Source organism: Chiloscyllium plagiosum, unplaced genomic scaffold, assembly GCF_037043375.1.
Source record: "Chiloscyllium plagiosum isolate Xiang-an unplaced genomic scaffold, Cpla_swu_hap1 HiC_scaffold_35, whole genome shotgun sequence".
In the NCBI taxonomy this organism is placed as follows: domain Eukaryota; kingdom Metazoa; phylum Chordata; class Chondrichthyes; order Orectolobiformes; family Hemiscylliidae; genus Chiloscyllium; species Chiloscyllium plagiosum.
Genome location: NW_028270173.1, coordinates 13,245,361 through 13,389,539, shown reverse-complemented (window position 1 = coordinate 13,389,539; position 144,179 = coordinate 13,245,361). Strand labels below are relative to the sequence as shown.

Sequence of the window (144,179 nt, the reverse complement as noted above, 5' to 3'; positions counted from 1 at the left end):
CTGCGGTACCCCAGGTCTATGGCAGCATCCTTTGCTAATCCACCAAACTTGGGAGCATCCTGATAGTCTACCTGCACTTGTTGCCCCCCTTCCTCGAGGAGCCGAATTAGCCATAGCTCTAACGACTCCCCAGGATTACGTCGGGTTTTCTGGGTGATAAACAGCACCTCATCGGTAGTGAAATCTTCCGTTAATTCAGAGAATTCTGCCGGAGGCTGAGCCCGCGGTAATTCATGCATAATTGCCTCCCCTTGTTCATTCCGTATAGGGTTTCCTTCCTCATCTAACATTACCTCCCGTTGCACTGGGAGACGTCTCTGAACCTGCTTTCTCCTAACCACTGGTTTAGCTTGGAGTACGGGTAGGTCCTCTTCGTACTGATCATCTGAATCTCCCCAAATGTTCCCATCCCAATGATCGATATCCCACCGATCCCCGTTATTTAACTGGGCTACAAACGCCCGTACTTGTACTGGGTCCGGGGTTCGAGGGACCTTCCTTTTCTCTTTCCGTTTCTTAGCAGACAGATACATAATAGTTCGTCCTGCTAGTTCAGTTAATGCTGTCAATTCAGCTTTTAACTTCATAATTTCCTGCCTCAACATAGAGGCATCTCCCGAACTGAGTCCCTGCTCATGTTTCAGGAGGGCTAATTCTGCTTCAGCTTTTTGGCGCTTGTCTGACTGTTGTCTACAAGCCGCCGCACAGGCCCACATCCTCCGCTGTACCCCAGGCAAGGGGTTCTTCGGCAGGACTGGGATCCTCTCAAGGGTGGACAGCAGCGACCCTGGGGTTCCTACGCCCTCGGCCTCCCAGTTCTCCGGTCGCCCCCCACCATTTCTCAAACAAACTGCCACGCCATGCCACGGTCCATGCCATCCCGGGACGGTCGGGACCTCCACAGTTTGTTCCTCTGGTTTTTTAGCCTTTTTTCAAAACATTGTTCTGTATCAAAATCTTTCCTCAATTGCGATTGATCCTGCCGACTACGCCAAAATGTTTTAAAAAATTCTCAAGGTCAAGGACCAGGCTCGCAGGAAAGTAGTCTGACACAGAACAAACAGCCAAGAGGCGAGTCTGCTAGAATATAAGTGTTTTATTCCCCGCAGCGTCGCCACAACCAGGTCTCGTACTTACAACGGGTCTGGTTTATACTCACTCTACGTGTTACCGGAACTGGGAGCCGTCAGTTCTCGTAGAGCGGTTGCCAACAACCCACGCTCGGCGGTTAAATGCAACCCCGGAGCAGACTCTACCGAACTGGAGACTTTTCCAGCTGATATACTCTTTTCGAGATCTAAACATTCATGTGAACAGCAGAGCAAGGCTGAAAAACACATTCCATTCTGGTCACATACAGATAAGAAGATTCACACGGGAAGGTGTGTAATAAGATTCACACGGGACTAAGCGACACCTTCCATTTTCAGTTAGATTCACACATGTATTGGGACACAATTTTAACCCTTTCACCACATTCCACTGCTTGGCCCATCACACATGTATTGGGACATAATTTTACACCACAACACCCCACCCATCGTTTGGTATGTCCTAACTTAGAAATTTAAAATGTACATCTTAACCACAACCAGACATAGTTTGAGCCAAATTATTATCAATAGAGTCAAAAAAAGAGGAAAGTCAAAGTTCCAACCAGATTTCCTCCATTTCTTTTATGGAATGATAAACACATATCCAAGCAACAATATTTATAGATACTACAATTGTTTAAATTAGGTTAGTTTGTCCATAAAGTCTCTTGCCTTCTCCGGTGTGTCAAAGAGATGCACGGATCCATCTAAGGTGATTCGCAGCACTGCCGGATATCTCAGGGAGTACTGAATCCCAAGCTCCTTCAATCTTCTCTTGACACTATCATACAATTTTTGTTTCTGGATCACTGCCGCTGAAAACTCCTGAAAAAACATGATCTTAGACCCGTCGTAAATTAGGGCCTTTGGATCCTTCCCCTGGAGTCTGGAAGCCCCCATGACTCTCTCCTTATCCCGGTAATGATGGAACCGCACCAGAAAAGGACAAGGGCGTTGACGCAGACCCGACCTCCGTGCAGCGACCCAGTGAGCCCTCTCCATCTTCAATCCTCTCAAGTCAGTCTCCAAGTCAAGGAATTGAGGAAGCCAATCTTCAACAAATTCCACAGGCCGCTCACCTTCTTTACCCTCAGGCAGACCGATGATCCGAATGCTTTTTCTCCTACCCCTGTTTTCAAGATCATCCACTTGGCTATTTACTCTGTCTGTGCTCTGCGTGATTATATAAACTTCTGCAAGTCATCCTCAGACTCCAGACCTCCAGGGAAAATAGCCACAGCCTATTCAGCCTCTCCCTACCACTCAAAGCCTCCAATCCTGGCAACAATCTTGGAAAGCTTTTCTAAACATTTCCATCTTTCGATAGCCGTGAGACCAGAATTGAATGTGACTGATTCTTTTTGAAGAAGGAACGAATAGGATTGATGAAGGCGGAGTGGTGGATGTGATCTATCTGGATTTCAGTAAGGCGTTCGACAAGGTTCCTCATGGTATACTGGGTAGCAAGATCAGATCACATGAAATACAGGGAGAACTAGCCATTTGGACACAGAACTGGCTTGAAAGTAGAAAGCCAAACACTTTAACTCCCCCTCCCAGTGCACCAAGGACATGCAAATCCTCTGCCTCCTCCACTGCCAAACTCTAGCCACCCTTTGCCTGGAGGAGGAACACATTATCTTCGGCCTTGGGGACCTCCAACCACACGGGAACAATGTAGATTTCACCAATTTCCTCATTTCCCCTCCTGTCACTTTTTCCCAATCCAACCTTCCAACTGAGCACCGCCCTCTTGAACTGTCCTACTTGTCCACCTTCCTTCACAACTCTCTGCTCCACATTCCTTTTCAAACTATCACCATCACCCCCCAACCTCCATCTACCTATCACATTCCTATCTAGCTTCTCACCAGCCCCACCCATCTCCCATTTATCTCTCAGCCCCCTTGGGCCATGCTCTCATTTCCTGATGAAGAGCTTATGCTCAAAACGTATGTTGCCTGACTGGCTGTGCTTTTCGAGCACCACACTTTTTGACTCTAAACTCCATCATCTGCAGTCCTCACTTTCTGCTTTAAATCATCTTTGCAGAAACTCTCCACCATCATGTCTCTCCCAGACACCATTTCCCTCCACACCTTCCGAGCACATGCCTCATCAGTTGTCTCACCTTCACTGTTATCTCTCTCTGCTCCTTAACTGCTTTTCCTCCTCATGCCATCAACTTGCATCCTCCTTTCCTCTTCCATGTCTTCTATCCAAATATATATCTGTTGTCAGAGCTCTGATTGTCCTACTCATCACACTCACCAGTTCTCCAAACATAGTGGGTTCTCTCCATCATTACCTCTTAGTCCAGCATTTCTTCATGTCATCTGTTATCTTTGTGATCATTTACATGCTATTTCATGTTACCACAATGATTGCATCTCCTCCGGCCTCACATGATGGCTTTCCCCTCCTTCCCACACCGTTTTTGGTGATTCATTATAGTGATCAGCCGAGATAACTCCTCCGCAGCATTTAAGAACTGTTGTGGCAGCAAATTTCAAATATCACACAAAACATAAGGAGGCATTTTCAAATATAATTGATAAAATAAATGACAGCATGAGTATAAATAACTATGTTACGTAAATTACTCCAGCTCCAGCGTATCTGACATTGGATCTGAACACAGCAAACCCTTGGCTCATCCTGTCTGAGGGCCGGACCAGTGTAAGACTCAGAAACAAACTACAACCTAACATCCCGGAGAGATTTGTCAACTGGCTCTTTGTCCTGGGATCAGAAAGATTGATATCAGAGAGACATTACTGGCAGGTGGAGGGAGAAAACAAGACAGAATCGATACTGGAAGTGGTCTAAGGGTCTTTGGAGAGGACAAAAGGAAGTTAGTTTCAATGCTGACACTGGCTATTGAATTATGCAGCTTTTTCCTGGAAAAGGTTATTTTGCCAACACCACCATCTTCTCGACCCCTCTCATCCCGAAAGCTAAATGCCAAAATATTTGCGTTTTCCTGGATTGTGAGAATGGACAGGTGTCATTTTACAATGCAGGCAACATGTCCCATTTCCACATTTTCACCTAAGCTTTCAATGAGAGGATCTTTTCCTTCTTCAATTTGGGATCTAACGAATGTGGAAAGAACTCAGCACCACTGACAATCTGTGATATTCAAGATCGTTCACAGGTCCTGCATGTAATTCCACACCATCTTAATTTTCCCTGCCAGCTATAAATTGATGGAGATTTGTCTTCATCAGCATGAAGTAAATATTTTATCTTTTTTGTAATAAAGAAACACTGATTGACAACACACAGATCAATGCTGTTGGAAGAGTAAAACACAAACTGCGATAGAATAAAAACCAAAAGAACTGTGGATGCTGCAAATCAGATTCAAAAATAGAAGTTGCCAGAAAAGCTCTGGAGGTCTGGCAGCATTTGTGAAGATAAATCAAGATTTCGGGAAAGATGCTGCCAGACTTGCTGAGTTTTTCCAGCAACCTCTGTATTTATGAAACAGATGAATTGTTTGCAAAGCCAGGTCTCAGAGGGACCTCATAAAGTAACTTGTAGGTTCCTTACTATCAGCTGCCCTTGCATTTCTGGGTATCAGAAGTCACAGATTTGGAAGGTGCTATCGATTAAGATTACCAAGGACAACCTACAGTTATATAATGCTTTCCATGTAGTTCAATTCATTCCGTACATAGAAGTCATAGAGTCAGACAGAACAGAAACAGATTCTTTGATCTAATTTGTCTGCACCGAACACATATCCCTGTCAGACCTCGTCCTACCTGCCAACATTTGGCCCTTAAAACACTTCCTATGCATACAACCATCCAGATGCTTTTAAATGTTGTAATTGTACCTGCCTCTAGAGCTTTCTCAGGCAGTTCATTCCAAAAATACACTGCCTTTTGTATGTTATGCCTCAGGCCATTTCATAATCTTTTCCTCTAACTTGAAACCTCTGTCTTCTCATTTTGGCCTTCCCCACCCAAAGAAAAGGAGATTAGTTAATTATCTTATGCATGCCCCTTATGATTTATAAACCTCTAGTTCTCCAGCTCCAGGACGGAGAAACAAGTCACTGATTCATGGGGTCACGAGCATTTATGAATAATCCTCCCTGCCAAACTCTCTGGATTTCCTTCCTCACTGGAGATCAGGGGCTTCACTGGATTTCCCAAGAGTGAAAGGTCTTGCTTCTGGACAGCATGGTTTTGTGCAGGGGAGATCTTGCCTCACTGTCTTGATTGCGTTTTTTGAGGAGGTGACAAAGATAATTGATGAGGGAAAAGTGATTGGTGTTATCTAAATCATAGATTTCTGCAAAGCCTTTGACAAGGTGCCTCAAGAGAGATTGGTACAAAATTTGAAGTCACATGCTACCAGGGGTGAACTGGCAAGATCGACACAGAATTTGCTTAGTCACAGGAGAACAGAGGGTGGCAGTGGGTCGGAATGGAAGGTTGTGACAAGTGTTTCCAAAGGGATCAGTGCTGGGATCTCTGCTGTTTGTGGCCTACATAAACAATTTGGGGGAAATCGTGGCTAGTATAATTAATAAATCTGCAGATGAAACAAAGATTGGTGTACATGCAGATAGTGAGGAGGATTGTCAGAAGATATGGCAGAATATAAATGAGATGGAGGCATGGAAAAAAATGGCAGATGTAGTTTAATCTGGACAAATGTGAGGTGATGTATTTTGGAAGGTCATATACAGGTAGTAACTATAGTGACAGAAACTTAGTAGGATTGAAATGCAGAGAGATTTGAGTGTGCAGGTCCACAGATCACTGAAGGTGGAAGCACACGTAGCCAAGGCAGTACATAAGGCATATCACCTGCTTTTCTTCATTGGAAGGGGCATTGACTGTAAGGATAGAAATGATATGCAGCAGCGTTATAGAACTTTAGTTATGCCACACTTGGAATATTGCAGTTCCGATCAGCAGACTACCAGAAGAATGTAGATGCTTTGGTCAGAGTGCAAAAAAGAATGTTACCAGGATGTTGACTGCTATGAGAGATTTTAGCAAAGAAGAAAGGTTGGATTGACTGTATTAGCTTTTACTGAAATGAAAAAGATTGAAGGGTGACACGAGTGAAGTTTACGAGATTGTGAATGGCATGGATAGAGCATTTTATTTCCCCAGGGTGGAGGTGCCAATTACTAGGGGACACAGGTTCAAGGTGTGGAGTGCGGTGAAATGGATGATCTGAAAGAAATGTATGAGACACGTTTTTTTCACACAGATTCTGGTCAGTGCCTGCAACGCGCTGTCAGAGGAGGTGCTGAAAACAGACACAATAGCAATATTCAACAAATACCTGGACGAATACATGAATTGGAAGGTACGAGAGGGATGCGAATCCTGCAAAGAAAGACCATTTCAGTATGGAAGAGCCAAATGTATTGGCGCAGGGCCTGTTCCTGTGCTGTATTCCTCTTTGTTCTATTACACAAAACGTCAGCCACCCCCACCTCGGGTACATAAACCATCTCCCTTTCTCCGCCTCACGATCGTGGCTGTTCCCTGATGGGACGCTTCCTGGCAGGGAGGGTAAAAAAAATACCCGTCTGCAGACCCGGGAGCTACTCATTCTGCAGGCTTTGTGGCCATCACACAGAGTTTCTGCAACCACCCGCTCCAGGCATCACTTTCCTCTGCAAATACAACCAAGGACGGTCCCGTGTGTGGCAACGTCCGCGCAAGCGCGTCTTACAATGCAGGAGATAGAAGAAGTCCATTACCCTGTAGTATTATGGGTAGCCAGCCCAACATTGGAATCCATACTGTAGTTGCGGTTACACGTTTGTTGTGACATCGGATAGATAGATGTTTCAGAATTAATGGACAGAGTCCCACACGTAGGAGCAGCTATGGTTGGGTCTCACACATAACGGCAACTATCACCGGAACAATTCCTTCAATGTTTGCTCAACGATGCCCAGAAGGTGGGATGCTTGAGGGAGTGTTTTCTGTTAAGAACTGTCAAAATCGCATTCTCGTAAGTGTACCATTTTACTTATGCCAGTACACGAGGAAAGAGCAGGGAATCCTTGGGACACAGGCCACAGCTTCTTTATTAACTCCTTAAGGGTGAAGTTGCTGCCAGCATAGTCTTTTGTTATTGCCATTCTTAAAAGCCATGAGAAGATTCCATTGAACTCATTGTCGGTCTATTTGCTGCATTCCATTTGGATTGTAGTGTTTCCAAATGATTTGTACACAGCCACAGGTATTTCAGACTCAACCACTTGGTTGTGTTTGTGGAGAAATCTGGAGGTCAGATTAGAATGGCAAGTTTCTCTTCTGAAAGGAAGAACATATTTTTACTTCTATTTTATTTACTTTTCAACTATGCAGCAAAATTGGAAAACATTACTTTGAATTAACAGAACTGTAGAAAGAAAATGGCCACTGTTTACAAAGAAACGACTCTTGCTGAATTTGCCTATAGTTCGCAAAACAAAAACACTGAATGGGCGAGAAATAAATGATGTCAATGTGTGGGAATATCGAAGCCATACAATTTCTCTCTACCTATTCATTTTTGAGAAAATTATATGCAGTGACAATGGTTGTCAATGCTTAGCTTTTTCATTGACCAGGAGGAGTGGTTTGGAGACAGATCAAATGGGAAACAGCTTTTGGATTATCGTGACCAGTTTTGCCATGCAAGAAAAAAGGGAGAATCTAACTTCTGTAGAGAAAGTATCTGGAGACAGCTCTATCTCTCTCTAACCTACATTTGAAAAGTACCAGTAAATCCAGCTTCGTTTTTAAAAATTATTTGTGCATGGAGACATCGCTGACTTGTTAGCGTGTTGCCCTTGAAGGGACTTAATAGTGATTAATACTTATGAATGGCTTGCTTGGCCATTTCAGAGGGTAATTAAGAGTTAACTACCTTAGAACTGGATGAAGGCAAGACCAGGTGAGGATGGCAGTTTCCTTACCTGAAGGATCAAATTGAGTCAGGTGGGATTTCCTGAAATTGATTTTATGGTAGGCAGTCGACGCTGAATTCCAGCTTTTATCTGCTTTTTAAAATTCAAATTCCACCACGCCCCCACCCGATTTGAACCCTGATCCACAGAACATGAGCTGAATTTCTGGATGAATAGTCTAGTGATTATGATCACTATGCCATCGCTCTCCATTCTTTATATTAGCAATTTTCATCTACCATCTTCATTATGGGGGGTGGCACTGTGGCTCAGTGGTTAGCACTGCTGCCTCACAGCACCAGGATCCCAGGTTTGATTCCAGCTTGGGTGACTGTCTATGTGGAGTTTGCACATTCTCCCTGTGTCTGCGTTGGTTTCCTCCGGGTGCTCCAGTTTCCTCCCACAATCCAAAAATATGCAGGTCAGGTGAATTGGCCATGCTAAATTTCCCATAGTGTTGGGTGCATGAGTCAGAGGAGAAATGGGTCTGGATGGTTACTCTTCGGAGGGTGGGTGTGGACTTGTTTGGCCGAAGGGCCTGTTTCTACACTGTCGGGAATCTAACCTACCCATTTCTATAAACTACCTTTTACATATCCCAACTGAAGGAACTAAAGGAAAAGTTTCCAGAGTAGCGTAAAAATCTATTTCAAATGATACAAATCTAGTCCCTTTTGTTTTCTAAATGTTGTTCCATGGCTCAAGGAAGTCCTTGACTTTTTTCATAGGGCAATAAACCAGGCTGGACATTCTGGTTTGGTACAGAGATGAAAATGATTTGGAGAGGCCTTTTGTGTATTTGTAAACAGATGAGACTTCAGGACAAAGCGGTCATGTTTTAGAAGTGACCTGTCTAATGAAAGGGGACTTATCCTGTCTCCAACTGAGTAGTTTAGTTCAGTCTAAAACTGGTGAGAAGTTCAACAGAGAGCTGTTTGGAAACTCTCTCTCTCTCTCTCTCTCTCTCTCAAGCATGTGTTTCATTTAAACTGGATTTGAAAGAGAGTTTGCTTGTTGGGACTGTTGTGTATATTTGGAACAGCATAATTAATTCTAGTTGGATAGGCTAACTTCTGTCGGGATTCTTTATTCTGTTCTTTGTGTTTCATTGTGTAATTTTGTGAATAATTTTTTTGTCTGTTTTAAAATCTAGTAGTCAATCTAGCTAAATTAATCGGGGTAATTTTCACTGCACACTCACGCAAACAAATTGCAAAGTTATGATCTGAGCTGTCTGCTTAATAATGTTTTGAGTGGTCTGTCTTAGTCCATAACACAAATTAGTGACTGATTATTAAATAATTGGGCAAATTGTTTTGTGGCATTTTCAAAAATAAGCATGAAGATTCCATGATAGCATGAATATAAATAACTATGACTTTTTTAAAAAATATACTTCTGTTAACAAAAGTAATTGCTTTTATTTTGCATATTAAAACAAATACAAAACTAAACAATTCGAACCAATGTTAAAAAACAAACGAACTAATTATGTAATAAATAATAACTAATAACTAAGCTAAAAAGGAAAAAACTTAATAATTTTTATTATTATTATAATAACCATAACACAGCTCAGCGAAACAAAGCAATAGCCCATGATCATCAAATGTATAAGTTTACACATATTCATATGTTTGTCATTCCTCCGCTCTGGATACAGATTCATTACATGGAATTGCAATGACTGTATAAAGGCTGTTATTAGTATGGCGGACAAATCTGTACCCAGATCATCCAAAAAGAACCACCACATCTTATAGAAATTTGCAGTTTTTGGTACACCATACTCATAAGAAAGCCCAAGGTGATGTGCTCCATGACCAGCTCACGCCAGCCTGCCGGTCCCAGGGGATATCTGACACCCACTCCAATAGAATGTTCTTTCTTGCACAAAAGTGAGGATAATGAAAAAGCCTTTTTGTGTGTGCATCCAATGAAAATGAATTAACAAAGCTAAGAACAAGATGTCCATCTTCATCTCCATCTCCATCCCCATCCCCAAGGCATTCTCTATTTCACCTGCCCCAGTGCTCCAGTATGTCTGCAGTCTGTGGCAAAACCAAAGACAATGAGTATGTGTGCCTATGCTCACTTTACATTTAGGCCACATTGGAGAATCTCCCGCTTTAAATTTAGCGAGGCTGCCTGGCGCCAAATGGATCCTGTGGGGAACCTTCAATTGCAGGACATGGGTCCTGTTGCCAATCCACCTCCTTCTTGCATTTTCCCAGATATCCTCCCATTTTTCAGAAGAGATCCCAACATCTAACTCCCTCTCCCATACCTGACAGAGCTGTTCGGTTTCTTCCAAGGGATCCTCTCCCAACAGATAATAAGTGTTACGAACAGATAATGTCCTCTTCTCCATGTCGGACCTATAACGATCAGTTAGAAGAATGGTCTCTTTTTGAATGAAATTTCTAATTTGAAAGCAATGAAACAGGTCCCCACTGGGCAATTCATATTTCTGAGCCACCTGGTCAAAGGACATCAATGCGTACCCTTCAAAATAATCACCCAGGCAAGACATGCCCTTTAACTTCCCATATTAAAACCCAGAGTCCAGCATCACTGGCTGAAAGCCCAGCATACCAACTATGGGTGTCAAAAATGATGTTTTGGCCATATTGCCCTCACACTGATGCATTGCCCTCCACACCTTCACAGTAATTATGACTATTGGGCTATGGCAATATTCCTTAACTGTTTTCATTTTGTCGAAGAAGAGCACGCCAGTAAGGGGGCATCTTGCCTCAGATGCTTCGATGTCCAACCAAAGTGAGTGAGGGACCCCCGTCCCAATCATTCACAAAAGATAGCAATGAGATGAATTGATAGTTTTTGATATCTGGGAGGCAAACTTCTCCCAGTCTGTGAGATAAATACAATTTAGTCAATTTGATTCGGGGCCGCCTGTGACCCCAGATTAAGGAACTGAACCAGCCATTCAGTCTTCTCAACATTTGCTTTGTTAAAAAGCAGAGGAAGCATTCACATGGGATTCAACATGTAGGGCAGAAGTTCACTTTAATGTGGGCTATCCGACCTAACTAAGCACCTCCCATCTATGAAGGTCCTGCTTGATTCTGACAAATAAATGGGCAAAATTTAAATGGCCAATCAAAAATGGGAGTAATGAATATACCAAAGTAGAGAAGGCCCTCCTGCAACCATCTAAAGGGGATCCACCCTCAGGATTAGGCACTCGCCAGAGACCGCCCATGGGCACGGCCTCTGATTTCGCAAAATCGATCTTATAACCCGAGAAGGCCCAAAATAGATTGATGCATTGTATCAGGTTTGGCACTGAGACTGTTGGTTTGATAAGAACACAAGAACATCATCCGCATACAACATGATCTTATGTGACTTCATCCCCACTTCTGGAGCGGTTATCTTGGGATTCCTATATATTACCTCTACCAGTGGTTCCATCACCAATGTGAAGAGCAATGGTGACAAGGTGCAGCCCTGGCCACTGCCCGTACAAATATTAAAATTGCTTGACCATACACTATTGGTGAGCATTATGGCAAGAGGATTACTAAACAAAACCGCCACCCACCTGATGAAGATCTTTCCCAGGCCAAACTGCTTCAACATGTGAAAAAGATATGGACCCTTGACCCTGTCAAATGCATTTTCTGCATCAAAGGAGATCACCAATCATCGTACCAATGGCTGTTGACATACTTGGATCATGTCAAGTAATCTCCTGATATTATCTGTCGATCTGCCAACTTTTATGAACCAGTCTTCCTTCATCATGGAGGACAGTACAGTTTATAGCCTTAATGTCAGAGTCTTAGATATGATTTTGAAATCGGCATTCAGGAGTGAAATGGGCCTACTGGATGCACAGTCCTCCAGTTCCTTCCCTTTAAGAATGAGAGAGATGTTCACCTCTCAAAGATGATGGGAGGAGACCACAACTATGTGAGTCATTAAACATACTATGCATGTACAATGTACTCACAAATTCCGTATAGAGTTCACTGGGGAGCCTGTCAAAACCCAGTGCCTTTCCATTCTAGAGATGCCACACAGTCTCCTGCACCTTTTGCTCTGACAACGGGGCATTGAGAAGAGACTCTTGTTCAGAAGCCACTCCCAGAAGGTCCAAATTCTTAAATGAAGGCTCCATCCTGACCTGCCCACTCTCAGAGCTGTCAGATCGGTATAATTCAGAGTAAAGTTTCCAAAATGCTGCAATAATCCTTTTAGAATCGTAGTTTAAATTTCTAGTGTCCTCCCTGATCAAAGTAATGACTTGGGTGTTTTTCCTCACAAAGTATGCTAGGTACTTGTCTGGCTTATCCCCATGCTCAAACAGGCTTTATCTTGCAAATGTAGGCTCCCTCTTGGCTGTCCATGTGAGCATGGAGTTCAATGTAGCTGGAAGCACTGTGATCCTCTGCAGTATAACCAGCAAGATCTTGTCAAAGTATGCCTTTTCAGCTACTTTCTGATTCATCTCAAGCAAGCATTGCTGCTCACCTGTCTGACACTTCTTACTGGTTGAATAGGAAATATCCAACCCCCTTGCATAGGCTTTAGCTGTTTCCCAAAGAATAGCTGGGCTACTGGCTTAGGCTAAATTAATATCTAAAAAAATCCCTGAACTCAGTCGAAAAAAAATCAATAAACTTGCTATCCTTGAGGATAAAGGGCCCGGTTGCTAGTACCTTGAGCCTACCACAGTATCCTTACTCTTAATCATAAAATACATTAGGGTGTGATCAGAAATAGTGATACTGCACATTGTATATGATGCCACCAAGCCCAGATGTGCTGTGGGAGTCAGAGAAAGATCAATCCTGGTATGGCATTTATGTGGATTCCAGAAGAATGTGAAGTCCTTGCCAATAGGATGAAAGTGCCTCTAAACATTAGCCAACCCCAATTCAGCTGAATCCCTTAATTGTTTAGATTGCAAAAAAGATATTGGCTGGCCTTTGGGCAATCTACTCACAATCGGGTCTATGAGACAACTGAACTCACCTCCTATGACAATATGTTGAGATGCAAGGTTAACCAGTCTAGAAAGTGCAAGTGTCAAGAATTTAAGTGGTTGGACAGGTGGACAGTAAACATTTAAGATCCCATATTCTTCCCCATGTATCAAAGCTTTATTACAAATCTCCTGTGAGTGTCTTTAATACCCTCGAATCACTTAAATGGGGGTTCTTTTTCACAAGAATGCCCACCCCTCTACTCTTCATATACTCCTCATACCTATTCTGTTGCAGCTTCAAAGTGTGTTTCGGCATCATCCAAGTGTGTTTCTTGTAATAAGGCAGCATCCATCTTCTCCCTTTTAGTGCTGGAAAGTACCTCGTTTCTCTTGACAGGCACATGACTCCCCTTAATATTCCAATGGATCACTTAAACATATCCTTAGCCATAACCTTCTATAGCACCATTTAGACTCCAGAGAGGAAGAATTTGAACTACAAATCACTGAGCTTTCATGCAAAAGAATTTACAAAACCCAAAAACTACAGACTAAAATAACTAGCCTATAAATCTACAAAACTTACAAAAACTATATGTAGCAAAAACAGAAATACAAAAAATTGCCAAAGGCACCCGATTGGAGGAATTTACCCCAACCAGCCGCCACCCTTCAAAGGAGTAACATCCACATCCTACAACTCTACAAATCATCCTGACCGTCCCCCTAACTCCTACCAACTAGGGCCATGCCACATATACCGACAACTTAGTCAAGAAAAACAAAGACCAACCAAGAGCAAGGCTAGTACCATAGACAAGTAAACTAAAAATAAATATGTCACCCATCCCTTAATATCTGGACATCATTTCACACAACTTATTAATTGAAAGGAGACTCCATAAAGTTCTTTTTGAAAGAAGAACAAACCCAAACAGCTCTGTCCTCTGTGCCTATTTGACCATTCGACTTAAGTCAATGTGTCCACAAAATTCTTTGCTTTCTCTGGCGTGTTGTAAAAAATGGATTATGATTGATCCAAAGCACTGCTGGATATCTTGAAGAATAGTGGTCCCCAAATTCTCAATCTCCTCCTGGCGCCATCGTAAGACTTCATTTCCAGATCACTGCCACTGAGAAGTCTAGAAAAAACATGACCCTGGAGCCGCCATAAAGCAACGCCCTCGGGTCCCTCCCCTGGGTTCTCGAGGCTTTCATGACCCTCTGCTGGATTTTATAATGATGGAGCCTTACCAGAACAAGGTGTTGGCGCTGATCCACACCTGGCTTTCATGCCGTGATCCAGTGGGCTCTTTCATTTGTTATCCTTCCCTTCTCAATATGCAAACCAAGGAATTCCCAGGAACCACTTCTTGAAAAGCTCCACTAGCCACTCACTTTCAGTCCCCTCCGTATGCCACAATGAGCAGGTTCTTTCTTCTGCACCTGTTTTTGAGATTGTCTACCAGATCCAACAGACCATGAACCTGTGTTTCCAGGTCTTCAGTTTGGCCCTTGCAGGAGTCAGTCTCTGCCTCTCCCCCTGCAGCTCGGTGCTCGAGTTCATCAGTCCTTTTTCCGAAGTCTTGCAGCATATCAAATACAGGAGCCAGGTTCTCTTCAATTACTTTCCTGGATCTGCTTCCCCAGATTCACGACATCGTGAGATTTGACCAGCTCCTCAACCAGGGTCTGCTGAGGCAGCAAGCCTGCTGCTTCAGTGGGCTGGGCTGTGACCCCGGCTCCGGGAGAGTCTGGTAAGGAGGGAAGGTCTTTTAAGAAGAGGCTGAGGGACTTGAGGCAGTTTTCATGAGAGAGAAGAATGTTGAGATGTGACTTAATTGTGACATATAATCAGAGGGTCAGATAGAGTGGACAGTGAGAGCCTTTTTCCTCGGATGTTGATAGCTAGCACAAGTGGCCATGGCTTTAAATTGAGGGGTGATAGATACAGCACAGATGTCAGAGTTAGTTTCTGTGCTCAGAAACTAACAAGGGTGTGGAACACACTGCAGGCAACAGCAGCAGGCTCGATAACTTTGAGGGCATTTAAATGGTCATTGCATAAACATATGGATGAAAATGGAATAGTTCAGTCTTAACTGCCTCTGGTGGTGTACAAATCACTTGGAAATACTAAAATTCAAATGGAATGCAGCAAATAGACATAAAATGAGTTTAACAGAACCTTCTCAAGGCAATAATGAAAGGCAATAACAAAAGCTAACACTGGTAGTAACTACATACTATAATGAATTAAAAAAGGGGTTGTGGCATGTGTCCCAAGGATTCCCTGCACTTATCTAGGTCATTTCTCAAAATGACAAACAACAATGCCCCCAAAACAGACCATTGCGGTACATCACTAGTAACTGAACATTTCCCATCAACCAACACCCTCTGTCTTCTTTCGGCTAACCAATTTCTGATCCAAACCACTGAATCACCCTCAATCCCATGCCTCTGTATTTTGTGTAATAGCCTACCATGGGGAAGCTTATCAAATGCCTCATGAAAATCTACATACACCACATCGACTGCTTTACCCTCATCCACCTGTTTGGTCACCATCTCAAAGAACTCAATAAGGTTTGGGAGGCATGACCCACCCTTCACAAAACCGTGTTGACTATCCTTAATAATAATTGATTATGAATTCTATCTTTTATCAACTTTTCCAACACTTGACCCACAATCGAAGTAAGGCTCACTGGTCTATAATTACCAGGGTTGCCTCTACTCTCCTTCTTGAACAAGTGGACAACATTTGCTATTCTCCAATCTTCTGCCACTGTTCCTGTAAACAATGACAATGTAAAGATCAAAGCCAAATGCTTTGCAATCTCCTCCCTGGCTTTCCAGAGAATTCTAGGATAAATCCCATCTGGCCCAGGGGACCAAACTATTTCACACTTTCCAGATTTGCCAACACCTCCTCCTTGTGAACCTCAATCCCATCGAGATTAGTAGCCTGGATCTCAGTATTCTCCTTGGAAACATTGTCTTTTCCCAGTATGATTACAAATGAAAAATATGTATTTAGTGCTTCCCCTATCTCCGCAGACTCCACACAACTTCCCACTATCCATGATTTCCCTAATCTTTTGTTCCTTTTACAGCGATAGAAAGTTTTAGGATTTTCCTTGATTATATCTACCAACAACTTCTCATGTCCCCTCTTGGCTCTTCTTAATTCTCTCTTCAGGTCCTTCCTGGTTAACCTGTAACTCTTAAGTGCCCTAACTGAGCCTTCACATTTCATCCTAACATCCGCCTTGTTCATCCTCTTAATGAGAGATTCAACTCCTTTAGTAAACCACGGCTCCCTCACTTGACCACTTCCTCCCTCCCTGACAGGTACATACTTAGCAATGACATGCAGTAGCTGTTCATTGAATAAGCTCCACATTTCAATTGTGCCCATCCCCTGCAGTTTTCTTCCCCATCCTATGCATCTTCAAACTTGCCTAATTGCATCACATTGCCTTTCCCCCAGCAATAACTCTGCCCTGTGGTAATACCTAGCCCTTTTCATCCCTAAATTAAACATAACCAAATTGTGGTCACTATCACCAAAATGCTCATGTGCCTCTAAATAAAACACCTGGCCAAGTTTGTTACCCAATACCATATCCAATGTGGCCTCGCCCTTTGTTGGCTTGTCTACATACTGTATCAGGAAACCACTGGACAAAAACTGACCATCTAAAGAACTCTAAAGCCCCTTGTTAAATGTTTTATATTTGGTTTAATCTGTTGGGTTTTTTTGTACATGTTAGAAAAAGTGATTTCAGCTTAGTTTTTTTTTAGGTTTTTTGAATCTATTTTGTCTATACTCAGCAGTTGATAAGTTGAATTCTTCCTTTTTGGAGACTTAATTATGTTAAAAAGAGTCATGGCTAATTGTGTCCTCAAGTGGTGTACCTGGAATGAGAGAGGGATCCATTTGCCAGTTAAACAGAAAAAGGAGAGGCTGAATATTGCCATTTTGCAGGAGACTCATCTCAATGATAAAGAACATTTGAAATTACAACAGGGTGGGTTTGATGGGGGAGTGGGGTACTTCTCTTCCTTCATATTAGGAGCAGGGGAGACCCATATCATAAGGAAGCATCTTCAAGTTAAGTTGTTAGAACTGATTAAAGATGAGAACAGGCGGTTTATCATTCTTAAGGCCTCAATACATGGAAAAGACAATGATATTTTGAATGTTAATTGGCCCCCAGCACACCCTCTTAAATTTTTAATTGATGCATTCTCCAAATGTCTCTTGTACTGCGGCAGATTATGATACAAGAAGACTTTAATTGCCTCATGGATCCCACGGTGGACAGAATGCCTAAAGGCCCCTTAACACATAGTGATCTCTTTAGATAGAGAAAGGTCACTTGTTTGGGTCAAGCGGCCTTCTCTTTTTTACAACTTTGGATTGGGAGAGGATTGTATTTGGTGGATGAAGGTCCTTTTTACTCATCCTCTGGCGGCAGTTCTCATCAATGGTGTGAGATCGAATAATTTTAATATTTGTCGGGACTGTCAGCAAGGTTGCCTTCTCTCACTTTTCACATTGGTGATTCAGCCGCTGGCAGAGGCGGTCCTTCGGGATCAGAATATAGCTGCCCTGAAAGTAGAATCTAAATCACATAAGATCTCATTATACACAGATAATGTTTTTGTTTTTTCTGTCGCATCCAGTGGTCTCTGTATCTCATCTCATACAATGTATCAACTCAGTACCTGCTTTTTGGATTATGAGATTAATTCGTCTAAACTGAAGGCTATGTCTATGAGGGGGCCGGGGTGGTCTTATGAGAACATCTGAGGTGGAGGGTGAATCATGGTTCCCCTTCAAATGGTCACAGGGGTTTTCTTTATTTTGGCATCTTTGTTATTTTTGACTTTGATCAGTTGCTTAAGGCCACTTCTGCCCATTTGCTTGACAGGATTAAGCAAGATCTCCAGCGGTGGGTGGTGTTTCCAATATCTTGACTCGGCTGGATAGCTCTTATCAAAATGAATGTTCTCCCCCTTTTGTCATACCTTATACAAACACTCCCCTTCGTTTTTCTGAGTGAAACATTCCAGAGACTTAATGGATGGTTAAGCTCCTCTGTTTGGTGCTGCAGGTGACCTCTTAACAAGCTGTCTAAATTACAGTTGCCTCATGAGTTGGAGGGGATGTGGATTTCCCGGATATTAAAAGATACCAATTAAGTTCCCTTCTATCTTTTATCAGTAACTGGGCTTGTAAAGGCTAGGTGTCAATATGGCTAGACATTGAGTCCTCCCAGCCAAAATGTCCCCTTATTATTCTGTATTCTTTGACAAAATGAAGACGATCATGGAATATTGCCATAATCCAATAATTATCAATACTGTGAAGGCATAGAGGGCAATGCAGCAGAGGGAGGTTAATATGTCCAAAACGTCCTTTCTTACCTCTATAGCTGATATGCCAGGTTTTCAGCCGAGGATAATGGGCATCAGATTTAAGCTCTGGGCAGCTCGGGGAATCTCCTGTCTGAGTGATTTATTTGAAGGTGAAATAATGATGTCCTTTGACCAAATAATTCATAAATATGTCCTGGCTAGTAAAGACCTTTTTCACTTTTTGCAGGTCAGGGATTTTATTCAAACAGGGACAATGCTTTTGACCAACCCTTGCAGATCTGTTATGGAGAAGAGGATGCTTCATGCTAAAAGTGGTCTCTCTATTGCTACTCTTCATCATATGTTAGGGGTTGATCTTTCAGTAGATGTTGAGTGACACTGTGTGGTCTGGGAGAGAGCACTCAGGTTGAGATCTCTATGGAGGCATGAGGGACATTTGTAGGAATGCGAGGAAGATTTCAGTCTGTAATAGGACGCATGCCATGCATCAGGTCCATCTGGCCCCAGACAGTCTCTCAAAATTAGAGATGGGAGTATCTTCCTTATGTTCTCAGTGTAAAATAAGCATCAGTACTCTCACTCATTGTCTGTGGTCTTGCAACAGGCTCCATACATACTGGAGTGCTGTGGCAGGAGTTATAGAGCAGTTATTGGGGGCCAGATTTACGAGGGACCCTATCTCTGTTCTCCTGGGCCTACCCAACATTATCTCCATTGGACAAACATAAGAAAAAAAAACGTTATAATATTGTCACTTCTTGTGCAAGGAAATATATTCTAAAGTGTTGGACTTTTGAAACCCCTGCCGGGTCTGTCAGGTTGGCATAGGCTTATTATTGGAACATATTCCTCTGACCTTTCTTCCGAATATGGTACACCAGTAAACTGAAAGTTTTTATAGGTTATGGCAGCTCTTTCTGGACTATTTGGATGTCGATTTATCTACCATTTTAATCAGGGTTTTGTGTAGCTGTGATGGTCTGATCCAGTGCACTTGATGTCCTTGAAGAATTTTGAATAAAATTGTGTGTAAAACTTAGTGCTCTCAGAGATTGGGAGTTAATGTTTTACTGTGCTGAGACATTCTATTTATTTATTTATTTATTTATTTATTTATTACCTTTACTGATTTGCCTATTTTGCACATGAGTATAGTTGTGTTTTGTTTGTATTTTTTTCTCTCTTTCGCTGTTATATTCATATAGAGTAATGTTACTTTCCTCTTGTTGGTTTGTTAGTGTTATAATTTTGCTGTAATTTTGTAATTTTATAAAAATTCTTACTTTCAATCAAAACATCTATGTAAAACAATATTACAGTAGTATGAAAAATGCTAGAATCAATGAAAAGGATGGAACAGACACTTGGGATGACAATGATCTACTTGGAAACTGCATGATTTACGAATAGAAAATCAGTTTTTATGAAGCTGTGGATTTTGTTTTGAAAATGTTATGAATGAAATTGATAAAACAGAGCAGATGGAAACAATATCCTAATACTTCTTGGAGGCTTTTGTCAAAATCCACCAGTGGAGATAGTTTTCGTAAAATAAAAGCATATTGAACAGGAGGCAATATATTGAGGTGCATTCAGAATTGCTTGACAGACAGAGTAGGAATAAACAGGGCTTTCTCACATTGTCAGGCTGTGACTAGTGGGGGACACAAAGATTAATAATTGGACCCCATCAATTCACAACATTGATCAGTTATTTCAAGGGGAGTATCAAGCGTAATATTTCAAAAGTTGTGACCGATGCAACGCAGTGTGAGAATTTTTGTTGGAGAAAGGCGTAAGGCAGGATTAGGAGGATTGGGACAAGATTATTGAATTGACAAAAAAGCACAGAAGATGGAATATAACATGATTAATTGTGAAGTTATCCCTTTGGTGGCGAAAGACATGAACAGATTAGTTTTAATTGGTAAGAATTTGGAATGCCTAGAGGTATAAAGGGATGTAGTCTGTGTTAATAAGTCACTGAAGTCTAACTTGCAAACTCAGCAGAATGCTTGATTGATTAATAGAATGTTAGCCCTTGTTGCAACAGTTGTTGAGTACAAATGTAGAACATAATATTGCCATAGATAGAGACAGTCTTGTGTCCTGCTTGGTGGGGTTGATAAAGCATGGCGCTGGAAAAAGCACACCAGGTCAGGTAGTATCTAGGAGCAGCGTCAATGTTTCGGGCATAACCCTTCTTCAGGCACATGGAGGGTGAAGTGGGCTGAGAAATAAATCGATGAGTGGGACTGGTTGTGGGATGGCGATAGGTGGGCAAAGTTAGGAGGTGACGATGATAGGTCAGTGGGAAGTGTGGAGCAGGCAGGAGGGTAGATAGATGGACAGGTAAATCAGGTCAAAAGGGTGGAGCTGAGTTGCAGGGTAGGCTGTAGGATGGGGTGGGGGAGAGGAGATGTATAAACTGGTGAATTCAATGTTGAGACTGTGTGGTTGTAGGCTCCTGAGATAGAAGATGAGGTGTTCCTCCTCCAGTTGTAGGTGGCCTTGTGTAGGCGGTGGAGAAGGCTCAGAGTGGACATGTCATCGGGAGAGTGGGAGGGGGAGTTGAAGTGGATGGCCACAGGAAGGTGGGGTTGGTTGGTGGGTATGGACCAGAAATTTCCCTGGACTGTTCTATGAGTTTGACCTCGGTATACGCAATGTTGGAAGAGACCACATCAAGAGCAACATTGCAACAAACTAAATTCAAGGATATACAACTAAATCTCTGCCAGATTCGGAATTGACATTCAGGGCCTTGGATGGAGGTGGGGGGATGGGTTGGTGAGTGGTATGGGCACAGGTTTTGCATACTTTCAGTGGTAAGGAATAGTTCCAAGTTGAGAGAGGGGCTTGGTTTGGATTGTAGGCCCTTGTCACGGAGTTGTGGAGGGAATGGTCCCTACGGAATACAAATAGGAATGGGGAGGGAAATACATTGTTGCTGGTGGGATTTGACTGTAGGTGCAAAACTGGCGGAGTATGATACACTGGATTGTGGAATGTGAGAACCAGGTATCAGTGCTGAATTGGTCACTGGAGATGGACAGGTGCAGGAAGGGAAGGTAGGGGTCAGAGATGGTCCAGGAGAATTTGAGATCAGGGTGGAAGGTGAATGAACTGCTCAAGACCCGAGAGAGAGAATAGAGACAGTCTTGTATCCTGTTTGGTGGAGTTGGTGCTGGAAAAAGCACAACAGGTCAGGCAGCATCTGAGAAACAAAAGAGTCAACATTGATATTGTCATTGATGTTGAGGAGGAAAAGGTGCGGGATGGTACCAGTGTAGCTATGGATGAGGAACTGTTCTATTACCCTACAAAGAGGCAGGCATAGCTGAGACCTATGCAGGTTTCCATAGCCACCCCTCTGGTTTGTCGGAAGTGGGAGGATTGAAAGACGAAGTTGTTAAAGATGAGGACCAATTCTGCCAATCGAAAGAGAGTGTCATTGGATGGCTGGGTCAGCAGAAGAGCTTTTGGGCTTTCCTTGTGGGAAATGCCGGTGTAGATGGACAAGATGCCCACGGTGAAGATGAGGTTTGGGGTCAGAAAATCGGAAGTCAAGGAGGAGGTGAATGGTGTGGATGATATCTTGAATGTATGTGGTGAGATCCAAAGCAAAGTCCAGCAGGGATTTATTTGTATATCCTCAAACCTTATTTACTGCAACTACTACTCTCAAAGTAGTCTGCTCTACACCAGAGAGACCAAGCACAAACTCATGGAACAGTTTGTCTCTGGTCCTTCCTGTGGCCATCCACTTCAATTCCCCCTCCCACTCTCCTGATGACACGTCCATTTTGGGCCTCCTCCACCACTGACACAATGCCACTCAAGCACTGGAGGACAATCACCTCACCTTTGGCCCCTGGACCCAAGAACCACATGGCCTAAACAATGAAATCACCCGTTTCCAAATCGCCCCTCCCCCTACCCCATCCCAGATCCAACACTCCGAGTCAACTCTGCTTCTTGACCTGACTTACCTGTCCATTTTCCCTGTCAACTATCCACTCAACTCGTCTTGCCGATGTATCACCATCACCTCCAATCTTCCCCCACCAATTGCTATCCCACCTCCCTTTCCCCAGCCCCACCACCACTATTTATTTCTCAGCCTACTTCCCTCTCCGCAGTCCTGATGCTGCCTGACGTGCTTCCTGACCTGCTCTGTTTTTTCCAGCACCACATTTTATCAACTCTCACTCTCCAGCATCTGCAGTCCTCACTTTCTCCTTGTTCCTGGATGGTGGAATTGTCTTTTGAAGAGAGATGAGAAAATTGGGTTTGTATTCTTCAGGATTTTGAATATTGAGAAATAATCCCATTTGAATGTGACAGGGTATATGCAGGAAAGTTGTTTCTTGGATAGATATCTACAAAATATAAATGGAGATGGTCCTTTTCCTGGAGATGAATAGAATTAATTTTCACTTAGATTTAAATATGATTAATAAAAATAAATTGATAATTTTCAGATTATCATTTTTGTATGGGAAAATGGGGATTGGGTGTGTGAGAAGCATTGTAGTGTTCAATTAGCCCATGATAGCACTAAGTGCCTGAACACACGTAATGTGTTGAATGCCTTACTTCTGTTCCTTTTTCCCAATTTCCTCCAGAAACTTTCAGTGAACATTTATGAAATTCCATGTTTGTTTTGGTTTTGTAAACTACTTACAGCACCCATGTGGACTTTTTCAATTTGAAACAAAGCTTTAACAGATTCAGAAGAAATGTAACTTGCAGCTTATGTAACTTGCATGTGGGAGTTCCTTCTGGAATGGCTGCCTGCTTTCCAGGCCTCAGTTTTGATCGTCTTGGTCACTGCTGGGAAGGCAGTTGTCATAGGCTCCTGGCTGTAAAAAGGCAAATTGATCGACAGTGTGGTCAAACAGCAAGGGATTCTGGGCACATTGGCCAAGTAAAATTCTGAAGTCGCAAACATGGACAACGGACGCAGTGCAAATGCAGCAGTCAGGTGCTAATAATATTAGCATAATATAAAAGGAACAGTTACCCTGGACAGAATATCCCCAGCAATTTATCCACCAAACAAAGGAGGGCCCAGACAGAGAGGCACCGGGTCCTGCTGCACAACGAAACAAACAGCAGGAAGCCATCCAAATGATTAACAATGTTTCAAACTGTTAAATGAGTGTCACTGATTGGCTAGACATGGAGAATGTTTCAGAAAACTATCCAAAAACGTATCAAAACAGAGTTCACCTGCAAACCAAGCTCTTGACACCTTCTAGAGACCTTTTGAGGAGACCAGCAAAGGCAAGAGGCCGAGACCATCTGACCATCCAGAGAGAGAGAGAAACAGAGAGAGAGAGAACAGCATTACAGACCCACAGAGCCAGAGAGCAAGCAATTGTGTCAATCCACAAGAGACTTGGGTAATATTGTCAGCTTAAGGGGTCAAATAGGGTTGGAATCAGAATGTTACTATTAAAGTTTATTCTAACTTGTTGCCTAATAAAGTTGGAATTGTTTATATTAGTACCAGCTTGTGTTCATAGTGATTTAGGAGAAAGTGAGGACTGCAGATGCTGGAGATCAGAGCTGAAAATGTGTTGCTGAAAAAGCGCAGCAGGTCAGGCAGCATCCAAGGAGCAGGAGAATCGACGTTTCGGGCATGGAGCCCTTCTTCGTGATTTGACCACTTCAGTGTTTTGGGCCACCTGGGCAAGTTCATTCATCACATTCAGGTTAAAGTTGCCTCACTATTTTTAAGGAGGAATAAGACAATACTGCAAACTCTCCAGGATTCCCAATCCCTATTCCTACAGCTTGCGACTTGACTCCCCAAGTGAGGATGATGTGACCTGACTCCTTCCTCTTTCCAGAGTCTGCTTCAATGAACATCGGTGATTACAACTTGGCTGGAGCTCGAAGTGATTGCATGGCTAAGTAGTGAACTTCAAAGGCGTGGACTTTGTTCTGGTTTGTGGAGGCATCTGGTATTCCAGGGTTGTTTATATGGCTGTTGGACTTGTACGGCATGGAGTTCGAGGGCACTCCTTTCATTGACTGTCCAAACAGATGACATTGCTGCGTGGGTAGGTTCTGAAATCCCACATGTGGCCATGCACATGAGCAGCTTACAGGGAATTCATTCTTCTATATTCCAATGATCACAGGCTGAATCACTCAACCCCTCTTTCAAGACAGTCCTTCCAAACATGGTAACAGCAAAATGAAGCTTCTCTGTACTGTCTTCAATGCCAGTAAATCTTACCTTAGATAAGGAGCCCAAAACTATTCATGTAACCCAGCTGTGATCTGGCGAGTGCATTATAATCCTTTAACAGAACTGACCTAATTTTATTTTCCATGATCTTTGAAATAAATACCAACATCTCATTTGGCTTCTCTAACACCCACTGAAATCGATGCCAGTTTTCTGTGATTCATGAATGAGGACTCCTAAATCCCACTGTTCAGTAGCTCTAAGGGGAGGGGATCCAGCAGAGGTTTACAAGCATGATTCTGGGATGAATGTCCTGCCGTATGCGGACTCTGGGTCCTTACTCATTAGTGTATAGAATGACGTGAGGGGGTCTGATTGAACTGTACATAATTCTGTGATGCCTGGATAGAGCTAACCTCGAAATGATGTTTCCACCAGGAGGAGAGACTCAGACATGAGGGCACAGCCTCTGAGTGAAGGGATGACCCCTCAGAACTCAGATGAGGAGGTATGCATTCAGCCAAAGGGTGGCTAATCTGTGGAACTCATTGCCACAGAAAGTTGTGGAGACAAAGTCATTGAGTAATTTTAAGACAGTGATTGACAGGTTCCTGATGAGTCGGGACATCAAGTGTTATGGGGAAGGCAGGAGAGTGGAGAAGGAAGGTGAATGAATGCAGGAGTTGAGAAATATATCATCCACAATTGAATGGCATAGCAGACTTGATGGACTGATTGCCCTGATTCTGCTCCTGGTCTGAAATTCCAGTCAACTCTGCCCTAATTTTTACTGAATGGCAGAACAGGGTCAAGGAGAAAACGGCCTGCTCCTACTGCTGGTTTGTATGTTTCTATGTTCATATCAATTAACTCTTGAGGCTGGGCAGATCCTTAATTGAGCTGTACGTGAGGTTTGCCCAGCTTTGAGACACATAGGCAGCCAAGCTGTTTCAACTGATTTGCATTTGATGTTTCTACACAACTGCATGACTGTGATTAAGGGTCGACGCACAGAAATTGAATTGTTTAGTTTTAAATAAAACAGATCAGTGCTGCGGCACATTGCATATTGTGTGAATAATTGACAAATTGTTCAACTTCAAGAGAATATTTGTCACACACATGTTATTTCTGTGGATCCAGTTAAACCTTTTGTTGTCCCTCTCATCAAGTGGACCCTGTGCGGACCGGTGGATAAAGATATGGCAAGGCTGAGTAAATGACAATGGAGACAGCATCTGGTGCAATGCTAGATTGAGACGAAAACATCAGCCCAAGGTCACCCGGTGGGAGAAGAGAAAGTCCCAGGGCTTAACCCTCAAGTCTGCACTCACAGGCTTAGCCAAGGCTCCAGGTCCATGGCTAGGCCTGGGCACCAGATGGCTGAGGTATTGACCGTGATGTGTGTGGATCCAGGCCAGGTCCCTGCAGCACCATCAGTGGCTTCACAGGTGAGCTCAGCCCAGCATGAAATCGTGGCGGCAGCATTGGTCGAGGCGAGATGGCGCTGGAGTGTGGTAATTCTTTGTTCCAGCAGTGACGGTGTGGTGAAGCATGGTTGCAGTCATGTCATCAGTTTAGCAGCAGGGACTCGAGGCATCGGGGTGGAGGAGCTTATATCCAGGTCCATGTCTGAGCTAGAAGGGGAGTTGTTTCAAAGACACCTCACTTTATTGAGATAAATTTATGAGATGAATTTATTGTTTTATTTTTCTGGTTTTATATTCTGCACTTTGGTTTACTTTCTGTGTTTAAAGATAGGGCCATCATTGACAACATTAAATAACATTTTTCACTGCATTTGTCATTAATAGACTTGACAAGAAATCAAATCAAATGGTTGGCCTGTGTCATGTTTCTGATCCATTGATCCCATCAAGGTGTTTGAGTGCAATTGGCATGAAGTCATCTTAAATCTGGCATAAATCTGGACAAATTATCCTGTTTTTTTTTTACTTCTTTAATTCTTGCAGTCAGATTTTCCACTACAAAGTTAAATGATTAAATTTCTGGATGCGGTTAGCCTGGATTTCTGATGTGATAATCACATTACAAGTTACTGCCACCATTTTGTTGAATGCAATAGCAGTTTGCCTACGCAATGGCTGTATTGAAACTTGAATCTGAAATGAAAATAGTAGTCTTCTATCATTTTGTTGCTCATTTTGGATTGTATGACATTATTGATGTGTGAATAATCTTTTATTCCTGTACTGTCCCAATTCTTTACTTTGCTTTTTTCCCAACCTTGATTTGGCAAAACACCTTGGCCTTTATTTGCAGCTATCCTCGTTTGTTGCTGCTGAATGTTGAAATTTACCAAACTGGGAATCATCAACATGAGTTACAGCTGACCACTCTGAACAAACTCACTTCAGCATTTGGGCTACATAGTCATTTCTTGACTTTCTCTATGACTATTTAGCCAGTTAATTTCTGTTCTATTAACTAAAATAATGCACGGGTTTAACTATTGTTTTTAATCATAAGAAAGTATTTAAGTATTCAAACTATTGAATTTAGGCACTGGGATGGCAGGTTGCAATTGTACAAAACATTGATGAGGTCACTTTTGGAGGACTGTGTATGGTTTTAGTCACCCTGCTTTTGGAAGGATATGACTACAGTGGAGAAGGTTTAGAAAAGGTTCACAAGTAAGTTGCCGAGACTGCAGGTTTTGAATTATTAGCAGAGGCTGGATAGACTGGGACTTCTTTCACTGGAGCATTGGAGGTTGAGTTTCATAATATCACAAGGAGCACAGTTAAGGTGAATACCAAAAGTGTCATCCTGTGGATATGGGAGTTTAAAACTAGAAGCATATCTTTTAAGGTGAGAGGAGAAAGGTTTAAAAGGAGACTTTTCACACAGGAGGTGGTGCATATGTGCCAGTGGACTGCCAGAGTAAGTGACAGATGCAAGTCCAGTTAGAATATTTAGAAGATATTTAACAGGTGCATGAAGAGAACATGTTTACATGTACAGGGACCAAACACAGGCAAATGGGACTAGGTTAGTTTGGGAAACTTAGTTGGCATGGATGAGTTGAACCAAAGGGGCTGTTTCTGTGTTCTTCGACTTGATGATTTGCTGCCTCAATGACTCTATCATTCTTTTGATTCTTGTCATCTTTTGTTCTTAAACATAGATTCTTGTTCAGTTTTGCTGCAGCATGTTTGATTGAAAACTCTGTGCCAAGCAGACCAGTGATCAGGACACACTTCCCCAACCACAAGTAAAATATAACATAGAAATTTGAAAAGGCTGCATGTACAGTGTACTTTATCATGCTGTCACTAAAATTACATATCATATTTGTAAGTTAGGTGTTAATTTCACTGAAGTGGACAGTGATGGGAAAGAACATTAAACCAGAAATAAATGATTTTTTTAGCTCCACCAATATTCTCATGGGGAGAAATATTATGTGTGGATGCCCTGATCAATACAATGAGTTGCACATCATATCCAATACAGATAGTCAAATCAGTCTCACACCACATAAATGTTGGAAAGGCTAAAGTCCTGTTTACTGTTTTAAAAGCATCATATGAGTTTCCTTCTATTCAATTTTATGACATAATATTGACCTTAGTGTGACAATATTTACATGTTAACAATAAATAATAATTTATACATTTATAACTATAAATAACAATATTCGTGGTATTCCTGATGAAGGGCTTTTGCCGGAAACGTCAATTTTACTGCTCCTCGGATGCTGTCTGAACTGCTGTGCTTTTCCAGCAACACTCCAATTGAGACTCTGGGTTTCCACCATCTGCAATCATTATTTTTCCCTAACAATATTCATAGACCTGTGCAAATCTAGTCGACTTTGTCAGTATTACTTTACCATGTCAGGACATTGCTTCCGCATGATGAGATTTCCAGTGAAGTGAAATTGACAGGTTTATCACAATTGTAGACATTAACACGAAAATGATGGAAACACTCACTGGGCCAGGCAGCACTTGCTCATTACCTGAGTCCAAACTGAAGAGAGCCAAATATCACAGCAGCAGCTGGTTTTCCTCCTCCCATTCCATCCTACCGAAGGTAGTTCAGAGTTTCCCTGCTGAAAACCATAACAATCAAGAATCTCCATCACTATGAAGAAGGTGAGAATTTGGGAAGTTTGAATGTTCAAATGTATTGCCTGCTGGGCCGTCCTCATTGCCCTTGAGAAGTTGGTGAGCTCTCTTCTTGAAACGCAACAATGCATGTGCTGTAGGTAGACTCACAATACCCCGAGGGAGCGAATTCTTGGGTTTCCACTCAGCAACAGTGACAAGTTTCCAAGTCAGTTTGGTGAGTGATTTGGAGCTAATTTTCAGGTGGTGGTGTTCCCATGTATTTGCTGCTTTGCCATTTTAAATAGAAGCAGTCGTGGGTTTGTAAGGTGCTGTCCAAGGCTGTTTGGTGAATTTCTGCAGTTCAGCTTGTCAATAGTACACACTGCTGTGACTGAGCATTGGTTGTGGAGGCAGCAGGGTATTTGTTGATGTAGGACAGTCAGGTGGCCTGCTTTGTTCTGAATAGTGTCAAGCTACTGGGGTATTGTTGGAGCTGCACCCACCCAGGCAAGTGGGGTGGATTCCATCACATTCCTAGCTTGTGCCTTGCAGATGAGTGACAAGCTTTTGGGAGTCAGGAGGTGCATGACTTCACACAGTATTCTGAGACTCTGACCTGATCTGAAAGCCACTCCATTTATATGGTGAGGCCAGTTGCACATTTGGTTAATGGTAATCCCTGGGCTGTTGTCAGCAGGGAATTCAATAAAGGCATTGTATGTCAATGGGCAGTGGCTGGATTGACTCTCATTGGAGAAGGTCATGACTCGGCATTTGTGTGGCACAAATTTGAATTCACACCTGTCAGCCCTAGCTTCAATATTGGTCAAAGTCTTGCTGCATTTGTACATGTGATGTTTCAGAATATGCAGAGTCATGAATAGCGTTGAAGATTGCACAGTTATCCAGCAGACAAACATCTGACTTTATTACTGAGGGAAGGTCACTATGAAGCAACTGAAGACATTCATGTTCACGTTCATCATCTCCTTGCCAGGTAACCAGTGGAACGTTTGTCTCCCTCCACCCCTGATTGCCACAGACTCCAGGGTTCCTTGTTACCACACTTGATGAAATGTCATGATTTGGACACCCTGATGAAGGAGCGGTGCTCCGAAAGCTAGTGTTTCCAATTAAACCTGTTGGACTATAACCTGGTGTTGTGTGTTTTTTTTAACTTTTATTGATGAAATGTGGCTGTGATATCAAGGACCTTCACACTCACCTCACCATGCCAGAATAAGACAAACTTCTGGTAACTTAGAGAACGTGGCATCTGTTGCAATTTCCCTTCCAATCCCTCATCACTCAGACCCCATTAGTTCCTCAATCACACTCAGGAGAAATGATTTAGTGTCCCCCCTGGAAAGACTCCCCTGAGCCCAGTCTGAGAACCACTGACTGATTCATCTCCAACATGGTCATGTAGCGCCATCTCCCGCCTGTGGAGCAACATTACAGGCAGGAAGGTCCCTGGGTTTCTGCAGCTCACAGCTCACTACCCAGTCAGTCCCTCTCTCCAATTGAGCTTCTACTTGTTTCTTTTCTCCCCCTCCTTCTTTCCCCCAGTCCTACACAGCTCCTTGCTGATCTTTCAGTTCCCAGTTCCGATACAGGGTTTACTCCTGGAATGTTAACCTGGCTTCTCTCTACACCTGTGACTGAGATCCGCCCCCCCCATCAGTTTAAATTTGGCAGGAGGCAGGGGGACGGAGTGAAATTATGGGATGGATCTGTCAGTGCCCTTGAAACCCGCAGCTTGTCAGAGGGTCGGAATTTTTCCCGCCGTCATTCCCTGCCGGACAGAAGAAGGGAAAGACCCTCTCAGTGAAAGTGTGGAGATGGGACATGGTGTCTGCATTGTAAAATGACACCTGTCCACCCTCATAGTCCAGGAAAACCCCGATCTTCCAGGGATTCACACTCGGGGAGAGGGGAGTCAGTGAGGGGGAGGTGGCGGCGAAAAAACCTCTTCCGCGAATCAGCCACACAGTGTCTCCCTGATCCCAGGACTCATTCGCAGGGATCAAATCTCTCCGGGGAGTCAGGGAGCGGCTTCCGTTTGTCTCCGAGTCTCACACTGGTCCGGTCCTCAGACAGGATGAGCCGGGGATGCGCTGTGCTCGGATCCAGAGTCAGAGAGGCTGGAGCTGGGGGAGAGATCAAATAACACCGTCAGAGAGAGGCCAGGGAGAGTGAGGGGCGCAGGGAGTGAGGGGTGAGCGATGAAGAGAGTGGGATGAGTGTGGAGGCGAGATAAGGTGAGCCTGAAAAGGGGGAGTTTGGAGGAGGGGAGGGTCAGGGAAAGGGGAGTGAATGAGGAAGAGTGCAGTGAGTGATGAGAGTGTAGGAATGAGTAGGAAGGATGTGTAATGCGGATGGATGGGGAGGGAGGAAAGGTGAGAGAGAAAGGAAAGGAGATTGAAAAATGGTATGAGAGAGAGGGGTGTGGAGAATGAAGGCGAGCCCGGCGGTGGGGTGGAGGGGAGGAATGGGAGGGTTGAGCCCAAATAAATCTATTCACTCGCCTTCCCAGAGCGCAATTCGACCGCTCCCACCCAGCTCCTCACTCTCCCCGCTCCCGCAGCAAAATCAATCTGCCTCCTGGTTGGAATACAGACACACTCTAACCTCACACCTTTCAGGCATTGTCTGAGCTGAGATGCCACTTTTTAAAATAAAACTTAAAGTTATATCGGAACTGTGACTTGAATCAATTAATTTGCATATTAATCGACCGAAACCTGCAACCCATTTTAAGTGATTAAAGAGTTAACAGCAATCTAGGTTTGTTCAGTACATCGCAACATTTATGTGACATTTTCTTCTTTTACAAAAAATTGTGTGTCCTGTGATCCTGCCCCACTAGCTCCCTGACGAAGGAGCAGCGAAAGCTTGTCCTTCCAGATAAACCTGTTGGACGATACCCTGGTGTTGTGTGACTGTTACCTTGGTAATTCTTCGTGTCGTGAAAGACGATACTTAAACGTAAGAGACTTACAGACCGGATCCCCGGAACTGCCTCCATAACTGTCATCTCATTATCTCGATATCTAATACTTTGTGTTTGAGGGTGAGCGGGTGCAGTCATTCATACAACCCAGCTCAATGATCTGGATCTTACACCGGGTTGCTCCAGACCGGGTTTGTAATGGGCTTGTAATAGTGAGTTCAGTCTGCAGCAAAATTTGGGGATAACTCGCTCCCCGCCCATCTCCACCCCGCCCCCTCTCTGTCTCTCTCTGCCCCTCCCCAAGGGACAACACTCTGTGTCTTCACCCTCCCGTCCAGGGTTCAAGTTCAAATCCCCTGCTCAAGTTGTGTTTCTTCTTCAATATATGCATGTTTGAATATATGGAGGATCAAGTTTAAAATAACCATTATTTGGACTGAAATTCATCGGGAAATCGATCACCTGAACGTGTTTACCTGCGCAGGAACCTGGGAGCGGTTTAAATCGGGAAGCGCTAAGGTTGATCATGACTTCCAGACGGAAACTTCTCAGACTGACCGAGGAGACAGTTTGTCCCATTTGTTTGGATTTCTTCACCGATCCGGTTACACTGGATTGTGGACACAACTTCTGCCGCTCCTGTATCACCCAGAGTTGGGAAAAGGAGATAAACTCCTGCCCGGAATGTAGAGAGGTGTTTCCGGAAAGAAACCTCAGGGTAAATCGGGCCTTAGCGAATCTGGCCGAGGAGGCTCGAAAATTAAAGCTGGATCCGAAAGAGAAGGAAAGTAAACCTCACTGTGAGGAACATCAGGAAGATCTGAAACTGTTTTGTGAAACTGACAAGAAATTGATCTGCCTGATTTGTCGAGATTCCCGGGAACACAAAACTCACAACTTCCTGCCGATAAATGAGGCTGTTGAAATCCACAAGGTAAAAGAGAGAATACTTTATAATCTGCGCGTTTCATCACATATCGAACACCTGACCTAACACATCTAACTCTGCAATTTCTCTCCCCATTTTAGAATAAGCTGAAATCTTCTTTAGATTCTCTCACAGAGAAGAAATCGGCGGTTCTCCAAACGGAACTGACCCAGAAACGGAAGATTTCCGAAGTGAGGGTGAGCTCTCCCCGTGCTGATTTTCTGGGATCTGGGTTAGTTTTGTTCCCTTTATCGCGGGACATTAATGAGGTTTCACATTTCATTTGGTAGGAACAGGCGAGTAGTCTGCAGACCCACATCACATCCGAGTTCACTAAAATACACCAGATTCTCACTGAGAAAGAGCAGCGTTTACTCAGAGATCTCAGGGAAGAAGAGGAGAGGGTTGTAGAACCAATGGAGAGAAACCTTCGAGAGATTCAGGAGAATTTAAATTCTATTGAGGAGAAACTCTCAAAGTTGCAGAGTCAGATGGAGCAGAAAGACGAGCTGATATTTCTGAAGGTGAGGGATTATATTCCAGGTAAGGTAATGGAAATTTCACCCAGTTACAAAAAAGTATTAATTGTTTTATTAATAAAGAATTTTACATGAAAATATAGAATTCAATCAATCTGTGACTGGACTATTGCGATGCTGTCACTGAATTAAACTCATGTACACTGTCTGATGCATTACTCTCAGGAATGGATGGTGATTTTGACAGTTGCTTAGTTATTATCTCCATGCTCCGTGTTCCCCAAGTTTAATTATCTCTTGGAATTCCCACTGTAATCCTGTTGCAGCTCCATGTGGAGAGTGTACGGGTGTGTTTGGTACAGTGGGAGTGTGAGAGTCACTGTGTCCGTGAGCGGGACTGATGGTTAGATCCAATTTACTTTACCCTCTCCTCAATCTTCCTTCCAAAATGTATCACGTTACACTTCCGTGTTGTGTCTGTTCATTTCAGCAGCCTGTCTGTCTCCTCCTGAAATCTGTTACTGCCATCCTCACTGTTTGTGATGCATTTCTTTCAGGAGGAAGCTTGTCGCAAGAGAAGGTAGGACATGCTCTTTACTGAAACTCTGCACAGTTTGCTCAACAATTTAGTGACAGGTTATTATGGGGTTATTTCCTGGTTATTGTGACCGCTTTAAAGAGTCATTTATTGGGCGGCAATAACTCCAGTTATGGTTCACACACAAGCGTTTTTCTAAAAAAAGTTTGTTACAGATTTTAAACCTTATTAGATTTTATAAAACTGTTCTGCAGTATTGTAAACAATGACAAGATGCCTGTAAATGATGCGACCTGGTTCTCAGGCTGGAAGTGATCACTGTCCTGATTTGGGCTGTTTGTGTCACCCTGACCTTCCTTCTGACCGTGAGAGAGACGGTCGGCTCACGTTTCTAGTGAATGGCCATTCCTGTCCCTGCATGGCTCCTGACCAATCCCAGACGGTCAGAAGGGAGAGTTTAAAATACATTTTGTTCTCGCCTTTAAAGAGTACAAACTTGCTGTTTAACATTTTGACTGCAATACTTTTCTGTGTTTAAAGAGCACCTCGAACGTCTCGAGCTGTTTCACAGGAGCTTTCGGAAGTGAATAAAATCAAAATGACACCGATATATGAATCCAGATGATTAGTGCAGGATTTAGTGCATCTTAAAGGAGGAAAGAGGAATAGAGAAATGGAGAGGCTCTGGAGGCAATTCCAGAGCTGAGGGTCTTGGCAGTTGAAGGTCCAACCTCCAATGGGGAGAGAGACAAATCAGAGATGGTCAAGAGGCTGAAAGTATAGGAGCAGGATTCTCAGAGGGTTGTGAGACCCATATATTGCACAGTTAGACAGGAGGCATTTAGTTGTTTAAGTTTTTTGTGTCTGTTCCACAAGCTCTGTTTATAATACAGCAAGGGGATGGGGGAAATGTATACCATCTCCTGAGGTGTATGATGTCCCAGTAACTAATCTGTTATCGGGACACGGGCCTTTCTTTGGACCTGGGTGTTTTCCAAACGTTTTCCTTTCATTATCAAATTCTTGTTTGATCAGTTACAAAAATAAGATGAATATTTCACTTTCTAGCCCATTCACTCAAACGTGAACAGTGCTGAAAGCTTGAATATTTAAATTATTCCATAAATGTTCTAACGAAGCACCATTTCTAATGTCACCTGTTTAATGTTTACAGGATTAGTGATGAGGTGAAGACACTCTCAGCTGCTGATGGCTCTCTGTCTCTCGGACAGTTCACTGGCCCTTTACAGTACACAGTCTGGAGAGAAATGATACACACCATTCACCCAGGTAAACATGTATATTCATTTTCCTGATGATAAATCCAGTTGTGCAGGGGTTCCAAGGCATCTTCAAATCGATAGTTATAGAGTCAAAGAGATGTAGAGCACAGAAACAGACCCTTTGGTCCAGCTCGTCCACGTCGACCAGGTTATGCTAACATAATCCCGTCCCATTTTCCAGCAATTGGCCCATATCCCTCTAAACCCTTCCCATTCAAATACCCTTCCAGAAGCCTTTTAAATGATGTAATTGTACAATTATCCACCACTTCCTCAGTCAGCTCATTCCACACACGCACTACCCTCTGCGTGAAAAAGTTGCCTCTTGGGTCCCTTTTATGTCTTTCCCCTCTCACCCTAAACCTATGTCATCTAGTTCTGGACTCCTCATACTAGCGGAAAGACCTTGTATATTTATCCTATCCATGCACTTCACGATTTTATAAACCTCCATAAATTCACTCCTCAGCCTCCAATGCTCCAGAGAAAATAACCCCAGACTATTTAGCCTCTCCCTGCAGCTCAAGCCCTCCATCCCTGGCAACATCCTTGTAAATCTTTTCTGAACCCTTTCATGTTTTACAGCATCCTTCCGATAGGAAGGAGACCAGAATTGCACACAATATTCCAAAAGTGACATAAACAATGTCCTGTACAGCTATAATATGACCTCTGAACTCCTAAACTCAGTAATCTGACCAATAAAGGAAAGTGAACCAAATGCTTTCTTCAGTATCCTATCTACCTGCGAGTCGACTTTCAAGGAACTTTAAACCTGCATTCCAAGGTCTCTTTGTTCAGCAACACTCCCGAGGACCTTACCATTAAGAGTAAAAGTGCTGCACTAATTTGCTTTTCCTAAATGCAACACCTCACATTTCTCTAACTTAAACTTCATCTGCCACTCCTCAGCCATTGGCCCGTCTGATCAAGATCCTGTTGTAATCTGAGGTAACCTTTTTCACTGTCTACTCCACTCCAATTTTGGTGTCATCTGCAAACTTACTAACTCTACCTCCAATGTTCACATCCAAATCATTTATATAAATGATGAAAAGTAGTGGACCAAGCACAGATACTTGTGGCAAACCACTGGACACCGGCCTCCAGTCTGAAAAACAATCCTCTACTGCCATCCTCTGTCTTCTACCTTCGATCCAGTTCTATATCAAATGGGTTGTTCTCCTTGTATTCGATGAGATCTAACTTTGCTAATCAGTCTCCATGGTGAACCTTGTTGCACGCCTCAGTGAAGTCCATATAGATCACGTCCACCACTCTGCCTTCATTAATCCTCTTTGTTACTTCTTCAATAAACTCAATCAAGTTCGTGAGACATGATTTGCCATGCACAAAGCCATGCTGACTATCCCTGCTCTTAATTCCAAGAGACTCTCCCTGGAAACATGATACTTTCTGTGGTTCATTTAGATCAGTGTCTGGAGCCATCAGCTCTGTGTATCAGAGCAGTGAAGGGTTCTGTCTAACCAGAGGCATAGAGCATGGAACCAGGAATTCTAAAGGAGACTGGACTGGCTCCATCTGGAGTGACATTGGAGGAACAGTTTTTATCACAATATCAGAAAGACATGAAGACATTAAACAGCCAGTGTTAATGGGAACATGTCTACTGGGGATTGCATGAGAAACAAAAACAGAAGTTGCTTGAAAAGCAGAGATGATGGCCAGAGAACAGGGCAGTGTGTTAAAGTGGCAGAACTTAGATGTTCTGGAAAGTGGTCACCCAGTGTATGCTTCGTTTGCTCAGTGTAGAGGAGACCACATTGCGAGCAGTGAATGAACTAGACTAGACTGTGTGAAGTGCAGGTAAAGTGCTGCTTCACCTGGGTGCTGTGTTGGGCCCTTGAATACCGAGGAGAGAGCAGGTAAATTGGCAGGTTTTGTACCTTTGGTGGGGAATGGGGTAAGGACTGTGCTGTAGGTAACTAAGAAATAAACAAAGGATGATTACCTCATTGGGATTGTTGTACAAGCCCTCAAATAGACAGTGGGAAATTGGGAAGCAACATGGAGGGAGACATCCGATAGCTGTAAGATTAATATTGTTGTAATAGTAAGGGATTTTAACTGTCCAAACACAGAATGGAAATGCCAATGTGTTAAGGAATTGGATGGAGAGGAATCTTAGTGTGTCCAAGAAAATTTTCTTATTCAATATGTGGATGCACCTGTTTTCCCTGCAGGTCTGGAGGCTGAGGGGTGACCTTATAGAAGTTTATAAAATCATGAGAAGCATGGATGGGGTAAATAGACAAGGTGGAGGTGGGGGAGTCCAGAACTTGAGGGCATGGATTTAGAGTGAGAGGGGAAAGATTTGTAAGGGAAGTAAGGGGTAATCTTTCCACTACTGCGTGTGTGGAATTAAGTGCCAGAGGAAGTGGTGGAGGCTGATACAATTCCAACATTTAAAAGCCATTTACATGGGTATATTTGAATGAAAGCTTTAGAGCGATATGGGCCAAGTGCTGACAAATGGGACTAGATTAGTTTAGGCTATCCGGTCGGCATGAACGAGTTGGACTGAAGACTCTGTTTCTGTGCTGTACATCTCTGTGAATCTATAACTCTTTAAAGAAATGGCAAAACATGACTTTGTCTTGGGAAGTAGGGCAGGGCTAATGACTGAGCTGTCAGCGGTGGGACACTTTGGGGCAAGTGATAATAATTCCATTAGTTTGAAAACAGTTATGGAAAATGATGGACCAAAACTAAAATTGAAGGTTCTAAATTGTAGTAAAGATCCAGAATTTGATGGTATTAAGCAGAAACTTTCAAACATTGATTGTGGCAAACTGTTCACAGATAGAGGGCGATAATGGGATGTCAGAGACAGTATGTTCCAATTAGTGAGAATTGCAAAATTGGCAGGACTAGAGAAATTGAGGCTCTGGTCAAGAAAAATAGGGAGGTGTTTGCCAGCTTTTGACAGCTGGAATGGAGTGAATCCCGTGAGGTGTATAAGAGCAGTAGTTGTGTAATTAGAAGGAAATCAGGAGGGCAAAAACAGGGCTTGAAATAGTTTTGGTGAATAGCATTCAGTGAATCCAAAGAGATTGTACCAACACTAAGGGCAAAATAATAACTCGGGAGAGAATAGGGCCCCTTACAGAACAAAGAGGATGTGTATGTATGGAACGACAGGAGATGGGTGAGATGCTAAATGAATATGTCACGTCAGTGGTTTGCTGTGTAGAAAGACCTGGAAGTTAAGGAAATAAATAGTGATGTCATGAAGAGTCCATATTACAGTAGTGGAGGTGCGGATAAGCGCCTGGAACCTGATCAGATTTATAGAGTCATAGAGATATGCAGCACAGAAAAAGACCATTTGGTCCAACTTGTCCATGCCGCCCAGGTATCCTAACTTAATGTAGTCCCATTTGCCAGCAGTTGGCCCACATACCCTTGAAATGCTATTCATATACCCATCAAGTTGCCTTTTAAATGCTGTAATTGTACCAGTCTCCACCACTTCCTCTGGCAGCTTATTTTGTACACGCACTTCCATCTGCACGAAAAAAATTGCCTGTCAAGTCCCTTTTATACCTTTGAACTTTGTAGGAAGCTCAAGATAAGATTGCAGGGCCCATTGCTGAGATATTTGCATCATCAATCAGCAAGGGTGAGATGAGGCAAGACAGGTGGATTCTTAATGTTGTGCCATTATTTAAGAAATGCGGTAAGGTAAAGCTAGGTGATTGATGACCTTGATGTCGTTGGTGGGTAAGTTGTTGCAGGGGATTCTGAGGGCGTGTTACCATGTATTCGGAAAGGCAATGATAGCCTTCATGGCTTTGAGATTGGGAAAACATGACTCACTGATATGATTGAGATTTTTGAAGAGGTCACAAAGAAGATTGTCCTCGCGCTCTGTCTCTCCCCTCACTCTCATTCTCCCTTCCCCTTCCATCCCACAATGCCCATTCCTGTCAGTTCCCATTACTGTCACTCTCACCCTCAGCTTTATGCTCACTTCTGCCTCACTCTCCCTTCTGCCCCACCCTCCAACCTTACCTCTCCCCTCCACCTGGCTCTGCTACTCCATTGATGTTCCCTCTATATCAGTTCCCAGCTCTAAATCCCCATTACTCCAAATCTCACTGGTTAATAATCTCATGTTCTCCCCTGCCACTCTACATCGCCCTCCCTCCTCATATTTATTCTCACTTTCCCTTCTGGATATCAATAATACAAGGCACTTCACATCAACACAATTAACAAGAAAATAAAATAAAGAATTGTGGATACTGTAAATATGAAACCAAATCAGAATCTATGATAAAAACTCAGCAGCTCTGGTCGCACCAATGGAGAGAAAGCAGAGTTAGGTTTTCTGATCCAGTGACTCTCCTACAGAAGTGGATGGTACCTGGAAAAAGGAAGTAGATTTGCTGAAAGCAGGGTGTCCAGGTGGAAGTGTGGGGGAAAGAGTTTGTCAAGAAATAAAAATAACATCAGTGGAGACAGAGCCCAGAAGAGAGAATGACAGTTAGGCCGACAAAGGGATGGATAATGGTGAGCCAGAGAGACAGAAAAGCTGATAGTGGGGACTATAAGGAGGTGAAATAGGGTTGGCTGCACTGAAGGTAGCTCATGTCATGACAGGGTCTGGGGTGTCTGCATTGGTAAAGGACATGGAAGAAGGTGTTCAGGCCCGAACATTATTGAACTCAGTACTGACCCCTGAATGCTGTAGTCTCCCCATGTAGGAAATGAAATCTCAGAGAAGTGCAAAAGCAAAATGTTAATAATATCAGGGAATTCAGCTTCCCCATGATGAACTGGGACAGGCAGATTGTGACGGGCTTAGACAGCACAGAATTCTTAAAATGTCTCCCCTTGATCTTCTTAAGGCAGTGTATAGAAAATCCAATAGGAGACAGGGCAGGGCTGGAACAGCTGAGATTCACCAAGATGTTGCCTGGGCTGGAGCGTTTCACCTCTGAAGATAGACTCGATCAGCTGGGGATGTTTTCATTGAAGCAGAGAAGGCTGATGGGAGAACCTGATAAAGGTGTAGTAAGTTATGAGGATTACAGTTTGGGTAGACAGGAGGGTACATTTCCCCTCAATGGAATGGGCAATAACAAGTACATAGATTTAAGAGAAGGAGCTGGGGTTTTCAAGGGGAATTATGATAATATTTTTCCCCCAGATGGCAGTCGGCATCAGGAACTCACTGCCTGAAAGGAAACAGAAATCTTTGCAGAATTTAGAAAGTTATTCAGATGGAGTTATAGAGTCATAAAGGATGGAAACAGACTCTTCCATCCAATGAGTCCACACTGATCAGATATCCCAAACAGACCTTGCCCCATTTGCCAGCATTTAGCCGATATCCCTCCAAACCCTTTCCTATTCATATCTCCATCGAGATGCCTTTTAAATATTGTAATTACACCCACCTCCACCACTCCCTCTGGCAGCTTATTTCATACACACATCACCCTCAGCGTGAAAAATCTACCCCTTGAGTTCTATTTAAACCTTTTCCATCTCACTTTAAACTAATTCCTTCTAGCTGTCGAGTCACCTTCCCTGAGGAAAATACGTTGGCTATTCACCCTATCCATGCCTCTCGTCATATTATGAACTTCTATAAGGTCACTGCTCAGCCTCCAACATTCCAGGGAAAAAAGTCCCAGCCTATTCAGCTACTCCCTATCACTTTTTTCAAGACATCAATATTTATTTCCCCAAGTTCCCTCGCTGCTGGAAAATGGAATATACATTGAGAGGCTCTTGATGACCGGCACGGTGGGCGGCACGGTGGCACAGTGGTTAGCACTGCTGCCTCACAGCACCATAGACCCGGGTGCAATACCCGCCCCAGGCTTCTGACTGTGTGGAGTTTGCACGTTCTCCCCGTGTCTGTGTGGGTTTCCTCCAGGTGCTCCGGTTTCCTCCCACAGTCCAAAGATGTGCAGGTCAGGTGAATTGGCTATGCTAAATTGCCCGTAGTGTTAGGTAAGGGGTAAATGTAGGGGTAAGGGCGGGTTGCGCTTCGGCGGGTCAGTGTGGACTTGTTGGGCCGAAGGGCCTGTAATGTAATCTAATCTAATCAAGGTCACAATGTGCTGAAGGACCTCATTTGATGCTGTATTACTTGCTAGCTAATGTAGATTGGTTAGCTCAGTTGGCTGGACAGCTGCTGTGTGATACAGGTAACAGTAACAGTGCAGGTTCAGTTCCTACACTGTGAAGATCCTGTCTTCTCATCTTTGCCCCTTCAATGCAGGATGGTGCCACTGACAATAAACTCAGCACCAGCCTTTCACTCTCTCTCAGATCAGAGAGCACCCTCTGGGACGATGACAGCTTCACTTGATTTTTACTCTTATTACTCAAGAAGCGGACTCTCTGGTTCTCCCTATAACTATGAGATAATTTTTTTACTGGAATGTTCAGCTTCTCTCGACATAAAGGTTAACCTCCCATTAACCCTCTTAATTACTCATTGTTCCTGCAGACTAACGTTTTCTGACTCTAACACCCAGATCATTCCGTAAATTGCAATTCTGCAGGTTTTCTCTGTTTAAGTGATGCTGATTTTAAAAATTCTTCCTTGTGAAGACTCCTGTCCCCCTCACATCACTCAGGCCTCACTCTTGCCTTCCCCACATCATCTCCTCTCCCACTTCAACCACACTCACTACCTCCAGCAAAGCAACACCTTTTAATAATGCCCCACCTCTTAAACTTGTCCTTCATTTCCCCCTCTTTGTCACACTCCCCTCCACCACTCCATCCTACACCCCACTTCCTCCATGCTCCAATGTCAATTGCACTCCCCTTACCCCTCTCCCTCCTCACATTTTACACTCATCCTGCACCGACATCAAACACATCACTCCCCTGGTCCTCTTACCCTCATATCCACTCGTCCTCACTCTCCCCTCTCACTCGCACTTCCCCTCATTTTCTCTTCCAGCCTATTCTCCAATTACTCTCCCACCTCACTCCAACTCCCGAACACTCACGTCCTGACTCTTCACTCTTCTGTTATGGATCAGGCCAGAATCCCTCAAAACATTTCAAGAAAGTAGCCCAGACCATAACATTTCCAATTGTTTTCTACAGATGTATAGTGGATATTCCAGGAGGGATGCAGATGGCCCAACCACACACTTTTAAACAAAGCAGTATTTATTTACACATGAACTAAAGAAAACCAAATTTAGAATAATATAACTATTTAAAAAAACTAGTCGACTCTCTCGCAACTGAATGACGCTGTTCCAAATATTTGCAACATCCTTTTGGCAAAAAGAGGAAACATCAAACTCAGGTTCTCCCAGGAGAGATGTCAGACAGAGAGAGGATCAGCATGGAGTTGTTTCTTTGACTAGCAGCCTAAAAAAAAAACTGCTTGCCAAATCCAGAATAAACCCAAACCAGAGTGAAGCTGAGCTGGGAGAAGTGGCCATTCCCCTTTCATTGTACAAGTGTTTTTTTTAAACTTGAAAGCCTTTTAAAGCCTGAAGCATTATCTGCTAACTATAATCAAATTGACCCTAAAACCCATAGAAACCAGACACATGGGAACCGATGCATTTATGGCCTCTCTGACAAAAAACCTTTAACCTTGTTAAAGGTGCAGCATCGTCACACCCCTCACTCACCCCAACACTCTCTGCCTGTCTCCACACATTTCCCTTTCACTCTCTCCTCCCCTCTCCCTGGTTCTCCTCCTCTGAGTCATCCACCTCATTTTCATCCCCCTTCCCCATTTCCCCCTCGGCTGCCAATTTCCCTGTCTTTTTCACTTATACTCTTTGTCCCCTCCTCCAGATTCATGAACTTGCACACAGCCTGTCACTCTCTCCTCAGGTTCCTTGTCCCTATCCATCACTGCATTATATTTCCAGACAGGCCCCATTCTCCTCACCCTCCCTCCCCATCACTCTTCCATGGATCTCACTCTTCACTCCCTACCTCTAAGCAACACTCCCTCCTGATCTCCCACCCCACTCTCTCCTGCTCTCACTGTCTCCCTTCTGCTCACTACCCACTCCCATTTCTGACACACCTATCCACACACACCTCCACCACTTTCTCTCTGCCCTCCTGCTCATTCTGCATTCACTCTTCCCTCTTATTCTCTGTCCCATCTAGCTCAGCTTCCCATCCCGGTCACTCTCACCTAGACCTCATTCTCCTCTTGGTTTGTACCTGCCATTAACTATCCCTTAGCCTGACAGACCATGGTCTCACTGCATTCTCCACCTTCCATCCCACTCACCTTCACATTCCTCATATCCATTTCTCATTTCAACCTCACTCTGATCTCACCCTCTACTTCACACTGCCCCTCACCCTTATCTCACTTCGCCCTTCCCCTCCACTGCATTCCTTCATAATCACTTCACCAATTCCCACACCCCTGACTCTCCCCTCCCTTTTAACCTTGCTTCCTCACACTCCCCTTCCCCTTCAGTCTCACCTCCACCTCTCTCCCCCTCCACCTCATCCTCATATTCACTCACGTCCACCACATTCCACAGACATCAACTTCTGAGACCTGACTCTCTCCTTCCTTTTAAACCTCCAACCTACATTCCCCTCATCTTTACTCTCCTCCCCCCCTCACAGACTCCATCTCATCCTCCAATTCACTCACCTCCAGAATCCCCACAAGACCTTATTTTGTTTTCCTCCAGCTTCCACATACGGACCAATTCCTCGTACTGTTAACATTCCCTCCCTCTTCTATACCCTGCCAGTCCCTGCCACTCACTCTCCTCTCCCACTCTCTCATTCCTCTCATGGTCAAAAGGAACCTGCATTTCTCCCCTCCAGCTCAGCCATCTCTTCCTTCTCATTCTCACCTCCCTTTCTCTCTTCCCCTCACTCATTGCATCTCCATCCCTCAACCTTCCCACTCACTCTCTCAATCTCCAAATCTCAAACGTCCACTTATTTTGAAGACCTCGTGTCCACACACTCTCATTCTATCCTGTCACTCACTTTCCCTGACCCCATCCCAAACACCTTTCCCCTCACAAAACCAGTACACTCTCTCCCACATCCTTACTCAGCACCACTCATTCCCTCCTCCATCACTTACCGCATCTCTTTACAATCCCATTTCATGCCCTAAGGTTAAAAACCTTCCCTCATTTTCTCCCATTCTCTGTGATGCTCCCCTCCTCCTTCCTTAAACCCTCGCTTACACATGCAATCCCACTCTACCCTCCCCCAGTCTTCCCACTCCCTTGCTGCCCAACACTCCTGCCTCCCCTCACTATCCCTATTCACACCGACTCACATCACCTCACTCTCCCCTTCCTCTTGCATTCACTCACCTTCTTCCTACTGACCCCACCTTCTTCCTACTGACCCCTCCTGCTCCAATCCCCCTTTCACCTCACCCTCATGCTTCCTTCGTTTTGTTATTGCACTCCTCCCTGTGCTCACTTTCCCATCACTTTGCCCTCCTCTCACTCTCCCTTCCTTGTTCCTACTCACTCGCTCTCCTACTCACTCTCCTACTCACTCTCCCTCCTAATTTGTGACTTCTTTCTGGTCCCAGCCATCTCCCTTTCCAGTCCATGCCCCATCCCTCTCTCTTAGTTTCTCCTCTCCCTCACACTGACTTCCCACACCCTGTCCATACCTTTCACTCTCATTAACCCCTTCACTCTCCCCCACCTCTTCTGTACCCTTCAGTCTCCCCTCCCCCACCTGGCCCCCACCATCTTACACTCCCCTTTGCTCTCCCACACCCTCTTGCTCTCCCCTCACTCTCGGTCTCATTCCCCAACCCCTAGAACTGCTTCTCCCTCCACGTCTGCCACACACTCTGCCTCTCGCTCCCCCCAACACCCTCTGCTTCAGTTTATCCTCCCCAGCTCCCTCCTGCCAATACCATCACACTTCATATCCACACAATTCCCCCTTCTTCTCCCAAATCCTCCTGACTCTCCAGATGATGCTGCATCTTCCAACCTGCTCGCTCCCTCCCCAGCCCTCATTTGACACCTTCTCATTGCTCTCACCTGAGCACTCAACCCTCCCATTACTCATCCCCTTCTGAGATCCCCCTCATTCTCCACACCTCTCTTTCTCGTACCACCCCTGCACTCTCATTTATCTCCCACCTCTCCATACTCTATCCCACATCTCCTCACCCTCCCCCTCTCTTTAACCTTCCCCCCCTCCCCCTCTCTTTAACCTTCCCCTCCCTCCTGCGATAAGGTTAGGGTTAGGGTTCTGTTCTTCATTTCCCCACTCACTCCCCTCAAGTGAGCCCTCTCACCTCCCCTCCCTCATTCCTTCCTCCCAAGCCCTCTGCCTGAACCATCCTTCCTCCTCATTCCTTCACTCTCCACACTCACTGAACTCTCCTTCACTCACTCCTCTTTCCCTGACGCTCCCCTCCTTCAAACTCCCCTTTTCAGATTCACCTTATCTCCCCTCCACACCCATCCCTTCTGTCACTCAACCACTCACTACCTGCTCCCCTCACCCTCCTTGGCCTCTCTCTCCCTCCCTCTCTCTCCCTGACGGTGTTATTTGATCTCTCCCCCAGCTCCAGCCTCTCTGACTCTGGATCCGAACACAGCGCATCCCCGGCTCATCCTGTCTGAGGACCGGATCAGTGTAAGACTCGGAGACACAGAGCAGACGCTCCCTGACTCCCTGGAGAGATTTGATTCCTGGCTGTGTGTCCTGGGATCAGAGGGATTCACATCAGGGAGACATTACTGGGAGGTGGAGGTGGGGGAGAAGACCTGGTGGTGTCTGGGAGTGGCCCGAGAGTCTGTGGAGAGGAAAGGGAGGATCAGACTGAGCCCCGAGTTTGGATTCTGGATTGTGGGACTGTTTCCCGGATGTGGTTATTTAGCCGCCACCTCCCCCCCCTCTGAGACCCCCCTCTCCCCGAGTGTGAATCCCTGGAAGATCGGGGTTTTCCTGGACTATGAGACTGGACAGGTGTCATTTTACAATGCGGACACCATGTCCCATCTCCACACTTTCAGCCACACTTTCACTGAGAGGGTCTTTCCCATCTTCTGTCCAGGAGGGAATATTGATGGGAAAAACTCCGCCCCGCTGACAATCTGCAGGATTAAAGGGCACTGAAATCCTATAATTTCATCCCGTCCCCATGTCTCCTGCCAGCTGTAAACTGATGGGGTCGGTCTCAGTCTGGTGGAAAGAAGGAGGGGGAGAGAAGAAATAAATAGAAGCTCAGTTGTCGAGAGGGACTGACTGGGTAGAATGAGCTGTGAGCAGCAGGAACCCGGGGACCTTCCTGTCTGTAATGTTGCTCCACAGGCGGGAGGTGGCGCTACATGACGGTGTTGGAGATGAATCAGTCAGTGGTTCTCAGACTGGGCTCAGTGGGAGTCTTTCCGGGGGACACCAAATCGTTTCACTGCAGGGTCAGTGGTGTCTTTCCAGGGGGACTGGGCTCAATCCCAATAAAATGTCAGAATGATCTTCTTTAGATTTCCACCATGTGTCAATAATGTGTATCCCACACGTGATTTAATAATATTGAGAACTGTCTTGTTGTGCTCAGGTCTGTAAATATTGCCCAGAATGTTACTGCTCTTTCAAAAAATTTGGAAAATTTGAAAACTTCAGATTTGATGGGTGAACCGATCGTTTATGTCAAGATCAGATCATATTTAACCATGTTTGAAACCATTCAGTTGGTGCAAACTGCAATGAAGGTGGAGCCACAGTTTTCACTTATTTCTGAGTTATTGCTCTCTCATCATTATCTCCTGTGAAATAATCCTTAAGTCACCCCAATGAAAATGTCGGCTTGATAAAAGTCATTACTCTAGCACTCTGTGCATGGAACTATTCTGATTTCTCATTGTTTATGTTTATGTAATTCTAACTTATATTGGAGTGCAGGATCAAATTTGAAAATAGCTTCTTCAACCAAATCAACATCTGCGACTCACTAGAGTGAAAGCAAGGTTTCTTTAAAAACTACTTCATCAATAAATCCAAGAGAGTAAACCTGTTGTCATTTTATTTGTAAATTTCTCCAGAATATGTATCCTTCTACCTCGCATTCCAACTTCATCTGGATTGTTTTAAAATTTACTGTTTCGAATCAATGGAGTGTTAGTTGCCCGGAAATGATCCCAAGTTTACTCTAGACATTCAGTTGTTGCTCCTTTCGGTGGGGCCTTTGTGTCAGAGATTGTTAGAGCCCTACAGCATAGACTGGCTCAAACTGATCCATGCCAAACAAAAGGTCTATCCACACTTATCACATTTCCCGGCACTTGGCCTGTAACCTTCTAAACCTTTCCGATTCATGTATTTCTCCAAATTTCTTTGAAATGTTGTTAATATACACATCTGAACCATTTCCACTGGCAGCTTATTCCGCATACAATCCACCCTCTGTGTAAAAACATTGTCCCTTTTATTCTTTCCCCTCTAACTGGAAACTGATGTCCTCTCTTCCTTGATTCTGCAACTCTGGGTAAAAGACTGAGTGCATTCACCTTGTCATTGCCTCTCATGATCTTATTCACTTCTGTAAGTATCCCCCCCTCAGTCTCCACTGCCCTAAAAAGTCCTCGTTTGTCCAACCTTTCCCTATAACTCAGACCCTTGAGTCCAGGCAACATCCTTGTAAACGTTTTTGCACACGTTCCAGTTTAATGCTTCCTACAGCAAGGTGACCAAAACTGAACCCAATAATCCAAGCGCAGCTTCACCATGTCCTGTACAACTGCAGTATAACTTCCCAACGTCTATACTCAGTGCCCTGACTGATGAAGGCCAGTGTGCCAAATGCCTTCTTCATTGTCCTGTCTACTTGTGACTTTCAGAGAACCGTGTACCTGAAGTCCCTCTGTTCCACTACACTCGTTAAGGCCCTAACATTCATCATGAAACACCTACCTTGATTTGACTTTCCAAAATGCAGGACATCAAACTTATCTATATTAAACTCTATTTGTCATTTCTTGGCCCATTTCCCCAGCTGATCAAGGTTCTGCTGCAATTTCTGACAACCTTCCTCACAGTCAACAATACCGCCGATTTTAGTGTTATCTGAAAATTGTCATGTGGTGGGCAGTGGGAGTGTACACATGTTTCAGACAGTGAAGCTGTAAAGGCACATGGATAGAGTATTCAGCTGGTCCAAGTCCAGTCCCTTTTCCTCTCCTGCCCTGTAATATTGTTTTTACAGTCAAACATCCATGTAATTTTGTAGTACCGTCAGTGGTTAAGTTTCTTAACATAAAGTGTAAATGTAAAGCCTCAGCAGTGGTGCGATTAACCTCAGTGGGAAATTTTAAGGATAATGTTCAACACAGTTAAGCAATTCTGGATAATTGAGGAAAGCCAGTGTGGGCTTATTCAAAGCAAGTGATGTTTAACTGAATTGATTGAGCTTCTGACTGAAGACACAATTAGGATTTAGAGGGAATTTGATCCTGGAATTGAAAAGGCTTTTGCGAAATTGTCTCATAAAAGATTTAGAAGTATAATTGAAGCCCATGGAATGAAATGCAAGTGATAACATGAGGTTGAATTTGACTAGGTGGCAGTGAATGAGGATTTTTGAGATGAGGTTAATTTTACAGTAATGTTCTATGTCGGTCTGTTCCAGGAACATTGGTGTGGCAGCATCTGTGCAGAGAAAACAGTTTCTCCATCACTTTGTGTTTTATTTCTGATTTCCAGCATTTGTAATTCTTTATTTCTTGAACACTAGGTGTGCTACAAACTTCAATTTTCACTGCCAGGGTGAAATTGCTGGTGAGAATCAGCAATCTGGCAGTGTGAGTGGAGAGAAAGAAGAGACAACATTTTAGGTCCAGTGACACTAATTCAGTTTTTCGAACAATTTTTATTTTTGTAGGATACCTTGTGATTGGCAGTGAAACACAAATTCTTCCAGATCATTTCAAAGGGTTGATGACTTTGGTTTCAAGTAGGCTGAGGGGATTCCATGTTATCTTCTCGAATTCCCTTTACATTGCAGGGCTGTGCCTCTGTGGTGAGAAAAGGACTGTGAAGCCTCTCTAACCCATCGCATGAATCAACACTTTTCTACACCCTCCCACTGGACAGACACAAGCAAGTCTGAACAAGAGTCATGCTGGATTTGAAACATTGCTCGCATCTCAGCTGCTGCCCGACCTGCTGGGTTTCTCCAGCATTCTCAGTGTTTGTGTGGAATTTGATGCGGCAGAGGGCTGTTAAGGCTGGCACATTCAGCATATACAAGGCTTGGAAGGACAGATTTTTAATGAGGAAGCAAATCAAAGATTATGGAGTTAAGGCCAGAAAGTCGATTTGAGAATGATCAGATTGGCTATGATCTTATTCTATCTGACAAACTTCATTGAAATGTTTGTGGAAGTGACAAAGAAGTTTGATGAATGCAATGGAAATGTGTTTTTCTGACTGGAGATCTGTAACCAGTGATGTTGTGCAGTGACCTGTGCTGAGATCCTGTACATTTATAATTTGGAAGAGAATGTAGGTGGTCTGAGCTTGCAGTGTGTGACATGATCGTGAAAACTCAGACTGACACTTGAGTGCAATACTGAGGGAGTGCTGCAGTATTGGGACTGCACTCTGATCAATGACACTTTGATCCAAACCTCATGTAGGGATGAATATAAATAAGATCTCATGGCCAATATTTATCTCTCATTCAACATTAAAATGATTTGATGACCTGTTCACATTGCTGTGTATGGGAGCTGCTCTGTACAGACTGACTGCCTTATGTTTCACCTTCCATCATTGAATACAATTCTGAAATACTTCATGGACTGTAAGAAGCTTTGAGATGTCATTACAAGCGCTTTGCAAATACTAGTCTTTTTATTTGAGATATTCAATAGAGTATTCAGAAGCTTGACACGGTCAGTATACCATGTTATCACTTGTGATTGGGAGTTATAAATATAAGACAGTCACTAATATATCCAGATGACAGCTTCCCCTCTGCTGACCATAAGCTGCAGCAGCAGAATGAGGTCATGCACCAATCGAGTTTCCTCCAGCATTTGATTGTGGCTGATATATTTTTCAGTCCCTATTCTCCTGCCTTCTCCCTGTAACCCTGGTCCCTTTACTAATAAAGAACCTATCCATCTCTGTCTTAATCACTCTCAATGACTTGGTCATCACATCATTCTGCAACAATGAGTTTGACAGATTAAACACCCTCTGGCTGAAGAAATTCCTCCTCATCTCAGTTATAGAGTCAAAGAATCATAGAGACGTTCAGCATAGAAACAGACCCTATGATCTAACTCGTCCATGCCAACTAGGTATCCAAAATTAATCTAGCCCCATTTGCCAGCATTTGGCCTGTTACCCTCTCAACCTTTCTATTTATTGACCAATCCAAATGCCTTTTAACTTTTTAATTTTACCAGCCTCCACCACTTCCTCGGGCAGTTGATAACATTTTTTTCCTGAAAACATTGCCTCTGAGGTCCTTTTTTTTAATAGATATTTTTATTGAAAGAGGTAGTTTTTTTGTAAAATTATAGAAGTACAACCACAATAAGCCCACAAAAAAACACTACTCTCTATCTAAAACAAAAAAAAACAAGAAACAACAATGCAAACAAAACACAACTATTCTCATGTGCAAACTGAACAAATCAGTGAATGTAATAAATAAATAAAACAGCTCAGCACAAGAAATATCAGTTCCCAACCTCTGAGAGCATTGAATATTACGCATGAATTTATTTGAAATTTTTCCTTCAAGGGCATCAAGTTCACTAAATCAGATCATCGTGGCAACACAAAAGCATGAGTTAAGATGGCAGATAAATCTATATTCCAATCATCCAAAATGGGCCGCCATATCTTATACAAATGTTCAGTTTCTCGGTGGACTATATTTGTAAGAAATTCCAAACGAATATGTTTCTAATTAGCCTACGCCAAACCAACAGACCTGGGGGGTTTACAGAGATCCAACACATTACAATTTTTTTCCTTGCACAAAAAGTAAGAATATTAAGAAGTTTTTTTCCCTTGAGGGTCTAAAGAAGATAAATTAGGGAGGGCCAGGAGAAGAGAAATAGGGTCCCTCTTCACTTTGATCCCCAAGAACCTCTCTATTACTCATGCCACAACCCTCCAGTATCTGCCTGAGGCAGGACCACAGACAATGTGTGAGAGTACTGATACTTATTTTACACATTGAATGCTTCTTCCACTCCCTCTGCCTCTGGGTTACTTTTTCCATCAAGACACCTGACCACCCTCCAAAGACCCCTTCTCCTGCCTCCAACACAGCCCATCCACCTGGACACCCCGTGCTGGTCTGTTACCTACCCGTGATCTCTTTATTTCAAACTGCCACTGAGACATTGACCGCCTCAACCTGTCCACCCCCAATACCCACTCCAACCTCTCACCCACGAAACGCGCAGCTCTCCGCTCCCTACGCTTCAACCCCAACATCACCATCAAACCTGCAGGCAAGGAGGGTGCAGTGGTAGTTTGGCATGCTGACCTTTACACCGCTGAAGCCAGGTGCCAACTTGAAGACACCTCCTCTTACCGGCCCCTCGACCACGACTCTCCTCCCATCACCAAACCATCATCTCCCGGATCGGACACAACCTCATCACCTCAGGGGATCTCCCACCCACAGCTTCCAACCTCAGTTCAGGAAACCAACACTGCCTGGTTCTAACTCCTACCCAAGGTTCACAAACCTGACTACCCTGGCCAACTCATCATCTCAGCCTGCTCCTGCCATACCAAGCTCATCTCTATGTACCTTGATATTGTCCTATCCCCCCAGTCGAGGAACTCCCCACATACATTCAGGACACCACCCACTCCCTCCATCTCCTCCAAGACTTTTGTTTCCCTGGCTCCCAACGCCTCATTTTCACCATGGATATCCAGTCACTACACACATCCATCCATCATGACCAGGGCCTCCAAGGCCTCTGTTTCTTCCTCTCCTGGCATCCCCACCCTTACCCCTCCACTGACATCATGTGGCTGAACTGGTCCTCACCCTCAATAATTTCTCCTCTGAATCCTCCCCTTCCTCCAGCTGAAAGGGATAGCCCACATGGGCCCCAGCTACGCCTGTCTCTTTATCAGTTATGTGGAACAGTTCATCTTCCGCAGCTACACCGGCACCATTCCCCACCTTTTCCTCCATTACTTTGTGGACTGTATCAGCGCTATCTCGTATTCCCAGGAGGAGGTTGAACAGTTTGTGAATTTCACCACGATATTCCATCCTGACCTCAAATTCACCTGGACCATCTCAGACACCTCCACCTCCTTCCTGGACGTCTCCATTTCCATCAACGGTGATGACTCAACACAGACATCTTCCACAAACCCACAGCAATCTGGACTACACCTCCTCTCACCCTGCCTCCTGTAAGAATGCTATCCCTTATTCCCAATTTCTCCACCTCCACTGCATCTGATCCCAGAAGGACCAGTTCCACCACAGAACACACTAGATGGCCTCCTTCTTCAAAAACCGTAGTTTCCCCTCCCACGTCGTCGATGATTCCCTCCAGCACATCACATCAACTTCTCGCACCTCCTCCCTTGAATCCCACCCCTCCAAGTGCCATAAGGACAGACCCACCCTGGTCCTCAACTTCCACCCCACCAACCTCCAGATACATCGCATCATCCTCCATCTTTTCTGCTGCCTACAAACAGACTCCACCACCAGAGATACATTTCCTTCTCCACCCCAAATGCATTCCAGAGAGACCATTCCCTCCGTGACTCTCTTCTCAGGTCCACGCCCACCACCAGCCTACCCTCCCCTCCTGGAACCCTCCCTTCCCGGCACCCTCCCCTGCTACTGCAGGAATTACAAAACCTGCGCCCACAACTCCCCCCCTCCTCCGTCAAAGGCCACAGAGCGGCTTTCCACACTATCAGAGTTTTACCTGCACTCCTACACATGTCATTTACTGTATCTGTTGCTCCCGTTGTGGTCTCCTCTACACTGGGGAGACAGGACGCCTATTTGCAGAATGCTTCTGAGAACACCTCTGGGACACTCGCACCAACCAACCCCACTGCCCCATGGCCAAACACTTCAACTCCACCTCCGCCAAGAACATGCAGGTCTTGGGCCTCCTCCATCGCCACAACTTAACCACCTGACACCTGGAGGAAGAAGGCCTCATCTTCCACCTTGGCACCCTCCAACCCCACGGCATCAATGTGCATTTCACCAGTTTCTTCATTTCCCCTTCTCCCACCTTCTCCAAGACCTAGCCATCCAACTCAGCACCGCCCTCATGACCTGTCCTACCTGTCCATTTTCCTTCCCATCTATCCGCGCCACCTTTCTCTCTCACCTATCACCATTACTCCACCTTCATCTATCTATCGTACTCTCAGCTATCTTTCTGGCAGCCCTTCCCCCCTCCCATTTATCTCTCCACCCCCTTGGCTCACAAGCCTCATTCCTGATGAAGAGCTTTTGCACGAAACGTCGATTCCCCTGCTCCTCAGCTGCTGCCTAACCTGGTGTGCATTTCCAGCACCACACTCTCGACTGTGAAAGGGCAATGTCCACCCTCTCCTTTCTGAGATTTGAAAGCACCTTTTTTCTCTGAACTGGCAAATGGCTCCCTCTAATATTTAAGGTACACCATTTGAGGAGCCAGTTGGCTACGATTCCCTGTAACAACAGTTGAACTCCAAAAAGGAAAAATTCTATTGACCAATTGCTGCGCATAAACAAAAAAAAATTAATGAAGCCTAAAAAATACATAAACTAAAACTACTACAACAAAATACATGTTACGACATACACAAAAAACCCAACAACTAAACCTAATATCAGGCAACTAGTGAGGGGATCTATCCCTGCCCACAAGAGGGACTTAAATATCCCAAAAACACATTCATAACTCCTTCCAGCTTGAACTGCATCCCAGACGCAGGCCAAGAAAGAAAAGAAAAAAATAAGCAACATGAACAAGGAAATTGAAAGTAGGCAATACACCCATCCCCATATCCATTCACACCCATTGATATCAGAACAAAAAAGTCGACAACACTTTCTTTAAGAAAAGGAGACAGAGAAAAGGAAAAAGAAAGACACTATTATCCACATCCTTGAAGTCATTCAGTCTATTTTAAAGCATCCAAAAAGTTTTTTCACTTTTTATGCAGTGTCAATTGAGTGCACAGACCCATCATAAGTGAAATGAAGCATCGCTGGATATCTCAAGGAATACAGGATACCAAGGTCTTCTGTTGGCTTCATCAAAGGGCTTCCTTTTATGAATCATAGCTGCAGAAAAGTTCTGGAAGAACATTATCCCAGAACCTTTGTGAGTTAATGCCTGTGAATCCTTCCCCTTCATTCTAGAGAGTTCCATAACTTTAACTTTGTCCCTGTAACTGTGGAACCGCACCAGGACCACATGAGGGTGCTGATCTGAATTGGGCCTATGCACTGCGACCCAATGGGCCCACTTAGCTTTCACCCGGCCTGATGCAACCTCCAAGCCAAGAAACCGCAGCAGCCAGCTGTCAAAGGAGCTCACTGGCTGATGGCCTTCTTCTCCCTTCAACAGTGCCACGCTACGGAGATTGTTCCACCTCCCTCTGTCCTCTCTCACATCCTGAAGTTAATCCCTCTGGTTTTAGGACATATTCCCAGTTATCAAATTCTCCTGGATGTCATGGAGTTGCTGCTCTGTATCTCCAAGTCTCACGCCGATCTGGTCCTTAGACAGAATGAGCAAGGGATTTGCTGCAATCGGATCCAGAGACAGAGAGGCTGGAGTTGGGGAGAGATCAAATAACACTGTTAGAGAGAAGGACAGAGTAGGGTGGAAAAGGTCTGTGGGCAGCAAAATCTCGGAAAGTGAGGGAGAGTGGGAACAGGTGAGTAATGGATAGAAGATGGGAATGGAGGGGAGAATGAGACGATTGGAAGGAGGGGAGTTGAAAGGTGAATGGTTGAAGAGTGAGTGAGAGAGAAGGTAGTGAGTGAGGACAGTGAAGGATGAAAGGACAGGTGGAAAAGGGGAGATACTTAGGAGGGGGAGGCAAGAATGAAGGAATGAGATGAATGACCTCATTTCGAGGGAAGTTTTTGGGGAAGGGATGGGTGATGTGACAGCAGATGGAGGGGAAAGTGATGTGGTAAGAGGCAGAGGTGGCACAGTGGTTAGCACTGCTGCCTCACAGCGCCAGAGATCCGGGTTCAATTCCCACATCAGGCGACTGACTGTGTGGAGTTTGCACGTTCTCCCCGTGTCTGCGTGGGTTTCCTCCGGGTGCTCCGGTTTCCTCCCACAGTCCAAAGATGTGCAGGTCAGGTGAATTGGCCATGCTAAATTGCCCATCGTGTTAGGTAAGGGGTAAATGTAGGGGTATGGGTGGGTTGAGCTTCGGCGGGTCACTTTGGACTTGTTGGGCCGAAGGGCCTGTTTCCACTATGTAATGTAATGTAATGTAAGAGAAGTGAGGGTTGGTGAAGGGGTCAGTGTGGGTGCAGCAGGGGATGAGAAGAGTGCAATCTGGAAGGGGGAAGTGACAGAGAGAGAGAGAGAGAGACGGAGTGAAGAAAGTGTGGGTGTGCTGCGTATGAAGGACCAGTTGAAGAGAACAAGAGGAGAATGAGGTAGAGAGGAAGGACTGTCACTGGGAGAGGATAATTGTGGGAAGAGTCAAGGTTAGTTGGGAGAGGCCACAAGGGGCCACAAGGGGTGTGTAGGAATGGGAGGGAATGGGAGTATGGTTAGGGTAGAGGGGTGAGTGTGTGCGGTCAGTGGATGGGGATATAGAGAATGGATGGGCAGGGAATTGGGAGGGCAGTGGTGAAGTGAGTAGGGTAATGAATGAATGTGGGTTCAGAGAATGTAAGAAAGCAATCGGTGTGGCCAGAGGACAAGAAGAGGGTGAGCAAGAGGAGAGAAGATGGCAGAGGGGCAATGCTGAGTGAGGTGAAGGAGGGAGAGTGAGGAAGTGGTGGCAGATTGCAAGGGAGCAGAGTGAGGGGAGGGGAGGGTGATGGAAGGTAGTAGGGTTGAGGAGACTGAGTGTGTGGAAGATGGAGGGATAGAGGATGGGGAAGTATCTCCATGAGGTGGGCACAGGGAAGTGATGTCGAAGGAGTGGGAGTAGGGGAGCAGGGTGTGGGGAGTGGGGAGAGAAGATAGCGAGGAGAGGCTGGGAGACAGGAGAACGTGGGGATGGGAGAGTGGATGGTAAGTAGGGGGTTGGGGGAAATTATTGTAAGGGCAGGAAATCAGCATTGGGGAGAAGAGTGCCAGGGAGAGAAGGGCAAGGCCAGAGAAGGGCAGATGGAGAAGGGGAGGGGGGAAGTTGCCCAGTGTCATGTCGACTCCAACAACTTGTAAGATAGGGGTCAAACAGACCCATCACCTTGAAATCCACCTCAGCTTCTGTAGCAATGAGAACAGAGAGTGAATTAGATCCATCCGTCTTCGCAAAGGTCATTACTTTTGAATCATTCATAATATTAAAAACAGTAAGGGAGGGCGACAGAAAGAGTCTGAGAGAGAGAAACAGAGGGACAGAGAGAGAGACAGCCAGATGATAGTGAAGTCAGAAAGTGATTGATAGTTCTCTCAGTACAAATCTGTGATAGTGGAGTACTCTCAGAGTACAAGCTTTCCACTCAGGCAGAACTCCCTCAGTAGAGATTCTGACACTGCACTCTCCCATTCTGACAGTGTGGCATTCCCTCAGTTCTCACCTTCTGGCAATATGGCACTCCCTCAGTGCTAACCTGTTGACAGCAAAGCACTTCCTTCGTCCAGAGCATCGACAGTACAGCACAGTCTCTGTACTAGCCCTTCAGAAGTGTAGTACTATCTAAGTGCTGAGCCTCCAAATAGTGCCCTGTTCCTTGCATCCTGTCCCTCTGGCAGTCTAGCATTCAACAGCTAGCCACGTTTGCTGACTCAAATCTCTGGTCCAGGAACTGCCTGGATGCGTTCAGCTCCAATAACATTTGAGAAGCTTGAAATTATCGAGGACAAATTAGCCAACTGGATTATCACCCCCTCCATCATATTGAACTTTCACTGCCTCCACTAGCAATGCACAGCAGTCAGAATGTGTATCTTCTGCAAAGTGCAATGCAGGAACTTAACAAAGCAACTTTGGAAACTCTTTCCAAACTTTGAAACTAAAGAAACTCAGCAGGACAAGGGCAGCAGACAGGTGGGAAAACCACTACCTGCAAGTTGCCCTCCAAGCATCTGGATTTGGAAATATATCACTGTTCATTCAGTCTTCTCAGATCAAAATCCTGACAACTCCTTCCCTAATATTGCTATGGTTTCTGACATCCTGGCAGAAGGCAGCTCAATACCATCTTTTCTGGACAATTAAGAATAGCCAAGAAAACCTGCATTCATCAATGAATAAAAAACACCTTGCTCCTCTAAGTCGGTGTGTAATGAACGACTAATTCCACCAGAGAAGTGGTGAAATTGAAACAAGTTTTTTTTTGTGCAATTTCTTTCTCACCCATGGAAGATCCAAATAGGAAATGGAAGCTGGAGAAGCATTCCAGAATTTCAGAAAGGCAGTGTCAGCAGATTCAGAACATGATGAGTTGCAATCACCTGAAATGGTATCCGAAGCTTAAATCACACACAAACTACAAATGAAATAATCGAAGCAAACATTCTGGCCTCAGTAAATGGAATATTCATGAATGTGCATCCAGACATATTGACCATGTATCAATTTCTAGGAACTTACATTGTAGAATTTCCAAAAAAAGGGATAGATTCCTTATTCTATTTAAGTAACATTTTCCAAATTTGTATAAACTTACAGCAGATATTTTTTCAAGGAGTAAGAAAAATTCCAAAGGATGGATCAGTAACCATGGTTAACTCAAAATGTTAAAGGTGGTATCAAACATAAAAAGAGCATGTAATTGTGTAAAGACAGATGACAGGTCAGAAGATTGGTCAAAACATTTTTAAAAACCAAAATATGACAAAAGGTTAAAGGGGATTGGTAAAATTAAGCTAACCAGAAATATTTTTAAAAACAGCAAGTAAGAAGTTTTATAAATATTTAGAACAGAAAAATTAAAGTGAATGTTGGTTCTATAGAAAGCGAGGATGAAGAATTAATAATGGAAAATAAGGAAATAACAAACAAATACAATGGATTTTTCCATTTGCCTTCACAACCTGAGATATATGTAACATTCCAGAAACAGGGAATGGAAGAAAGGGAGAAACTCAGGACACTCATGATCACTTGAGGGGCAGAGCGATGGGGAGAGAGAGAGAGAGAGAGAAAGAAAGAGAGAGAGAGAAGGGAGAAAAGACTGAGGCGAAGAGTAAGGGTGGGACAGAGAGATTGGGATAGAAATAAGTGGGTCACTTATTTCCTTTCAGGAAGGTAAACTGCCACCCTTACCTGGTCTGACTTACATGTGACTCAGAACCACAGCAAGGTGGTTGAATTTTAACTGTCCTCTAAAATAGTCCCACAAATCACTCAGTTCAAGGGCAATTAGGGATGGGCAATATATTTTTGCTGTGTCAATGATGCCTACAGCCCATTAAAGAATAGGAAAAAGTAAGAAGGAACCAGTCAGCACCATCAGTGATCGTTCCAATGTTGGGCCAAGTAAAAGATAAACCTGACATTGTGAGAAGCATGGACCTGACATATTGAACTGTGGGACCCAAGGTTGGTGTTTTACCCAAGTGATAAACAGCGAAACACTCAGAACCATAGAGCGAGCTGGATTCATGAAGACAGGAGAATAAATGTCTGCAAGGCCTGCACAAATAAGTAAACATGTAGGACAAGGCAACCAATGGAAGAAATTCTGTTCTGGCTGCATTCTACTAATCAGTGGATTCCCCACAACTTCAGACTTTGGAGTCCTGGCAATTCACAACATAATCAAAGGAGGGAAACAGAGGATTTTTAATGAATTCTTCCATTGTGATTCCTAATTCTGTGAAAGTGCATTTCTTGCACACCATTACTGTTATCTCAGAGCACAATATTTCAGCGAGGGCAGGCCTGTAAATGAACATGTACTTAGAGAATCCCCTCCCTACTTCCTGTGATGGAAACATAAGTCTCAGTGAACGCTCGGGACTTGACACAACAGAACCACCAACACCCAAGACAATGTTTGGAGAAAGTGAGGACCGCAGATGCTGGAGACCAGAGTCAAAACATATGGTGCTGGAAAAGCACAACTGGTGAGGCAGCATCCGAGGAACAGGAGAGTCAATATTTGGAGCGTAATCTCTTCATCTGAAATAAAAGGTGGGGGGGAAGGGGGCTGAGAGATAAATAGGAGGGGATAGGACTAGGGATAAGGTAGCTGGGAATGACATAGATAGATAAAGGTGGCGTTCAATGGTGATAGATTGGAGTGAAGAGTGGAGTGGACAGGTGCGAAGGAAGTCGGACAGGTAGGTCACTTCAAGAGGGCTGTGCCAAGTTGGAGGGGTGGATCTGAGATAAGGTGGGAGGGAGGGGAGATGACAAAACTGGTGAAATTGACATTGATCCCATGAGGTTGGAGGGTCCCAAGGCGGAAGATGAAGTGTTCTTCCTTCAGGGGTCTGGTGGCTAGAATTTGGCCAAGGAAGAGGTCCAGGGCTTGCATGTCATTGGCGGAGTAGGAGGGGGAGTTGAAGTGTTTGGTTACAGGGCAGTGGGGTTGCTCTCAATGTGATCTCCTCTGCACTGGGGAGCTAGGATGCCAACTTGTGGAATGTTTCAGAGTACATCTCTGCGACACGAACAATCTATCCAACACTACAGGGGCTAGGGTAGATTGTTGTGTGTGTTCCAGAGATGTTCTCTGAAATATTCCACAAGTTGGCATCCTGTCTCCCCAGTGTAGAGGAGACCACATTGACAACAACTCTTGAATCCACTTTTCAATTGTCTCTGTAGTGAGAAAAGACCATGAAACCTCTCTTACCCACCTCACAAATCAGTAATTCTATACTGTCTCACTAGACACACACAGACAGCTCCAAAGACATTTCATATCAAACTCAAAATACAAATTTGTTTCCTTCTCCCCAGCTCCTGTCAGAACTGCAGAGTTTCTCCAGAATTCACTATGTTTATGTGGATTGTATTACTGCAGAGGATCTGATGAGGCTGGGTCATTCAGTACATTCAAGGGTCAATGGATAGATTTTTAACAAGGAGGCAAGTCAAAGACTACAGGATTGAGACCAGAAGTTGGAATTGAGGATGATCAGATCAGCCGTAATCTCATGACAGTAACCTGAAGAAGGATTACACCCAAAACATCAACTTCTTAGATTAGATTACTTACAGTGTGGAAACAGGCACTTTGGCCCAACAAGTCCACACCAACCCGCTGAAGTGCACCCATCCAGACCCATTCCCCTACACCTAACACTACGGGCAATTTAGCATGGCCAATTCACCTAACCTGCACATTTTCCCACTGTGGGAGGAAACCGGAGCACCCGGAGGAAACCCACCCAGACAAGGGGAGAATGTGCAAACTCCACACAGTCAGTCGCCTGAGTCAGGAATTGAACCCGGGTCTCTGGTGCTGTGAGGCAGCAGTGCTAACCACTGTGCCACCGTGCCGCACACATACCACCTTATGCTGCCTAGCTTGCTGTGTTCTTCTTGGGTCCTGCTTGATTATTTTGGATTCCAGCATCTGCAGGCTTTTTTTTCTTGAACCAACTATGATCTCCTTCAAGGCAGAGCAGATTCGATGGGCTGAATGGCCAACTTCTGCTCTTGCTATGTTCTCATCTGATACAATCCTTCAAGTATGCAGTCATAAACAGCAGATGATCTTCTCATTATCTCACCATTATTTGAGAGAGCTTGCTATGTGTAAATTGGCTGCAGTGATTATAATACAACACTGACTACACTCCAAAAGGACGTAAATGGCAGCAAAGTGCTTTGACTCATCAAGTTGCCTAGTAAGGTGCTTTATAAATGCAAGTCTTTCATTTCCTTCCTCTTAAATCTCTGTCTTTATCCTCCTGTAAAGCATTACTTCAATCTTTCTCTTTTCCCAAGTTCTGATCAAGGTCCTGTGGGGATTGGTATCAAATGTTTGTTTAATATTTGCTCTTGCAAGGCTATAATCTTAAAGATGCTATAGAACTCAATTTGTAACCATGTAACCAGGTGCCAGACATCAATTTACACAATTTTTACAAAAGTGCATTATGAGGAAGTGTGGAAAGATTTTGAAGTTCGGTCTTTTCAAGGATAAAGTGATGGAGCTAGGTGACATGATTTAATATTTAAAATAGTTGACATGGGAGGATAGGGCCATTTAAATAATAGGGCTTCACATTCACTACATTGTAACATTCTTGCCTCAGTTTTGAAAAGTCACTTCATTGACTGTGAAGAACTTTGGGGCATCCTGACATCAAAAAAGGTATCGTATGAATGCAAGTTTTTCTCTCTCTACTGTATGGAGAGTGTCAGCCTGGATTTTGCTCTCAAATCTCTGGAATGAGGGAGTACTGGCTGAGCTTCTGAGGTGCTATGTTTAGCTGAACACACTGTGCAAGGAATCCATGGGATGTGGAGTTTGAGGGAGGAATATTGAACTCACTGCTCAAAGTAGTGCTAGAGTTAGAAACTGCTCTCTACATTTAAAAAAAATTGAGATCTGCTCATGAAGTCCTGGAACCTACACAACTGCCATTCAGGAGTTGGAAAACATGCATAAACCAATTCTGTGTCTTTCTATAAGCTTGTACCCTGAGCCTATATGACAGAGGAGCTGAATGATGCCATTCAACCGATCTGGACTCCTTCACCATTCGATATGTATGATATGTTTCTCAACCCAATTCTCCTCCACTTCCCGCATGCCCCGCCCTTGAACCCCATCCCGCTATTCGCAACAAGGACAGACCCCCTGGTCCTCACCTTCCATCCCACCAACCTCCAGAGATGATACATCATCCTCCATCATTTCCACCAACTACAAACAGACCCCACCACCAGGAATATATTTCCCTCCCCACCCCATCTGCATTCTGCAGAGATCATTCTGTCTGCGACACCCTTCTAAGTCCCTGGACCACACCAATCCACCCACACTCCCAGCACCCTTCCTTGCAATTGCAAGAAGTGAAATGCCTGTGCCCCCACCTCCCCTCTCACCACTATCCAAGGCCCCAAATAATCCTTCCACATCCAAAAGAGATTTACCTGTACTTCCACACACACCATCTGCTGTGATCATTAATCTCGGTGTGGTCTCCTCTAACTTGGGGAGACAGAATGCCAACTTGTGAAATGGTTCAGAAAACATCTGTGGGACACACGCACTAAACAACCACACCACCCTATGGCTGAACACCTTAACTCACCCTCCCACTCCACCAAGGACATGCAGGTTCTGGGCCTCCTCCACTGTCAAACTCTAGCCATCAGACGCCTGGAAGAGGAACACCTCATTTTCTGCCTTGGGAACATCCAACCACATGGGATCAATATAGATTTCACCAATTTCTTCATTTGCCCTCTCACCACCTTTTCCCAGATCTAACTTTCCAACTGAGCACCGCCCTCTTGAACTGTCCTACCTGGCCACCTTCCTTCACAACTCTCTGCTCCACCTTCCTTTCCAACCTGTCACCATCACTCCCAAACTCCATCTGCCTATCACATTCCTATCTAGATTTCCACCAGCCCCACCCATCTCCCATTTATTTCTCAGCCTCCTTGGGCCATCCCCTCATTTCCTGATGAAGGGCTTGTGCTAAAACGTTGAGTCTTTTGGTTCTCGGATGCTGCCTGACCAGCTGTGCTTTTCTAGCACCACACTTTTTGACTTTGATTGCCAGTGTCTGCAGTCCTCACTTTCTCCTATAGCCTTTGCCTAAACTCTCCATCATACATCTCTCGCAGACACCATTTCCCCCTCATTCGCCCTCTATACCTTCTGAGTATTTGTCTCAACCTCATTATTGTCTCTCTACTCCACAACTGCTTTTCCTCCTAATGCTATCAATTTGCATCCTCCTGTCCTCTTCCACCTCTTCTGTCTACCTGTATCTCTTTTGTCTGACTCTGATTGTCCTATTCATCACACTCACCAGTTCCCCAAACATTGTGGGTTCTTTCCATCCATGCCCCTCAGCCCAGCATCTCTTCATGTCACCTGTTATCTTTATGACCACTTACATGCTATCTCATCTTACCATAACGATTGTGGCTCCCCCAGCCCCGCATGATTACTTTTCCCTCCTTCTACACTGTTTTCAGTGATTTCCAAGATTCCAGACAATAAAACACTGATTCATTGTGGAGAAAGGCCGACATATCTCCTCCACAGTGTATAAGCCCTGTTGTGACAGAAACTTTCACATACCACATAAAACTTGAAGAAGTATTTTCAAATATAATTGTTTGATACCACAAATATGAATAGCTATGTTATTTTAATTACTCGAACTCCAGCTTCTCTGACACTGGATCCGAACACAGCGAATCCTTGGTTCATCCTGTCTGAGGGCCGGAGACAAATGCAATGGCTACCTAACAACCTGGAGAGATTTGTGAACCGGCCCTTTGTCCTGGGATCAGACAGATTCATATCAGGAAGACATTACTGGCAGGTGGATGTAGGAAACAAGACTGAGTGCATTCTAGGAGTGGTCTGGGAGTCTGTGCAGAGGAAAAAGGAAAAAGAAATTAGTCTGAAACCTGGACACCGGCTATTGGATTATACGGCTTGTCACTGGAAAAGGTTATTTGACCAACACTACTGTCTTCTCGACCCCTCTCATCCCAAATGTTAAACACTGGAATATTGGCATTTTGCTGGACTATTACAATTACACATGTCCCATTCCAAACTTCCACCCACAATTTCAATCCACCATCTAAGAAAGGTGGAAAGAACTCAGCACTACTGACAATCTGTGATATTCAAGATCATTCACTGGTCCTGCATGAAATTTCACACCATCTTCGTCTCTCCTGTCAGCTATAGACTGATGGAGATTTGTCTTCGTTAGTATGAAATAAATACATCATCTGTTTTGTAACAAAGAAACACCGATTGACAACACACTGATCAAAGCTTATGGGAGTGTAAAGCATGAACTGCGATAGAATAAAAAACAATTAAAAAAAAATTGGTTGATGTAAATCAGACTGAAAAATGGAAGTTGCTGGAAAAGCTCAGCAGGTCTGGCAGCAGACCTGAGCTTGTGCCTTGATTTTATTTAACAGGTTTCATGTAAGCTCCAGGTGGAGAGAGTATAGCAACAAGCAGCCCAAGCATTAGACTAATGATATACAAGTGCCTATGCTCCTACCATCTGCAACTTTATGAGGTCCCTCTCAGAGCTGGCCTTGCATACAACCCATAACGTTTCATCAACAAACACAGAAGTTGCTGGAAAAACTCAGCAGGTCTGGCAGCATCTTTCCTGAAACATTAATTTTGATTTATCTTCACAACGTCTGCCCCTACCCTCCGAGCATATGGACCATCGGGAGAAAGTGAGCACTGCAGATGTTGGAGATCAGAGTCGAACAGTGTGGTGCTGGAAAGCGCAGCCGATCAGCAGCATCCGAGGAGCAGGAGAATCGACGTTTCGGGCATAAGTCCTTCATCAGGAAAGGATGCTCCTGGATGCTGGCTCAGCGGACTTGCTTTCCCAGCACCACATTCTTCGACTGTACATGAACCATCCCCCTTTCTCTGCCAAGGTTGTGACTGTTCCCTGATGGGACGCTTCCCAGCAGGGAGGTTAAAAAAAACACGGGAGCTACTCATTCTGCAGGCTTTGTGGCCTTCACACAGAGATTCCGCAATTACATCCTCCAAGCATCGTTTCCCAAAGGTCACGGGCGAGGGCAGTTCCGCGCAAGCGCAGTGTATCTTATAGCGCAGGCGATAGATGGGGTTACATAGCCTGAAGTATCATGGGTAGCCTAATCGCCATGGGAATCCGTATAGTAGCTATGGTCATATTTTTATTGTGACATCGTAGAGAGAGGTGTTTTGGAATTGGTGGACAAGTGGAGTCTCACACGTAGCAACTATAGTGAAGTCTTACACATAACGGCAGTTATAGTCGGAAAAATTCCTTCAATCAAATGTTAGGTCAGTGATGCTCAAGAAGGTGGGATGCTTTCGGAAATCTTTTCTGTGAGGACCTGCCAAGATCGTAAATGTTCCAGGGTATGCATTTTACTGATGCTGATACATGAGGAAAGAGCAGGGAATATTTGAGACGCATGCCACAGCCCCTTTTTAATTCATGACAGCATGTAGTTACTAACAGCATGGCCTTTTGTTATTGTCATTCTTAATTTCTCTGAGAAGATTCCGCTAAACTCATTTCAGGTCTATTTGCTGCATTCTGTTTGGATTGTGGTATTTCCAATTTATTTGTACACCACCACAGGCAGTTAGGACTCAACAACTTTGTTGTGACTCTGGAGAAACCTGGAGGCCAGATCAGAATTGCAGGTTTCCCTTCTGAAAGGAAGGACATCTTTTTTACTTTATTTACATTTCAACTGTGGAGCAAAATTGGAAAACATTTCTTTGAATTAAGGGAACTGCAGAAAGAAATTAACTACCGTTTACAAAGAAATGACTTTTGCTGAATTTGCCTGGAATTTACAAAGCAAGAGTATTGAATGGGTGCCTAATAAATGGTGTTAATGTGTGTGAATATCGAAATCAGACAATTTCGATCTGCTTGTTTGTTTTCTTTAAAATTCTTCGAATTGATAATGGTTAGCTTTTCTATTGACCAGGAGGAGTTGATTGAAGACAGAGGAAATGAAAATGAGCTTTTAGATTATGGTGTCCAGTTTTTCCATGTAATCAAGAAGGGAGAATCTAACTTCTGCAGGGAAAGAATCTAGAGATAGCTCTGTCTCTCTCATCTGCATTTAAAATGTACCAGTAAATCCAGCTTTTTAAAAATGTATTTCGGAAGGATATATCTCTGACTGGTCAGCATGTTACCCTTGAAGGGACTATTTAGCGATTGGCACATCTGAATGGCTTGCTTAGCTATTTCAGAGGGTAATTGAGAGTTATATGAAGGCCACACCAGGTGAGGATGGCAGTTTCCTTGTTGGAAGGAGATTATTGAATCAGATGGGATTTCCTGGAAATTGATTAAATGATAGTCGATCAATACTTAATTCAATCTTTTTTCTTCTTAAAAAAGACAAAGTCCACCGGATTTGAATGCCGGTCCACGGAACAGTAGCTAAGTTTCTGGATTAATCATCTCATGATTATTCCACTAGGCCATTACTCCACATTCCTTCCATTAACCATTCTCATCAACTCATCTCCACAAAACTACTTTTTGCATATCCCGCCTGAAGGAACAAAAAGGAAACCTCCCAGAGTAGGGTAAAGATCTATTCTAAATCAGTGACTGATTATTAAATAATTGGGCAAACTGTTGTGTGACATTTTCAAAAAGAAGTGTTTAAGTAAATGATAACGTGAATATAAATAATTATCTTATTTTAATTACCCCAGTTCTAGCTTGTCTGACTCTGGATCAGAATACAGTGAATTCTTGGCTCATCCTGCCTGAGGACTGGACCAGCATGAGATTCGGAGACAAACTGCAATGGCTGTCTGACATCCCAGAGAGATTTGACAATTGGCCCTTTGTTCTGGGATCAGACGTGTTCATATCAGGGAGATATTACTGGCAGGTGGATGTTGGAAACAAGACTGAGTGGATTCTGGTAGTAGTCTGGGAGTCTGTGGTTAGGAACAGGGAAATTAGTCTGAACCTTAACACCACCTATTGTATGATGCAGCTTATCCTTCAAGAAGGTCATTTAGCCAACACCACCGTCTTCTCAACTCCTCTCACCCCAAAGGTTAAACCCCAAAATATTGGCATTTCCTGGACCATGAGAGTGGACAGCTGTCATTTTACAATGTGGACATTTTACAATGTTCAATCTCTACACTTTCAATGAGAGGATCTTTCCCTTCTTCAATCTGGCATCTAAGGAAGTTGGAAAAAATTCAGCACCACTGATTATCTGTGAGATTAACATCAGTCATGGGTCCTGCATGTAATTTCACACTACCGTCATGTCTCCTGCCAGCTGTAAACTGTTAACATGAAATAAATATTTATTCTGTGGGAGAGAAACATTGATTGAAAACACAATGAACAACGTTATTGGGAGAGTAAAGCACGAACTGTGATCGAATAAAAACCAAAACAATTATGGATGCTGTAAATCAGTCTCAAAAATTGAAGTTGCTGGAAAATCTCAGCAGGTCTGGCAGCATATGTGAAGATAAATCAAAATTAATGCTTCACGAAAGAGTCTGCCCAACCTGCTGAGTTGCTGTGAAATGCTGTGCCACAGGTTGGTTGGGTTGGTTCGTCTGGGTGGCCCAGAGGTGAACTCCCCCTCCCACTCCACCGAGGATATGCAGGTCATTGGACTCATCCACCGCCCAACCACAACAACCCGACGGTCGGAGGAGGAGCGTCTTATCTTCCGACTGGGAACCCTCCAACCGCAGGGGATGAACTTGGACTTCACCAGTTTCTTCATCCCCCCTCCCCCCACCTTGTCTCAGCCGGATCCCTCCAGCCCGGCACCGCCTTCCTGACCTGCAGTCTTCTTCTTGACCTCTCCGCCTCCATCCTACTCCGACCTATCACCCTCACCTTGACCTCTTTCCACCTATCACATTTCCAACTCCCCTCCTCCAAGTCCCTCCTCCCTACCTTTTATCTTCTCCTGCTGAACACTCTCTGCTCATTCCTGAAGAAGGGCCTGTGCCCGAAACGTCGAATCTCCTGTTCCCTGGATGCTGCCTGACCTGCTGTGCTGTTCCAGCAATAAAGTTTCAACTTTGATCTCCAGCATCTGCAGACCTCACTTTCTCCTGCTTGTTTTTATACCTTCTCTGCCTGCAGCATACGTGAAACCTGATAGATAAAATCAAGGCACAAACCCAAAGTTGCAACTTATTTCAGACCAGGAGAGGTAATTGATTTTGATAAGTCAACAGATAAAATAACAGATGAACGTGAGGAAGGAATGTACATAGTTACAACTTGGACAAATTCACATCAATGCACAGGGGAAGTGGTGGACATAATGGGCTTGGCCTGCATTTGTTGTTTATTCTCGCAACCTTTGCGAAGATGGAAGAAAGTAACTTTTTGAGTGGTGCAATCCTTGGCATGTAGCGATATGCACAGATTTTCATGCATCCATATTGAGGAAATGCCAAAATAGTTCAAAATCAGGATGTTACCTCATTTTGAGGTAACTTGTTGGTTCCTTTACATCTGCTGCCCAAACATTTCTCGTTGGAAGAGGTCATGGATTTGGAAGGTGCTATCAATTAAGATTCGCAAGGAGAATCTACAGTAATATAATGCTTTCCATGTAGATCAGATCATTCTGCACATGGAAATCATATAGGTATACAGTGCAGAAACAGACCCTTTAATCCAATTCATCCATGCCAACCATACATCACATTCTGACCTAGTCCCACCTGTCAACGTTTAGTCCTCAAAACACTACCTATTCATCCAGCCATTTGGTCACTTTTAAATGTTGTAATTATACCTGCCTCCAGAACTACCCTAGGCAGTTCGTTTCAAACATGCATTGCCCTTTGTGTGTTATACCTCAGGCCATCTTATAATCTTTCCCCTCTCACCATAAACCTCTGCTTTTGAATTTTGGCCTCCCCCACATGAGGAAGAAGCGATTGGTTAATGACCCTATCCATGCCCCTCATGACTTTATAAACCCCTAATTCTCCAGGTCCAGACTGAGAACCAAATCGTTGATTCAAGGGGACATGGACATGTATGAATAATTCTCCAGGCCATCCTCTCCGGGTTCCCATCCTCACCACAGATCTGGGGCTTCACTGGATTTCCCCGGAGTGAAATGTCTTGTTTATAGGCAGCATGGTTTTGTGCAGGGGAGGTCTTGCCTCAGTAACCTGATTGAATTTTTTGTGCAGGTGACAAAGATGATTGATGAGGGAAAAGTGGTTGATGTTATGGACATCACAGACTTCTGCAAAGCCTTTGACAAGGGCCCCCCATGATGCACTAGTGTGAAAGGTGAAGTCACATGATATCAGAGGTGAACTGCCAAGGTCGATACAGAATTGGTTTAGTCACAGGAGACAAAGGGTAGCAGTGGAAGGATGCTGTTCAGAATGGAATGTTGTGACACGTGTTTCCACAGGGATTAGCACTGTGACCTCTGCTGTTTGTAGCCTACACAAATGATTTGCTGGAAAAAGTGGCTAGTATAATTAATAAGTTTGCTGATGTAAAAAAAGTTTGGTGCAGCTGCAGATAGTGAGGAGATTTTCAGAAGATAGAGCAGAATATAGATCAGATGGAGCCATGGGAAGAAAAAAATGCAGATGTAGTTTAATCTGGACAAATGTGAGGTGATGCATTTTTGAAGAAAAATACAGGTAGAAACCTTGGTGACAGAACCTTAGGAGGATTGATATGCAGAGGGATTTAGGTGTGTAGGTCCACAGATCACAGAAAAAAGGCTTATGTCATGCTTGGCTTCATTGGAAGGGGCATTAAGTGTAAGGATAGAAACGTTATGCTGCAGTTCCATAGAACATTAGTTACTCCACCCTTGGAATATTGCAGTTCTGGGTCTCACTACCAGAAGGATATCAATGCTTTGGTCAAGATACAGGAAAGGGTATTTACCAGGATGTTTGCTGGTATGAGAGATATTAATGAAGAAGGAAGGTTGGATAGACTGTGTTTGAGTTCACTGAAATGCAAGAGGTTGAAGTGTGACATGAGAGAATTAAAGATTGTGAATGGCATGGATAGAGTGAAAAGTATGAGGCATTTTTCCCAGGGTGTAGGGAGCAATTACTAGGGGACACAGGTTCAAGGTGCTGGTGGGATGGGGTGGAGGATGTAAAAGAGATGTGTGAGGCAGGTTTTTCACACAAAGTTGAGTGAGTCCCTGCAAGGCGCTGCCAGAAGAGATGGTGGAAGCAGACACAACAGCAGAATTCAAGAAACACCTGAACAAATACTTGAATAGGAAGGGAATAGAGGGATATGGATCCTGCAAGTGAAGACAGTTTGGAAGGGCCAAATGTATCTGTGCAGGTTTGGAGGACAGAATGGCCTGTTCTTGTGCTGTATTGTTCTTTGTTCTATTACACTCAACGTCCACCCCACCTCTGCCCCCAGCTCGGGTAAGTGAACCATCTCCCTTTCTCTGCCCCATGATGGTGGCTGTTCCTTGATGGCACACGTCCTGGAAGGGAGGGTTTTAAAAAAAGACTGCAAATGTAAGCTCTTCCTTTTGCAGGCTTTGTGGCCTCCACACTGAGTTTCAGAAACCACCAACTCCAGCTATCACTTAAATCCTGCAAATCCAACCAAGAGAGGTCCCGGGAGAAGGCAGCTCCACACAAGTGTACGTTATCTTACAGTGCAGGAGATAGAGGGTCCACAGAACATTAGCTGAATTTCTGGATTAATACTCTAGCAATTATACCTCTGGGCCATTATGCCTCATTCCTTATATTAGGCATTCTCATCTTCCCATTTCCACAAACTTTTTTTAAAATTTCCCGACTGAAGGAACAAAAAGAAAACCTTCCAGAGCAGGGTAAGGACCTATTCTAAATCAATGACTGAAGATTGAATAATTCAGCAACTGCTGTATTTTCAGCCAATAACTGTGAAAGGATCAAGAGGAACTGGAAGACATAGAAATGAAATAGCCAATCGAAGCTAATCTTGACACTATTAAACAGTATCATCACTGTTTTCATTCCTGAAATCCATATCTTTAACTATATCTATCTGTGTACTTTTCTGCAAACTTAAGGAGAGACAGAGTCATAAGGTTTTATGTAAAGGGAATTCATCTGTAATATTTTATTTTTCTTTTTGTTAAAATGTACAAGCCTGCAAGTATGTCTGGAAAAAAAAGAATTGTGGTTGCTGGAAATCAGAAACAAAAGCAGAAATTGCTGGGAAAAACTCAGCAGGTCTGGCAGCATCTGTGGAGAGAAATCAATCTTAATGCTTATGGCCAGCTGACTTTTCTTCAAATGTGAATGTTTCGGAGGGACTGTCACTGGACTTGAAACATTAACAGTGTGTCCACAGTGTGTTTTAACAATTTACACAGCAACAACCTGACAACTAGGTAATTGTCATGATAACGGAGGCATACATGTTGTCAGAATCAAGAACACTGGTCATCAGCACCTCATCAAGGGCAACCTGGGACAGACAGTAAATGATTGCCAGACAGTGATACCTATGTACCATGTCCCATGAATGATTTTTTTTTAAAAAAAGAGAGGAATGAGAACGTGGTCATACTAATGTGAATTGTGTCAGTGTTTTGCTTACATCAATGTAAAAGTGTAGATATGGCTTCTATTTAACATGTCATCCAACATATTTTCTGTGTTGCACTAAGTTATCATCCAAAACCCCACACAACAGGCCTTGTCAACACATAGTCTGCTCTTACCCAACCCATTCCTAGCTTTTAACAGTTCCCATTATTAACTATTCATCATCATTTTTGAATTTGTTCTCACATTGAGGAATCACTGAAATTACTATATAATGATATCAACAAGTTTCATGCCACCATCAGACTTACCATGGATTACTCTTTAGAATCAGTTTCATTCTTGGACACATGCAGATCCATCCAGGATGAGCAACTCAGTACCTCACTCTACTGCAAGCCCATGGATAACCTCATGAAGCTGCATTTCTCTAGTTTTCAGCCTAAACATGTTAAAGAAGCCACTCCTACAGACATGCTCTGCATATAATAGGATTTGTTCAGTTGATGAAGCATGTAAAGATGCTAAAAGCTGCCTTCGTAAGAATGGGGTACAATGCCCAACTTATTGATCACCAGTTCCAACATGCCACAGTGAAAAACATACACAGGACACGGCCAATAAGTAATTTCTGTCATCAAGGACTTCTCTGGAGCAGAGGAATTACGTCATATTCCTTGCAGCCTTCAAAATGTCAACAAACATACTGCCAAGATCATCCCTACTTGCTTTCAAACAACCACCAAACCTTAAACAGACCATTGTTCAAAGCAAACTACATAGGACAGCATCAACAACAGCACCACACAACCCTGCCATGGTAACCTCTGCAAGACATATCATTGACATGAATACTACTATCACACATGGGAACACCACCGACCACGTACATGGGAGATAGTCATGTGACTCGGCCAACATTGTCTACCTCATACTCTGCAGCAAAGGATGCCCTGAGGCATGCTATGTTTGCGAGATCATGCAGACACTATGACAATGAATGGATGGATGCCCACGCAATAATCGCCAGACAGGAATGTTCCCTCCTAATTGGGAAACACTTCAGTGGTCAAGGATGGTCCGCCACCAATCTTCAGTTAAGCATCCTCCAAGGTGGCCTTCAAGATACATAACAATGCAGAATTGCCAAACAGAAACTAACAGTCAAGTTCTCTACCCCTGAAGACAGCTTCAACCATGATCTTGGGTTTATGTTGCACTACATGTAACCTCACCTTACTGTTCTTCACTTGTAAAATCTTCCTCACTGTCCTCTTTGACACCATCACCTCGATAACTTAGTATGCTCCCTCTCCCTTAATTACTTTGCAGGTTAACTACTTGTTACTTTGATTGGACCCTCAGCATGTGACTCTTAAACCTATCATATTATTCCAGCCATTTGGTTTGTCGCCAGCACCACCTTATTATTAACTTTTTTGCAATTGTGTGTCAACTATTTGTGCCATCTTTTGAGCTCTCTGACTATAAATTCCATGTTTATGTGCCTCTCTTCACTTCATCTGAGGAAAGAGTAATGGTCCAAAAGCTTTTGATTTTAAATAAAACTGTTGGGCAATAACCGAGCATCGTGTGCCGAGAGATCCAAGTGGCTCAGGGAGAATAAGGAGTTGAAGGAACATAGACCATAGAACATTACATCGCAGTACAGGCCTTTCAGCCGTCGATGTTGTGCCAACCTGTGGAACCAATCTGAAACCTATCTATCCCATACTATATCATTTCATCCATATTTTATCCAATGACCATTTGAATGCTTTGAAAGTTGGTGAGTCTACTACTGTTGCAGGCTGTGCATTCCATATCCCGACTACTCTCTGAGTAAAGAAACTACCTCTGCCATCTGTCCTACATCTGTGACCCCTCAGTTTAAAGCGATGTCCCCTCGTGCTAGCCATCACTATCCAAGGAAAAAGGCTCTCACTCTCCACCCTACCCACCCCTCTGATGATCTTATATGTCTCAATTCAGTCACCTCTCAACCTTCTTCTCTCCAAGAAAAACAGCCTCAAGTCCCTCAGCCTTTCCTCATAAGACTTTTCCTCCATACCAGGCAGCATCCCAGTAAATCTCCTCTGAAGCTTTTCTGATGCTTCCACAGCCTTCCTATGATGCAGTGACCAGAAATGTAGGCAAGACTCCAAGTGCGGCTGCACCAGACTTTTGTGCAGTTGCAGCATCACCTTGTGGCTCCAAAACTCAATCCAGTTAGCCCAGTACTCTTTATTTCTGTTGGTCCTTCCAAAGTGAATCACTTCACACTTTTCTGTAAAAAATTCACTTGCCACCTCTCAGCCCATCCCTGCAGCTTATCCATATCCTCTGCAACCTGCAACATCCTTCAGCACTATCACAACTCCACCGACCTGAGTGTCATCTGCAAATTTCCTAACTCATCCTTCTATGCCCTCATCCAGTTCATTTATGAAAATGACAAACAGCAGTGGCCCCAAAATAGATCATTGCGGGAAACCACTAATAACTGAACTCCAGGATGGACATTTCCCATAAATCAAGACCCTCTGTCTTCTTTCAGCTAGCCAATTTCTGATCCAAACTGCTAAATCACCCTTAATCCCTTATCTCCACATTTTGTGCAATAGCCTACCATGGGGAACTTTATCAAACACCTTACTGAAATCTATACACACCACATCAAACACTTTACCCTCATCTGTTTGGCCACCATCTCAAAAACTCAATAAGGTTTCGGAGACAGGACTTACCCTTCACAAAACTGTGTTGACTATCCCTAATAAACTTATTCCTCTCTACATTATCATGAATCCTACCTCTTATAACCTTTTCCAACACTTTACTCACAACCGAAGTAAGGCTCACTGGTCTATAATTACCAGAGTTGTCCCTTCTCCCCTTCTTGAACAAGGCGACAACATTTGCTATCCTCCAGTCCTCTCGCACTAGAAAATGATGACATAAAGATCAAAGCCAAAGCCTCTGCAATCTCCTCCCTGGTCCAGATAATCTGAGGATAAATCCCATGCGACCCAGGGGATATCCCTATTTTCACACTTTCCAGAATTTCTAACACTCCTCGTTATGAACCTCAATCCCATCTAGACTGATAGCCGGTATCTCAGTATTCTCCTTGGCAGGATTGTCATTTTCTAATGTGAATACTGATGAAAAATATTCATTTAGCACTTCCCCTATCTCCTCAGACTCCACGCACAACTTCCTACTACTATCCTTGATTGTCCCCAATCTTTCTCTAGTCATTTTTTTATTCCTGATGTGCCTATAGAAAGCTTCAGGGTTTTCCTTGATCCTGTCTGTCAACGACTTCTCATGTCCCCTCCTGGTTCTTTTTAATTCTCTCTTTAGCTCTTTCCTGGTTAATTTGAAACTCTCAAGCACCCTAACTCAGCCTGCAAGTCTCATCCTAACATAAGCCTTTTTCTTCCTCATGACAAGCGATTCAACTTCTGTAGTAAACCATGGCTCCCTCACTTGGCCACTTCCTCCCTGCCTGATAGGTACAGACTTATCAAGGACATGCAGTAGCTATTTTTTGAATAAGCTCCACATTTCAATTGTTCCCATCCCCTGCAGTTTCCATCCCCAACTTATGCTTCCTAAATCTTGCTGAATCACATCATAATTGCCTTTCCCCCAGTAATAACTCTTGCCCTGCGCTATATACCTATCCCTTTCCATCACTAATGTAAACATAACAAAATTGTGGTTACTATCAACAAAGTACTCAGCACCTCCAAATCTAACACCTGGCCAGGTTCAGTACCAAATCTAATGTGACTTCATCCCTTGTTGGCTTGTCTACACACTGTGTCAGGAAACCATCTGTACACATTGGACAAAAACTGACCCATCTCAAGTACTGAACTACAGTATTTCCAGTCAATATTTGGAAGGTTAAAGTCCCCCATAACAACTATCCTATTACTCTCGCTACTATGCAGAATTATCGTTGCTATCCTTTCCTCTACATCTCTGGAACTATTTGGAGGCCTATAGAAAACCACCAACAGGATGACCTCTCTTTTCCTGTTTCTAACTTCAGTCCATATTACCTCCGTAGACGAGTCCTCATCAAACGTCCTTTCTGCCACTGTAATACTGGCCTTGACTAACAAGGCCACATTTCCCCTTCTATTACCATCTTCGCTATTCTTACTGAAACATGAAAATCCCGGAACCTGAAACAGCCATTCCTGTCCCTGCTCTATCCATGTGTTTGAAATGGTCACAACGTCGAGTACCCCTCTCCCTTAAGGATCCTGAAAACATGATCCGAGACATCATGAACCCTGGCACCTGGGAGGCAACACATCAACCGTAAGTCTCTCTTGTTCCAACAGAACCTCCTAATCTCTCCCCCTAACTATGGAGTCCCTAAGGAGTAACGCTCTGCTCATTCTCCCCCTTCCTTTCTGAGCAACAGGGACAGACTCTGTGCCAGAGATCTGTACCCCATGGCTCAGCCCTGGTAAGTTGTCCCCTCAACAATATCAAAATGGTATACTTGTTATTGAGGGGAAAGGCCACAGGGGTTCCCTGCACTGCCGACCAGTTCCCTTTCCATATACTGACTGTAACCCATTTGTCTTTTTCTTGCACCTGAGGAAATAAATAAGAACACAGTATGGGAAAAACTAATGGTACTGAAAGTTAATAAGAAACTGATTGTCTACTCCATCATGCATTCAACCACATCAAATGTAATCCATGCACTGGCAATTATTTTCCAATATTCTATCAGTTCTGGAATGGTACCCTTGAACTGGAAGGCTGCAAATTTGTCACCACTATTTAAAAAGGGAACAAACAAAATATTCTTAATTAAAGATCTGTTAAACATATTCTGGGGCTCCAAGATGGTGGCAATCTGAGGGGTCTGCTTTGCTGAGTTCTGCACCTCAGTTCATACAAAGTAGCACTCTCACCTCCCCACTTAAATAATTTCTTTGATCATTCAGTCTTTAAAGAGCTTTTCAACTTATAGAACTTGTATAAATTATTTTATGAAGTCTGCTTTATTAAAGAAACATGTCAGAAGGTAAAGGCTTCAGCATGTCCCAACACACGGGAAACTCACCTGAGAAGTCGGACATGTCTGCACCTGCAGCTCCCTCTACCAGCCCACCGGAGTTGTTCATTCACCAGGCCCTGGCTACGGAGTTTGTGAAGAGAGATTATCAAGTCGTCGATTAAAGAAAGGTTCCGCACCAGACTGGACCCAGTCATGGCCATGCTCCACAACTATGAGGAGCAGCTGTAAGACCCAGGATGCAGAACAGACACAGTTGAAAGGGGGACCACAGCTTCAGAAACCAAGACTGATTCTTTAAAGGAAGGAATCTGAGGACTGGAGAAGCAGGAGCTTCCAGGAGCAAGTCGATGACCTCAAGAACAAAGGTAGGCAGAACAATGTTCACGTTGTGGAGCTGCTGCAGAGAGTAGAAGATGACCAGCCAGTGAGCTTCTTCAAAAGCTGGCTGCCTCAATTTCTAAGTCTGGAGGCTACGTTGGACCAGGTTAAACTTGAAAGGGCCCATTGAGTTGCAATGCGCAGGCCCAGCTTGGACCAATGCCCTCGCATGGTCCTAGTGCAACTCCACAGCTATAAGGACAAAGGTAAAGTTATGGAGGTCTCCAGATTCAAGAAAAAGGTCCACAGGCCTTAACTTACCAAGGTTTCAGAAATTCTTTTCAGCTGTAATTCATAAAAGGGAGACTCGATGAAGCCAACAGAGACCTTGGTATCCAGTATTCTCTAAGGTACCCAGTGGTGCTTCATGTTATGTATGATGGGTCTATGCATTTGTTTGACTCTTCAGAAAAAGGGAAACATTTTTTGGACTCTTTAGAATAGGTCAGATAACCTAAAGGATGTGGGCCATCATGTTTCTTTTTCCTTGTCCTCTCACCCTTTATTTAAGAAGATGCTGCTGATTTCTTTTCCTGATATTAACGCGTGAATGTGTATATTCAGGAATGGGTAGAGTGTTGACTTTTAATTTCCTTGTTAAGATTTTTGAAACTCTTTTTCCATCTCTTTTTTGGCCTGAGTCTGTGATGCTGCTCAAGCTGGAAGCAAGTTTGAAGGGGTTTTTGGGATATGTCAGTGCCCCCTGTGGGCAGGTGGTTGAGCCCCTTGTTCAATGTTTTGTGTTTGGATTAGTCTGTTGGTTTTTAGTGCAAGTGGTTATTAGGATGTTAGATGTAATAGTTTCAGCTTATGTACTTTTTAGGTTTTGTGAATCTTTTTTTGTCTATGCTCAGTAGTTGACAAGTCGAATTCTTCCTTTTTGGAGATTAACTGATGTTTTTGAGCGTCACGGCTAATTGGGTCCACAAGTGGATTGATAGAAGGATCCATTCATCATTTAAAAGGAAAGAGGTGCTTTCTAGTCTTAGAAAGGAGCGGAGGATAGTGCCCTTTTGCAGGCGACTCATCTCAATGATAAAAAACATTTGAAATTGCAACGGAATGGGTTTGATCAGGGGTACTTCTCTCCCTTCAATACTAGGAGCAAGGAAGAGACCATACTCATGGGGAAGAATCTTCCATTTAAGTTGCTGGAACAGATTAAAGATGAGTATGGGCAGATTATCATTCTTAAAGCTTCAGTACATGGAGCAGAGTATGGTATTTTGAAGATTTATTGGCCCCCAGCACAACCTCTTAAATTTTTGTTACATGCACTCTCCGAATTGATGGCTCATGTACCATGGCAGATTGTTATTAGAGGAGACTTTAATTGCCTCATGAGTCCCACGGTGGATAGTATGCCTAAATGACAATTAACACATGCTTCACAATCTAAACAACGAGTGGACTTAAGTGCGGAGTTGGGATTGATAGATGTCTGGAGGCATCTCCACTTCATTCTTTTCTAATCCACAAAAGTGTCATACCAGAATTGATCTTTTCCGAATCCCTGCATTATCCCTGGATTCAGTAACATCCTATATAATTGGAAATATTACTATTTCGTATCATGCTGCAGTATATTTAGAGATTAAAGTTAAGGGCAATGTTGTGGGCTCTCGGCACTGACGTATGGATCCCTTTATTCTGAGGCACAATAAGTTCATTGAAAATTTCCTGAATGAATTTAAGGTATTCTTATCCATTAATTCGGATTTGGCCAGTAACCCGTCTATTCTTTGGGAGACAGCTAAGGTTAATGCCAGGAGAATAATCATTTCTTATTCTGCCAGTCAGAAACAACAGAAAGGGAACCAACAACGCCTACTCAAGATATGGTGAAAGACTGCTGAAAGAGCGCATTCTGATAAGCCATCAGTGGTTAAGCTGCAGCGGGTTATGGCTCTGAGGTCCACCTTGAATTCCGTGCTTGCACAGACAGCAAAGAGGAACCTTTGTTTGTGAAACAAAGACTTTTTGAAAATGGTGACAAACTGGGCGGGTATCTAGCATATCTTGCCAGGAGAAAGAATAGCCCCCAATCCATTACCTCAATGAGGGATGGGACTGGGATGGTCACTTGTGACTCTAAAAAGATCAATGCAGCATTTCAGAAATTCTATTTTGAACTAAAACAGCTTGAGCGTTGTGAGGGTGGATGGGCTAAGATGGAATCTTTCTTTAAGAACTTGGATCTTCCAAGTGTAACGTCTGAACAGGCGTCTTTCCTTGATGCTCCTTTAAAAATACAAGACATACAGGAGGCTGTGAAATCGATGCAGAGTGGGAAGGCGCCTGGCCCTGATGGTTTCAAAGAATTTATAAGTGCACTGTTGGGACCAATGTTCGACATATATAATTATTCATACAGCCACAAGCGTCATCCCTGGGTGAGACTAACATCTCTCTCATTCATAAGGAAGGGGAGATCCCAGAGGAATGTGGCCCTTGTAGGCCCATCACACTTCTGAATTCTGATCTTAAAGTTCTGTCTGAGGGTCTTGCGTTAAGATTGCAAAATGTGCTGCCTTCCATTGTTAAGGATGACCAGACTGCTTCGATAAAAGGCCATAGATCCTCTAATAATGTCAGGAGGTTGCTGAACATGATTCAGGTTTGTCAACAGCAGTCAGGTCAGGGATTAGTGGTCTCCTTAAATGCAGAGAAGGCACTTGGTCAGGTCAAGTGGCCATATCTTTTTTATAACCTTCAGCGATCTGGTTAAGGGGAGATTTTTATTAGATGGTGAAGGTCCTTTATTCTGATCCTCTGGAGGCAGTTCTCACAAATGGTGTGAGATCTAGTCATTTTAATATCTGTAGGGGCAGTAGGCAAGGTTGTCCCCTCTCGCCATTACTTTTCACATTGGTGATTAAGCAGCTGGCAGAGACGGTCCGTAGGGATCCTAAACTAGCCGCTCCAAAAGTAGGATCCAAATCGCATAAGATCTCATTATATACAGATGATGTTCTTGTTTTTCAGTCAAATCCAGTGGTCTCTGTATCCCATCTCATAGAATATGTCAACTCATTTGGTTCCTTTGCAGGTTATAAGATTAATTTGTCTAAATTGGAGGCTATGCCTCCCCCGTTTTGCTATATCCTATACAAATGCTTCCCTTCATTTTTCTAAGGCAAACATTCCAGAGACTTAATGGATGGTTAAGCTCCTTCATTTAGTGCTGCAGGTGACCGCTTATCAAGCTGTCTGAATTACAGTTGCCTCATGGGTTGGGGGGAGTGGATTTCCCGGACATTAAAAGATAACAATTAAGTGTTTTATTGTAACCCAGCGTCAATATGGCTAGACATTGAGGCCTCCCAGACAAAATGCCCTCTTATTAGCATGCTGTTCTGAGGCAAAATGAACACAATAATGGAATGTTGCAGTAATCCAAGAATTACCAATACTATTAAGGCTTGGAGGGCAATGTGGCAGAGGGAAGGTAATGTGTCCAAAACGTCCTTTCTTACCCCTATAGCTCATATTCTGGGTTTTCAGTCGGGGATAATGGACATTGTATTTCAGCTTTGGGCAGCTGGGGGAACCTTCTGTTTGGGTAATTTATTTGAAGGTGAATTAATGATGTCTTTAGACCAAATAATCCATAAATATGTTCTAACTAGTAAAGATCATTTTTGCTTTTTTCGGGTCAAGGATTTTATTCAAAAACCGAGTCCAACAGATCTGTTACGGAGAAAAGGATACTTCATGCTAAAACTACTCTCTCTGTTAGTATTCTTTATCATATGTTAGGGGGTGATCTTTCAGAAGATGTTGAGTGGCTTTGTGGGTTCCTGGAGAGAGATCTCTGGAGGCATGGGGGGACATTTGCGAGAATGCAAGGAAGCTTTCTATCTGAATAGGGTCCATGCCAAGCAGCTGAAGATTTTGTATAGAGTCCATCTGGCCCCAGACCATCTCTCAAAATTTAAGGTGGGAGTATCTTCATTATGTCCTATGTGTAAAATAAGTATCTGTACACTCGCTCATTGTCTGTGGTCTTGCCGCAGGCTCCGTACGTGTTGGAGTGCTGTGGCAGGGGTAATAGAGAGGGTCTTGGGGGCAAAGGTTAAGCTGGATGCTATTTCTCTTCTCCTGGACATACCCAATATTATCTTCTCTGGAGGCTCATGGGAAAAAGAAACGATTAATAATCTCACTTTTTGTGCAAGGAAAAATATGCTAAGGTTTGTGCAAAGATTTGTAGCTTGGGTGCTCGTTTTTTGTGGTTCTGTTCGCCGAGCTGGAAATTTGTGTTGCAGATGTTTTGTCCCCTTTTGAGGTGACATCCTCAGTGCTTGGGAGCCTCCAGTGAAGCGCTTCTGTGTTGTTTCCTCCAGAATTTAGAGTGATTTGTATCTGCCGCTTCCAGTTGTCAGTTCCAGCTGTCTGCTGCAGTGGCCAGTGAATTTGGTGCAGGTTGATGTGTTTGTTGATAGAATCTGTGGATGAGTGCCATGTCTCTAGGAATTCCCTGGCTGTTCTCTGTTTGGCTTGTCCTATAATAGTAGTGTTGTCCCAGTCGAACACATGTTGCTTGTTATCTGTGTGTATGGCTACTAAGGATAGCTGGTTGTGTCGTTTCGTGGCTAGTTGGTGTTCATGGACACGGATCGTTAGCTGTCTTCCTGTTTGTCCTATGTAGTGTTTTGTGCAGTCGTTGCATGGGATTTTGTACACTACGTTGGTTTTGCTCATGCTGGGTATCGGGTCCTTTGTCCTGGTGAGTTGTTGCCTGAGGGTGGCTGTTGGTTTGTGTGCTGTTATGAGTCCTAGTGGTCATAGTAGTCTGGCTGTCAGTTCAGAAATGTTCTTGATGTATGGTAACATGGCTAGTCCTTTGGGTTGTGGCATGTCCTCATTCCGTTGTCTTTCCCTTAGGCATCTGTTGATGAAATTGCGGGGGTATCCGTTTTTGGCGAATGCATTGTAGAAGTGTTCTTCTTCCTCTTTTTGCAGTTCTGGTGTGCTGCAGTGTGTCATGGCCCTTTTGAACAGCGTCTTGATACAACTTCTTTTGTGTGTGTTGGGGTGGTTGCTTTCATAGTTCAGGACTTGATCTATGTGTGTGGCTTTCCTGTATACCTTTGTGGTGAATTCTCCGTTCAGTGTTCTCTCATGTCTAGGAATGGGAGTTGGTTGTCCTTTTCTTCCTCTCTAGTAAATCTGATTCCTGTGAGTATGGCGTTGATGATCTGATGTGTGTTTTCTATTGCTGTTTTTAATTATTACAAATGTGTCATCTACATATCTGACCCAGAGTTTGGGTTGAATTTGGGTAAGACTGTTTGTTCTAAAGTTTGCATTACAGCTTCTGCATGGGTGTGCCATTGATTTGTTCATATATTTGGTTGTTGAATGCGAAGTGTGTTGTGAGGCACAGGTCCAGTAGTTTGAGTATGCAGTTTTTGTTGATAGGTTCCCCGTCTTGTTGTCTGTTCTGTATGTCCAGCAGGTTGGCTATTGTTTCTCTGGCTAGGGTTTCGTCGAGAGGTGAACAGTGCCGTTACATCGAATGAGACCATAGTTTCTTCCTTGTCTATGTGTATATTTCTGATGTTGTCCAAGAATTCCTGTGTTGACTGTATAGAGTGTCTGGATCCACTGATCAGGTGTTTCAGTTTCTATTGCTGTTCTTTCGCCAGTTTGTGTGATGGTGTTCCTGGTAGTGATACAATGAATGGGATGTCTGGTTTGTGCACTTCAGGTAGTCCATAGAATCTGGGGGTGGTGTTGCTTTCAGGTTTCATTCTCTGTAGGTCAAACCTGGTTATCTGTCCGTTTTTTTGCAGATTCCTCAATGTGTTGTTTATCCTATTGGTGAACTATGGGGTGGGGTCAAGCTCCCTCTTTTAGTAGGAGTTTGTATCTGCAAGTAGTTGTTGTGCTTTCTGGATGTACTCTGCTTTGTCCAGGATGACCATCATTCTGCCTTTGTCTGCTGATAGTATGATTATGTTCTTATCATTTCTTAGTGTTTTTAGTGCTTCCCTCTCCTTGGTGTTGAGGTTGTGTGTTTGTCTTTTCCTTGTTATCAGGGTCCGATATTTTGTCTCACTGTTTGTTGTGTCTCTTGTCTCAGGGACAACACTACTATTATAGGACAAGCCAAACAGAGAACAGCCAGGGAATTCCAAGAGGCATGGCACTCATCCACAGATTCTATCAACAAACATATCGACCTGGACCCAATATACTGACCACTGCAGTGAACAGCTGGAACTGACAACCGGAAGCGGCAGAGACAAACCACTATAAATGCCGGAGAACAACACAGAAGCGCTTCACAGGAGGCTCCCAAGCACTGAGGATGTCACCTAGAAAGGGGACGAAACGTCTGCAACACAAATTTCCAGCTCGACGAACAGAATCACAACAAAACTATGCTAATATGTTGGGTTTCTGAAACCCCTCCTGGTCTATCGGGTTGGCATAGGCTTATGATGGAACATGTTCCTCTGGACCTTCTTACGAATATGGTACACCAGAAAACTGAAATTTTTCAGAGATTATGGCAGCTTTTTCTGAACTATTTGGATGTAGATTTATCTGCCATTTTAACTTGGGTTTTTGTGTAGCCATGACAGTCTGATGTGGTGTACTTGATGTCCTCAAAGGAAGAATTTTGAATAAATTTGTGTTTAATACTTAGTGCTCTCGGAGGTCAGGAGCTAATGTTTCATTGTGCTCAGCAGTTTTATTTATTTATTTCATTTACTTATTTGTCTATTTTGCACGAGTATAGTTACATTTTGTTTGTGTTTTTGTTTGTTTTTCTCTTTCGCTGTTATGTACATATCGGATAATTTTTTTCTTGTTGGTTTGTTGGTGTTATAATCTTTTTGTAATTTTGTCATTTTATTTTAAAAATCTTTCTTTCAATAAAAACATCGACATAAAAAATTCCAGTAGTATGGAAAATGCTGGAATCAATGAAAAGGATGGAATAGACATTTGGATGATAATGATCCACTTGGAAATAGCATGATTTATGAATGGAAAATCAGGTTTTATGAAGATGTGGATTTTGTTTTGAAAATGTTATGAATGAAATTGATCAAATAAAGCAGATGGAAACAATTTCCTAATATTTCCAGGAGGCTTTTGTCAAAATCCACCAGTAGAGACTATTTTAATAAAACCAAAGCATATTTAATAGGAGGTTATATATTGAGGTGCATTCAGAATTGCTTGACAGACAGAAAACAGAGTAGGAATAAACAGGGCATTCTCACATTGTCAGGCTGTGACTAGTGGGGTTCACAAAGATTAGTAATTGGACCCTGGCAGTTCACAACATTGGTCAGTTATTTCAACGTGAGTATCATTCATCCACAAACTCCATCAACAAACACATCGACCTGGACCCAATATACCAACCACTACAGCGGACAGCTGAAACTGACAACCGGAAGCGGCAGGGACAGACCACTTTCAACACCGGAGGAAACATCAAAGAAGCGCTTCGCAGGAGGCTCCCAAGCACTGAGGATGTCGCCTAGCCAGGGGACGAAACGTTTGCAACAAAAACTTCCAGCTCGGCGAACAGAACCACAACAACGAGCACCCGAGCTACAAATCTTCGCACAAACTTTGAAGTGAGTATCAAACATAATATTTTAATAATTGTGACCAATGCAAAGCAATGTGAGAATTTCTGTTAAGAGGAAGGTGTAAGGCAGGCTGAGGAGGATTGGGATAGGCTTACTGAATTGACAAAAAAGCACAGAAGATGGAATATAAAATGATAGATTGTGAAGTCATCCCTTTGGTGGTGAAAGACATAGATTGTTTGAAATGGTAAGCACTTGGAATGTCGAAATGCATTAAGGGATGTAGTCTGTATCAATAAGTCACAAAAGTCTAACTTGCAGGCTCAGCAGAATGCTCAAAGGATTAATAGAATATTAGCCCTTGTTGCAAGAGACGTTGAGTACAAAGGTACACCATAATATTGCCAAAGATGGAGACAGTCTTGTAGCCTTGTTGGTGGGATTGATAACGCATAGTGCTGGAAAAAGCACAACAGCTCAGGCAGCATTTGAGTAGCAAGACACTCAACATTTTGGGCATTTTCCTTCTTCAGGCATTACGGGGGGAAGGGGCATGAGAAATAAATGGGGTAGTAGGACTGGGGAAAGGTAGGTGGGATGGTGACAGGTGGACAAAGTTAGGAAGTGATGGTGATAGGTCAGTAAGAAGTGTGGAGCAGACAGGTGGGAAGAAAATGGACAGGTAAATCAGGTCAAAAGGGTGGAGCTAAGGCAGGGTAGGATTTGGAATCGGGTGGGGAAAGGGAGATGTGTAAACTAGGAATTCAATGTTGAGACTGTGTGGTTGTAGGCTCCTGAGGAGGAAGATGAGGTGTTCCTCCTCCAGTTGCGGGTGGCCTTGTGTAGGCAGTGGAGGAGACTCAGAATAGACATGTCATTGGGGGAGTGGGAGAGGGAGTTGAAGTGGATGACCACAGGAAGGTGGGGTTGGTTGGTGTGTAAGGGCCTGAAATTTTCCTGAACCGTTCTGTGAGTTTGTGCTTGGTTCAGCAGCGTGGAGGAGACCACATCAAGAGCAACATTGCAGTAAATGAGGTTCAAGGTTATACAACTAAATCTCTGCCAGATTTGAAATGATCCTTCGAGGCCTTGAATGGATGTGAGGTGGGTAAAGTGGGGGTTGTGGGGTTGGAATGGGTGGTTGGGGGAGGTGTTGGCACAGGTTTTGCACTCTTTTGGTGGCAAGGGAAGTGCCAATTGTGGAGAGGGGTCTGATTGGGAGTATGGACCTAACAAGGGAGTCGTGAAGGGAACAATCCCTACGGAATACAGATAGGAGTGGGGAGGGAAATATATTTTTGATGTGGGATACGACAGTAGGTGGCAAAAGTGGCGGAGTATGATACACTGTATTGGCAACTGTTGGAGTGGCATGTGAGAACCAAGGGGAATCTATCCTTGTTGGGATTGAGGGGGGTTTGGAGTATCGAGGGCAATGGTGCAGGAAATAGAGGAGAAACAATTGAGGGCACTGTTGATCACAGGGGAAGGGAAATTATAGTCTTTGAGGTAGGAGGACATCTGTGATGTCCTGGAGTGGAATTGCTCATCCTGAGAGCAGATACAGCAGAGGAAGAGCAATGAGGAGTAGGGGATCATGTTTTTGCAGGTGGGTAAGGCGTTGGGAGGAAGTATAGTCAAGGTAGCAGTGGGAGTCGGTGAGTTTGAAGTATGTGTCAGTGTTGAGTCAGTTGCCAGAGACAGAGAGGTGCAGGAAGGGGAGGGAGGCATCAGAGCTGATCTTGGTGAATTTAAGGTCAGGGTGGCAGCTGTTGGTGTGGCGAACGAACCGTTCAAGTTCCTCATGGGAGCATAACATAGCATCATACTGTCATCAATGTAGCGGAGGAAACTGTGGGGGATGGTGTCAGTGTAGCTATGGAAGAGGGACTGTTCTATGTATCCTACGAAGAGGCAGACATAGCTAAGACCCATGCGGCTTCTCATAGCCCCCTCTCTGGTTTGTAGGAAGTGGGAGGATAGAAAGAAGAAGTTGTTAAAGATGAGGACCAGTGCTGCCAATTGAATGAGAGTGTCATTGGAGGGGTACTGGGTGGATCGATGGGGGAGGAAGAAAAGGAGGGATTTTAGGCTTTCCTCATTGGAGATGCAGATGTAGATGGACTGGATGCCCACAGTGAAGATGAGGTGTTGGTGATCAGGGAATCAGAAGTCAAGGAGCAGGTGGATAGTATGGGTGATGTCTTCAACGTATGTGGTGAGTTCCGAGACAAATTCTGGCAGGAATTTACTTTTGTGTCCTCAATCCTCATTTACTGCAACCGTTGCTCTTGATGTGGTCTCCTCTGCATGGGAGAGAGTGAGGACAAACTCTTGGAATGGTTTGTCTCTGGTCCTTACACACCAACCAACTCCACCTTCCTTTGGCCATCCACTTCAACTCCCCCTCCCACTATCCCGAAGATATGTCCATTCTGGGCCTCCTCCACCGCCTACACAATGCCACCCGAAGACTAGGAGAGGAACACCTCATCTTCAGCCCCTGGACCCAAAAACCATATGACCTCAACATAGAATTCACCAGTTTCTAAATCACCCCTCCCCCTTCCCAATCCAACACTCCAATTCAGCTCCACCTTCATGTACTGACCTATCTGCCCATCTTCCATGCCAACTATCTGCTCCACACTTCCCAACGACCTATCACTACCATGTCCTAACTTTGCCCACCAATCACCAACCTCCCTGTCCCCAGGTGGACCACACCCAATTTATTTCTCAGCGCCCTTCCCCTCGCCAGTCCTGTCGAAGGGTTATAACTGAAAAGTTGACTTTCTTGCTCCTTCAATGCTGCCTGACATGTTGTGCTTTTTCCAGCACCATACTTTATCAACTCTCCAGCATCTGCAGTCCTCATTTTCTCCTAGTTCCTGGATTGTGGAATTGTCTTTTGAAGAGAGATGATAAAATTGTTTGTATTCTGCAGGATTTCATTGAAATTTATTATGTACTTACAGCCATGACAGGGTATATGCAGAAAGATGTTTCTTGGCTAGATGCCTGTGGATTTAGGTAAAGTAGTGTTACTTCTGCAATCATAATTACTCATGCAAGGTAAATGAACTCACACTAGTGTATAATTGTTTCAACCAAGAGCTGAGTCAACAAGAATGAAAACTATATGAAGAAAATACATAATTGTTTTTGTATTAGCTAAAATGTGCATGCAAGAATGAAATGTGCCTGCAAACAATGGTAGATGCTACAGACAAATAGATAAGGTGCTATGAGGGGAGGGGGTTAAGCTAGATATGCCCGTACAAACAGGAGTTATAAGCATGTATTTCCCGCTTCTGCAAAAACAAGAACAAACCACAATCAAGAGGTCATGAGGTCATAAGGTCATAATAAGTGAGGGAAACGGATGGTAGTGAAGGAGGGTATACCTAACAATGGACCACAGAGGGAGATGGTCAAACGGCCTTGTGAGGCCAGAAATAAGCTTTTGTCACAGACAGGGCCAGATAAGGCAAGAGACAAACAAGAGTAATGGGTGCCGGTCTTAGAGAAATGGGAGATGTAAACAGGGGAGGAGCAATGGGAGGAGAGAAGGGAAACAAATTATATAAATATTGTGTACTATTTGAATTCAGTGTGTGTGTGTGTCTGTGACTGCCTTTGTACACAGTAGACACCACACCCCTCTTGCAAGAGCAAAATAAATAACACTACTGATTCAGATCTTGTCTCGCACTGAAATTATTGAAGTGAGTGAGCTTCGTTTCTCACATGCCTATAAAAATATAAAGGGAGATGGCACTTGTTTTCTGAAGATGAAGAGAATTCTTTTTTTACTTAGAAGGTTTTGAACCTTGGGAATTGTCTACCACATAGGGCTGTGGAACTTCAATACTTGAGTATGATTAATGTAGAAATTGATAATTTTCAGGTTATCATTCAAGTATTGGATAATGGGGATTGGGTGTGTAAAAAGCATTGTCGTGTTCGATCAGCCCATGATAGTGCTGAGTGACCAGATATAATGTGTTGAGTGACTTACATCTGTTCCTGCCTCCCTACTTCCTCCAGAAACTACCAGTGAACATTTATGAAATTCCATATTTGCTTTGGTTTTGCAAACTAAATACATCATCCATGTGGACTTTTTCAATTTGAAACAAAACTTTAACAGATGAAAAAGAAATTTAACTTGCAGCTCATGTCATGTAGTGGTTCCTTCTGGAATGGCTGCTTGCTTTCCAGGCCTCAGTTTTGATTCCCTGGTCACCGCTGGGAAGACAGTTTTGATAAGTTCCTGGCTGTTAAAATACAGGTGAACTATAGTGTGATCAGACAGCAAGGGATGCTGGGTACATTGGCCAAGTAAAATTCCAGTCACAAACATGGACAACAAACATAATGGGAGAAAGTGAGGACTGCAGATGCTGGAGATCAGAGCTTAAAAATGTGTTGCTGGAAAAGCGCAGCAGGTCAGGCAGCATCAAAGAAGGGCTTATGCCCGAAACGTCGATTATCCTTCTCATTTGATGCTGCCTGACCTGCTGCTCTTTTCCAGCAACACATTTTTAAACAAACACAATGCAAAAGCAACAGCCAGAGATACTTATAATGTTAACAAAACATAAAAGGCAACAGTTATCCTGGACAGAATATCCTGAACAACTAATCCAACAAACAAAGGAGGTCGCAGACAGAACGGCACCGGGTCCTGCTGCACAAAGAAACAAACAGCAGCGAGCCATCCAAATGATTAACGATGTTTCAAACTGTTAAATGAGTGTCACAAATTGGCCAGAACTGTAGAAAGTTTCAGGAAAATTTCCAAAAACATATTTTAAAAATGGGCCTAGATTAGTTTGGGAAACTTCGTTGACATGGACGAGTTGAGCCAAAGGGGCTGTTTCTGTGTTCTTCAACTTGATAATTTGCTGTGTCAATAACTCTATCATTCTTTTGATTCTTGTCATCTTTTGTTCTTAAACATAGATTCTTGCTCAGTTTTGCTGCAGCATTTTTGATTGAAGACTCTGTGCCAAGCAGACCTGTGATCAGGACACACTTCCTCAACCTCAAGTACAATATAACACAGAAATTTGAAAAGGCTGCATGTACAGTGTACTTTATCATGCTATCAACAAAATGACATCATATTTGTAAGTCAGGGGTTCTTTTCACTAAAGTGGACAGTGATGAGAAAGAACATTAAACCAGAAATAAATGATTTTTTTAACTCCACCAACAAATATTTTCATGGTCATGTGAGAAACAAAGCTCACACACTTCAGTAATTGCAGTCCAAGACAAAATCTGAATCAGTAGTGTCCTTTATTTTACTCTTGCAAGAGGGTGTGATGTCCAGTGTCTACAAGGCAAGGGACATACACACCCCAAATTCAATTAATACACAACATTTATATAATTTGGTTTCTTTTTTTTTCATTGCTCTTCCCCTGTTGACATCTTCCACTTCCCTAAGACCGGCCCCCATTACTCCTGTTTATCTCTTGCCTTATCCGGCATTGTCTGTGACAAAATGCTTATATCTGGCCTCACAAGGTCGTTTGACCTCATCCCGCTGTAGGTCATTGTTAGGCATATTCTTTCTTCATCATTATCTACTCCCTCCATCTGTACTTTCCCCTACCATACTGATCCTTATGACCCTTTTCATTGGGGTTTGTTCCTGTGTTTCTGTAAAAGTGGGAAACAGATGTTTATACCTACTGTTTGAATAGGCGTATCTAGCATAACTTCCTCCTCACACAGCATCTTATCTATTCGCCTGTAATATCTACCATTGTTTTGCAGTCCCGTTTCACTCTTGCATACAATTTTAGCTAATACAAAAACAATTATGTATTTCCTCCACATAGTTTCCATTCTTGTTGACTCAGCTCTTGGCTAAAACAATTACACACTGGTGTGAGTTCATTTATTTTGTATAAGTAATTAGAATTGCAGAAGTAACACTATTTTTCCTACAACCCACAGTGAGAAACTTTATCTGTGGATGCCCTGATCAATACAATGAGTTGCACATCACATCCAATACAGATAGTCCAATCAGTCTTCACTGCAGTCTCACACCACATAAATGTTGGAAAGGCTGAAGTCCTGTTTACTGTTTTAAAAGCATCATATTGTTTCCTTTATTTCAATTTTATGACATAATCCCTACCTTAATATGACAATATTTACATATTAACAATAACTAATGATTTATATATTACTAACTATAAATAACAATATTCATAGACCTGTGCAAATCCAGTCCACTTTGTCAGTTACTTTACCATGTAAGGACATTGCTGCAGCATGATGAGATTTCCAACGAAGTGAAATTGACAGGTTTATCACAGTTGCAGACATTAACCTAAAAATGATGGAAACACTCATTGGGCCAGGTAGCACGAAAATGGCACTTGCTCATTATCTGAGTTAAAACTGAAGAGAGCCAAATATCACAGCAGCAACTGGTTTGCCACCTCCCAATCCCTCCTACCAAAGGTAATTCAGAGTCTCCCTGCTGAAAACCATAACAATCAAGAATCCTCATTGCTATGAAGAAGGTGAGAATTGGGAAGTTTGATGTTGGAAATGTTCACAGATGTTCATTCTTTTACTTGCTCAAAGGAAAGATGAGTTGCCTTCTGGGCCATCCCTAGTTGCCCTTGAGAAGTTGGTGAGCTCTCTTCTTGAACCACTACAGTCCATGTGCTGTAGGTAGACTCACAACGCTCTGAGGGATGGAATTCTTGGGTTTCCACTCAGCAACAGTGACAAGTTTCCAAGTCAGGTTGGTGAGCGATTTGGAGCTAATTTTCAGGTGGTGGTGTTCCCATGTATCTGCTGCTTTGTCGTTCTAGACGGAAGCAATCGTGGGTTTGCAAGGTGCTGTCCAAGGCTGTTTGGTGAATTTCTGCAGTTCCATTTGTCAATAGTACACACTGCTGTTACTGAACATTGGTTGTGAAGGCAGCAGGGTATTTGTTGATGTAGGACAGTCAGATGGCCTGCTTTGTTTTGGATAGTGTCAAGCTACTGGGGTATTGTTGGAGCTGCACCCACACAGGCAAGTGAGGTGGATCCATCACACTCCTGGCTTGTGCCTTGCAGATAAGTGACAAGTTTTTAGAAATTGGGAGGTGCATGACTTCACAGTATTCTGAGCCACTGACCTGATCTGAAAACCACTGCATTTATATGGTGAGGCCTGTTGCACTTCAGGTTAATAGTAATCCCTGCGCTGTTTTCAGCAGGGAATTCAATGAAGGCATTGTATGTCAATGGACAGTGACTGGACTGACTCTCATTGGAGAAGGTCATGACTCGGTATTTGTATGGCACAAATTTGAATTCACACTTGTCAGCTTTAGCTTCGATGTGGGATATAGGTGAATTAATGTTATTTCTACAATTATAAGTTCTGATACAGAGTGAATGAATTCACATTAGTTTGTGATTGTTTCGGCTGAGAGCTGAATTAATAAGAATGAGGAAATATATAATCAGCTAAAAACTGTATGTTAGCATGAGACGTGATTACAGAACAATGGTAGATGTATGGGCGAACAGATAAGACAGTAGGAAAAACATCTGTTTTCCCACTTGTACGGGGACACAGGAACAAACCCTAATTACAAAGATTATGAAGGTCAAAGTGGCCTGCAGAGAGAAATAAATGCTGATAAAGAAAGGATATGCCTAACAATGACCTGCAGTGGAATGATGTCAAACAACCTTATGGGAGCCAGAGATAGGCATTTGTCATGGAAAACAGGCCAGATAAACAGAAGTTGTGGGATCAGTCTTAGGGAAATGAGTGACGTAAGCTCAAATAGTACAAATTCTGAAAGTTTATTAAATATGATGTGTATTTTGTCTAATGCCGTATTAGGCATTGGACATTGCACCCACTTGCAAGTGTAACCAATAAAGGACACTACTGATTCAGATTTTTGTCTCGGACTGCAATTGTTTAGTGAGTGAGCTTTGTTTCTCACATTCGATATTGGTCAAAGTCTTGCTGCATTTGTACATGTGAATTTTCAGAATATGCGGAGTCATGAAGAGTGTTGGAGATTGCACAGTCATCGAACATACCAACTTCTGACCTAATTACTGAGGGAAGGTCACTATGAAGCAACTGAAGACGTTCATGTTCATCTTCCCTGTGCCAGGTGAACAGTGGAAAGTTTGACTCCCTCCACGCCCACTTGCCATGGACTCCAGATTTGCTCGGGTTCCTTGATACCACACTCGATGAAACGTCATGATTTGGACACTGATGAAGGAGCGGCGCTCCAAAAGCTAGTGTTTCCAATTAAACCTGTTGGACTATAACCTGGTGTTGTGAAATTTTTAATTTTCATTAATGAAATGTGGCTGAAATGCCAAGGGCTTCCACACTCACCTCACCACGCTAGAATAAGACAAACTTCTGGTAATTTACAGAGTCTGGCATCTGTTGCAATTTCCCTTCCAATCCCTCACCACCCAGCCCCCATGAGTTCCTCAATTGCACTCGGGAGAAATGATTAGCTGGACCCCTGAGCTTCTATTTGTTTCTTCTCTCCCCCTCCTTCTTTCCCCTAGCCCTACACTGCTTCTTGTCGATCTTTCAGTTCCTAGTTCCGATACAGGGTTTATTCCTGGAATCTTAACCTGGTTTCTCTCTCCATCTGTGACTGAGACCGACCCCCATCAGTTTACAGCTGGCAGGAGGCAGGGGGACGATGAAATTATGAGATGGATCTGTCAGTGCCCTTTAATCCCGCAGATTGTCAGCGGGGCGGAGTTTTTCACGTCGTCATTCCCCCCCAGATTGAAGATGGGAAAGATCTTCTCAGTGAAAGTGTGGGTGAAAGTGTGGAGATGGGACATGGTGTCCGCATTGTAAAATGACACCTGTCCACCCTCACAGTCCAGGAAAACTATGATTTTCCAGGGATTCACACTTGGGGAGAGGGGGGTCTCCCAGGGGGAGGTGGCGGCAAAATAACCTCTTCAGTGAATCAGCCACACAATGTCTCCCTGATGTGAATCCCTCTGATCCCAGGACTCATTCCAGGGATCAAATCTCTCCGGGGAGTCAGGGGGCGGCTGCTCTGTGTCTCCGAGTCTCACACTGGTCCGGTCCTCAGACAGGATGAGCCGGGAATATGCTGTGTTCGCATCCAGAGTCAGAGAGGCTGGAGCTGGGTGAGAGATCAAATAACACCGTCAGAGAGAGGGGCCAGAGACAGTGAGGGGAGCAGGGAGTGAGGGGTTAGCGATGAAGGGAGCGGGATGAGGTAAGTTAAGGTGAATCTGAAAAGGGGGAGTTTGAAGGAGGGGATAGTCAGGGATAGGGAGTGAGTGAGGGAGAGTGCAGTGTGTGATGAGAGTGGAGGGATGAGGAAGGATGGGTAAGGCGGATGGATGGGAAGGGAGGAAAGGTGAGAGAGAGAGAGAAAGGAAATGAGATTGAAAGGTGGTATGAGAGAGAGGGGTGTGGAGAATGAAGGCGAGCCCAGAGTGGGGAGGGGAATGGGAGGGTTGAGCCCAAATAATTCAGTTCCCTCACCTTCCCAGAGCGCAATTCGACCGCCCCCACCCAGCTCCTCACTCTCCCCGCTCCCGCCGCTGCTGCTGCAAAATCAGTCTGCCTCCCGGTTGGAATACAGACACACTCTAACCTCACACCTTTCAGGCATTGTCTGAGCTGAGATGCTGCTTTATTTTAATAATAAAACCGAAAGTTATCTCGGGACTGTGACTTGAATTAAGTTCTGGGATTTACGTATTAATCAATCGAAACCTGCCACCTATTTTAAGTGATGATAGATTTAACAGCAATCTAGGTTTGTTCAATACATCGCAACATTTGTGTGATATTTACATCTTTTCCAAAAAAATTGTGTCCGTGATCCTGCCCCACTAGCTCCCTGACAAGGAGCAGCGAAAGCTTGTCCTTCCAGATAAACCTGTTGGACTATACCCTGGTGTTGTGTGATTTTACCTTGATAAAGCTTAGTGAAAGACGATATTTAAATATGAGTCTTACAGACCGGATCCCCAGAAAGACTGCCTCTGCATCTGTCATCTCATTTTCTCGATATCTAATACTTTGTGTTTGAGGGTGAGCGGGTGCAGTCATTCACACAACCCAGCTCAGTGATCTGGAACTTACACCGGGTTGCACCAGAGGGTTTGTCGTGGGCAGTGAGTTCAGCAAAATTCAGGGAAAATTCGCTCCCCGCCCATCTTCACCCCCGCCCCCTCTCTGTCTCTCTCTCTCTCTGCCCCTCCTGGGTCTTCACCCTCCCGACTCCCTCTCCCTGTTCGAGTTGCGTTTTTTTCTTCAATATGTGAATGTTTCGTTTCGTCTCTGTCAGAATATCGGGAGAATAAAGTGGAAAGTAATAATTGTTTGCAGTGAAATTCATCGGGAAATCGATGACCTGAACGTGTTTACCTGCGGAGGAACAGTGAGACTGGGAACAGTTTGAATCAGGAAGTGCTGAGATTGATCATGGCTTCCAGACAGCAGCTCCTGAGACTGACCGAGGAGGCAGTTTGTCCCATTTGTCTGGATTTCTTCACCGATCCGGTTATACTGGAATGTGGACACAACTTCTGCCGCTCCTGTATCACCCAGAATTGGGAAAAGAAGGAGATAAACTCCTGCCCGGAATGTAGAGAGGTGTTTCCAGACAGAAACCTCAGGGTAAATCGGGCCATAGCGAATCTGGCCGAGGAGGCTCGAAAATTAAAGCTGGATCCGAAAGAGAAGGAAAGTAAACCTCACTGTGAGAAACATCAGGAAGATCTGAAGCTGTTTTGTGAAACTGACAGGAAATTGATCTGTCTGATTTGTAGAGATTCGCGGGAACACAGAGAGCACCGCTTCCTGCCGATCAATGAGGCTGTTGAAATCTACAAGGTAAAAGAGAGAATATGTCACGAACTGCGCGTTTCACACATTCCTGATCCAACACCTGAACTAACGGATCTAACTCTGTAATTTCTCTCCAAATCCTAGAAAAAGATAAAATCTTCCTTGGACTCTCTTCCAGGGAAAAAATCGGCGGTTCAACAAGCGGAACTGACCCAGAAACGGAAGATTTCCGAAGTGAGGGTGAGCTCTCCCTGTGCTGATTCTCTGGGATCTCGGTTAGTTTTGTTCCCTTTATCGCGGGACATTAATGAGGTTTCACATTTCATTTGGTAGGAGCAGGCGAGCAGTCTGCAGACCCACATCACATCCGAGTTCACCAGATTCTCACTGAGAAAGAGCAGCGTTTACTCAGAGATCTCAGGGAAGAAGAGGAGAGGATTGTAGAACCAATGGAGAAAACCCTTCGAGAGATTCAGGAGAATTTAAATTCTATTGAGGAGGAACTCTCAAAGTTGCAGAAACAGATGGAGCAAAAAGACGAGCTCATATTTTTGACGGTGAGGGAATATATTCCAGGTTAGGTAATGGAAATTTCACCCAGTTACAAAAAAAAACTCATGGTACTTGTTAATTAATAAAGCAATTGCTAAAAAATATAGTATTCAAGTCAATCTATGACTGGATTATTGCGACACTGTCACTGAATTAATCGCTTCTACACTCTGATGCGTTTCGGGAATACCGGATTATTTTACCCTCTCCTCAGTCTTCCTTCCAAAATATATCACTTTACACTTCCGCGTTGTGCCTGTTCATTTCAACAGCCTGTCTGTCTCCTCCTGAAATCTGTTACTGCCATCCTCAATGTTTGGGATTCATTTCTTTCAGGAGGAAGCTTGTCAGAAGAGAAGGTAGGACATGCTCTTTACTGAAACTCTGCACAGTTTGCTCAATAACTCAGGGACGGGTTATTATGGGGTTATTTCCTTGTTATTGTCGCAGCTCTAAAAGGTCATTTATTGGGTGACAGTAACTCCAGTTATGGTTCATAAACAAGTGTTTTTTTTCTGATAACAAGATTGTTACAGGGTTAAAACAGTATTAGCTTTGATAAAACTGTTCCATGATATTGCGAACAATGACAGGGTGCCTGGATATAGCACAACCTGGTTCTCAGGCTGGAAGTGATCACTGCCCTGATTTGTGTTGTTTGTGTGACTGTGCCCTTCCTCCTGACCCTGAGAGAGAGACAGGGCCCACGTTTCCAGAGAATGGCCATCCCTGTTCCTGCATGGCTCCTGACCAAACCGAGGCAGTCAGAGTTTAAAGGGAGAATTATTTTGTTTCACTTTTTACAACACTAATTGCACCTAGACTTTATAAAGGGTACAATAATTCCAAAATCAGAAACTAAATCCTAATTAATGTAATGTAATGTTCTGAGGTACTTTACAGGTGTGTTGGAAATTATAGAAAAGTCACACTGAACTATTAATCCAGGTCATTGGTGCAGGTTTTAGTGCAACTTAAAGGAGGAAAGAGGAACAGAGAAATAGAAAGGTTCAGGGAGGGAATTCCAGAGCTGAGGCATTCGGCAACTGAAAGTCCAACCTCCAATGGGGGTTGGGGGGGAGAGGCTAAAATCAGAGATGGTCAAGAGGTCAGAAATAGAGCAGCAAAATTCTCGGAGGGTTGTGGCACCCATGTATGACACATGGTGCAATGTGATGTATCAGTAACTGATCTGTTAGTGGGATATGGACATTTCTCTGGATCTGGGGGGTTTCCAATCCTTGCCCTTGTATTATTGAATTCAGTTTGGATCAATTTACAAAAATAAGATGAACATTTTTTCGCCCATTGACTGAAATGTGAACAATACTGAAATAATTTATGATTTGAGTTTAATAATTTATAACGTAATCTGTTCAATATTCATAGGGTTAGTGACAACAAGAACAAACTCTCAGCTGCAGATCCCTCTCTGTCTATTGGAAAGTTCTCTGGCCCTTTACAGTACACAGTCTGGAGAGAAATGATACACACCATTCACCCAGGTAAACACATGTATTCATTTTCTTGATGATAAATCCAGTTATGCAGGGACTCTCAGGTACCAGTTTAAACCTTCACATCAGGTGTTGTTAATTCTGGGACACAGAACAATATTTTGAGGAACTTTCTTCAGCGTATTTGCAAAGATTTGTAGCTCAGGTTATGAACAGATTGTTAATTTCCTTGCTGAGTTGGTAAGTTAGTTCACAGATGTTTCATCCCTATTCTCAGTAACATCATCAGGGTGCCTTAGATGAAGTGTTGGTGTTCTGTCCCACTCTGCTAGGGTTGATGGTACCATTTCCAGTTTTGTTGTTGGTTTTGTATCTTAGTGATTGGTAAATGGGGTCCAACTCTTCCTATTTGTTAATGGAGTTCAGGGATTAGTGTGAGGCTTCCAGGAATTCCTCTGACATATCTCTGTTTGGCTTGTCCTAGAATGGATATATTGTCTCAGTCGAATTGGTGTCTGTCATTGTCAATGTGAAGTGACATAAGTGCTAAGTGATCATGTCACTTGCTGGCTAGTTTGTGGTTTTGAACCCTAGTGGCTAATTTCCTTCCTGTTTGCCCAATGAAGATTTATACCCAAAACATTGCCTTCTCCACCTCCTGATGCTGCCTGGCTTGCTGTGTTGTTCCAGCCCCTTATTTGTTTACTCATGTAGTGTTTTTGGCAGTCTTCACATGGTATTTTGTGTATAACATTGATCCTGTTGGTTGTGTGTAGAGTATATACTTAGAATCATAGAGTCATCGAGATGTACAGCACAGAAACAGATCCTTCAGTCCAACTCATCCATGCTGACCAGATACCTTCATCTAATAGAGTCCAATTTGGCAAAACTTGGCCCATATCCATCTAAACCCTTCCAATTCATAAACACATCCAGATGCCTTTAAAATGTTGTGAATTTACCATCCTCCACCACTTCCTCTGGCAGCTCATTCCATACACACACCATCCTCTGTATGAAAAAGTTATCCCTGAGGTCTCTTTTATATTTTCCCCATTCACCCAAAATCTATGCCCTCTAGTTCTGGATGCCCTCACCCCAAGGGAAAATAACCCTGTCTGTTTATCCTATCATATCCCTTGTGATTTTATAAACTCTATAAGGTCACCCCCCAGCCTTTGATGCTCAAGGGAAAATAGCCCCAACCTATTGAACCTCTCCCCATGGCTCAAATCCTGCAACATCCTTGTAAATCCTTTCTGAACCCTTTCAAGTTTCACAATATTCTTCTGATAGAAGGGAGACCAGAATTGCACACAATGTTCCAAAAGTGGCCGAACCAATGTCCTGTACAGCCACAACATGGCGTCCCAGCACCAATACGCAATGCTCTGTCCAATAAAGAAAAGCATACCAAATGCCTTCTTGACTATTCTATTAACCTGCAACTCCACTTTCAATGAACTATGAACTTGCATTCCAAGGTCTCTTTGCTCAGCAGCACTCCGCAGGACCTTACCATTAAGTGTACAAGTCCTGCTAAGATTTGCCTTTCCAAAAAGCAGCACTTCTAATTTATCTAAATTAAACTCCATCTGCCACTCTTTGATCCATTGGCTCATCTGATCAAATCCAGTTGTACTCTGACATAACCTTCTTCACTGTCCACTACACTTTCAATTTTGGTGTCATCTGCAAACTTAATAACTATATCTCTTATGTTCACATCCAAATCATTTATTTGTGTGCTGAAAAGCAGTGGACCCAGCACCAATCCTTGTGGCACACCACTGGTCAAAGGCCTCCAGTCTGAAAAGCAACCCTCCACCACCTTCTGTCTTCTACATTTGAGCCAGTTCTTTATCCAAATGGCTAGTTCTCCCTGTATTCCATGAGATCTAACCTTGCTAACCAGTCTACTATGAGGAATCTTGTTGAAGGACTTACTGACATCTGTGTAGATCAGGTCCATTGCTGATCCCTCATCAATACGTGCTGTTACTTCTTTAGACAACTCAATCTAGTTCATGAGACATGATTTGCCATGCTTAAAGGCATTTTGACCATCCCTAATCAGTCCTTGCCTTTCCAAATGCAAGTAAACCCTTTCCCTCAGGATTCCCTTTGACAACTTGCCCACCACTGATATCAGGATCACTGGTCTATAGTTCCCTGGCTTTCCCTTCCCATCTCCACTCTTCCAGCACCTGACCTGTGACTATCAATGATATAAATATCTCAGTCAGGGGTGCAGCAATCACTTCCCTAGTTTCCCACAAATGTCTAGGGTACATGTCTACAATGTCCACCTTTTTTCTCAACGGAGGATTCCCCAGCAATGTTGTTGACAGGGCCCTGAATTGCACCAGCCCATCTCCCACACTTCCGCACGTATCCCTCTCTTTCCCACCCTGCAACAGCAATAGGGTTCCCCTTAGTCTTACAGAGAACATAGAACATTACAGCGCAGTCCAGGCCTTTTGGCCCTTGATGTTGCGCCATCCTATGAAAACCAATCTGAAGCCTGTCTATTCTGCACTATACCATTTTCATTCATATGTTTATCCAATGACCAGTTAAATGCCCTGAAAGTTGGCAAGTCTACTACTGTTGCAGGCAGTGCATTCCACACCCCTAATACTCCCTGAGTAAAGAAACTACCTCTCTCATCTGTTCTATATCTCCCACGCCTCAATTTAAAGCTATGTTACCTCATGTTAGCCATCACCATCTGAGGAAAAAGGCTCTCACTCTCCACCATATCTAACCATCTGATTATCTTATATGTCACAATTAAGTCACATCTCAATATTCTTCTCATGAAAACAGCCTCAAGTCCCTCAGCCTTTCCTCATAAGACCTTCCCGCAACACCAGGCAACATCCGAGTAAATCTCCTCTCCACCCTTTCCAAAGCTTCCACATCCTGCCTATAATGCAATGACCAGAACTGTATGCAATACTCCAAGCACAGCTGCACACAACCTTGTGGCTCTGAAACTTAATCTCTCAAGCTAACACACCGAATGCCTTCTTAGCAACCCTATCAGTCTGGTTGGCAACTTTCAGGGATCTGTGTACATGAACACTGAGATCTCTCTGTTCATCTACACCATCAAGAATCTTACCATTAATTTTATTCCTGTACCTTTTATTCCAATAATTTTTATTCCTGTTGCTGCTTCCAAAGTGAATCACCTCACAGTTTTCTGCATTAAACTCCATTTGCCAGCTCTCAGTCAAGCTCTGCAGCTTATCTATGACCCTCTGTAACCTGCAACATCCTTCAGCACTATCCACAACTCCACTGACTTTAGTGTCATCCGCAAATTTACTAACCAATCCATCTACGCCCTCATCTAGGTCATTTATAAAAATGACAAACAGCAGTGGCCCCAAAACAGATCCTTGTGGTACACCAGCAGCAACTGAACTCCAGAATGAACATGTCCCCTCAACCAGCTAGCCAATTTCTGATCTAAACCGCTAAATCACCCTCAATCCCATGCCTCCGTATTTTATGCAATAGCCTACCATGGGGAACTTTATCAAATGCTTAACTGAAATCCACATGCACCACATCAACTGCTTTACATTGATCCAACTGTTTGGTTAATTTCTCAAAGAATTCAGTAAGGTTTGTGAGGCACGACCCACCCTTCACAAAAATGTGTTGACTATTCCCAATCAATTTATTCCTCTCTAAATGATTATAAATCCTATCTCTTATAACTTTTTTTCCAACACGTTACCCACAACAGAAGCATGGCTATCACACTTACCTACCATCCCACCAGCATTCCCATCCAGAAAATCATTTACTGTCATTTCAACTAACTCCAGCGAGGTGCCACCACCAAATACTACACACCACCTATCCCTTGTCAGCCTCTCGCAGGAACTATTCCCTTTGGGACACCCCGGTTACTTCCAACACCCCTCACAGCCTCACCGCACCTTCCCCTGCAACCACCAAAGGTGTAACATCTGTCTGTTTACTTCCTCCCTCCTCAGTATCCCAGGACCCAAACACATCTTCCACCTGCCTGCACATCTCACAATCTAGCCTACTGCATTTGCTGCTCACAATGTGGCCTCCTCTCTATTGGGCATATAAAGGGTCGACTGCTTGGTCACTTTACAGAATGCTTGCTTTCTGTTTGCCAAAAAAGACTTTGAACTTCCAGTTGCCTTTTAACACGCCACCGTGTAATCTGGCCAACACCTCTGTCTCAGGCTTGCTGCAGTGTTCCAGTGAAGCTCAGTGCAAGCTGGAAGAACAACACTCCATTTTTCGGAAGGGTATCCTGAAGCTTCCAGACTCAATATTGAATTCAATAACTTTGGGTTCTGACCTCTCCCATGTTGTTACCACAACACACACAACCAGGCCTTGTTAGCACAGAGTTTGCTATTAGGCACCACCCATTGTAACCCACTAACAGTCTCCATTAACAGTTATTCAACCTTCCAGCCAAATCATTATCCACTCCTTTGTCTGCCTAACTGCTCTTCTCTCTCTTTGGGCTCTATCCCCACTTATTATTTACTCCTTTCCCATTCCCCGACTCTATCTTCTGAATATAAACCAACATTTTCCTAGCTACCATGACTTCTGAGGAAGGGTCACTCAATCCTATACATTAACTCTGATTTTTGTCCACAGATGCTGCCAGACCTGCTGAATTTGATAAATATCCATAGATTTAACATTGTCAAACATTTATAAATATCTGTAAGGGGAGTGTGAAAAGGGGAGTGTTAGTGAGACTGATAGAATCACTGAATCCCTCCAGTGCGGAAGCAGACAATTGAGTCCATCGAGTCCACACTGACCCTCTGAAGAGCATCCCACCTGGACCCAATCCCCACTATATCCTTGGAACTCAATATTTGCCATGGCTGATCCAACAAGTCTACTCATCCATGGGCACAATAGACAGAAGATGCACATCTTTGGACTGTGGGAGGAAATCCTACAGACATGGGAGAATGTGCAAACTCCACACAATCACGTGTGGCTAGAATTGAACCCAGATGCCTGGTGCTGTGAGGCTGCAATGCTAACCATTGAGCCACTGTTTCAATATTTTCAGTAATCTCATTGATCAAGCAGTGAACCCAGTTGCTGCTCCATTTGTTTGATCAGAGGCCCAATTCAACATGAGGGTTCTGATTCAGTGCAGTGTTTCATGGTCTGTTTTCCAAGAGTTCGGAATGTGAGAAGGTGCTGGGTGGTCCTGCAGGAGGAAACAGGTATCTGGAAAACTGCCTTCACTTCCAGATGAGGGAAGTGTATGATTTGTGATGTTGGGAATATGGGACCAAATGGAAAATAAAGGAGCAATGAATTGCCATGTGAATAATTAACGCAAATCCTGATAACAAGGAATTCATGACAGAGGAGAGTATGATAAATCAAATTGTGTTCAAATATCGCCCATGTGCCTACGGCATAACCCAAAGAGTTTCTGAACCACTGGTATATTTTTGATAAATATTCCCTGTTGTAATGTCGGAAATGAGAGAATCAATCTGTGAACAGTGAGGTCACAGAAACAACATTGTGATGATGAAAAAATCATCAGTTTGAATGGTATTTTTTTGTCGTGGAAAAGTTCAGTGACACAGAGGGTAATTACACATTTCATTGTTTCTAATAACAATGCAGGAGATTAAAAACGGGTCATGAAATTAGCCCATATCATGACAGAGGCTAGAGTGTCCATGTGGGTAAAACATGGAAGAAATTGTTCAAACCCTAACATTATTGGTTTCAGCTCTGAGATCTGAAGGCTGCAGTGGGAAATGAGTAATGTTCATCCAGCTCGAGGATCAGCACAAACTGGAAGAACAGCGTCTCATTTTCCACTCCACTGAGGCCACATAGGGAGAACTTTATAAAAATTGGGAATGACATTGTTGGGAGTGTGCTGTAGAGTATAATCAGAGATAGATTAAATGCTGATGTGTCGCAAATCTCAGAAAAGTGCTAAAACAAATGGTCATAATATCAGGGGAATTGAACTTCCCCTGTATGCACTGGGACAGGCAGATTGTGAAGGGCTCGGACAGGACAGAATTCTTAAAGTGTCTCCATGTGATCTATTTAAGGCAGTGTGCAGAAAATCCAATAGGAGACAGGGCAGGGCTGGAACAGCTGAGATTCGCCAAGATGTTGCCTGGGCTGGAGCGTTTCACCTCTGAAGACAGACTCGATCGGCTGGGGATGTTTTCATTGAAGCAGAGAAGGCTGAGGGGAGAAGCTGATGAAAGTTATGAGGGTGACAGACTGGGTAGACTTTTCCCCTTAATGATTTGGGCAATAACAGGTACATAGATTTAAGAGAAGGAGCAAGGGTTTTCGAGGGGAATTAAGGATGATATTTTTACCCTGGATGGCTATCAGTCTCAGGAACTCACTGCCTGAAAGGAGACAGAAATCTTTGCAACATTTAGGAAGTTATTCAGATGGAATGATAGCATCACACAAGATGGAAACAGATGCCTCCATCCAATCAGTCTGCACTGATCAGCTATCCCAAACCGACCTCGTTCAATATGCCAGCATTTGGCTCATATCCCTCTAAATCCTTCCGATTCATGTACCCATACAGATGCCCTTTAAATGTTGTCATTAATCCCACCTCCACCACTTCTTCTGGCAGCTTATTCCATACACGGATCACCCTCTGCGTGAAAAAGTTAATTCCCAAGTTCTTTTTAAACCTTTCCCATCTCACAGTAAACCTATGCCCTCTACTTTTGGAGTCATCTACCCTGGGGAAAATACATTGGCTATTCACCCTTTCCATCCCCCTCATGGTTTGATAAACCTTGATAAGGTCACCCCTCAACATCCGACATTCCAGGGAAAGATGTCCCAGCCTATTCAGCCATATCCTAAAACTCAAACCCTCCAGACCCAGCAACACCCCTGTAAGTCCCCTCCACACACTCTCGAATCTCACAACATACTTAGCCCATTGAATGGTGACCAGAACTACACTCCAATGTGCCTCACCAATGGCCTTCACAGTCACAACATTACACCCCAACATTTCAACACTCAGCACTCCAACAAATGAAGGTAAGTTTGCCATACTCCCTATTCACCACCCTGTCCACCTGCAACTCCAACCCAAGGAATCATGTACCTGCTCCCTCAGGTCTCCTGCTCAGTAACACTCCCCAGGGTCCCACCATCAACTGGCCTGATTTGCCTGACCATAATACAACACCTCACATTTATCTAAATTAAACTCCATCTCAGCCCACTACACGATATTTTCATGTCATCAGCCACTTTACTAACAAGCAAGAGGCTGGAAGAATACAGCAAGCCAGGCAGCATTAGGGGATGGAGTATTCGACGTTTCAGATGCAACCCTTCCTCAGGCCTCTATCTCCTGATGCTGCCTGGCTTACTGTGTTCATCCAGCCTCCTGCTTGTCCACCTTGGATTCCAGCATCTGAAATGTTTTGTCTCTAATATACTAACTATACTTCCTATGTTCACACCCAAATGATTTATACACATGACCAAAAGCAGTGGGACCCAACCTTGATCTGTGTGGCACACCACTAGTCACAGGCCTCCAGTCATACCATCACACTCTGACTCCTACCTTTAAGCCAATTTTGTACTGAATTGGCTACCTTCCCCTGGATCCCAAGAGATCTAACCTTACTAACCAGTCTACCATGCAGAACCTTGTTGAATGCTTTGCTGAAGTCCATCTCGACCACGTATACTACTGTCTTTATCCAGCTTCTTTATTACCTCTTCAAAAAAAACTCAATCAAAATGCAATTTCCCACTTATGAAGCCATGTTGACTATTCCTATTAAGTCCTTGCCTTTCTAATTGCATGTATATCCTGTCTCACCCACTCCAATAACTTACCTACCACTGGTGTAAAGCTCACTGGTCTATAGATCCCTCACTTTTCCTCACAGCCTTTCTCAAATAATGGCACCAAATTAGCCGACCTCCAGTTCTGGCACCTCACCTGTGGTTGTTGATGATACAAGTATGTCAGTAATCGGTGCAGCAATCTCTTCCCTAGTTTCTGGTAAACACCTGATCCTGTCCTGGGGATATAACTAGCTTTGTACAATTGAAGACCTCCACAGCACATCCTCTTCTGTAATATGAACTCTTTCCAAGACATCACTATTTATTTCCCTAAGTTCCCTAGTTGCTGGGAAATGGAATAGAGCTTGATAGACCCTTGATGACTAGCATTTCCACAATGGGCTGAAGGGCTGTATTAATCTATGGCTATGTCGGTCGATTAGTTCAGTCGGCTGGACAGCTGGTGTGTGATACAGATGATAGTAACAGTGCAGGTTCTCTCTCTCTCTCTCTACCAATTCTCTCTATAGCTAAAAGATATCATTTTTACTGTTAAGTTCATCTTATCTTGAGATAAAGGTTAACTTCCCATTAACCTTCTTAATTACTCACTGTTCCTGCATCCTAACATTTTCTGACTCACACACTCAAACACCCAGATCACTCTGTATCGTGCAATTCTGCAGGTCTTCTCTGTTTAAGTAACGCTCTTTGTTTTTAAAATTCTTCCTTGTGAAGACTCCCTTCCTCCTCACATTGCTCAGGCCTCACTCTATCCCCCTTTCTCTCACTTCACAAACTCCCATCCACCATCCCAAAGTTGTCCTATCTCCTCAACCTTGCTTCCAACCCCATCTCCTCTCCCTCTTCGCCCTCACTCCCTCCCTCCAGCAAAATAACTCCTTTCAACAATGCCCCAAATCTCTTACACTTCTCCTTCATTGACCTTTCTTCCTCACACTCCCCTCCCCACTCCACACCCCAACCTACTCCCCAGCTCCCTGCAAGCTCTAATGTCAATCACTCTCCCCCTCCCCCTCTCTTTCCTTACCCTTTACAGTCAACACAACACTCACCTGACCCACTTACTCATATCCACTTATCCTCCCTCTCCCCTCTCAATTGCACTTCCCCTCATTTTCTCGTCCAGCCGACTCTCCAATTACTCTCCCACATCATTCTAAATCCCTGACACTCACATCCCCCTGACTCTTCACTCCCCTGTTATGGACCAGGCCAAACTCCCTCAAAACATTTCAAGAAGGTAGCCCAGACCTAACATTTCTAATTGTTTTCAGTAGGTGTACAGTGGATATTCCAGGATGGATGCAGCTGGCCCAACCACTCAGTTTGAAACAAAGCAGTATTTATTTACACATGAACAAAAACCAAATTTAGAATAACATAAGTATTTAAAAACCGAAACAACTCTATTGCAACTTAATGATGCTGTTCCAAATATTTACAACATCCCCATGAACACCCCCTTGGCAAAAAAAGGAAAAATCAAACCCAGGTTCTCACAGGAGAGATATCAGAGAGAGAGAGAGAGAGAGAGAGGATCAGCATGGAGCTGTTTCTTTGACCAGCAGCCTCAAAAAAGCTGGCTGCTTGCTAAAACCAAACCAAAACCAAATTTGACCTGGGAGAATTGGTCACTCTCCTTTCAGTGTCGAAATGTTTTTTTTTAAATTTGATTACTTACAGTGTGGAAACAGGCCCTTCAGACCAACAAGTCCACACCAACCCTTTGAAGAGCAACCCACCCAGACCCATTCCCCTACACCTAACACTATGGACAATTTAGCATGGCCAATTCACCTAATCTGCACATCTTTGGACTGTGGGAGAAAACCAGCACACCCACTGGGAGAATGTGCAAACTCCACACAGACAGTTGTCTGAGATGGGAATTGAACCCAAGTCTCTGACGCTGTGAGGCAGCAGTGCTAACCACTGTGCCACCATGCCACCAAAGTTTTGTAAATCTTGAATGTGTTTTGCCTGAGGTAGCTTCTGTTAGCTATAATCAAATTGGCTCTAAAGCCCATTCAACCCAGACACATCAGAAGGTTTGTGTTTCTGACCCCTCTGGAAAAAGCCAAGGATAACCTAAACTTGTTTCAGGAGCATCATTGTCACTCCTCTCACTCACCCCGACTCTCTTGGCACTCCCCCATACATCTCCCGTTCACTCTCTCCTCCCCTCTTCCTGGATTCTCCTCCTCTGAGTCATTCTCCTCATTTTCATTCCCCTCGCTGCCAATTTCCCTCTTCTTTTCCCTTACACCCTGCCTCTCACCTCCTCCACACTCATGACCTGACAGCCTAGCTCTTTATTGATCTCATCACTCTCTCCTTGTCCCTATCCCTCACTGCATTCCCCTTCCATCTCTATACAGGCCCCACTCTCCTCCTCCTCCCTCTCCATCACTCTTCCATGGATCTCACTCACCATTCCCTACCTCTAACCAACACTCCCTCCTGATCTCCCACCCCACTCTCTCCTGCTCTCATGTGTCCCCTCTGCTCAATTCCCACTCCCATCTCTGACCACTCTCTCTATCCACATCCCCATGACTCCCACTCCCTCTTGTCTCTCCTGCTCACTCTCCATACACACTTCCCTCTCATTCACTCTCTCCTTTAGCTCAGCTTCCCATCCCAGTCAATCTCCCCCTGACCTCATTCTCCTCCTGGTTTATACCTGCTATCATCTGTCCCTTAATCTGACAGGCCACACCCTCACTGTATTCTCCACGCTCCATCCCACTCACATCCAAATTCCCAACATCCATCCATTCCTCTTGATTGTTCACCATTCAGTCCTCCCCCACCCTCCCTTCATTGTCCACCCTTCACAATTCCCTCTCCCCTCCACCTCACTCTCCAAACCTCACTGTCCTTGCCACTCCAGCTCTCCTTTATACTCTAGTTAGCCAGACTTTCCAATCTCCCTCCCCATCAATGCTGCCTCACTCCCTCCTGCTCTCCCCTTCCCCCTCAATCTCACAGCCCCCTCATGCTGACTTCTCACACCCTCCCAGCTCACTCTTCCATCTTCCTCACTATACTCTCAAGTACAGCTTCCCAATCTGGTAACTGTCCTCTCAACCTCGCTTTGCTCTATCTCTCTCTCTCTACCTCACATTGCCCCTCATTCCCATCTCACATTTGCCTTCTCCATCTCCTCTGTTCCTCCATAATCACTCTGCCATGATTTCACCCACACCTGACTCTCCCCTCCATTTTAATCTTACCTCCTCACACTCCACTCCCCTTCAGTCTTGCCTCCATTTATCTCCCCTCCATCTCATCCTCAAATTCACTCACCTCCTTCACATTCCACAGACTTCCTCAACTTCCGAGACCCAACTCTCTCCTTCCTTTAAAACCCCCATCCTACACTCCGTTCATGTTGACTCTCCTCTTCCCCACAAACTCCACCTCATTCTCCAGTGCATTCACCTCCAGAATTCTCACAAGTCCTTATTTTGTTCTCTCTCATTTCCACATCCAGATTAATACGTGGTACTCTTAACCCTCCCTTCTCCCTCATACAGAATATCCCCCTCATTCCCTGGCACTCACTCTCCTCTCCCACTCCCTCACCCTCCCATGGCCAAATGGAACCTGTATTTCTCCTCTCCATCTCATCCATCCCTTCCTCCTCACTCTCACCTCCCTCACTCACCGTATCTCCATCTCTCAACCCTCCCACTCACTCTCCCGGCCTCCAAACCTCAAATGTCCACTTATTTTGCAGACCTCCTGTCCTCACCCTCCCATTCTATGCTGTCATTCACTCTCCCAACCCCATCCCAAATTGTCCCTTCCCTCACAAAACCTCCACATCTTCTCCCACATCCTTACTCACACTCATTCCCACTTTCATTACTCCCCCCATCTCTTTACTCTTCCATCCCCTGCCCTGAGGTTAAAAACCTCCCCTCATTTCCTCCCATTCTTCATGATGATCCCCTCCTACTTCCCTAAACCCTCCCTTGCAAATGCAACCACACTATACCCTCCCACCGTCTCCCCACTCCCTTGTTGCCCATCACTCCTGCCTCCCATCACTATCCCCATTCCCACCCACTCACATTATCTCACTTTCCCCTTCCTTTTGCATTCATCCGCCTTCCACTTACTGTCCCCTCCTCCCCAATCTCCATTTCCCTCAGGCTCATGTTCCCTCCATCTTGTTATTGCCCCCTCCCCTGTTCTCCCTTGCCCATCACTTTCCCTTCTTCTCGTTCTCCCCTTCCTCTCACTCTTCCTTTCTCCTTCTATCACCCTCACTCTCCCCTCCTCAGTCATGTCTTCCTCCTGGACCTAGCCATCTCACATTCCAGTCCATTCCCCATCCCTCACTCTCAGTCTCTCCTCTTCCTCACCCCACCCTGTCCATACTGTTTACTCTCACGAACCCCCTCACTCTCCCCCACCTCTCCTGTACCCCACACTCTGCTCGTCACTCTCCCCTCCCTTTCCTGGCCCCCACCATCTGACACTTCCCTATGCTGTCCCATACCCCTTTGCTCTCGCTCTCCCTCCCCAATCCCTAGTGCTTCTTCTCCCTCTGCTTCTGCTACACTATCTGCCCCTCGCTCTCCCCTCACCTTCTGCTTCAGTTTACCCTCCCCAGCACACTCGAACCTATGCCACTACCATCACACTTCCCATCACCACAATTCCCACCTCTTTTCCCCACTTCTCCTGGCTCCCCAGATGATGCTGCACTCCCCAACTTGCTCTCTCCCTCCCACTCCCTCAATTTACCCCTTCCCATCACTCTCACCCAAACACTCAAACGTCCTATTGCTCACCTCTCTCTAAGCTCCCCCTCATTCTCCACACGTTTCTGTCTCATACCACCCCTTCACACTGCCCTCCTCTCTCTCTCCCACCTCTCCTCACTGTCCACCCTCTCTCCTACATCTCCTCGGTCTCGCCCTCCCTTTAACCTTCCAAGCCTTCCTGTTCTTCCTGTACACTTCCTCATTTCCCCACCCACTCTCCTCCAAATGATCCCTCTCACCTCACCCACTCCTCCCTCCCAGCCCTTTACTCATCCTTCCTCCTCATTCCTCCACTCTCATCACTCACTGCACTTTCCCTCACTCACTCCCTCTTCCATGACCATCGTCTCCTTCAAACTCCCCTTTTCCACACTCTCCTTATCTCCCCCTCCACTCCCATTCCCCCTCTATCTCTCCAACCCTCACTTGCTGCTCCTCCCACTCTCCCTCCCTCTCTCTGTCTGACGGTGTTATTTGATCTCTCTCCCAACTCCAGCCTCTCTGACTCTGGATCCGAACACAGCCCATCCCTGGCTCATCCTGTCTGAGGACCGAACCAGTGTGCGACTCGGAGGCAAACGGCAGCCGCTCCCTCACTCCCCAGAGAGATTTGATTCCTGGCTCTGTGTCCTGGGATCAGAGGGATTCACATCAGGGAGACATTACTGGGAGGTGGAGGTGGGGGAGAAGACTGAGTGGTTTCTGGGAGCTGTCCGAGAGTCTGTGATGAGGAAAGGGGGGATCGGACTGAACCCGGAGACCGGATTCTGGATTGTGTGGCTTGGACCCGGATGTGGTTATTTTGCCGCCACTTCACCTTCTGACACCCCACTGTCCCCGAATGTGAATCCCCGGAAGATCGGGGTTTTCCTGGACTATGAAGGTGGACAGGTGTCATTTTACAATGCGGACACCATGTCCCATCTCCACACTTTCACTGAGAGGATCTTTCCCATCTTCAATTCCGGAGGCAATGACGGTGGGAAAAACTCCGCCCCGTTGACAATCTGCGGGATTAAAGGGCACTGACAGATCCATCCCATAATTTCACCCCGTCCCCCTGCCTCCTACCAGCTGTAAACTGATGGGGGATCGGTCTCAGTCTGGGGGAAAGAAGGTGGGAAATTTGTAAATTTCTCCAAAAAAATGTATCCTTATACCTTGCACACCAACTTCATTTTGCATTATTTTAAAATTCACTGTTTCGAGTCAATGGAGTGTTAGTTACGGGGCAGTGAGATTAATCTCGGTGGTGGGAAATTTTAAGGATAATATTCAACACAGTGAAGCAATTCTGGATAATCGAGAAAAGCCAGTGTTGATTTATTCAAAGCAATTCATGTTTAACTGAATTTATTGAGCTTTCGACTGAAGACACAATTAGGATTCAGAGTGAATTTGATCCTGGACTTTGAAAAGGCTTTTGACAAATTGTCACATAAAAGATTCAGAAGTATAATTGAAGCCCATGGAATGAAATGCCAGTGATAACATGAAGATGAATTTGACTGGGTGGCAGTGAATGAGGATTTTTGAGATGATGTTCTGTATCAGTCCATTCCAGGAACACTGAAACTCAGCAGGTGTGGCAGCATCTGTGCAGAGAAAGCAGTTTCTCCATCAATTTCTGTTTAATTTCAGATTTCCAGCATTTGCAATTCTTTGTTCATTGAATATGAGATAGGCTACAAACTTCAGTTTTCACTGCCAAGGTGTGCTACAGAAACAGAAATTGCTGGTGAGAATCAGCAATCTGGTAGTGTGATGGAGAGAAAGAAGAGACAACATTTCGGTTCAGTGACACTGCTCCAGTTTCTCGAGCAATTTTTGTTTTTGTGGGATACCTTGTGATTGGCAGTGAAATTCAGATTCTTCCAGATCGTTTCAAAGGGTTGATGAATTAGGTTTCAAGTAGGCTGAGGCATTAGCTTCCCCACTGCCGACCAAGGACTCCATGTTATCTTCTTGAATTCCCTTTATGTTGCAGGGCTGTGCCTCTGTGGTGAGAAAAGGACTGTGAAGCCTCTCGAACCCATCATATAAATCAACACCTTTCTACACCCTCCCACTGGACAGACACAAGCAGGTCTGAACAAGAGTCACACTGGATTTGAAACATTTCTCAATCCTCCTCAGCTGCTGCCAGACCTGCTGAGTTTCTCCAGCATTCTCAGTGTTTGTGTAGAATTTGATGCTGCAGAGGGCTGTTGAGGCTGGGTCATTTAATATATACAAGGCTTAAATGGACAGATTTGTCATGAGGAAGGAAATCAAAGGTTATGTAGTTTAGGCTGGAAAGTGGAGTTGGGAATGATCAAATGAGCTATCATCTTATTAAATGGCAAAGCAGAGGAGAGGTCACATCTGACAAACTTCACTGAGTTTTTTGAGGAATTGACAAAGAAGACTGATGAATGCTGAGTGGTTAATTTTGCATAAATGGATGTTAGCAAGGCCTTTAACCATGGCCCTCATGGCTACCTGATACAGTAGGAGATGCCACATGGGACCTATGATGGGAGGGTGTTTTTCTGACTGGAGATCTGTGCCAAGTGGTTTTGTGCAGTGAGCTGTGATGAGACCCCATGTATTAATAATTTGAAGGAGAATGTAGGTGGCCTGAGCTTGCTGTGTGTGACATGATCATAAAAACCCAGAATGACACTCGAGTGCAGTACTGAGGGAATGCTGCAGTATTGGAACTGCACTCCGATCAAGGATAGTTTGATCCAAACCCCATGTGGGGGGTGAATATTAAAAAAAATCCCACAGCCAATATTTATCCCTCATTCAATATCACAATGATTAGATTACCTGTTTACATTGATGTTCATGGGTGACTGCTCTGTACAGACTGGCTGCTTTACGTTCCACGTTCTAACATTGAATACAATTCTGAAATACTTCATGGGCTGGAGGAAGCTTTGAGATGGCAAGAAAAGCACTTTGTGAAAAACAGTAATTTTAATTGAGGCATTCAATAGGATATTCAGGAGCTTGACAGGATAAGAATACCATGTTATCATTTCTGAAGGTGACTCGGGGTTATACATATATAGATGCCGGCTTCCCCTCTGCTGACCATATTGTAAGACCATAAGATATTTGAGCATGATGATGTCATACACCAGTCAGGTTTGCACCACCACTTGGTCGTGGCTGATATATTTCATGGGTGTCTAGGGATTATAAATATAAAGCAGTCACCAATTGCTGGTTTTGCGTCTGCTGACCATATTATAAGTCCATAGCAGAATGAGGTCATACATTAATTGTATTTGCTCCACCATTTGATCATGGCTGATACATTTCTCAATCCCCATTCTCCCACCTTCTCCCTGTAATCCTGGTCCCTTTGCTAATTAAGAACTTCTCTATCTCTGTCTTAAATGCACTCAATGTCTTGGTCTCCACATCATTTTGCAACAATGAATTTGACAGATTAAACACCTTCTGGCTGAAGAAATTCTGCCTCACATTAGTTATAGAGTGAAAGAGTCATAGAGATGTTCAGCATAGGAACAGACCCTATAGTCCAACTCATACATGCCAAGCAGATATCCTAAATTATTCTAGTCTCATTTGCCAGCATTTGACCCATATCCCTCTCAACTCTTTCTTTTCATATTCCTACCCAGATGCCTTTTAACTGTTGTAATTTTACCACATCCACCACTTCCTCTGGCAGTTCATTTCACATTTTTAAAAAAATGCTGCCCCTTAGGTCCCATTTCAATCTTTCCTATCTCACCTTAAAACTATGCCCTCTACTTTTGGACTCTCCAACCTTCATAAAAAGATCTTGGCTATTCACCATGTCTGTGCTCTGCATGATTTTATAAACTTCTATAAGGCCACCCCCTCAGCATTCAATGCTCCAATGAAAACAGCCCCAGCCTCTCCAGCTTCTCCCTACATTTCAAACTCTCCAACTCTGGCAACATCCTTGTATATTGTTTCTGAACACGTTCATGTTTCACAACATTGTTCGCTGGCTGTGAGGCCAGATTTGAATGTGTTCGAGTTTTTTGAAGAAATAACTATTAGAATTTATGAGAGCAGAGTGTTGGATATGATCAATACAGACTTCAGTCAACCTTTTCATAAGGTTCCTCATGGTAGACTGGATAGCAAGGCAAGATCACCTGGAATGTAGGGAGAATTAGCCATTTGAACCAGAACTGGCTTGAAAATAAAAGGAAGAAGGTGGTGGTGGAGGTTTGCTTTTCAAGAGGAGCCCTGTGACCAGTGGTGTGTCACAATGATCAGTGCTGGGTCCACTGCTTTTCGTCATATGTATAAATGAACTGGATGTGAACATCGGAAGTATAGTTGGTAAGTTTGCAGATGACACCAAAATTGGAGATGTAGTGGACAGTGAAAAAGATTACTTCAGAGTACAATGTGATTGTGATCAGATTGTCTAGATTAGAGTGGTGCTGGAAAAGCACAGCACGTCAGGCAGCATCCGAGGAGCAGGAAAATCGACATTTCAGGCAAAAGCCCTTCATCAGAAATAGAGTGTTGATGAATAAACAGACCTTGGAATGCAGATTCACAGGTCCTTGAAAGTGGAGTCGCAGGTAGATAAGACACTGAAGAAGGCATTTGGTATGCATTTGGTATGCTTTCCTTTATTGTTCAGAGTATTGAGTAAAGGAGTTGGATGTATTGTTGCAGCTGTATAGAACATTGCTTTGGCCACTTTTGGAATATTGTGTGCAATTCTGGTTTCTGTCCTATCGGAAGGATGTTGTGAAACGTAAAAGAGTTCAGAATATATTTACAAGGATGATGCCAGGGTTGGACGGTTTGAGATATAGGGGGAGGTTGAATAGGCTGGGGCTGTTTTCTCTAGAACGTCAGAGGCTGAGGGATGATCTTATAGAAGTTAATAAAATCATGAGAGGCATACATAGAGTAAATAAACAGTCTTTTCCATGGGGTGGGGAAGTCTAGAACTGGAGGACATAGGTTTAGGGTGAGATGGGAAAGGGACCTAAGGAACAATTCTTTCAAGCAAAAGGTGATGCAGATATGGGATGAGCTGCCAGAGGAAGTGGTGGATGCTGGTACAATTATAACATTTAAAAGATTAGATTAGGTTAGGATACCTGGTAGGCATGGATGGGTTAGCCGGAAGGGTCTGTTTCTATGCTGTACATCTCTATGACTCTATTGATGTCTCCATTATTTCTTCAGCTACCTCTTTCAGAACTGTTGTGTGTAGCTCATTTGGTCCACGTGATTTATTCACTTTCAGACCTTCCAGTTTTTCTCTCACTTTTTTTCTGGCTATGTAGCACACCATCTAAATCATTAATCAATAGAGTGATCAAAAGAAGAGAAATATAAATCAGGCAAGGAGCAAGTAAATGTTTCTCGCTCGTGTGAATATGCTCGTGCTCACTGAATAGAGATGACCAGGTGAATCTCTTTCCACCTGCTGATTACCTTTTAGTGATTTATTGACAAGAAACAGAGGTCCCACTGTCCACCTGCACTCTTCAACCTCATCCTTCAGGAAATACTCTGCGAATCTTTTCTCCACATAGTTTCACGTTTCTCCACATTATGATCTATCCAGGATGTTCTTGCCCATTCATGAAGCCTGACAATTCCTCCTGGAGCTGGTTTACATCTTCCTCACGACACACCTTCCCCCTGAGCATTGTCCTCCCCACAAATCTGTAAAGATTACATTTGGCCCCCAGCTTCTATCCACTGATATATTTTGTGGACGGCTGGGGCCCAAATACTGATCCTTGCTCGGGGATCTGAGTACAGGAGCAGGAAAGACTTGCTTCAGTTGGATAGGAGCTCAGTTAGCTTGCATCTGCAGGACTGTGTGTATATTTGGTCTCCATATCGGAGGAACAATAGCATTGCCGTTCAGGGACAGCAGCGAAGGGTCACCAGACTTATTCCCGGGATGGCGGAACTGTGTCCAATGACGAGAAACTGGGCAAACGGAGCCTGTATTCCCCAGAGTTTTGAAAAATGAGAGGCGATCAAGCTGAAATTTACAAAATGCTTAAAGAGGTGGACAGTGCCGCTTCAGGTGAGATATTCCCGCCGGGCTGGAGATTCCTGAACTAGGGCCCAACTTCAACATAAGGCGGTTCTCACTTCGGTCTGAGATGAGGAGAATTTTGAATTCCCTTGGATGGCTGTGAATCTTTGTGATTCTCTACAGCAGAGGGGCGTGAGAGATCACTCTTTCAGCATGTTTCAGGATGGAGTTTCCAGGTTTCTGATTACCAACGGCATTCAGGGTTATTGGAATCGGGAGGGTAAAAGGCACTGGAGTAATCGATCAGACAGAATCATGTTGAATGGTGGGGGCTGAATAGCCGAGACTCATTCCGATTTCCTGTAATCAGTCTCTGAGTATTGCGGTGAAATTCCTCGGGGAAACGCTGAACTGACCGTGTTCACCAGCGCCGGAACATTGAAACTGAAAGCGATTTGAAACAGGAAGCGCTGAGGGTGAACATGGCGTCCAGACAGCAGGGAGAGAGTTGGACCGAGGAGACAATTTGTCCCATTTGTCTGGATTTCTTCACCGATCCGGTTATACTGGATTGTGGACACAACTTCTGCCGCTCCTGTATCACCCAGAGTTGGGAAAAGAAGGAGATAAACTCCTGCCCGGAATGTAGAGAGGAGTTTACGGAAAGAAACCTCAGGGTAAATCGGGCCTTAGCGAATCTGGCGGAGAAAGCTCGAAAATTAAAGCTGGATCCGACAGAGAAGGAAAGTAAACCTCACTGTGAGGTACATCAGGAAGATCTGAAACTGTTTTGTGAAACTGACAAGAAGTTGATCTGTCTGATTTGTAGAGATTCGCGGGAACACAGAGAGCACCGCTTCCTGCCGATCAATGAGGCTGTTGAAATCTACAAGGTAAACATTGTATTTTGTCATCGAGATTTCTATCAATCAGTTCCCATCACTCTGAGATGACTGGAGCAGGGGACAGAGACAGTAACTTAATCACGAAACCACAAAACCACAACTGCTTTCCTGAAAGGTTATTGATCTCGGAAATATTTTTGAAAGGTTTTCTCACATTTTCAGGGGCGAACACGATACCAGTTTAATTTGGGTGGCACAGTAGCTCAGCGGTCAGCACTGCTGCCTGATAGCACCGGGGACTCGGTTCGATTCCCGGCGGGGGTGGCTGTCTGGAGGGGTTTCCTCCCACAATCCAAAAGCTGTGCAGGTCTGGTAAACTGGCCACGCTAAATTGCCCACAGCTTTAGGTGCGTTCGTCAGGGGTAAATGTGGGGAGATGGGTCTGTGTGGGTTGCTCTTCGGAGGGTTGGTGTGGACTTGTTGGTTGAAGGCCCTGTTTCCACACTAGCGGGAATCTAACCTCATCGTTATTTTCCAATTCCAGGATCAGCTGAAATCTTCTTTAGATTCTCTCACAGAGAAGAAATCGGCGGTTCTACAAACGGAACTGACCCAGAAACGGAAGATTTCCGAAGTGAGGGTGAGCTCTCCCTGTGCTGGTTTTCTGGGATCTCGGTTAGTTTTGTTCCCTTTATCGCGGGACATTAATGAGGTTTCACATTTCATTTGGTAGGAACAGGCGAGCAGTCTGCAGACCCACATCATATCCGAGTTCACTAAAATGCACCAGATTCTCACTGAGAAAGAGCAGCGTTTACTCAGAGATCTCAGGGAAGAAGAGGAGAGGGTTGTAGAACCAATGGAGAAAAACCTTCGAGAGATTCAGGAGAATTTAAATTCTATTGAGGAGGAACTCTCAAAGTTGCAGAAACAGATGGAACAAAAAAACGAGCTGATATTTCTGACGGTGAGGGAATATATTGCAGGTTATTGCTGATAGATTCCGGACATGATGACAACTTTAAAAATAATATGGAATTTAATGTAAAAAATACTGAACTGATCTTGTGGCTGTCGGGACGATTCTGCCGTTGTCTCTGTATGTAGAAGGGTCATTGCTCCCGAAGCGTTCACTCTGATTTCTTTCCACGGATCCGTCCAAACCCGCTGAGCCTTTCCAGTAATTTCTGTTCTTTTTGTAAGCGCTGCCATAGTGTCTGCAGATTCTCGGGAATACCGACATTCTCCCGCGAATGCGTTGTGATAGTTTTATTTGTTTCATTATTATCTCCGTTTCTGGGACAGTGGGAGTGTGAGAGTCACTGTGTCTGTGAGCGGGACTGATAGTCAGTTCCAGTTTATTTTACCCCCTCCTCAATCTTCCTTCCAAAATGTATCACTTTACACTTCCGTGTTGTGTCTGCTCATTTCAGCAGCCTGTCTGTCTCCTCCTGAAATCTGTTACTGCCATCCTCACTGTTTGTGATTCATTTCTTTCAGGAGGAAGCTTGTCGGAAGAGAAGGTAGGACATGCTCTTTACTGAAATTCTGCACAGTTTGCTCAATAACTCAGGGATGGGTTATTGTGGGGTTATTTCCTAGTTATTGTCGTCGGTTTAAAGTGTCATTCATCGATGACAGTTACTCCAGTTATGATTCACACGTGAGTGTTTTTATAATAAGAAGCTAATTACAGACTTGAAACATGCTTTTATAAAACACTTCTACGATGTTGTAAACAATGACAAGATGCCTGTAAATAGTACAGCCTGGTTTTCAGGCTGGAAGTGATCACTGCCCTGCCACACTGCCCATGTTTCCGGGGAATGGCCATCCCTGTCCCTGCATGGATCTTGACCAACCGAGACAGTCAGAGTTTAAAGGGGGAATCATTTTTGTTTCACATTTTACAACACTAACTCGCAACGTAGCCTTTATAAAGTGTACAATAAATGCAAAATTAATAAAACAACTTTATTTAGTATAATGTCATGTTTTGAGGTATTTCCGATCACCATTGGAAATTATAGTAAAGAGTCACTGAGATATTGATGCAGGTTTTAGTGCATCTTAAAGGAGGGAAGAGAAATAGAAAGATGGTGAGGTTCAGGGAGGGAATTCCAGAGCTGAAGGTCTGGGCAGCTGAAGGTCCAACCTCCAATGGGGGGAGGGACTAAAATCAGAGATGGTCAGAGATGGAAGTAGAGCAGCAGGATTTTCGGGGAGTTGTGGGAAACATGTATAACACAGTTGGACATGAGGTTTCTAGATGTTTCAGTTTTTGTTGCTGTTCCAAAAGCTCTGTTCATAATACAGCAAGGGGGTGTGTGATGTCTCAGTAACTGATCTGTGATAAGGACATGTGCCTTTCTCTGGACCTGGGGGTTTCCAATCCTTGCCTAGGTGGCGGCACGGTGGCTCAGTGGTTAGCACAGTTGCCTCACAGCATTAGGTTCCTAGGTTCGATTCTAGCCTCAGGTGACTGTGCAAACTCCACACAGACAAACATTCTCCCTGTGTCTGCTTGGGTGTGCTCTGGTTTCCTCCCACAGTCCAAAGGTGTGCAATCAGGTGAATTGGCCACGTGAAATTGCCCATAGTGTTAGGTGCATTAGTCAGAGGGAAATGGGTCTGGGTGGTTACTCTTCAGAGGGTCAGTGTGGACTGGTTGGGCCGAAGGGCCTGTTTCAACACTGTAGGGAATCTAATCTTATAATCTATTTTTGGATCAGTTTTAAAATAAGATGAACATTTCATTTTCTAGCTCATTGACTGAAATGTGAACAATGCTGAAATATTGAATATTTAAATCATTTCATAAACATTCTAACAAAGCAGAATTTATAATGTCATCTGTTTAATACTTATAGGGTTACTGAGGAGCAGAACACACTCTCAGCTGTGTGTGCCTCTCTATCTCTCAGACAGTTCACCTGCCCTTTACTATGCACAGTCTGGACAGAAACAATACACACCATTTATCCAGGTAAACTTGTGTATTCATTTTCCTGATAAGTGCAGTTGTGCAGGGGCTCTGTGGCCCCTGTTTATATTTTCACATCGCTAGTTGTTAATTCTGGGAGACTATCCCTGGAAGCATTGTAGTTTCTATAGGTTCATTTGGACAAGTGTCTGAAGCAATCAGCTCTGTGCGTCAGAGCAGTGAAGGGTTCTGTCTAACCAGAAGATTAGATAACAAACAGGATTTCTAAAGGCGACTGAGGTGGCTCCATCTGGATTGACATTGGAGGAACAGTTTTTATCATAATAAAAAGGAAGACATGTGGAAACATTAAAGAACCAGTGTTAACAGGCACATACCTGATGGGGATTGTGGAGACACAAAAACAGAAGTTGCTTGAAAAGCTCAGCAGGTCTGGCAGCATCTGTGGAGAGAAATCAGAGTTAACATTTTGGATTGATCGACACTTCCTCAGAACTGATGCTAGCTTGGAAAAGTTGGTTTATATGCAGAGGATAGGGTGGAGGGGAGGAGTAAGGAGTAGACAATAGATGGGGATAGAACCCAAAAAGAGAGACGAACAGTTAGACAGACAAAGGAGTGGATAATGATCTGGGTAGCAAGGTGCATAGCTGTTAATGGAGACTATTAGTGGCCAACATTAGGTCGTGTGTAATGTCAGACTATGTGAAAGCCAGGCCTGGTGTGTTGGGTGGGGGCGCTAGGACATGGGAGAACTCATACCCTAAAATTATTGAACTCAATACTAATTCCAGACAGCTGCAGGGTCCACAAGCAGAAAATGAGCACTTCAGCAAGTCTGAGACAGAGATGTTGGCCAGGGAACAGGGTTGTGTGATAAAGTGGCAGGTAACTGGAAGCTCAGGGTCTTTTTGCAGGCAGAAAGTAGATGCTTTTCAAAGTGGTCACCCAGTCTCCACTTTGTTTCCCCAAGGTGGAGGAGACCACATTGTGATCAGTGAATGCAGTAGACTAGACTGTGGGAAGTGCAGGTGAGGTATTTCTTCACCTGGAAGGTATGTTTGGGGTTTTGGATACTGAGGTGGAAGGAAGTAAATTGGCAGGTATTACTCCTTCAGCGGTTGCAGGGGAAGATGCCATCGAGCTTTGAGTGGGTGTTGGGAGTGAAGGAACAGTGCACCAGGGTGTCCCGGAGGGAATGGTCCCTGCAGAAGGTGGATAAAGGAGGGAAGCAGACTATGTGTCTGGTAGTGTCATCTTGCTGGATGTGGTAGAAATTGTAGCTAATGATCCTCTAGATGTGGTTGCTGGTGAGATGTGAGGTAAGAACAAAGGAAAGCCTGTGGCTGTTGTGGGAGGGAAGAGCAGATGAGGACGGAAGTGTGGGAGATGGGTCGGGACCTGTTAGAGGCCCTGTCAAAATCAGTGCCAGGGAATCCTTGACTGAGCAAGAAAGTGGACATCTCGGAGGCTCCCTTGTCAAAGTTGGCATCATCCGAACAAATGTGATGGAGGTGGAAGAACTGGGAGAATGGAATGGAGTCTTTACAGGAAGCAGGGTGTGAGGATGTACAGTCCAGGTAACTGTGGGAGTCAGTGGGTTTAAAATGGATATTGGTGGCCTGTCTATTCCCAGAAAGGGAAACAGGGATGTTGAGGAAGGGAACGGTAAGAGTGGGGTGGAAGTTGGATTGATAACCTTTTCTAATTCCAGACAAGAGAGGGAGGTAACATTAATGTTATCATCTATATATGGGAGAAAGAGTTGTGACTGTGGGCTGGCATAGAACTGGATCAAGAATGTTCCACATAGGGACAGGAATTACTAGGGTCTATGTAGGTACCCATGGCCACCCCTCTGACCTGAAGAAAATGAAGTGAGTTAAAAGAGAAGTGAGGATGAGCTTGGCTAAGTGAAGGACGGTGGTGGGTGGTGGGGACAGATCAGGCCTTTGTTCCAGGAAGAAGTGGAGAGTCCTGAGACCATACTGGTGGGGATTGGAGATGTAGAGTGATTGCACATCCATGGTCAAGAGGAAGTGATCAGCAGGCTTCATAACAAAGTCAGGGTTGGATCTGAGAGCACTTCCTCCAAGCTGACAGTCTGCCAACCCCACACAGCTCACTTCTACTTCCTTCCCAAAATTCACAAACAAACTCACTATTTCTGCCTGTTCCTGCCCCACAGAACTCATCAGTTCCGACCTTGACTCAGTCTTTTCTACATGGCCCAGTCAGTCTCCACATATTTATGATTCCTTGGACGCTTAATGCCAGTTTCAGAATTTCCAGTTTGCACACTCCAGCTATCCCCTCATCGCCATCTCCATCTCACCTCCAGCCCCCACCAGGATGGTCTCAGGGCTCTCCATTTTTTTCCTGAAGGCCTGAACCATCCCCACTCCCCCTCCGCTTGGCCGAGCTCATCCTCATCCTGAACAAATTCACTTTTAACTCCCCTCATTTTCCTTAGGTCAGGGGGTGACCATGGGTACCTGCATGGGCACTGGTTATGCCTGTCTCTTTGTGGGGTATGCGGGACATGCTTGTTCACATCCTATTCTGGCCCTCACCCAGAACTTTTCCTCCGATATATCGCTGATATCAGTGCTGCTTCCCTCTCTCGTCAGGAATTCAAAATGTTTTTTGATTTCACTTCCATTGTGCTCTCACCTTCACCTGGTCTATCTCTGACTCCTCCCTCCTTCAAATCTCTGTTTCCATTTCTGGGGATACACTGGTCACCAATACCCATTATCATCCCACTGACTCCCACAGTTACCTGGACTATATGTCCTTGCACCATGCTTCCTATAAAGACTCTACTCCATTCTCCCAGTCCCTATGTCTCCATCGCATTTGTTCCAATGGTGCCAACAAGGGAGCCTTCAAAATGTCCACTTTCTTCCTAAACCGAGGATTCCTCAGCACTTTTGTTGTCAGAGCTCTCAACTGGGTCCAAACCATCTCCTGCATTACAACCCTCACCCCCTCTCTTCCCTCCTGCAACAGTGATAGTGTTACCCTTGTCCTTACCTACCATCCCATCAGCATCCACAGCCACAAAATCATCAGCCACCACTTTCACCACCTCCAGCGAGATGCCATCACCAGACATCACACAGCTCCCATCCCTTGTCAGCCCTTTGCAGGGACTGTTCCCTTTGAGACACTCTGGTTACTCCCAACACCCCTTCAACAGCCTCATGGCAAATTCCCTTGCAATTCAGGAGGTGTAACATCGGTCCGTTTACCTCCTCCCTCCTCAGTAAGCAAGGACTCTAATGTACCTTCCAGGTGAAACAGCACTTTACTTGCACTCCACACAATCTCATCTGCTGCATTCCCTGCTCACAATGTGGTCTCCTCCACACCGGGGAACAAAGAAAAGACTGTGTGATCACTTTACAGAACACTTCCATTGTGTTGTTTCTGCAAAAAAAAAACGCCCTGACCTTCCAGTTGCCTGCTAGTTTAACCCACCACCCCGTTCCCTGGCCAACATCTCTGTCTCAGCCCTGCTACAATGTTCCAGCAAAACTCAGTGCAGGTGGGAAGAACAGCACCCCATTTTCAGGGTTCTGATTGAGGCATTGTTGTTCTGATCAGTGAGTTTGCAGATTAGACGAAGATTGATGGAGTAGCAGAAAGCATACGGGACTGTCAAAGTATACAGGAGAATACAGATAGACTGGAGAGTTGGGCAGAGAAGTGGCAGGTGGAGTTCAATCCAGTCAGATGTGAGGTGATGCATTTTGGAAGGTCTAATTCGAGATCAAACTATACTGTAAACGGAAGAACCTTGGGAAAAGTTGATGAGCAGAAAGATCTGGGAGTTCAGGTCCATTGTGCCCTGAAGGTGGCTGCACAGGTGGATAGAGTGGTCAAGAAGGAATATGGTATGCTTGCCTTCATTGGATGGGGTATTGAGTATAAGCACTGGCAAGTCATGTTAAAATTGTACAAGACTTTGGTTTGGCTGCATTTAGAATACTGTGTACAGTTCTGATTGTCACATTACCAAAAGGATGTGGACGGTTTGAAGAGGGTGCAGAGAAGGTTTATGAGCATGTTGCCTGGTATGGAAGGTGCTAGCTATGAAGAGAGGTTGAGTAGGTTCGGATTGTTTTCATCAGAAAAAGGAGAATGAGGAGGGACCTGACTGAGGTCTACAAAATCATGAAGGGTATAGACAGGGTAGAGATAAGCTTTTTTCCAGGATGAGGGATTCAATAACAAGAGGTCACACGTTCAAGGTGAGAGGTGAAAAGTTTGAGGGATATACGTGACAAGTATTTTACACAGAGGGTGGTAGGTGCCTGGAACGCGTTCCCAGCAGAGGTAGTAGAGGCAGGCATGGTAGATTCATTTAAGATGAGTCTGGACAGATGCTTGAGTACGTGGGGAGCAAAGGGATACAGATGCTTAGGAATTGGGCCAGAGGTTTAAACAGTGGATTTGGATCGGCTCAGGCTTGGAGGGCCGAAGGGCCTGTTTTGGATTGTAAATTTTCTTTGTTCTTTTTTTCTTTGCTCATTGCAATGTTCCTGGTCAGTTTTCCAAGGGTTTGGAGTGTGAGAAGGTGATGGGTGGTCCTGTAAGAGGTACACATGACTGTAAAATTGCTATCACTTCCAGGTCAGGGAAGGGTGTGTATTGGGATGTTAGGAATACAGGGGAAATGGAAATCAATGAATCAATGAATCGCCAGATGAATAATTAACTCAACCCTTGGTAATGGAAAAAACATTACAGAGATAAGTACGGTAAATCAAATGGTGTTCAACTATCATCCACGTGCCCACAGTACAACCCAAACAGCTTCAGAACCATTGAAGTGTTTTTGTGGAATATTGCCTGTTGTAATGTAGGAAATGAGAAAATCAATCTGGGAACGGTGTGGTCACAGGAAAAGTGTTGGGATGATAAGAAAGTCACCAGTTTTGATTTATATTGCTTGTGGTGGAAACGTCCAGTGACACCAAGGGAATTTATACATTGTATTATTTCTAATAATGATGCAGGAGATTAAAAAGTAGGCCTTTGAGGGTAGTACTATCTGGATTATTACAGGTAGCATGTGGTAGTGACAGTAGGAATAGGAGGATAAGGCAGATTCATATGTGGACAACGAGCTGGTGTAAGGAGCAAGGATTTCCATTTTTGAACCTTTGGAATCTTTTCTGGGGTATAAGAAGGATGGGTTGCACCTGTATTAAAAGGGGACCAACATCCTGGTGAGGAGATTTGCTAGTGCGACTTGGGAGGGTTTAAACTCGTAGCAGGTGAGGGTGTGTTGATGGGACCCAAAGAGATAGTGAGAACAGAAAAAAAATGAGGCTGGTGTAGTAGATAAAGGGAGCAAATTAAATATTCAAGGTAGGCAGGAGAATGGCAGAGAATGAGGTAAGACTGAGAAATTAAATTGCATTAATTTTAATGCAAGAGGCTGACAGCTAAGGCAGATGCACCTGGGACATGGTCGGGAACATTCGACTGGGATATCATAGTTATTAGCAATGAAACATGGCGGAGTGAAGCTTAATTTACTGGGTACAGATGTTACAGTGAAGATGGAAAGGGAAGCAATACGGAGGGGAGTGGTATGTTTAGTTAAGGACAACATTAGGCCTGTACTTAGGGAGGATAGTTTTGCAGCAGCAGTGGGTGCGGTGAGACCAAGGACAAGGTGGCTGCTGGGAAGAGAAATTAATCCTTCTATGGGAAAGATATAACAGAAATGTGGAGGCTCTGTAAGAAGCACTTGTTGTGAGTGTTGGATAATTTTGTCCCACTGAGACTGCAAGGAATGGTAAGGTGAAGGAGCCTTGGATGATAAGAGCAGTGGGGCTTCTCGTCAAAACGAAGAAGGAAGCTTACTTAAGGTTGAGGAAGCAAAGATCTGGCACAGCTTTAGAGGATTGCAGGGTAGCGAGGAAAGAACTCAAAAGTGGACTGAGGAGGGCTAGGAGGGGCACGAAAAGGCCTTGGTGGGAAGGATTAGGGAAAACCCAAAGGTGTTCTGCACTTAGTGAAGAATAAGAGAACGATCAGAGAGAGGGTAGTGCCGATCAAGGATAGTGGCGGGATCTTGTGACTGGACTCTGAAGAGGTAGGGGAGACCCTAAATGAGTATTTTGCTTCAGTATTTACTCGACAGAGGGACCTTGTTGATAGTGAGAACACTGTGGACCAGGTTAATCGGCTTGAACAGATGCATATTAAGGAAGTGGATATGGTGAAAATTCTGGGAAGCATCAAGATAGATAAGTCCCTGGGCTGGACCAGATATATCCAAGTTTACTACAGATGCGAGGAATGAGATTGCTGCACCTCTGGTGATGATCTTTGCATCCTCACTCTGAATGGGAGTAGTACCGGCTGATTGGAGGGAGGTGAATGTTGTTCATCTATTCAAGAAAGGGAATAGGGAAACCTCTGTGAATTACAAACCAGTCAGTCTTACATCTGTGTTAAGCAAGGTACTGGAAAGCGTTCTGGCAGATAGGACTATTTGGAAAAACATAGTTTGATTAAAGGTAGTCAGCATGCTTTCTGAGAGGCCGGTAATGCCCCACAAACCTTACTGAGTTATTTGAGGATGGGACGAGACAAGGTGATGAAGGTCAAGCAGTGAATGTGATGTATATGGATTTCAGTAAGGCATTTGAGAAGGTGTCCCACTGTAGGGTCATTCAGTAAGTTAGGAGGAATGGAATACAGGCAAATCTGGCTGTCTGGATACAGAATTGGCTGGCCAAAAGACAGCGAGGGTAGAAGATGGAAAGTATTCCACCTGGAGATCGGTGACCAGTGGTGTCGCACAGGGCTCTGTTCATGGCTCTCTGCTGTTTGTAGTTTCTATAAATGACTAGGATGAAGTGCAAGTGTTGGTTAGTAAGTTTGCTGATGATTTGCTGGTGTTGTAGGTAGTGTCAAGAGCTGTTGCAGGCTACAACAAGACATGGACAGAATGTAGAGGGTTGAGAAGTGGCATATGGAGTTCAACCTGGATAAATGTGAAGTGGTTCATTTTGGAAGGGCGAATTTGAATGTGAAACACAGGGTTAAAGATGGGATTCTTGGGAGTGTGGAGGAATAGGAACATGTACATGGACCCCTCAAAGTTGCCACCCAAGTTGATCGGGTTATTAAGAAAGCATATGGTGTTTTGGCTTTCATTAACAGGGGGATTGTGTTTAAGAGTTGCGAGGATTGCTGCTGCTCTGTAAGACCCTGGTTAGATCACACTTGGAATATTGTGTCCAGTTCTGGTCACCTCATTGCAGGAATGATATGGAAGCTTGAGATAGGGTGCAGAGGAGATTTACCAGGATGTTGCCTGAATTGGAGGGTTTATCTTATGAAGAGAGATTAAGTGAGCTCGGGCTTTTCACACTGAAGAAAAGAAGGAAGAGAGGTGACTACATAGAGGTGTACAATGTAATGAGAGGCACAGATAGAGTAGACAGCCAGAGATTTTTCCCCAGGCAGAAATGGCTGTCACAAGGAGTCATAATTTTACAGTGATTGGAGGAAGGTGTAGGGGAGATGTCAAAGGTAGGTTGTTTACGCAGAGAATGGTGGGCGCGTGGAATGCACTGCCAGTGGTGGCAGTAGAGGCAGAGACATTAGGGACATTGAAGCGATTGCTGGACAAGCACATGGACAGCAGTAAATTGAGGGGTGTGTAGGTTAGGTTGATCTGAGATTAAGATAAATGCTCAGCACAACATTGTGGGCTGAAAGGCCTGTACTGTTCTATGTTCTATGATATTCCTGGGAGACAATCCAGGGAAATTATGTGGGTATAATGAAAAAATAAGAAAAGGATGACTATCCCATTGCAGTTGTGGTGTAGGCCTTCAAATAGTCAGTGGGAAATTGAGAAGCAACATGTAGGGAGATCTCAGATATCTATCAGATTAATAGGTTTGTAATGGTGTGGGATTTTAACATTCAACAGTAATTTACTGTGGAGAAGGACATAGAACTTGGGGAAAGAAATATTGATGTCTTGCAGAGTCCATATGACAGAAGAGGAGGTGCTGCAGGTCTTAATGCATTTAGGTAGATAAAGTCCCCAGAACATGATCAAGTTGGTCCCAGAAATTTGTGGGAAGCTAAGGAAGAAATTGCTGGGCCCATTGCTGAGATATTTGTATCATCAATAGCCAAGGGTGAGATGAGGCAAAACTGGAGGATTCTTAATGTTGTGTCATTATTTAAGAAAGGCTGTAATGAAAAACCAGGTGACTGTGGAGTCTGACATCATTGGTGGGTAAGTTGTTACAGGGGATTCTATGGGACAGGATTTACATGCATTCGGAAAGTCAAGGACAGATTAGGGATAGTCCTCATGGCTTTGTGCATGGGAAACCTTGATTCACTGACATGATTGAGATATTTGAAGAGGTAACAAAGAAGATTGTCCTCATGCTCTGTCTCTCCCCTCACTCTCATACTCCCTTCCCCTTCTATCCCACAATGCCCATTCCTGTCAGGACCCATTATTGTCCCTTCCACCTCATTCTCCCTTCTGCATCACACTCCAATATTATCTCTCCCCTCCACCTGGCACTGCTATTACATTGGTGTTCCCTCCATATCACTTCCCAACTCTACATCCCCATTATTCTAAATGTCACTCATTAATAATCTCATTCTCCTCTCCCACTCTACATCACCCTCACTCCTCATACTTATTCTCACTTTCCCTGGTCCATCCATCTCCTCTGGATATCAATAACATAGGGAAGTTCACATCAACATAATTAACCATGAAATAAAATAAAGAACTGTGGATGCAGTAAATCTGGAACGAAAATAGAATCTACGAGAAAAACTCAGTCGCGCTGGCAGCAATTATGGAGAGACAGCAGAGTTAATGTTTCTGGTCCAGTGACCCTTCAACAGAACTAGATGTTAGCTAGAAAAGGTGGATTATATGCTGAAGACAGGGTGTCCAGGTGGGAGTGTGGGATTGGGGTTTATCAGCAAATAAAAAATTGATGGACACAGAACCCAGAAGGAGAGAAAGACAGACAGACAAAGGGATGGATAATGGGAGACAGAAAATATGATAGTGGGGACTATAAGGAGGTGAAATAAGGCTGGCTGTACTGAAAATAGCTCATGTCATGACAGGGCCTGGGGTGTCTGCGTGGGTGAAGGACATGGAAGAAGGTGTTCAGGCCCTAACATTATTGAACTCAATACTGAGTCCAGGAGGCTACAGGGTCCCCAAGTGGGAAATGAGATACTGTTCTTCCAGATCGAGGCTCAGCACAAACTGGAAGAACAGCATCTCTTTTTCCACTCTGTTGAGGCCACATGGGGAGAACTTCATAAACATTGGAAATTACATTGTTGGGAATGTGCTGTAGATCCACCACAGTCAGAGACAGATTAAATACTGATATGTAGCAAATCTCAGAAAAGTGCAAATAACAAAATGTTAGTTACATTAGGGGAATTCAGCTTCCCAGGATGAACTGGGACAGGCAGATTCTGAAGGGCTTAGACAGGACAGAATTCTTAAAATGTCTCCATGTGATGTTTTTAAGGCAGTGTGTAGAAAATCCAACAGGAGATAGGGCAGGGCTGGAACAGCTGACATTCACCAAGATATTGCCTGGGCTGGAGTGTTTCACCTCTGAAGACGGTCTCAATCGGCTGGGGATGTTTTCATTGAAGCAGAGAAGGCTGAGGGGAGAACCTGATGAAGGTGTAGAAAGTTATGGGGATTGCAGATTTGGTAGACAGGAGGGTACTTTTCCCCTCAATGGAATGGACAATATCAGGTGCATAGATTAAGAGAAGGAGCAGAGGTTTTTGGGGGGAATTAGGATAACATTTTTCCCCCAGATGCTGGTTTTTATCAGCACCTCACTGCCTGAAAGGAGACAGAAATCTTTGCAGAATTTGGAAGTTTTTCAGATGGAGTCAGAGTCACACAGGACGGAAACAAACTCTCCCATCCAATGAGTCTACACTGATCCCAAACTGACCTCATCCCATTTGCCAGCATTTAGTCTAGATCCCTCTCAACCCTTGCTATTCATGTGCCTATCCAGATGTTTTTTCAATGTATAATTAAACCCACCTCCACCACCTCCTCTGGCATTTCATTCCATATACCCACCACCCTCTGCATGAAAAAATTTCCCCTTGGGTTCTTTTTAAATCGTTTCAATCTCACCGTAAACCTATGCCCTCCAGCTGTGGAGTTACCTACCTTGGAGAAAATATGTTGGCTGTTCACCCTATCCATGCCTCTTGTCATTTTATGAACCTCTATCAGGTCACCGCTTAGCCTCTGACATTCCAGGGAAAAAAAGCCCCAGCCTATTCAGTCACTCCCTATAACTCAAACCCTCCAGTCCCAGTGCACCCCTACAAATACTCTTTCTGAAACTCTCAAGCCTCACAACATACTTACCCCATAGAAGGGTGACCAGAACCACACTCCAATGTGTCTCACTCCAATGTGCCGCACAGCCACAACATGGCAAGTGGGACTAGATTGGTTTGGGATATCTGGTCGGCATGGATGGGTTGGACCAAAGGGTCTGTTTCCGTGCTGTATATCTCTATGACTCTATGACACCCTGACTCCAACACTCAACGCTACGACCAGTGAAGGCAAGCGTGCCATACTCTCTCTTCACTACCCTGTCCACCTGCAACTCCATCCCAAGGAACCATGTACCTGCACCCCCAGGCCTCCCGGTCAGCAACATTCCCTAGGGCTCCACCATCAACTGTATTAGTTATGGCCTGGTCTGCCCGACAAAAATGCAACACCTCACATTTATCTAAATTAAACTCCATCTGCCACTCCTTGACCCATTGACCCATTGGCTGATCAAGGTCCTGTTGCCATCTGAGGTAATCTTCTTTACTGTCCACCAGACGATATTTTTGTGTCACCTGCCAACTTACTAACCCTGCCTCCTATGTTTGCACCCAAATGATTTATATACATTACCAGAAGCAGTGGGACCCAGCACCAATCCTTGTGGCACACCACTGGTCACAGGCCTCCAGTCTGGAAAGCAACCCTCCGCTATCACCCTCTGTCTCCTACCTTCAAGCCAATTTTTTTACTGAATTGGCAACTCTCCCTGGATCCCATGTGATCTAACTTCTCCAATCAGTCTACCATGCAGACCTTGTTGAAATCAATATCGAGAACATCTATCACTCTGTCCTCATCAATCTTTTTTGTTATCTCTTCAAAAAACTCAATCAAGACACAATTCCCCACTTACAAAGCCATGTTGACTATTCCTAATAAGTTCTTGTCTTTCCAATTGCATATTAATCCTGTCCCACCCTTTCCAATAACTTACTTACCCACTGCTGTAAAGCTCATTCGTCTATAGTGCCTGCGCTTTTCCTCACAGCTTTTTTAAAATAATGGCACCAAATTAGCCAACTTCAGTTTTGGCACCTCACCAGGAGCTGTTGATAATACAAGTATGTCAGTAAGGGGTCCAACAATCTCTTCCCAAGCTTCCCTAGTTTCTGGAAACACCTGATCGGGTCCTGCGGATTTACCTAACTTTGTACAATTGAAGACCTCCACAGCACATCCTCTTCTGTACAATGAACTTTTTTCAAGACATCAAGTTCCCCAGGTTCCCTCGTTGCTGGGCAATGGAATAGATGTTGAGAGGCTCTTGATAACAATGGGCTGAAGGGGCTCATTTGATACTGTATTACCAATGTATGTTGGTTAGCTCAGTTGGCTGGACAGTTGGTGTGTGATATAGAGTGACAGGGCAGGTTCAATTCCTATCACTGTGAAGATCCCACCTGCTCATTCATGCCCCTTCAATGAGGGATACTGCCACTGACAATAAACTCAACACTAGCTTTCTCACACTCTCTCCGATCAGAGAACAGACTTCTAGATGATGACAGCTTCACTTTTTTTTGACTCTATGTCTAAAGAAGTCGACTCTCTGATTCTTCCCATAACTATGAGATAAAAGTTTTACAGGAATGGTCAACTTCTCGCAACATAAAGGTTAACCTCCCATTAACCCTCTTAATTACTCACTGTTCCTGCAGACTAACATTTTCTGACTCAAGCACTAGAACATCCAGATCGCTCCATAAATTGCAATTCTGCAGGTTTCTTTGTTTAGTGATGCTCGTTCATAAAATTCTTTCTTGTGAAGACTCCCGTTCCCCCTCACTTCACTCAGGCCTCACACTATTCCCCCATTCTCTCACTCCACAAACTCCCATCCACCTTCTCAAAGTTGTCCTATCTCCTCACTCTTGCCTCCCCCCACACCACACCCATTCACTCTCCTTTCCCTGTCCCTCCCCTCCTTCAAACTCCCCTTTTCCAGACTCGCCTTATCTCCCCTCCACTCCCACTCACTCTATCGGTCAACCCCTCACTACCTGCTCCCTCCCTCCCTCTCTCTGATGGTGTTATTTGTTCCCTTCCCCCAGCTCCAGCCTCTCTGATTCTGGATCCGAACACAGCGCATCCCCTGCTCATCCTGTCTGAGGACTGGACCAGTGTGAGACTCGGAGACACAGAGCAGCCGCTCCCTGACTCCCCGGAGAGATTTGATTTCTGGTTCTGTGTCCTGGGATCAGAGGGATTCACATCAGGGAGACATTACTGGGAGGTGGAGGTGGGGGACAAGACTCGGTGGATTCTGGGAGTGGCCCGAGAGTCTGTGAAGAGGAAAGGGAGGATCACCCCGAGCCCAGAGACTGGATTCTGGATTGTGAGGCTGTTTCCTGGATGTGGTTATTTTGCCTCCACCTCCCCCTCTCTGACTCCCCTCTCTCTGAGTGAGAATCCCCGGAAGATCGGGGTTTTCCTGGACTATGAGGTTGGACAGGTGTCAATTTACAATGCGGACACCATGTCCCATCTCCACACTTTCACCCACACTTTCACTGAGAGGATCTTTCCCATCTTCAGTCCGGGAGGGAATGACGACGGGAAAAACTCCGCCCCGCTGACAATCTGCAGAATGAAAGGGCACTGACAGATCCATCCCATAATTTCACCCCGTCCCCTGCCAGCTGTAAACTGGGGGTTGGTCTCAGTCTGGGGGAAAGAAGAAGGGGGAGAGAGAAACAAATGTAGAGAGGGACTGACTGGGTAGAATGAGCTGTGAGCTGCAGGAACCCGGGGACATTCCTGTCTGTAATGTTGCTCCACGGGCGGGAGGTGGCGCTACATGACGGTGTTGGAGATGAATCAGTCAGTGGATTTCAGATTGAGCTCAGTGGAGTCTTTCCGGGGGGACTGGGCTCAGTCAAAATAAAAATGTCAGACTGATCTGTATATCACACACATGATTTAATAACATGGAGAAACTGGTCTTGTTTTGATCAAGTCTGTAACTATATTGCCCAGAATATTACTGCTCTTTCATAAAATTGGAAAATTTGAAAACCTCAGATTTGAAAGTGATGGGTGAATTGATCATTTATGTCATGATCAGATAATACTTAACCATGTTTGAAACCGATTAGTTAGTACAAACTGCAATGTAGGTGGAGTCACAGTTGTCACTTATCTCCTGTGAAATAATCCTTAAGTCACTCCAATGAAAATATCTGTTTGATAAAAATCATTACTCTAGCACTCTGTGCACGGAACCAATTCAGATTTTGTCAATGTCAATGTTTTATGTTTATGTACTTATAATTTATATTGGAATGCAGTATCAAATTTGAAAATAGTTTCTTCAATCAAATCAATATCTTGATTCTCTCAAGTGAAAGCAAGGTTTCTAAAGAAAATTACTTCATCAATAAATCCAACAGAGTAAAGCTGTTCTCATTTTATTTGTAAATTTCTCCAGAATATGTATCCTTATACCTCACATTTCAACTTCATCTGGATTATTTTAAAATTCACTGTTTTGAGTCAATGGAGTGTTAGTTACCTGAAATGATCCCACGTTTATTCTTGACCTTCAGTCATTGCTCCCTTATTTAGAGTCTTAGCTTCAGAGATTGAAAGAGCCCTGCAGCACAGAGACAGGCCCTTCTACCCAAACTGGTCCATGCCAACCAAACGGTCATTCCAAACTAACCTCATTTCCCTGCACTTAGCTCATATCCTTCTAAACTTTTCTATCCATGCATTTCTCCAAGTTTCTTTGAAATATTGTTAGTGTGCCTGTCTGAACCAATTCAGCTGCCTGCTTATTCTGGATGCAATCCACCCCCTGTGTAAAAATGTTGCCCCTTTTATTTTTTCCCCGCTAACTGGAAACTGATGTCCGCTCTTCTTTGAGTCTGCAAACCTGGATAAAAGACTGAGTGCATTCACCCTATCCATGCCTCTCATGATCTTATTCACTTCTGTAAGATTCCCCCTTAGTCCTTGCTTGTCCAACCTTTCCCTATAAATCAGTCACTTGAGTACAGGCAACATCCTTCTGCACTCTTTCCTGTTTAATAACATCCTTCCTACAGCAAGGTGACCAAAACTGAACCCAATACTCCAAGTGCAGCCTTACCAATGTCCTACACAACTGCAACAAAACTTCCCAACCTCTGTACACAGTGCCCTTACTGATGAAGGCCAGTGTGCCAAAAGCCTTCGTCATTGTCTTGTCTCCATGTGACTCCTCTTTCAGAGAACCGTGTACCTGAACTCCAAGTCCCTTAAGGCCCTAACATTCATTATGAAATGCCCATCTTAATTTGACTTTCCAAGTTGCAGGACCTCAGACATATCTCCATTAAACTCCATTTGCCATTTCTTGGCCCACTTCCCCAGCTGATCAAAGTCCTGGTGCAATTTCTGAGAACCTTCCTCATTGTATTCAATGCCGCCTATTTTAGTGTTATCTGGCAATTGTCATGTGGTGGGCAGTGGGAACGTCCACTTGTTTCAGACCATGAAGCTGTAAAGATGCATGGATAGAGTATTCAGCCGGTCCAAGTCCAGTCCCTTTGCCCCTCCTGCCCTGCAATATTGTTTTTACAGTCAAACTTGCATTCAATTTTGTCGTATTGTCAGTGATTCAGTTTCTTAAAATAAAGCGTAAACATAAAGCTGCAGCAACAGGTCAATGACATTAACCTCAGTGGAGGGAAATTTTAAGTATAATGTTCAACACAGTTAAGCAATTCTGGATAATTGAGGAAAGCCAGTGTGGGTTTATTCAAAACAAATCATGTTTAACTGAATTAATTGATTGAGCTTTTGACTGAAGACACAATTAGGATTCAGAGGGAATTTGATCCTGGACTTGAAAAGATTTTTGAGAAATTGTCACATGCAAGATTTAGAAGTATAATTGAAGCCCATGGAATGAAATGCCAGTGATAACATGAAGATGAATTTGACTGGGTGACAGTGAAGCAGGATTTTTGAGATGAGGTTAGTTTTACAGTAATGTTCTGTGTCGGTCTGTTCCAGGAACACTGAAACTCAGCAGATCTGGCAGCGAAAATGTCTCTACATCAATTTCTGCTTTGTTTCAGATTTCCAGCATTTGCAATTCTTTGTTTGTTGAACACCAGGTGTGCTACAAACTTCAGTTTTCACTGCCAGGGTGTGCTACAGAAACAGAAATTGCTGGTGAGAATCAGCAATCTGGCAGCATGAGTGGAGAGCAAGAAGAGACAACATTTTAGGTCCAGTGACACTATTCCAGTTTCTTGAGCATTTTGTTTTTAATTTTGTGGGATACCTTGTGATTGGTAGTGAAATGCAGATTCTTCCAGATCATTACAAAGGGTTGATGAATCAGGTTTCAAGTCGGTTGAGGCATTAGCTTCCCCACTCCCGACCATGGACTATATATTATTTTCTTGAATCCCTTTTACATTGCAGGGCTGTGCCTCTGTGGTGAGAAAAGGACTGTGAAGCTTCTCTGACCCATCACATAAATCAACACTTTTCTACACCCTCCCACTGGACAGACACAAGCAGATCTGAACAAGAGTCACACTGGATTTGAAACATTTCTCGCATCTCAGCTGCTGCCAGACTTGCTGAGTTTCTCCAGCATTCTCAGTGTTTGTGTGGAATTTGATGCTGCAGGGGGCTGTTGAGGCTGGGTCATTCAGTACATAAAAGGCTCAGATGGACAGATTTTTAACAAGGAAGGAAATCAAATGTTATGGAGTTCAGGCCGGAAAGTCAATTTGAGAATGCTCAGATTAGCTATGATCTTATTAAACAGCAAAGCAGGGGAGAGGTCACATCTGACAAACCTCAGTGAGTTTTTTGAGGAAGTGACAAAGAAGATTGATGAGTGCGATGGAAGTGTGTTTTTCTGACTGGAGATCTGTGACCAGTGGTGTTTTGCAGTGATCTGTGCTGAGACCCTGTATGTTAATAATTTGGAGGAGAATGTAGGTGGTCTGAGCTTGCAGTGTGTGACATGACCATAAAAACCCAGACTGACACTTGAGTGTAGTACTGAGGGAATGCTGCACTTTGATGCAATTCTTGTGTAGGGGTGAATATAAACAAGATCCGATGGCCAATATTTATCCCCCATTCAACATCCAAATGATTAGATGGTGTGTTCACATTGCTGTTTATGGGAGCCAGCTCTGTACAGATTGGCTGCCTTATGTTCCACATTGTGACATTGAATACAATTCTGAAATAGTTCATGGACTATAAGAAGCTTTGAGATGTCATTACAGGCACTATGCAAATACTGATCTTTTTATTTGAGGCATTCATTAGGTTATTCAGGAGCGTGACAGGGTCAGTATACCATGTTATCAGTTGTGATGGTGACTAGGGGTTATAAATATAAGGTGGTCACTACTATATCCAATTGCTGGTTTCCCCTCTGCTGACCATAAGATGCAGCAGCAGAATGGGGTCATACACCAATCAGGTTTACTCCACCATTTGATCGTGACTGATAGATTTCTCAGTCCCCGTTCTCCTTCCCTCTCCCTATAACCCTGGTACCTCTACTAATCAAGAAGCTATCCATCTCTGTCTTAAACACACTTAATGACTTGGTTTCCACATCATTCTGCAACAATGAGGTTGACAGATTTAACACCCTCTGGCTGAAGACATTCCTCCTCATCTCAGTTATAGAGTCAAAGAGTCATAGAGACGTTCAGCATAGAAACAGACCCTATGGTCTAACTCATCCATGCCAACCAGAGATCCTAAATTAATCTCATCCCATTTGCCAACATTTGGCCTGTTACCCCTCAACCCTTTCTACTCATATACCTATCCAATTGCCTTTTAAATTTGTAATTTTACCAGCCTCCACCACTTCCTCTGGCAGTAGATTACAATTTTTTTTTAAATGATGCCCTTTAGGTCCCTTTTCTTTATATAAATATTTTTATTGAAAGAGGTAGATTCGTTTGTAAAATGACAGAAGTATAACCACAATAAACCAACAAAAAAAAACTACTCTCTATATATAATAAAGAAAGCCAACAAGAAACAACAATGCAAACAACACTCAATGCGACTCATGTGCAAACTGAACAAATCAGTGAATGCAATAAATAAATGAATAAAACAGCTCAGCACCAGGAAACGTTAGCTCCCGACCATTGAGAACATTGAGTATTACACGTGAAATTACTAGAAACTCTTCCTTCAAGGCTATAAATTTCACTAAATCAGATTGTCATGGAGACACAAAAGTCCTAGTTAAAATGACAGATAAATCTACATTCCAATTATCCAAAATGGGCCTCCATATCTTCAACAAATTTTCAGTTTTTCGGCATATCATATTCGTAAGAACATCCAAAGGAATACGTTCCATAATTAGTATACGCAAACCAACAGACCTGTGGGGTTTTCAGAGATCCAACACATCATACAATTCTTTTCCCTACACAAAAAGTGAGAATATTAAGAAGTTTTTTTTCCCCAATGAGCATCGCAAGAAGATAAACTGGGGAGGGCTAGGAGAAGGGAGATATGGTCCCTCTTAACTTGATCCCCAAGAACCTCTCTATTACTTCTGCCACAGCACTCCAATATCTGCCTGAAGCAAGACCACAGACAATGAATGAGAGCACCAATACTTATTATACACTGAGAACATAGGGCAGATACTCCCACCTTAAATTTTGTGAGAGGCTCTGGGGCCAAATGGGCCTTGTGCAGAATCTTTACCTGCATGGCATGGTCCTGTTACAGATTGAAATCTTTCTCGCGTTTTCACAAATGTCCTCCCATGTCTCATAGACATCTCACCCCATAGCTCTCTCCCAGAACCCACTCAACGTCTTCTGAAAGATGACACCATAAGATGTGATAAACAGTCCTAACAGAGAGAGTACTATAGCATGAAGCACCCTCTCCTCTGTGACAGATCTGTAGGAGTCGGTCAAAAGTACTGTCACTTTTTGAATAAAATCAATGACTTGAAAAAAAATGAAAAAGTTTACTGCTAGCCAAACCATACTTACGGGTTGTTTGGTCCAAGGACATCATTATTTCACCTTCACGGTAATCACCCAGACAGGAGATTCCACTAGCTTCCCAAAGGTTAAACACGGGGTCAATTATCCCTGGCTAAAAACCCAGCATACCAGCTATGGGGTAAGAAAAGAAGTTTTGGATATGCTACCTTCACTCTGCCACATTGCCCTCCATGCTTTGACAGTATTAATAATTATCGGATTACAACAATATTCTGTAACTGTCTTCAATTTATTTAAGAACAACTGGCTAATGAGGGGGCATTTTGTCTGGAAGGCCTCAATATCTAGCCATATTGACGTCAGATCCTCACAAGCCTAGTCATGAACAAAAGATAAAAGAGAATTTAGTTGATATCTTTCATTATCGGGAGGTCGACTCCCCCAACCCCTGGGGCAAGTAGAATTTAGCCATTTTAATAAGAGGCTGCCTACAGTGCCAGATAAAGGAACTAAACCAACCATTAAGTCTCTGGAATGTTTGCCTTGGAAGAATGAAGGAGAGCATTCGTACAGGATGTAGCAAATGGAGAAGGACATTCCTTTTAATGAGAGCCACTCAGCCTAGCCAGGATATTGGAAGCACTTCGCATTGCAGAAGATCTTGCTTAATCGTGTCAAGCAAAATTGGCCTGAAGCAACTGATCAAAGACAGGAATGACAAAGTTGCAGAAATAAAGAAACCTCCCTGTGACCATTTAAATGGGAACTGTGATTCACCCTGTACATCAGGTATTCTCCTAGAGCCCCACTCATAGACATGGCCTCCAGTTTTGAGAAATTAATCTTATAACCTAAGAAGGAGCCAAATGAATTTATACATTGTATCAAATAGGGTACTGAGACCACTGTATTCGACAAAAAGTGAAGAACATCATCTGGTAATAACATGATATTTTGTGATTTTGATCCTACTTCAGGGCAGCTATATTAGGATCCCTGCAGATAGCATCTGCCATCGGCTCAATCATCAATGTTAAAAGTAGTGATGAGAGGGGACAGCTTTGCCGACTGTCCTTACAGATATTAAAATTACTAGATTTCACACCATTGGTGAGAACCACTGCCAGAGGATCACTATAGAGTCCCCCCACCAGCTAATAAAACCTTCCCAAAACCAAATTTTTCAAGGGTATAAAAAAAATATGGCCACTTGACCCAATCGAATGCCTTTTCTGCATCCAAAGAGATCATTAATCCATGAACCGACTGCTGCTGACACCCTTGACTCATATTCAGTAACCTCCTGACATTATTGATGGATCCATGGCCTTTTGTAAAACCAGTCTGGACATCTTTAACAATGGAAGGCAGGACTGTTTCTTAATGCAAGAGCCTTGGACAGGACTTTAAAATCAGAATTTAAAAGTGAGATGGGCCTACAGGAGGCATATTCCTCCAGTCTGAATGTTGTGAGGGTTATGATGGAGTCCTTCTTTAAGAACATGTTTCTTCCAGGTGGTACCTCCAAACAGGTATCTTTCCTCAATGCCCTTTTAACAGAGCAAGAGGTACAGCAGGCTGTGAAGCCGATAGAGAGTGGGAAGGCGCCTGGCCCTGATGGTCTTTCTAGCAAGTTTTACAAAGAATTTATAAATTTCTGCATTTCTGAAATGCAGCATTGATCTTTTTAGAATCGCAAGTAACCATCCCAGTACCATCCCTAATTGAGGTAATTGACTGGGGGCATTTTTCTTTTCCTGGCAAGATATGCTAGATATCTGCATGGCTTGTCACCGTGTTCAAACAGTCTTTATTTCGCAAATGAAAGTTCTTTCCTTGCTGTCTGCGTGTGCATTGAGTTCAAAGTGGACTAAAGAGCTGCAGCTTAGCTACTGAGGGCCGATCAAAATATACCTTCTCTGCTGTCTTTAGTTGTGCCTGAAGCAGGCATTGCTGCTGCCCCTTCTGTCATTTCTGACTGGCAGAATAAGAAATAATTACCCCCCCCCCCCCGTCATAAGCCTCAGCATTCTCCCAAAGAATAGACGGATTATTGGCCGTATCCAAACTGGTGGCTAAAAATACCTTAAAGAAATATTCGATGAAGTTACTCTCCTTAAGTATAAAGGGATCTATCCACCAGTGCCGAAAGCCTGTAACATTGTCCTTCACCTCAATCTCTAAATATACTGCAGCACAGTCAGAAATAGTAATATTTCAATTGTACAAGATGTTAGCAAATCCAAGGATAATGCAGGGGTTAGGAAAATATCAATCCTGGTATAACACTTGTGCAGATTAGAAAACGTAACGTGTGGGGTGGAGATACTTCCAGACATCCACCAATCCCAATTCCACGCATAAGCCTGCTTGTTGCTTAGATTGTAAAGAAGATATCGAGGGGACTCTCAGCATTCAATCTACTGTGGGATCCAGAAGGCAATTAAAGTCTCCCCCTATAATAATCTGCTGTGGCGCAAGAGCCAACAGTTTGGAGAATGCATGGGTCAAATATTTAAGGGGATGCTCTGGGGGACAATAACCATTCAAAATACCATACTCTTCTCCATGTATTGAGGCTTTAGGGATGACAAACAGCCCATACTCATTTTTAATCTGATCAAGCAATGTTAATGGAAGATTCTTCCGAATAAGTGTGGCCTCTCCCCTACTCCTAGTATTGAAGGAGGAGAAATACACCCGATCATGCCCACCCTACTGCAATTGCAGGTGTTCCTTATCACCAAGGTGAGTCTCCTGCCAAAGGGCAATGTCCACCCTCTCCTTTCTAAGACTAGAATGCATTTTTTTTCTCTTTACTGGGGAATTGCTTACTCTAATATTCCAGGTACACGATTCGAGGACACAATTAGCCATGACTCTCTATAACAACATTTGAACTCCAAAAACGAAGAATGTGACTTACCACTTGCTGAGGATAAACAAAAAAAGACTCGATGCCAAAAAAATACATAAACTAAAACTACCAAAACTAACATTCTGGATCAGTGGTGCTGGAAGAGCACAGCAATTCAGGCAGCATCCGAGGACAGGCAAAATCGACGTTTCGGGCAAAAGCCCTTCATCAGGAATAAAGGCAGAGAGCCTGAAGCGTGGAGAGATAAGCTAGAGGAGGGTGGGGGTGGGGAGAGAGTAGCATAGAGTACAATAGGTCAGTGGGGAAGGAGATGAAGGTGATAGGTAAGGGAGGAGAGGGTGGAATGGATAGGTGGAAAAGGAGCTGGGCAGGTCGGACAAGTCAGGGGATCGAGTTGCTGGAGGTTAGAAGCTAGGATGAGGTGGGGGAAGGGGAAATGAGGAAACTGTTGAAATCCACATTGATGCCCTGGGGTTGAGGTGTTCCGAGGCGGAAGATGAGGCGTTCTTCCTCCAGGCGTCTGGTGGTGAGGGAGCGGCGGTGGAGGAGGCCCAGCACCTCCATATCCTCGGGAGAGTGGGAGGGGGAGTTGAAATGTTGAGCCACGGGGTGATTTGGTTGATTATTGCGGGTGTCTCGGAGATGTTCCCTAAAGCACTCTGCTAGGAGGCGCCCAGTCTCCCCAATGTAGAGGAGACCGCATCGGGAGCAACGGATACAATAGATGATATTAGTGGATGTGCAGGTAAAACTTTGATGGATGTGGAAGGCTCTTTTAGGGCCTAGGATAGAGGTGAGGGAGGAGGTGTGGGCACAGGTTTTACAGTTCCTGCAGTGGCAGGGGAAAGTGCCAGGATGGGGGGGTGGGTCGTAGGGGGGCTGCCAAGATGGGGGGGTGGGTCGTAGGGGTGCCAGGATGGGGGGGTGGGTCGTAGGGGTGCCAGGATGGGGGGGTGGGCAGCCCCCCTACGATCCACCCCCCCATCCTGGCACTTTCCCCTGCCACCGCAGGAACTGTAAAACCTGTGCCCACACCTCCTCCCTCACCTCCATCCTAGGCCCTAAAGGAGCCTTCCACATCCATCAAAGTTTTACCTGCACATCCACTAATATCATCTATTGTATCCGTTGCTCCCGATGCGGTCTCCTCTACATTGGGGAGACTGGGCGCCTCCTAGCAGAGCGCTTTAGGGAACATCTCCGAGACACCCGCAACAATCAACCAAATCACCCCGTGGCTCAACATTTCAACTCCCCCTCCCACTCTGCCGAGGATATGGAGGTGCTGGGCCTCCTCCACCGCCGCTCCCTTACCATCAGACGCCTGGAGGAAGAACGCCTCATCTTCCGCCTCGGAACACCTCAACCCCAGGGCATCAATGTGGATTTCAACAGTTTCCTCATTTCCCCTTCCCCCACCTCATCCTAGCTTCTAACCTCCAGCAACTCGATCCCCTGACTTGTCCGGACTTGTCCGACCTGCCCAGCTCCTTTTCCACCTATCCACTCCACCCTCTCCTCCCTTACCTATCACCTTCATCTCCTTCCCCACTGACCTATTGTACTCTATGCTACTCTCTCCCCACCCCCACCCTCCTCTAGCTTATCTCTCCATGCTTCAGGCTCTCTGCCTTTATTCCTGATGAAGGGCTTTTGCCCGAAACGTCGATTTTGCCTGTCTTCGGATGCTGCCTGAATTGCTGTGCTCTTCCAGCATCACTGATCCAGAATCTGGTTTCCAGCATCTGCAGTCATTGTTTTTACCTACTACAACTAACATACTAGTAACTACGTATACAAGAAAACCAACATGCCAAACCTAACATATAACACTTAGTGAGCGTCTCTCCCCCCTGCTGACACGGGGCACTTACATATCCTAAAAACACCATCATAACTTCTGCCAGGTTGAGCCGCATCCCAGACTCAAGCCAAGAAATGAAAGGAAAAAATAATAACATGAACAAGGAAATTAAAAGTAGGCACTCCACCCATCCCCGAATATACATTAACACCCATTGATATCAGAAAAAAAATCAACAACACTTTCTTTTAGAAAAGGAGAGAAAAGAAGAAAAAAGACACTATCGTCCACATCCTTTAAGTCATCCAGTCTATTTTAAAGCGTCCAAAAAGTTTTTCACTTTTTCTGAAGTGTCAAATGAGTGCACACACCGATCTTAAGTGAAACAAAGGACACCTCAAGGAATACTGCATACTAAGGTCTCTCAGTTGTCTCTTGGCTTCACCAAAGGACTTCCTTTTACAAATCCTAGCCACAGAAAATTCCTGGAAGAATATGATCCTGGAACCTTTGCGGGTTAAGGCCTGTGGATCCTTCTCCTTCGTTCTGGAGACCTCCATAACTTTGTTCCTGTCACTGTGGAGTTGCCCTAGAAATAAGCAAGGGCACTGGTCCGAACCAGGCCAATGCACCATGACCCAGAGGGCCCTCTCAACGTTCACCTGGTCTGATGCAACCTCCAACCAAAGAAATCATGGCAGCCAGCTCTCAATGGAGCTCACTGGCTGATAACCTTCCTCTCCCTTCAGCAGCCCCATGATGTGGAAATTCTTCCATCTACCTCTTCTCAAGGTTGTTGACTTATTCCAGTAAGGTAAGGCAAATCCGTTCGAGAGCTCAAATCCGTTCCTTTGAAGAGTTGATCGCGGGCTCTGAAGCTGCAGTCCTTCGTTCAACCTCCTCTATTTGGCATTCAAGGCCTTCCAGCTGCTCCTCATGCTTTTTAGTTGATGGCCAAGATCGGGTCCAGCCGACCATGAAACTTCACCTCGACTGACAACTCGATCAATTCTCACAGTTTCACAAACTCCGCAGCCAGGGCCTGATGGGTGAATGACTCTGACGACTACTGGAGGGGGTGAGTTCCACATGTGTTGGGACTTATTCAAATCTTTACAATTTGTCATATTTCTTTAATAGAACAAACTTTGTAAAAATTAGTAAAGGTTCTATAGCTATTTAAACACCGATTTCCATAAAAATAACTTAGGTGGGAAGGATGAAGATGTTAGTTTGCCTGAGTTGAGATGCAGAGATCAGCAAAGCAGACCTTTCAGGTCACCACCATCTTCGATCTGCCAGGAACCTTTTCAATCTTTCCCCTTTCACCTTAAACCTATACTCTCTCATTTTGGACTCCTTTACCCCGGAACAAAGGCCAGGGCCTTTATCTGTGTTCTGCATGATTTTATAAACTTCTGTAAAGTCACACTCAGACTCCAGAACTCCAGGGAAAATAGCCACAGCCTATTCAGCCTCACCCTACCACTCAAAGCCTTCAACCCTAGCAAAATCCTTGGAAAACTTTTCTGAACACTTTGATGTTTCTATCGCTGTGAGAGCAGAATTGAATGTGATTGAGTTTTTTTGAAGAAGTAATGAATA

General features: G+C 44.0%; 1 protein-coding gene and 1 pseudogene across 1 annotated transcript; both read left to right on the top strand.

Annotated features, from left to right (window-relative positions):
• Positions 1 to 31,324: 31,324 nt before the first annotated feature.
• LOC148140070 (E3 ubiquitin-protein ligase TRIM69-like) lies at positions 31,325 to 110,747 on the top strand (annotated as a pseudogene).
• Positions 110,748 to 115,350: 4,603 nt separating this feature from the next.
• LOC148140069 (zinc-binding protein A33-like) lies at positions 115,351 to 133,340 on the top strand. The gene is made up of 6 exons (XM_087979265.1): positions 115,351 to 116,624; positions 117,121 to 117,216; positions 117,310 to 117,543; positions 118,077 to 118,099; positions 119,447 to 119,562; positions 131,992 to 133,340. The coding sequence occupies exons 1-6, from the start codon at positions 116,214 to 116,216 to the stop codon at positions 132,540 to 132,542; spliced, it is 1,431 nt and encodes a 476-aa protein (XP_087835391.1). The 5' UTR covers positions 115,351 to 116,213; the 3' UTR covers positions 132,543 to 133,340.
• The last annotated feature ends 10,839 nt before the right edge of the window (positions 133,341 to 144,179 follow it).

Excerpts from the sequence above, each read along its gene's own strand:
- LOC148140069 (XM_087979265.1), top strand. The coding sequence starts at position 116,214 with ATGGCGTCCAGACAGCAGGGAGAGAGTTGGACCGAGGAGACAATTTGT. Across the intron at positions 116,625-117,120 it reads AGGCTGTTGAAATCTACAAG|GATCAGCTGAAATCTTCTTT; the intron begins GTAAACATTGTA and ends TTCCAATTCCAG. Across the intron at positions 118,100-119,446 it reads GAAGCTTGTCGGAAGAGAAG|GGTTACTGAGGAGCAGAACA; the intron begins GTAGGACATGCT and ends TAATACTTATAG.